Raw genomic sequence first — 135,561 nt, forward strand, 5'->3', positions numbered from 1 at the left:
CTTACACTGTTCGGGATTCTTGGCAAACAGTCCCTAAGGTGGAGGGAGCTTTATCTGTACAAAAAAGAGTGTGTGAGACTGTGGCTATGGAACCAAACAGCACAGCCGACCTCACTAACCGCACCTCTCACTAATCTGTGCAGTAGGAATTAGCAGACAAATGAAAACAGGATGAAGGTGGCGCTTCCGGCAGTCTGTGGTTTAAAAATAAGATGCCCAGTGGGTCATAAAGGTTTTCAGGAATTAGACAATTTGAAACTGTTTATATATTTCAATAGAATTCACAGTTTATTAACACATATTAAAAATTACCATAATAAGAAAATTTATAAAATTAAGCTCATATGTCTAAAAACTAATGAATTGACACCGGTGTCTTATCTCAGTATATTTAAAATTCTAAAAAACAATCAAACTTAAAGCTTCAATAGTTTCAATAATAGAATAGATCCTAACAGAAGAAACAATTATGCGAGTTGTACTTGCCAAACTTATCACTTTAAATGTAACAGTGATGCGCTGAACTTCCAACTTTAAATGTCACAATGTTAATAACATTATGTATCATAGAGTCAATTTTCCGAATATCACAGGCAGTATCCCCAAATAGATTAATAGATAACCAAAGTTTGATTAGTTTATTTGGCTGTCTAATGAGATGCACTCCAAGCAATATATAGGCAAAGTTCTCCCGGGCTCGTAAGCCTAAAGTAGGAGCACAGTGTAATCAAATAGAGACTGTGTCGTTGGTATTAAATATATGAAGGTTCCCAAAGTATTGTCTCCAATTCTTACTCCCAATATGAGAAAGCAGTCTTTGGATAGATGCACACTTACCCTGTCTTTTGGTCAACAGCGGTAGCGATGGTATTGTTTATCCGCTTACCTGCTTGCTCCGACTCCACTGGGTTTGTGTGTGCGTGGACCGGGATTGGTCACGTCTGTGTTCCGGATTGGCTCCTCTTTCTCGTGCGCGCACTCTTCAAAATGTAGTTCCTCTTCAGTGGGTTAAGCTCCTACCGCCTATTCAGCTTCCCTATGTTCAAGGGGATTTTCGGCAACAAAGCTGTTTTAGCGGTCCTGAGAGTAAAGTTGCAGTCACTCTGAGACTGTTTTCGATCAGCTGATCAGGTTTTTTCTACGCGTTTCAGCTCTCCAAACGAGCATTTGTCAAGAATAACTCTACCAGATGTGTCCTCCTATTTCAAGGGTTTCCTGTTAACCCTTAGTGTGTACACCTGCCTTAATTGTTAGTCCAGCCTCCATAGGTAATACTATATTAAAGAAGCAGGGATAGTAATCATGGTCCTATTAGTAATAAGAAGTAGCATTTTGCTGTGATAATCAAATATTTTATTCAGACCTTATTGTTAATAAATAATTTTACACCTTATTATTAATAAATAATTTCTAACCAATATTCAGAACATTGGAACTATATATCCATAAACAATCTCAAAATCATTTGTGACAGCCCCTCTGTCAGTACTGGAAGGGTTAACTTTGTTCAGCTTTGAGAAGCTATTTTCTAAAGACAGGTTTCCTGGCAACAGCTATTGTTTACTGTAATTAAGTTTACGTGATAAGCGTTCACATTGTTTAATCACCTGCAAAGTTCAGACTGCCAGGTGTGAAAAAGTACTCCATTGTTTTCTTGTGTTTAATTGCTTATCTGGTTAAGTAATGTAATTCTATGGTATCCTGTAAAAGGGTGTCTTCCCTCTATCTAATCTCTTTCAAACCCCCATCTGGTCTCCTAAGGGAGTTCTGCATAAATACTGGGCATATAGCTCTCAATAAACACATTCTGTTTTACTCTCAAGATGGAGCTTGGTCTCATGTTTGGGGGGAATTAGCTGGGTTGTGTGTTGCTGATCCCATATTCAGGACATCTTTCATCTGGTATTAACCCTTGATATCCGGGTTATACCATAACAATTGGTGGCAAGCGACGGGATGATCCTCATCGCCCAGAAGAGCAACTACACATCCAGACCTAATGGGAATACCGTATGAAAGGCTGAAAAGAGCTACCCTTAAAGACCTGCTAGAACAACGGGGCCGACAAGCCAGTAACCAAGCCAGAGGGAGATTATTACATTACTGACCGAGATGGACGGAGTACCAGGGCCCGAAGGAACCAATGAGCCCAGCATATCAGACAGAACCCCCGAAGAAGCAAGCTTTGACTGGGCGGTTTAAATAAGACTGGCACATTATGGCCCCAACCCGTCTGCCGAAATTATCGACTGGGTCATAGCCGCTGTGGGGGCAAACCTACTTCGCCAAAGCGGCGCTGCAGCAGCCCAAGTCACAGCAACCCCAGTGGAAATGAGAAAAGTACATTTTGCAGCTTTTAAAAACTTCCTGGAAACAGAAGGAGAGATTGATGGGTACCTTGCGGATTTTGAGAGGCAATGTGCCCTACACAAGGTACCCGCAGAGGACTGGGTCATGATATTATCCGGAAAATTATCCGGCCAGGCCAGCGAGGCTTTTTGGGCCATTCCAGATGAGGAAGTCGGGGATTATAATGCTGTAAAAAAGGCTCTGCTCTCCAGGTATGCGATTACACTGGAGGCATACAGGAGACTGTTCAGAGACACTGTTAAACTAGCTGGAGATTCCTACGTCGAGTGGGCATGTAAGGTGCACCGCACAGCAGCTCACTGGATGGCGGGGTGCCAAGCCGTATCCAGGGAAGAGGTGCTGCAGCTACTCCTGTTGGAACATTGCTTTGACAAGTTATCAGCAGGAGTTAGAGAGTGGGTTCGGGACTGTAAACCCTCCACCCTGCATGAAGCTGCTCGCCTGGCAGATGAGTATACGGATGCCCTGCAAACTGGACACTGCTACCACTAAGATCCCTGCCAGAGTGGAGTACAGACCCCCAGTCATCCCAGCAGCTACCAGTTACCAACCCCCGGCGCACCGCTCTACCACACGGCCTCCAGCCACGAACTATCCTCAGACAGCCCGGTTCAACTCACGGGACTACTCACAGCCTATTCGGTGCTTTGGATGTAAGCAACTAGGGCACAAAAGACCAGAGTGTCCCCTAAACACAGCGAACCAAGCACAGTCCTAGAGAAGACCCGCCGGCGGAAACCCACGTAACCCCCAGCCTGCGGCCCACTGCGTAGAGGAGGAAGAATGCTGGGGCATCCTACATGAAGCAGACCCCATGCAAGCTGCCCACCGGGATAACCGGCAACAGCACCGGCAACTGGTTAAAGTGAATGGGAAGGAGGTCAGTGGTCTACGGGATACTGGTGCTACCATGACCTTCCTTGCTCCAAAAGAACTTGGTGTCTGAGAACCAGCACACTGGAGACATTGTTGCTGTGAGGGTAGCAGGGGGCACTGTGTTCCGCCTACCTGTTGCCCGGGTACATTTGGATTGGGGAGTGGGCGCTAGACATGTGAATGTGGGGGTCATGAAGGACTTACCAGCTGATGTTCTCCTTGGAAATAACTTGGCCCCCCTTGTTTCTGCCTACGCTCCCATGGGTCCTGCCGATGTTAACCCTGTGACTACCCGTGCCCAGACCCGTGCCGCAGAGACCGACCCACTTGCTGCTGAGCCCCAGGACGCTGAGCTCAGTAAATCTCTATCCGCTATTGATACGTGGAAGTCCCGTTTCAATGCACTGATGAAGGAGAAGAGTCAAGTAGAGGATGAAATGGTCACGTTAAACAATCACGTAACAGTGCTAGCGGGAGAGAAGAGGAGCGCAGAGGAAAAAGCGCGTTTAGAATGGGAATCTCTGCTAGACAAGCTGCACCGACAGACCACAGAAAACACCAGCTTGAGAGTGGAACATGAAATATTAAAGACAAACTTAGCGACACTGGAGGAGAAGCTGACGCTGGCTCATAGTGAGGTGCAGCAACTCAAGGGCAACCTACGTCAGTATGAAGGGCTTGTGGATACCTATAAAGAGCAGGTACAAAAAACTCGTAAAGAAGCCGATGAGATTTTGAAGGACTGTTTAGCCCTGGTCTGGGCACTGAAGAAGTTGAACCCTTATTTATACGGACAGGAATTCTCTCTCATAACGGGAATGCAGCTTGATTGTCCCGGTAAACTGACATGCCTACCACCTCCTAGTCCGGTCATCCCCAAGTTGACCCACCAAAGGGTCAAGCCGGGTCTGCCGGAGTGTCCCACCTGGAGGGAGCCGTGTGACAGACCCCTCTGTCAGTACTGGAAGGGTTAACTTTGTTCAGCTTTGAGAAGCTATTTTCTAAAGACAGGTTTCCTGGCAGCAGCTATTGTTTACTGTAATTAAGTTTAAGTGATAAGCGTTCACATTGTTTAATCACCTCCAAAGTTCAGACTGCCAGGTGTGAAAAAGGACTCCATTGTTTTCTTGTGTTTAATTGCTTATCTGGTTAAGTAATGTAATTCTATTGTATCCTGTAAAAGGACGTCTTCCCTCTATCTAATCTCTTTCAAATCCCCATCTGGTCTCCTAAGGGAGTTCTGCATAAATACTGGGCATATAGCTCTCAATAAACACATTCTGTTTTACTCTCAAGATGCAGCTTGGTCTCATGTTTGGGGGGAATTAGCTGGGTTGTGTGTTGCTGATCCCATATTCAGGACATCTTTCATCTGGTATTAACCCTTGATATCCGGGTTATACCATAAACATCATTTATTTATGCTCATCACCCATATTCAGTGTAAAATACAGTATAAAATTCATCACGTTAAAACCTTATAACTCTGGAACATTAAGTTATTATTTTCCTTTACTCATAGGGAACACTCCCAATTTTCTGTTTAGGGATCTATTAGTAGTAGACATTTATTAGTTGCATTTGTATATATCATATGGGTACTGTTTTAAACATTCTAAATTGCTATTTATTATATAAGGAAACTAAGGTCTAACTCGCTGTTTAGGCCATTGGGATATAATGTTCCAAAATTATATATAAATTCAGCCTCCTGTTTTAATATTTTTTTCTCAATGTTACCTCTCCTTCCATCTTTATGAACTTTTTTAATACCCCAGTATCTCATAGCTTGCACCTTACCTTGGTGAACTTCTTTAAAATGTTTGTATAGTGCTGTATCAGCCCTTTGGTGTTCTATTGCTAAAATATGTTCTCTGATGCGGTCTTTTAGTTTTCTTCCTGTTTGACCGAAATATTTCAAATTACAATTGCACTGTATCATATAAATAACATTGTCTGTGCACCTAATAATGTAATTAATTTTACTTATTTTTCCATTTTTTTCTGACTTAATTTGTTTAAGTTTGTTGCTGTATTTACAGGACTTACAATAATGGCATGGAAAAAAACTATTTTTTCTCCTTTGAGATCTCTATATCCTTTGTTGAACATCTTATTCCCACCTTTGTATTCACTAGGGGCCAGCATGGATTTCAAATTTTTTGCTTTTCTGTAAATAAATCTTGGATTCTTCCCCAAAGTGTGACCTATTAATGGGTCTTTTAACAAAAGGTGCCAGTGCTTATTGACTATCTTTTTGAACTTTTTGTGTTGTGCAGAATAAGTGGTTATTATGGGTACATCTAGTCCTATATTTTTATCAGTTGATCTAACTTTTTTTCTCCAAAAGCATTTCTCTATCTATGTGTTTAATTTCTTCTGCAGTTTTTTTTATTTTATCAGTATCATATCATTTCTGTCCAAATTTTTGTATTAGTGTGTTTGCCTGTTCTTCATACTCTGATATATCTGTACAGTTCCTTCTTATTCGTAGTAATTGGCCCTTTGGAATATTTTTCTTCCATTTGTCATGGTGGCAGCTTTTTAAGTCTATGTAGTTGTTGGAATCTACCTTTTTGAAATAGGTTCTAGTTCTGAGCTCATTGTCACTAATCTCTAATTCTATATCAAGGTAGCTTATTTTGTGGTTACTACATTCATGTGTGAACTGAAGTCCAAATGTATTAGTATTAAGATCCTCTATAAATAAATCAAGGAGTTCTCTGTCCCCTCTCCAAATAAAAAACAGATCATCAAAATAGCGTCTATAGAGCACAAGGTTCGCACACCAGGGGGATTGGTCTATAAGCTCACTTTCAAATCTCCCCATGAATAAATTGGCATAACTGGGTGCGAGGGAGCTATATCTACTCTGGCTAAACGTACAACTATTCCTATTGAGGACAGTTGTGCTGTCAAAGATCCTATGGATAAAAAGTTGGAGGGTCTTCTGAAAAAGTGGTTTATTCATCAGGGTTTTCTTTTACAACCTACGGCCTGTATTGTACCAGTTACAACTGCGGCGGCCTTTGGGTTTGACGCTTTAGAAGAGTCTCTTAAAACTGAGACTCTTTTAGAGGATATTCTAGATAGAATTAGGGCTCTTAAGCTGGCTAATTCTTTTATTACGGATGCCGCCTTTCAGATTGCCAAATTGGCGGCTAAGAATCCTGGATTTGCCATTTTAGCGCGTAGGGCGTTATGGTTAAAATCTTGGTCTGCTGATGTGTCCTCTAAGTTAAAGCTTTTGGCTATTCCTTTCAAAGGAAAGACCCTATTCGGGTCTGACTTGAAAGAAATAATTTCTGACATTACGGGAGGTAAGGGTCATCTCCTACCTCAGGATAAAGCAACTAAACTGAGGGGTAAACAGAATAATTTTCGTTCCTTTCGGAACTTTAAGGGAGTCCCCTCCTCTTCTTCTGCTAAACAGGAAGGGAAATTTGCTCAAGCCAAGTCCATCTTGAGACCCAACCAGGCTTGGAACAAGGACAACCCAAGAAGCCCTCTGCTGCTCCCAAATCAGCATGAAGGGGCGGTCCCCGATCCGGGACCGGATCTCGTAGGGGGCAGACTTACTCTCTTTTCCCAGGCTTGGATAAGAGACGTTCAGGACCCCTGGACACTGGAAATCGTGTCCCAAGGGTATAGACTGGAATTCAAAAACACTTTCCCAAGGGGGAGGTTTCTTCTTTCACGATTGTCTGTAGACCAGATAAAAAGAGAGGCGTTCTTACGCTGCGTAAGAGACCTCTCTACTATGGGAGTAATTCGTCCCGTTCCAATACTGGAACAGGGGCAGGGATTTTACTCAAATCTTTTCGTTGTCCCCAAAAAAAGAGGGCATGTTTCGACCCATTTTAGATCTCAAAAGTCTAAACAAGTTTCTTAGAGTCCCATCCTTCAAGATGGAGACTATTCGAACAATTCTGCCATTGATCCAGGAGGGTCAATATATGACTACCGTGGACTTGAAGGATGCATATCTTCATATTCCTATCCACAAGGATCATCACCAGTTCCTAAGGTTTGCCTTCCTGGACAAACATTTTCAGTTTGTGGCTCTTCCCTTCGGGTTGGCCACAGCACCCAGGATCTTCACGAAGGTTCTAGGGTCTCTTTTGGCGGTTCTCAGGCCGCAGGTCATTGCAGTGGCGCCTTATCTGGACGATATTCTGATCCAGGCGTCGTCTTACCAACTGACAAAATCTCATACAGACATGGTTCTGTCCTTTCTGAGGACTCACGGGTGGAAGGTGAATCTAGAAAAGATATCCATGAACATTTTCTTGACGGAAGTCAGAAAGTTAAAGATTCTGAATGCATGCCGAGCTCTTCAGTCCAAATCCTCGACCATCAGTGGCTCAGTACATGGAGGTGATTGGATTGATGGTAGCGGCAATGGACATCATCTCAGACCATTACAACTGTGCATGCTCAGGCAGTGGAATGGAGACTATGCAAATTTATCTCCTCAGATAGATCTGGATCCAGAGACGTCAGACTCGTTTCTTTGGTGGTTGTCGACGGATCATCTGTCCCAAGGGACGTGCTTTCGCAGACCCTCTTGGGTGATAGTGACAACGGACGCCAGTCTACTAGGCTGGGGTGTGGTCTGGAATTCCCTGAAGACTCAGGGGGTGTGGACTCAGTCGGAGTCTCTACTTTCAATCAATATTCTGGAATTGAGAGCAATATTCAATGCACTTCAGGCTTCGGCCAGATTAATCCGTTTTCAGTCGGACAACATCACGACTGTGGCTTACATCAATCATCAGGGAGGAACAAGGAGTTCCTTAGCTATGGCAGAAGTATCCAAGATAATTCGGTGGGCGGAAGCTCACTCTTATCTGTCAGCAATCTACATCCCAGGAGTGGACAACTGGAAAGCGGACTTTTTAAGCATCCGGGGGAGTGGGAACTCCATCCGGAGGTCTTTGCCACTCTGATTCGGCAGACCGGAATTGGATCTGATGGCGTCTCGTCAGAATGCCAAGCTCCCAAGATACAGATCCAGGTCCAGGGATCATCAGGCCGAACTGATAGAAGCCTTGGCAGTGCCTTGGTCGTTCAGCCTAGCTTATGTGTTTCCACCGTTTGCTCTCCTTCCCCGAGTGATTGCACGGATCAAACAGGAGAGGGCTTCGGTAATTCTAATCGCTCCTGCGTGGCCTCGCAGGACTTGGTATTCCGATCTGGTGGACATGTCCTCTCTGCCGCCGTGGAAGCTTCCATTGAGGCAGGACCTGCTCATTCAGGGACCTTTCCATCATCCAAATCTGGTCTCTCTGAAGCTGACTGCTTGGAGATTGAACGCTTGATTTTTTCTAAGCGGGGGTTCTCGGATTCGGTCATTGATACTTTGATTCCGACACGTAAGCCTGTCACTAGAAAGATCTACCATAAAATATGGCGTAAATATCTTATTGGTGTGAATCCAAGGGCTACTCATGGAGTAGAGTTAGGATTCCCAGGATTTTATCTTTTCTCCAGGAAGGATTGGAGAAAGGGTTGTCAGCAAGTTCCTTAAAGGGACAAATCTCTGCTTTGTCGATTTTACTACACAAGCGTTTGGCAGATGTTCCAGACGTTCAGTCTTTTTGTCAGGCTCTGACTAGAATCAAGCCTGTGTTTAGACCAATTGCTCCACCCTAGAGTTTGAATTTAGTTCTTAATGTTCTTCAAGGGGTTCCGTTTGAACCCATGCATTCCATAGATATAAAGTTGTTATCTTGGAAGGTTTTATTTTTGGTTGCGATTTCTTTTGCTCGTAGAGTTTCTGAACTTTCAGCATTACAATGTGACTCGCCTTATCTTATTTTTCATTCTGATAAGGTGGTTTTACGTACCAAACTTAGGTTCCTTCCTAAGGTTGTTTCTAATAAGAATATTAATCAGGAAATTGTTGTTCCTTCTTTGTGTCCTAATCCTTCTTCTAAGAAGGAGTGTCTGTTGCATAAATTGGACGTGGTCCGTGCCCTGAAGTTTTACTTGCAGACGACTAAAGAATTTCGTCAATCATCTTCTTTATTTATTGTTTTTTCTGGAAAACGTAGGGGCCAGAAAGCTACGGCTACATCTCTTTCTTTTTGGCTGAAGAGTATCATCCATCTGGCATATGAGACTGCTGGACAGCAGCCTCCTGAAAGAATTACGGCTCATTCCACTAGGTCTGTGGCTTCTTCATGGGCATTTAAAAATGATGCTTCTGTTGAACAGATTTGCAAGGCTGCAACTTGGTTGTCTCTTCACACTTTTTCCAAATTTTCCACATTTGATACTTTTGCTTCATCTGAGGCTGGTTTTGTGAGAAAGGTCTTCAAGCAGTGGTGCCTTCTGTTTAAGTTCCTGTCTTGTCCCTCCCTTTCATCCGTGTCCTATAGCTTTGGTATTGTATCCCATAAGTAAGGATGAAATCCGTGGACTTGTCATATCTTGTAAAAGAAAAGGAAATTTATGCTTACCTGATAAATTTGTTTCTTTTACGATATGACGAGTCCACGGGCCCACCCTGTCATGTCTAAGACAGGTATTTGCATGTTTTTGTTAAACTTCAGTCACCTCTGCACCTTTTGCTTTTCCTTTCTCTATCTAACTTCGGTCGAATGACTGGAGTGGGAGGGAAGGGAGGAGCTATATATACAGCTCTGCTGTGGTGCTCTTTGCCTCCTCCTGCTGACCAGGAGGCGTAGTCCCATAAGTAAGGATGAAATCCGTGGACTCGTCATATCGTAAAAGAAACAAATTAATCAGGTAAGCATAAATTTCCTTTTCTTTCATGTAATTAGCAAGAGTCCATGAGCTAGTGACGTATGGGATATACATTCCTACCAGGAGGGGCAAAGTTTCCCAAACCTCAAAATGCCTATAAATACACCCCTCACCACACCCTCAAATCAGTTTTACAAACTTTGCCTCCTATGGAGGTGGTGAAGTAAGTTTGTGCTAGATTCTACGTTGATATGCGCTCCGCAGCAGGTTGGAGCCCGGTTTTCCTCTCAGCGTGCAGTGAATGTCAGAGGGATGTGAGGAGAGTATTGCCTATTTGAATTCAATGATTTCCTTCTACGGGGTCTATTTCATAGGTTCTCTGTTATCGGTCGTAGAGATTCATCTCTTACCTCCCTTTTCAGATCGACGATATACTCTTATATATACCATTACCTCTACTGATTTTCGTTTCAGTACTGGTTTGGCTTTCTACAACTTGTAGATGAGTGTCCTGGGGTAAGTAAGTCTTATTTTCTGTGACACTCTAAGCTATGGTTGGGCAAGTTCTAAATAATATGTATTCAAACATTTATTTGCCTTGACTCAGGATGTTTAACGTTCCTTATTTCAGACAGTCAGTTTCATATTTGGGATAATGCATATGAATAAATCAATTTTTTTACCTTCAAATTTGACTTTTTTCCCTGTGGGCTGTTAGGCTCGCGGGGACTGAAAATGCTTCATTTTATTGCGTCATTCTTGGCGCAGACTTTTTTGGCGCAAATTTTTTTTTCTGTTTCCGGCGTCATACGTGTCGCCGGAAGTTGCGTCATTTTTTGATTTTTTTTGCGCCAAAAGTGTCGGCGTTCCGGATGTGGCGTAATTTTTGGCGCCAAAAGCATTTAGGCGCCAAATAATGTGGGCGTCTTTTTTGGCGCTAAAAAAATATGGGCGTCACTATTGTCTCCACATTATTTAAGTCTTATTATTTTGTTGCTTCTGGTTGCTAGAAGCTTGTTCACTGGCATTTGTTCCCATTCCTGAAACTGTCATTTAAGGAATTTGATCAATTTTGCTTTATATGTTGTTTTTTCTATTACATATTGCAAGATGTCCCTCGTTAACACTGAGTCAGAAGATACTTCTGGAAAATCGCTGCCTGGTGCTGGATCTACCAAAGCTAAGTGTATCTGCTGTAAACTTATGGTATCTGTTCCTCCAGCTGTTGTTTGTACTGATTGTCATGACAAACTTGTTAATGCAGATAATATTTCCTTTAGTACTGTTACATTACCTGTTGCTGTTCCGTCAACATCTAATGCTTAGAGTGTTCCTGATAACATAAGAGATGTTGTTTCTAAATCCATTAAGAAGGCTATGTCTGTTATTCCTCCTTCTAGTAAACGTAAAAAGTCTTTTAAAACTTCTCATTTTTCAGATGAATTTTTAAATGAACATCATCATTCTGATTCTGATAATGGTTCTTCTGGTTCAGAGGATTCTGTCTCAGAGGTTGATACTGATAAATCTTCATATTTATTTAAAATGGAAGAAGTCCTAATTGCATTAGAAATAGAGGATTCTAGTCCTCTTGATACTAAATCTAAACGTTTAGATAAGGTTTTTAAATCTCCTGTAGTTATTCCAGAAGTTTTTCCTGTCCCTGATGCTATTTCTGAAGTAATTTCCAGGGAATGGAATAATTTGGGTAATTCATTTACTCCTTCTAAACGTTTTAAGCAATTATATCCTGTGCCATCTGACAGATTAGAGTTTTGGGACAAAATCCCTAAGGTTGATGGGGCTGTCTCTACTCTTGCTAAGCGTACTACTATTCCTACGGCAGATGGTACTTCCTTTAAGGATCCTTTAGATAGGAAAATTGAATCCTTTCTAAGAAAAGCTTACTTGTGTTCAGGTAATCTTCTTAGACCTGCTATATCTTTAGCGGATGTTGCTGCAGCTTCAACTTTTTGGTTAGAAGCTTTAGCGCAACAAGTAACAGATCATAATTCTCATAGCATTATTAATCTTCTTCAACATGCTAATAATTTTATTTGTGATGCCATCTTTGATATCATTAGAGTTGATGTCAGGTATATGTCTCTAGCTATTTTAGCTCGAAGAGCTTTATGGCTTAAAACTTGGAATGTTGATATGTCTTCTAAGTCAACTTTGCTTTCCCTTTCTTTCCAGGGTAATAAATTATTTGGTTCTCAGTTGGATTCTATTATCTCAACTGTTACTGGAGGGAAAGGAACTTTTTTACCACAGGATAAAAAATCTAAAGGTAAATTTAGGTCTAATAATCGTTTTCGTTCCTTTCGTCACAATAAGGAACAAAAGCCTGATCCTTCACCCACAGGAGCGGTGTCAGTTTGGGAACCATCTCCAGTCTGGAATAAATCCAAGCCTTTTAGAAAACCAAAGTCAGCTCCTAAGTCCACATGAAGGTGCGGCCCTCATTCCAGCTCAGCTGGTAGGGGGCAGATTACGTTTTTTCAAAGAAATTTGGATCAATTCCGTTCACAATCTTTGGATTCAGAACATTGTTTCAGAAGGGTACAGAATTGGCTTCAAGATAAGGCCTCCTGCAAAGAGATTTTTTCTTTCCCGTGTCCCAGTAAACCCAGCGAAGGCTCAAGCATTTCTGAATTGTGTTTCAGATCTAGAGTTGGCTGGAGTAATTATGCCAGTTCCAGTTCTGGAACAGGGGCTGGGGTTTTATTCAAATCTCTTCATTGTACCAAAGAAGGAGAATTCCTTCAGACCAGTTCTGGATCTAAAAATATTGAATCGTTATGTAAGGATACCAACATTTAAAATGGTAACTGTAAGGACTATCCTGCCTTTTGTTCAGCAAGGGCATTATATGTCTACAATAGATTTACAGGATGCATATCTGCATATTCCGATTCATCCAGATCACTATCAGTTTCTGAGATTCTCGTTCCTAGACAAGCATTACCAGTTTGTGGCTCTACCGTTTGGCCTAGCAACAGCTCCAAGAATTTTTACAAAGGTTCTCGGTGCCCTTCTGTCTGTAATCAGAGAACAGGGTATTGTGGTATTTCCTTATTTGGACGATTTCTTGGTACTTGCTCAGTCTTCACATTTAGCAGAATCTCATACGAATCGACTTGTGTTGTTTCTTCAAGATCATGGTTGGAGGATCAATTTACCAAAAAGTTCATTGATTCCTCAGACAAGGGTAACCTTTTTAGGTTTCCAGATAGATTCAGTGTCCATGACTCTGTCTTTGACAGACAAGAGACGTCTAAAATTGATATCAGCTTGTCGAAACCTTCAGTCACAATCATTCCCTTCGGTAGCCTTATGCATGGAAATTCTAGGTCTTATGACTGCTGCATCGGACGCGATCCCCTTTGCTCGTTTTCACATGCGACCTCTTCAGCTCTGTATGCTGAACCAGTGGTGCAGGGATTACACAAAGATATCTCAATTAATATCTTTAAAACCGATTGTACGACACTCTCTGACGTGGTGGACAGATCACCATCGTTTAGTTCAGGGGGCTTCTTTTGTTCTTCCGACCTGGACTGTAATTTCAACAGATGCAAGTCTTACAGGTTGGGGAGCTGTGTGGGGGTCTCTGACAGCACAAGGGGTTTGGGAATCTCAGGAGGTGAGATTACCGATTAATATTTTGGAACTCCGTGCAATTTTCAGAGCCCTTCAGTCATGGCCTCTTCTAAAGAGAGAATCGTTCATTTGTTTTCAGACAGACAATGTCACAACTGTGGCATACATCAATCATCAAGGAGGGACTCACAGTCCTCTGGCTATGAAAGAAGTATCTCGAATTCTGGTATGGGCGGAATCCAGCTCCTGTCTAGTTTCTGCGGTTCATATCCCAGGTATAGACAATTGGGAAGCGGATTATCTCAGTCGCCAAACGTTACATCCGGGCGAATGGTCTCTTCACCCAGAGGTATTTCTTCAGATTGTTCAAATGTGGGGACTTCCAGAAATAGATCTGATGGCCTCTCATCTAAACAAGAAACTTCCCAGGTATCTGTCCAGATCCAGGGATCCTCAAGCGGAAGCAGTGGATGCATTGTCACTTCCTTGGAAGTATCATCCTGCCTATATCTTTCCGCCTCTAGTTCTTCTTCCAAAAGTAATCTCCAAGATTCTGAAGGAATGCTCGTTTGTTCTGCTGGTAGCTCCAGCATGGCCTCACAGGTTTTGGTATGCGGATCTTGTCCGGATGGCCTCTTGTCAGCCGTGGACTCTTCCGTTAAGACCAGACCTTCTGTCGCAAGGTCCTTTTTTCCATCAGGATCTCAAATCCTTAAATTTAAAGGTGTGGAGATTGAACGCTTGATTCTTAGTCAAAGAGGTTTCTCTGACTCTGTGATTAATACTATGTTACAGGCTCGTAAATCCGTATCTAGGGAGATATATTATAGAGTCTGGAAGACTTATATTTCTTGGTGTCTTTCTCATCTTTTTTCCTGGCATTCTTTTAGAATTCCGAAAATTTTACAGTTTCTTCAGGATGGTTTGGATAAAGGTTTGTCTGCAAGTTCCTTGAAAGGACAAATCTCTGCTCTTTCTGTTCTTTTTCACAGAAAGATTGCTAATCTTTCTGACATTCATTAAGTCAATTTCTCCTCCTTGGAGTTTGAATTTGGTTCTGGGGGCTCTTCAAGCTCCTCCGTTTGAACCTATGCATTCATTGGACATTAAATTACTTTCTTGGAAAGTTTTGTTCCTTTTGGCCCTCTCTTCTGCCAGAAGAGTTTCTGAATTATCTGCTCTTTCTTGTGAGTCTCCTTTTCTGATTTTTCACCAGGATAAGGCGGTGTTGCGAACTTCTTTTAAATTTTTACCTAAGGTTGTGAATTCTAACAACATTAGTAGAGAAATTGTGGTTCCTTCATTATGTCCTAATCCTAAGAATTCTAAGGAGAAATCATTGCATTCTTTGGATGTAGTTAGAGCTTTGAAATATTATGTTGAAGCTACTAAGAATTTCAGAAAGACTTCTAGTCTATTTGTTATCTTTTCCGGTTCTAGGAAAGGTCAGAAGGCCTCTGCCATTTCTTTGGCATCTTGGTTGAAATCTTTAATTCATCATGCTTATGTCGAGTCGGGTAAAACTCCGCCTCAAAGGATTACAGCTCATTCTACTAGGTCAGTTTCTACTTCCTGGGCGTTTAGGAATGAAGCTTCGGTTGATCAGATTTGCAAAGCAGCAACTTGGTCTTCTTTGCATACTTTTACTAAATTCTACCATTTTGATGTGTTTTCTTCTTCTGAAGCTGTTTTTGGTAGAAAAGTACTTCAGGCAGCTGTTTCAGTTTGAATCTTCTGCTTATATTTTCTGTTTTTTTCTTTATAAGATTTAAACTTTATTTTTTGGTGTGGATTTTTTTCAGCGGAATTGGCTGTCTTTATTTTATCCCTCCCTCTCTAGTGACTCTTGCGTGGAAGATCCACATCTTGGGTAGTCATTATCCCATACGTCACTAGCTCATGGACTCTTGCTAATTACATGAAAGAAAACATAATTTATGTAAGAACTTACCTGATAAATTCATTTCTTTCATATTAGCAAGAGTCCATGAGGCCCACCCTTTTTTGTGGTGGTTATGATTTTTTTGTATAAAGCACAATTATTCCAATTCCTTTTATTTATGCTTCACACTTTTTTCTTATCACCCCACTTCTTGGCTATTCGTTAAACTGATTTGTGGGTGTGGTGAGGGGTGTATTTATAGGCATTTTGAGGTTTGGGAAACTTTGCCCCTCCTGGTAGGAATGTATATCCCATACGTCACTAGCTCATGGACTCTTGCTAATATGAAAGAAATTAATTTATCAGGTAAGTTCTTACATAAATTATGTTGTTTTTTTTTAAAAAACGCTGAAATGTAAAGTTTAATGAACGAAAGTGCCCCTATTTTTAAAAACCGGGCACTTGTTCATTCAACTTTATATTCATTTTAAATACATAATTGTCTCTGTCATGTTTTCTGTAATTACATTTTGCAATTTCCCAAATTTATGTTTTTGTGTAGCTCTGAGTTTATGAAGTATAGGCAATTAATCTAGAGTGTAACCATTTTATTTATTTTAGTGGAGAATAGCAGGGGAAAAAAATGCAAATTCGTATTCGGCCCTGAATCATCTGGGTAATAGTCACTCTGGTAGCTAATCCTGTACTTGTTAGTATATGTGGGTGTGTATATAAAAACATAATTTATGTAAGAACTTACCTGATAAATTCATTTCTTTCATATTAACAAGAGTCCATGAGCTAGTGACGTATGGGATATACATTCCTACCAGGAGGGGCAAAGTTTCCCAAACCTTAAAATGCCTATAAATACACCCCTCACCACACCCACAAATCAGTTTAACGAATAGCCAAGAAGTGGGGTGATAAGAAAAAAAGTGCGAAGCATATAAAATAAGGAATTGGAATAATTGTGCTTTATACAAAAAAATCATAACCACCACAAAAAAGGGTGGGCCTCATGGACTCTTGTTAATATGAAAGAAATGAATTTATCAGGTAAGTTCTTACATAAATTATGTTTTCTTTCATGTAATTAACAAGAGTCCATGAGCTAGTGACGTATGGGATAATGACTACCCAAGATGTGGATCTTTCCACACAAGAGTCACTAGAGAGGGAGGGATAAAATAAAGACAGCCAATTCCTGCTGAAAATAATCCACACCCAAAATAAAGTTTAACAAAAAACATAAGCAGAAGATTCAAACTGAAACCGCTGCCTGAAGAACTTTTCTACCAAAAACTGCTTCAGAAGAAGAAAATACATCAAAATGGTAGAATTTAGTAAAAGTATGCAAAGAGGACCAAGTTGCTGCTTTGCAGATCTGGTCAACCGAAGCTTCATTCCTAAACGCCCAGGAAGTAGAAACTGACCTAGTAGAATGAGCTGTAATTCTTTGAGGCGGAATTTTACCCGACTCAACATAGGCAAGATGAATTAAAGATTTCAAACAAGATGCCAAAGAAATGGCAGAAGCTTTCTGGCCTTTCCTAGAACCGGAAAAGATAACAAATAGACTAGAAGTCTTACGGAAAGATTTCGTAGCTTCAACATAATATTTCAAAGCTCTAACAACATCCAAAGAATGCAATGATTTCTCCTTAGAATTCTTAGGATTAGGACATAATGAAGGAACCACAATTTCTCTACTAATGTTGTTGGAATTCACAACTTTAGGTAAAAATTCAAAAGAAGTTCGCAACACCGCCTTATCCTGATGAAAAATCAGAAAAGGAGACTCACATGAAAGAGCAGATAATTCAGAAACTCTTCTAGCAGAAGAGATGGCCAAAAGGAACAAAACTTTCCAAGAAAGTAATTTAATGTCCAATGAATGCATAGGTTCAAACGGAGGAGCTTGAAGAGCTCCCAAAACCAAATTCAAACTCCATGGAGGAGAAATTGACTTAATGACAGGTTTTATACGAACCAAAGCTTGTACAAAACAATGAATATCAGGAAGAATAGCAATCTTTCTGTGAAAAAGAACAGAAAGAGCGGAGATTTGTCCTTTCAAAGAACTCGCGGACAAACCCTTATCTAAACCATCCTGAAGAAACTGTAAAATTCTCGGTATTCTAAAAGAATGCCAAGAAAAATGATGAGAAAGACACCAAGAAATATAAGTCTTCCAGACTCTATAATATATCTCTCGAGATACAGATTTACGAGCCTGTAACATAGTATTAATCACGGAGTCAGAGAAACCTCTATGACCAAGAATCAAGCGTTCAATCTCCATACCTTTAAATTTAAGGATTTCAGATCCGGATGGAAAAAAGGACCTTGAGACAGAAGGTCTGGTCTTAACGGAAGAGTCCATGGTTGGCAAGATGCCATCCGGACAAGATCCGCATACCAAAACCTGTGACGCCATGCCGGAGCTATTAGCAGAACAAACGAGCATTCCCTCAGAATCTTGGAGATTACTCTTGGAAGAAGAACTAGAGGCGGAAAGATATAGGCAGGATGATACTTCCAAGGAAGTGATAATGCATCCACTGCCTCCGCCTGAGGATCCCGGGATCTGGACAGATACCTGGGAAGTTTCTTGTTTAGATGAGAGGCCATCAGATCTATCTCTGGGAGCCCCCACATTTGAACAATCTGAAGAAATACCTCTGGGTGAAGAGACCATTCGCCCGGATGCAACGTTTGGCGACTGAGATAATCCGCTTCCCAATTGTCTACACCTGGGATATGAACCGCAGAGATTAGACAGGAGCTGGATTCCGCCCAAACCAAAATTCGAGATACTTCTTTCATAGCCAGAGGACTGTGAGTCCCTCCTTGATGATTGATGTATGCCACAGTTGTGACATTGTCTGTCTGAAAACAAATGAACGATTCTCTCTTCAGAAGAGGCCAAAACTGAAGAGCTCTGAAAACTGCACGGAGTTCCAAGATATTGATCGGTAATCTCACCTCCTGAGATTCCCAAACTCCTTGTGCCGTCAGAGATCCCCACACAGCTCCCCAACCTGTGAGACTTGCATCTGTAGAAATTACAGTCCAGGTCGGAAGAACAAAAGAAGCCCCCTGAATTAAACGATGGTGATCTGTCCACCACGTTAGAGAGTGCCGAACAATCGGTTTTAAAGATATTAATTGATATATCTTCGTGTAATCCCTGCACCATTGGTTCAGCATACAGAGCTGAAGAGGTCGCATGTGAAAACGAGCAAAGGGGATCGCGTCCGATGCAGCAGTCATAAGACCTAGAATTTCCATGCATAAGGCTACCGAAGGGAATGATTGAGACTGAAGGTTTCGACAGGCTGTAATCAATTTTAGACGTCTCTTGTCTGTTAAAGACAAAGTCATGGACACTGAATCTATCTGGAAACCCAGAAAGGTTACCCTTGTATGAGGAATCAAAGAACTTTTTGGTAAATTGATCCTCCAACCATGATCTTGAAGAAACAACACAAGTCGATTCGTATGAGACTCTGCTAAATGTAAAGACGGAGCAAGTACCAAGATATCGTCCAAATAAGGAAATACCACAATACCCTGTTCTCTGATTACAGACAGAAGGGCACCGAGAATCTTTGTGAAAATTCTTGGAGCTGTAGCAAGGCCAAACGGTAGAGCCACAAATTGGTAATGCTTGTCTAGAAAAGAGAATCTCAGGAACTGATAATGATCTGGATGAATCGGAATATGCAGATATGCATCCTGTAAATCTATTGTGGACATATAATTCCCTTGCTGAACAAAAGGCAATATAGTCCTTACAGTTACCATCTTGAACGTTGGTATCCTTACATAACGATTCAATAATTTTAGATCCAGAACTGGTCTGAAGGAATTCTCCTTCTTTGGTACAATGAAGAGATTTGAATAAAACCCCATCCCCTGTTCCGGAACTGGAACTGGCATAATTACTCCAGCCAACTCTAGATCTGAAACACAATTCAGAAATGCTTGAGCTTTCACTGGATTTACTGGGACATGGGAAAGAAAAAATCTCTTTGCAGGAGGTCTCATCTTGAAACCAATTCTGTACCCTTCTGAAACAATGTTCTGAATCCAAAGATTGTGAACAGAACTGATCCAAATTTCTTTGAAAAAACGTAACCTGCCCCCTACCAGCTGAACTGGAATGAGGGCCGTACCTTCATGTGAACTTAGAAGCAGGCTTTGCCTTTCTAGCAGGCTTGGATTTATTCCAGACTGGAGATGGTTTCCAAACTGAAACTGCTCCTGAGGACGAAGGATCAGGCTTTTGTTCTTTGTTGAAACGAAAGGAACGAAAACGATTGTTAGCCCTGTTTTTACCTTTAGACTTTTTATCCTGTGGTAAAAAAGTTCCTTTCCCACCAGTAACAGTTGAAATAATAGAATCCAACTGAGAACCAAATAATTTGTTTCCCTGGAAAGAAATGGAAAGTAGAGTTGATTTAGAAGCCATATCAGCATTCCAAGTCTTAAGCCATAAAGCTCTTCTGGCTAAGATAGCCAGAGACATAAATCTAACATCAACTCTAATAATATCAAAAATGGCATCACAGATGAAATTATTAGCATGCTGGAGAAGAATAATAATATCATGAGAATCACGATTTGTTACTTGTTGCGCTAGAGTTTCCAACCAAAAAGTTGAAGCTGCAGCAACATCAGCCAATGATATAGCAGGTCTAAGAAGATTACCTGAACATAGATAAGCTTTTCTTAGAAAAGATTCAATTTTTCTATCTAAAGGATCCTTAAACGAGGTACCATCTGATGTAGGAATGGTAGTACGTTTAGCAAGGGTAGAAATAGCCCCATCAACTTTAGGGATTTTGTCCCAAAATTCTAATCTGTCAGGCGGAACAGGATATAATTGCTTAAAACGTTTAGAAGGAGTAAATGAATTACCCAATCTATCCCATTCCTTAGCAATTACTGCAGAAATAGCATTAGGAACAGGAAAGACTTCTGGAATAACCGCAGGAGCTTTAAAAACCTTATCCAAACGTATAGAATTAGTATCAAGAGGACTAGAATCCTCTATTTCTAAAGCAATTAGTACTTCTTTAAGTAAAGAGCGAATAAATTCCATCTTAAATAAATATGAAGATTTATCAGCATCAATCTCTGAGACAGAATCCTCTGAACCAGAAGAGTCCAAAGAATCAGAATGATGGTGTTCATTTAAAAATTCATCTGTAGAGAGAGAAGATTTAAAAGACTTTTTACGTTTACTAGAAGGAGAAATAACAGACAAAGCCTTCTTTATGGATTCAGAAACAAAATCTCTTATGTTATCAGGAACATTCTGCACCTTAGATGTTGAGGGAACTGCAACAGGCAATGGTACATCACTAAAGGAAATATTATCTGCATTAACAAGTTTGTCATGACATTTAATACAAACAACAGCTGGAGGAATAGCTACCAAAAGTTTACAGCAGATACACTTAGCTTTGGTAGATCCAGCAGGCAGAGGTTTTCCTGTAGTATCTTCTGGCTCAGATGCAACGTGAGACATCTTGCAATATGTAAGAGAAAAAACAACATATAAAGCAAAATAGATCAAATTCCTTATAAGACAGTTTCAGGAATGGGAAAAAAATGCCAAACATCAAGCTTCTAGCAACCAGAAGCAAATGAAAAATGATACTGAAATAATGTGGAGACAAAAGCGACGCCCATATTTTTTGGCGCCAAAAAAGACGCCCACATTATTTGGCGCCTAAATGCTTTTGGCGCCAAAAATGACGCCACATCCGGAACGCCGACATTTTTGGCGCAAAATAACGTAAAAAAAAATGACGCAACTTCCGGCGACACGTATGACGCCGGAAACGGAAATGAATTTTTGCGCCAAAAAAGTCCGCGCCAAGAATGACGCAATAAAATGAAGCATTTTCAGCCCCCGCGAGCCTAACAGCCCACAGGGAAAAAAGTCAAATTTTTGAGGTAAGAAAAATATGATAATAAAAGCATAATCCCAAATATGAAACTGACTGTCTGGAAATAAGGAAAGTTGAACATTCTGAGTCAAGGCAAATAAATGTTTGAATACATATATTTAGAACTTCATAAATAAAGTGCCCAACCATAGCTTAGAGTGTCACAGAAAATAAGACTTACTTACCCCAGGACACTCATCTACATGTTTGTAGAAAGCCAAACCAGTACTGAAACGAGAATCAGTAGAGGAAATGGTAAATATAAGAGTATATCGTCGATCTGAAAAGGGAGGTAAGAGATGAATCTCTACGACCGATAACAGAGAACCTTATGAAATAGACCCCGTAGAAGGAGATCACTGCATTCAATAGGCAATACTCTCCTCACATCCCTCTGACATTCACTGCACGCTGAGAGGAAAACCGGGCTCCAACTTGCTGCGGAGCGCATATCAACGTAGAATCTAGCACAAACTTACTTCACCACCTCCCTTGGAGGCAAAGTTTGTAAAACTGATTTGTGGGTGTGGTGAGGGGTGTATTTATAGGCATTTTAAGGTTTGGGAAACTTTGCCCCTCCTGGTAGGAATGTATATCCCATACGTCACTAGCTCATGGACTCTTGTTAATTACATGAAAGAAAGGGGCTTTGGGACATGTATGAGTTACCTTGAGAAAGACCCATGTTGGGGCCGAAACGTTGGAACTCTGAATTTTTAAATAAATGAATTGTGTGATTCCACCATATGATTCCTGAGTATACAAGCATAAAACCAAATGCTGTTTTGGGGCCCCTGGGGAAGCATCCAATAATATATAATTCAAATAAGGACTTTCGGATTTCAGGTGATGCACTGTCCACAAGTAATCGGAGTACTGGAGCATTTCATTATCTCTCTTACCCACTTATTTACGAAAATCCATTGACACATAGAATATAGTAACTATCACCTAATACACAGCCCTATAAAGTACTTTAATAGAGGTGCAAGACAACTAAATATGCTCCATTAAGATTATGTTGATGCAAACCGCAGAGTTAATGGAGGTATGTTTAGATATCTATCATTATTATTACCCAATATTTAGGACCTGCTTTTAATCTCAATTGTGCTTATGCTTATATACAACTAAGGAGTTCCCAGTTAAGGTTTATGCATCTTTTATTTTATAATTTAAAGACAAGAACGTCTTTACAGCATTATTATTTCAGAGATGCATTATTTTTATTGTTTTTGTTGCTTATCCCTAAACCCCTACAAAGTATGGTTGTCATATCTAGGATCCAACAGTGATCTAAAAAGCTAAGATGAGGGGAGAAAATGAGGAGAAAGGTTGTTCTATATTAAGGGCATTTTACTTCCTTGTACATGCAATGTATATAAGTATTGGTGATTGTAATTTGCAACCTATGTCTGTTAAAAAACATAATTTATGTAAGAACTTACCTGATAAATTCATTTCTTTCATATTAGCAAGAGTCCATGAGCTAGTGACGTATGGGATATACATTCCTACCAGGAGGGGCAAAGTTTCCCAAACCTCAAAATGCCTATAAATACACCCCTCACCACACCCACAAATCAGTTTAACGAATAGCCAAGAAGTGGGGTGATAAGAAAAAAGTGTGAAGCATAAATATAAGGAATTGGAATAATTGTGCTTTATACAAAAAAATCATAACCACCACAAAAAAGGGTGGGCCTCATGGACTCTTGCTAATATGAAAGAAATTAATTTATCAGGTAAGTTCTTACATAAATTATGTTTTCTTTCATGTAATTAGCAAGAGTCCATGAGCTAGTGACGTATGGGATAATGACTACCCAAGATGTGGAGCTTCCACGCAAGAGTCACTAGAGAGGGAGGGATAAAATAAAGACAGCCAATTCCGCTGAAAACAATCCACACCCAAAAAATAAAGTTTAAATCTTATAAAGAAAAAAACTGAAAATATAAGCAGAAGATTCAAACTGAAACAGCTGCCTGAAGTACTTTTCTACCAAAAACAGCTTCAGAAGAAGAAAACACATCAAAATGGTAGAATTTAGTAAAAGTATGCAAAGAAGACCAAGTTGCTGCTTTGCAAATCTGATCAACCGAAGCTTCATTCCTAAACGCCCAGGAAGTAGAAACTGACCTAGTAGAATGAGCTGTAATCCTTTGAGGCGGAGTTTTACCAAACTCGACATAAGCATGATGAATTAAAGATTTCAACCAAGATGCCAAAGAAATGGCAGAGGCCTTCTGACCTTTCCTAGAACCGGAAAAGATAACAAATAGACTAGAAGTCTTTCTGAAATTCTTAGTAGCTTCAACATAATATTTCAAAGCTCTAACTACATCCAAAGAATGCAATGATTTCTCCTTAGAATTCTTAGGATTAGGACATAATGAAGGAACCACAATTTCTCTACTAATGTTGTTGGAATTCACAACCTTAGGTAAAAATTTAAAAGAAGTTCGCAACACCGCCTTATCCTGGAAAAAAATCAGAAAAGGAGACTCACAAGAAAGAGCAGATAATTCAGAAACTCTTCTGGCAGAAGAGATGGCCAAAAGGAACAAAACTTTCCAAGAAAGTAATTTAATGTCCAATGAATGCATAGGTTCAAACGGAGGAGCTTGAAGAGCCCCCAGAACCAAATTCAAACTCCAAGGAGGAGAAATTGACTTAATGACAGGTTTTATACGAACCAAAGCTTGTACAAAACAATGAATGTCAGGAAGATTAGCAATCTTTCTGTGAAAAAAAACAGAAAGAGCAGAGATTTGTCCTTTCAAGGAACTTGCAGACAAACCTTTATCCAAACCATCCTGAAGCAACTGTAAAATTCTCGGAATTCTAAAAGAATGCCAGGAAAAAAGATGAGAAAGACACCAAGAAATATAAGTCTTCCAGACTCTATAATATATCTCCCTAGATACGGATTTACGAGCCTGTAACATAGTATTAATCACAGAGTCAGAGAAACCTCTTTGACTAAGAATCAAGCGTTCAATCTCCACACCTTTAAATTTAAGGATTTGAGATCCTGATGGAAAAAAGGACCTTGCGACAGAAGGTCTGGTCTTAACGGAAGAGTCCACGGCTGGCAAGAGGCCATCCGGACAAGATCCGCATACCAAAACCTGTGAGGCCATGCTGGAGCTACCAGCAGAACAAACAAGCATTCCTTCAGAATCTTGGAGATTACTCTTGGAAGAAGAACTAGAGGCGGAAAGATATAGGCAGGATGATACTTCCAAGGAAGTGACAATGCATCCACTGCTTCCGCTTGAGGATCCCTGGATCTGGACAGATACCTGGGAAGTTTCTTGTTTAGATGAGAGGCCATCAGATCTATTTCTGGAAGTCCCCACATTTGAACAATCTGAAGAAATACCTCTGGGTGAAGAGACCATTCGCCCGGATGTAACGTTTGGCGACTGAGATAATCCGCTTCCCAATTGTCTATACCTGGGATATGAACCGCAGAAACTAGACAGAAGCTGGATTCCGCCCATACCAGAATTCGAGATACTTCTTTCATAGCCAGAGGACTGTGAGTCCCTCCTTGATGATTGATGTATGCCACAGTTGTGACATTGTCTGTCTGAAAACAAATGAACGATTCTCTCTTTAGAAGAGGCCATGACTGAAGGGCTCTGAAAATTGCACGGAGTTCCAAAATATTGATCGGTAATCTCACCTCCTGAGATTCCCAAACCCCTTGTGCTGTCAGAGACCCCCACACAGCTCCCCAACCTGTAAGACTTGCATCTGTTGAAATTACAGTCCAGGTCAGAAGAACAAAAGAAGCCCCCTGAACTAAACGATGGTGATCTGTCCACCACGTCAGAGAGTGTCGTACAATCGGTTTTAAAGATATTAATTGAGATATCTTTGTGTAATCCCTGCACCACTGGTTCAGCATACAGAGCTGAAGAGGTCGCATGTGAAAACGAGCAAAGGGGATCGCATCCGATGCAGCAGTCATAAGACCTAGAATTTCCATGCATAAGGCTACCGAAGGGAATGATTGTGACTGAAGGTTTCGACAAGCTGATATCAATTTTAGACGTCTCTTGTCTGTCAAAGACAGAGTCATGGACACTGAATCTATCTGGAAACCTAAAAAGGTTACCCTTGTCTGAGGAATCAATGAACTTTTTGGTAAATTGATCCTCCAACCATGATCTTGAAGAAACAACACAAGTCGATTCGTATGAGATTCTGCTAAATGTGAAGACTGAGCAAGTACCAAGATATCGTCCAAATAAGGAAATACCACAATACCCTGTTCTCTGATTACAGACAGAAGGGCACCGAGAACCTTTGTAAAAATTCTTGGAGCTGTTGCTAGGCCAAACGGTAGAGCCACAAACTGGTAATGCTTGTCTAGGAAAGAGAATCTCAGAAACTGATAGTGATCTGGATGAATCGGAATATGCAGATATGCATCCTGTAAATCTATTGTAGACCCCAGGACACTCATCTACAAGTTGTAGAAAGCCAAACCAGTACTGAAACGAAAATCAGTAGAGGTAATGGTATATATAAGAGTATATCGTCGATCTGAAAAGGGAGGTAAGAGATGAATCTCTACGACCGATAACAGAGAACCTATGAAATAGACCCCGTAGAAGGAGATCATTGAATTCAAATAGGCAATACTCTCTTCACATCCCTCTGACATTCACTGCACGCTGAGAGGAAAACCGGGCTCCAACCTGCTGCGGAGCGCATATCAACGTAGAATCTAGCACAAACTTACTTCACCACCTCCATAGGAAGCAAAGTTTGTAAAAACTGATTTGTGGGTGTGGTGAGGGGTGTATTTATAGGCATTTTGAGGTTTGGGAAACTTTGCCCCTCCTGGTAGGAATGTATATCCCATACGTCACTAGCTCATGGACTCTTGCTAATTACATGAAAGAAATGTATTATTTATCCTCAATAAAAATATATATAAAAAAAACAACAACAAAAAACGCTGTTTTAGTACACACAGGAACATACAACTGTAATACATGATATAAAACACTCTCTTTGGATGCAGCATACGAGATATATGACTTTCATGGTCCCATACATTTTGTAGCCTTGAACATTTTAGTTTACAAAAATATTTATTATTTTTTCACATGTAACAATCTACATAATGATGCACAATGCATATCCCATCAAGTAGTGAAGATAAAATTGGTAGTTTAAAGGACAATGTTAATAGCATATAAGTTACTCTTAAAATAAAATAAAAATATTAAATTACACGTTAAAAAGGTCCATTTCTTTTGTGGAAAACCCCCCAGCTGAATTTGTTATTTTTCTCTGTAGCTGTACTTGTTATATTTTGGTATGATATAATAACCATTAGATTTGTGATTATAAACTGTGCTACTTGATCAACCAGGTAGTTCTGTAAATAAAGCAGACATTCTCCATAAGTTAAAGACACATTCTTTGGCCTGAAAAAGAAAAAAAAAAAATTGAAACTAATACTGCAGTGTCAGTTGTGCACTTCCTACCAATGGTCACTGACAGGTACTTCCTAACAATCATTGGCTGATAGGGACTTCCTACTAATGCTTATTGGCTAAAAGGTAAAATGGGCATTTCCACCTATCAGCCAATGATAAGGAACATTATAGGCGCCGTACTGAAAATCAGCACAACGTTATTTAAAAATAAGCAAAACTATACAGTACATTGTTATAAAAACACTCCCAGATAGGCTATATAAATGGATCATTACAAAACATTTATGCAAAGAAAAATCTAGTGTACAATGTCCCTTTAAACTGCTGGACATAACAGAATGTTTACTACTCACCATGCTATTGATTTTTTCTTCTGTGCCTGCAGAGCCATTTTCTTATTTTAACTCTTTACAGGTGCCGGTTGGTGAAGTTCTTTATTCTCATAATGGGCTGTGCCATCTTGGATCTCACGTATTCTTGCTCCCTGTGACAGAAGTGGCAGACATTCACAGATCATTGATACCGGCTTTTTAACAGCTGTATTGTGCTCTTCAGGTTAGCACACACATAATAGCGGGAGGTTTAAGGCCACATAAATAAAATGGAGGAATGCAGCCAATGCAAAAATGTAAAGCTCCCACTCTGTATACACACTAACCTGAAGTGCATAATACAGCTCTCATAAAGCCTGCAACGTCACTGATCTGTAAATGTGCCCCATGTCTGTCACAGGGTGTGAGACTACAAAAGCACCAAATTGGTGCCGCACAGTATGAAGATCAGCACCAGTAAGGGGTAAAACTAAGAGGATGGCTTTAAAGAAATCTGCAAACACAGGAGGGAAAATGATAGCACAGTGAGTAGTGACCATGGTACTGCAGTTGTACTAAGCTGTCACTTTAAGAGTTGCTATCCACCAATCAGCATTAGAAGAAAGTAAATGACTGATGCTGCTGTATCAGTTTCAATTTAATTTTTACTTCACATTTTTTCAGGCACAATAATAAACATGTATAAAATCTGATCCTTCATATAAACAATAATGCATGAGTACAATGTTCCTTTAAATAAATATACACACTAAATTGATAAAGAATTGACATAATTGGGTCAGAGCCTGCTGAATCGTGTGCGAGTCTCAGTTCCGACACTCAGAGGAAGTTGGACTGCGTACACTAGACATGAGATGGGATTTGTACGTTTTGCTAAGTCCAGTCATCCAGAATTTGAGAAGCTTTATATTGTCCTCCTCTGAGGCTCCCAGGATGGCGAGAAGTTTCTGGGTGTCCTCTTTGGGGCGACTGTCCACCTTGGTAAACTTGAAGAGCACTTTTACTTTGCTGCATATAGAAAAAAAATATGTCATGCATAAATGTAAGCTATGCTGAATTCATATATATACTATCAAACGTGCATTTTTTGCCACAAATAGAAATGTATTTCTTTTTAAAGACTCAATGAGTCCACGGATTTCATCCTTACTTGTGGGATAATGCCTCCTAGTCAGCAGGAGGAGGCAAAGAGCACCACAGCAGAGCTGTATATATAGAGCTCCCTTCCCTCCCACCCCAGTCGTTCTCTTTGCCTGTGTTAGTGATAGGAAGAGGTAAAGTAAGGTGTTAGTTTAGATTCTTCAATCAAGAGTTTGTTATTTTTAAAATGGTACCAGTGAGTGCTATTTTATTATAGGGTGTAGCCGTATTCCTTGTCAGCCTCTAGAGTAGAGCTACAGGTGGCTTTAAAGCAATGGGAACTGGTGGGACAAAACTCTCACTGCGCCTCCCATACTGAGTGCTGCCCTTCTGATGATGGTCTTAGCAGATATTAACTAAGGCCCTATCTGTGTCCACAGGGCTATTGGAGGGAGAAGACCTCTGGATCCTGTGGGAACATTCATGCTGTCGAACAGCAGCAAGGTAAGTTAAGTCTTTATTTCTGGGCCATATTATCTCAGAATCGACTATGCACTTATTTGTTATATGTGGGGACCATGGGATCTCTTGGGAAGGACTCCCCTATTGAACAGATGGTTTCACATGCTTTTGCTAACCGACACTGTTACAGCAGTCATGCTGGGACTAGGGGGACATGGGTTCTTTACAGTAAGAGGGTTCTCCTGTCAGTCGCTGATTATAGGTGCTGTGGGCAAGACGCTGGGGCTATATTTGAACGGAGCTTTTATACAGAGAGGCTCCGGTATAGGGCTATGCTTTTTTATGGGCTACATTTGTGCATGAACGGCGATTAGGTATTTTTACTATAATCTTAGCCGGATGGTTTTGAGCGATGCCCACAAAGGGCGGAGTTAACTTTGGCGCGCTTGAGTAGAGAAGCCGCGCAGTGACTACTGCTCCAGAGTCCCGCAGTTTCAGTGATCCTCATCGCAGCTCAAGTGTTAAGCTAAGACCGCATGGTTAGACAAGCAGGCGGTCTTTAGCGTTCTGTGACACATTCAGGAGTTTTTGCTAGAGTGGTCGGTGTACCGTGGGGGCAGGTAGGCGCCTTAGCAGAGCTGTTGAGGCGAAGAGGTGTTATTTATTTCAATATTAAGACACATTACATAGAATTTGGATATCAGATTATTCAATGCCGAAAAATTATTAGACGTTTTATTTTTTAAAGACACAGTATCCTGTTGTTTTTCAGGAAGTTTTGACAAGTGTTTACATTAATGTTTGTACACGTATAGTTTTTCTTGGGCCATAAATTATAGATCATTTAAAGGAGCCAAGACCAATTTTTTTCATTGCTATTTGTTATCATGGATTCGGAAGATATCCAAGATGTTACATGTGCCATGTGTTTGAATGCTAATGTGGAACCTCCTGTTACTTTTTGTCCCTCATGTATTGAGAGGGCTTTACAATATAGAGAACAAATTTTCTTTGATAAAAAGTTGCCCAAAGCTAATGCTTCTCAGGAGTCTACCGATGAGATGCAGAGTATGCCGCAGCTTTCTCCCCAAGCGTTACAGCCCTTAACGCCCGCTCAAGCGGTGCCAAGTACTTCTTCAGCTTCTACGGCGGTCACATTAAAGGACATAGCTGCAGTTATGTCTTCTACACTTTCTGATGCGTTATCTTCCTTTCCCATATTTCAAGGCAAGCGCAAAAGGGAGGAAAACCACGTGGTCAATGCAGTTTCTGATACCTTGATGGCGATCTCAGACGTACCCTCCCAGGGCTCTGAATTGGAGGTCCTATCCGAAGGTGAACTTTCTGATTCAGGAAGTGCCTTACCACTGACGGATTCAGAAGTGATTTCTTTCAGGTTCAAACTTGAACACCTCCGCTTATTACTGAGGGAGGTTTTGGTGACTCTGGACGACTGTGATTCAATAGTGGTTCCTCCAGAGAAATTAAGTAAGTTGGACAGATACCTAGAAGTTCCTTCTTATTCTGATGTTTTTCCAGTTCCCTAGAGAACTTCAGAGATTATTGCTAAGGAATGGGAGAGACCAGGTATTCCCTTCTATCCTCCCGTTTTTAAGAAGATGTACCCTATAGCTGACGCTATTAGGGGCTCTTGGCAGACGGTCCCTAAGGTGGAGGGAGCTATTTCCACCTTGGCTAAACAAACTACTATTCCTATTGAGGATAGTTGTGCTTTCAAAGACCCTATGGATAAGAAGTTGGAGGGTCTCCTTAAGAAGATCTATGTTCACCAGGGGTTGCTATTGCAACCGGCGGCATGCATTGTTACGGTTACAAGTGCGGCTGCTTATTGGTTTGATGCTCTGGAAGAGTCTCTTAAAATGGAGACTTCTTTGGAAGAAATACAGGATCTGATTAAAGCTCTTAAATTAGCTAATTCGTTTATTACGGATGCTTCTCTACAGATTACTAAATTGGCAGCTAAGAGTTCGGGCTTTGCTTGCTTAGCACGCAGAGCCTTATGGTTGAAGTCTTGGTCTGCGGATGTGTCATCCAAGTCTAAACTTTTGGCTATTCCTTACAAGGGGAAGACCCTGTTCGGACCTGACTTGAAGGAAATTATTTCTGACATCACGATAGGCAAGGGTCAGCTCCTCCCTCAGGATAAAAAATCCAAACAGAGAGGTCGACAGAGTAATTTTCCTTCCTTTCGAAATTTCAAGGGAATCCCCCCTTCCTCTAAACAGGAAGGGAACTACAGGAAGTCTACCTGGAGACCCAACCAGTCTTGGAACAAGGGTAAACAATCCAAGAAGCCTGTTGCTGCTCCTTCTTCATCCAGGCTTGGATACGAGATGTTCAGGATCCTTGGGCAATAGAAATAGTGTCTCAGGGATACAAATTGGAATTCAGAAATTCGTCCCCCAGAAGAAGGTTTCTTCTTTCACGATTATCTGCAGACCAGATAAAAAGAGAGGTGTTCTTACGTTGTGTAGGAGACCTATTCTTCATGGGAGTAATCTGTCCCGTTCCAATACAAGAACAGGGACAGGGGTTTTATTTAAATCTGTTTGTAGTCCCCAAAAAAGAGGGAACTTTCAGACCTATTTTAGACCTCAAGAGTCTAAACAAGTTTCTCAGAGTTCCATCTTTCAAGATGGAAACTATTCGTACCATTCTTCCATTGATCCAGGAGGGTCAATTTATGACGACAGTGGACCTAAAGGATGCATATCTTCATGTCCCTATCCACAGAGATCATCACAAGTTTCTGAGGTTTGCCTTTCTGGACAAACATTTTCAGTTTGTGGCTCTCCCTTTCGGGTCTGGCCACGGTGCCCAGAATTTTCACAAAAAATCTGGGGTCTCTATTGGCGGTTCTAAGGCCGCGAGGCATTGCGGTGGCGCCTTACCTGGACGATATCCTGATCCAGGCGTCATCTTATCAACTAGCAAAGTCCCATACTGACATTGTGCTATCCTTCCTGAGAACTCACGGGTGGAAGGTAAATCTGGAAAAGAGTTTGTTGATTCCTCAGACAAGGGTACCCTTTCTGGGAACTCTAATCGATTCTATCTCAATGAAGATTTTTCTGACAGAGGTCAGGAAGTTAAAGATTCTGTATACATGTTGAGCCCTTCAGTCCAATCCTCGGCCGTCAGTGGCTCAATGCATGGAGGTAATCGGATTGATGGTAGCGGCAATGGACATCGTACCGTTTGCACGTTTTCATCTCAAGCCTCTGCAGCTAAGTATGCTCAGGCAATGGAATGGAGATTATACAGATTTGTCTCCTCGACTAACCCTAGATCACGAGACGAGGGTATCTCTTCTATGGTGGATGTCACTGGATCATCTGTCCCAGGGGACATGCTTTCGCAGACCCTCATGGGTGATTGTGACAATAGATGCCAGCCTGTTAGGATGGGGAGCAGTCTGGAGCTCCTTAAGGGCTCAGGGAGTTTGGACTCAGGCAGAGTCTCTCCTTCCCATCAGCATCCTAGAGTTGAGAGCGATATTCAATGCACTTTGGGCCCTCAATTCATCAGATTCCAGTCGGACAACATAACGACAGTGGCTTACATCAATCATCAGGGAGGAACAGGGAGTTCCTTAGCGATGACCGAAGTAGCCAAAATAATTCAGTGGGCGGAGACTCACTACTGCCACCTGTCAGCGATCTACATCCCAGGGGTAGAAAACTGGGAGGCAGATTTTCTGAGCAGGCAGACCTTTCATCCGGGGGAGTGGGAACTCCATCCGGAAATATTTTCAAACTTGATACTCAGATGGGGTCGGCCGGAGATGGATCATATGGCGTCTCATCAGAATACCAAGCTTCCGAGATACGGGTCCAGGTCCAGGGATCCCCAGGCCGAGCTGATAGATGCCTTGGTAGTTCCTTGGTCTTTCAGCCTAGCATATGTATTCCCCCCGTTTGCTCTCCTTCCCCGGGTGATTGCTCAAATCAAACAGGAGAGGGCATCGGTGATCCTCATTGCTCCTGCGTGGCCTCGCAGGATTTGGTATGCCGATCTGGTGGACATGTCATCTCGGCCACCATGGAAGCTTCCATTGAGGAAGGACCTTCTCATTCAGGGTCCCTTCCATCACCCGAATCTAGTTTCTCTGCAGCTGACTGCTTGGAGATTGAACGCTTAATTTTATCCAGGCGAGGTTTTTCTGATTCGGTCATAGATATTTTAATTCAGGCACGTAAGCCTGTTACTAGGAAAATTTACCATAAGATATGGCGCAAATATCTTTATTGGTGTGAATCCAAGGGCTACTCATGGAGTAGGGTTAGGATTCCCAGGATTCTGTCCTTTCTCCAAGAAGGATTGGAGAAGGGGTTATGAGCAAGTTCCTTAAAGGGCCAGATCTCGGCCTTATCTATTTTGTTACATAAGCGTTTGGCAGATGTTCCAGATGTACAATCTTTTTGTCAGGCTCTGACTAGAATCAGAAGAGTATCTGAACTTTTGGCATTGCAATATAATTCTCCTTACCTTATTTTTCATGCGGATAAGGTGGTGTTACGTACTAAACCTGGTTTTCTTCCTAAAGTTGTTTCAAACAAGAACATTAATCAGGATATTGTTGATCCTTCTTTATGTCCTAATCCTCCTTCTCAGAAGGAACGTCTGCTACACAATTTAGACGTAGTCCGTGCTTTAAAGTTCTACTTACAAGCGACTAAGGACTTTCATCAATCGTCCTCTTTGTTTGTCGTTTTTTTCAGGGAAATGTAGGGGTCAGAAAGCTACGGCTACCTCTCTTTCTTTTTGGCTGAAGAGTATCATCCGTTTTGCATATGAGACTGCTGGAAAGCAGCCTCCTGAAAGAATTACGGCTCATTCCACTAGGGCTGTTGCTTCCTCATGGCCGTTCAAAAATTATGCTTCTGTAGAACAAAGCTGCAACTTGGTCTTCTCTTCACACTTTTTCTAAATTTTACAAATTTGATACTTTTGCCTCGGCGGAGGCTGTTTTTGGGAGAAAGGTTCTTCAAGCAGTGGTGCCTTCCGTTTAGGTTACCTGTCTTGTCCCTCCCTTTTCATCCATGTACTATAGCTTTGGTATTGTATCCCACAAGTAAGGATGAAATACGTGGACTCATCGTGTCTTTAAAAAGAAAAGAACATTTATGCTTACCTGATAAATTTGTTTCTTTTTAGACACGATGAGTCCACGGCCCGCCCTGTTCTATGAGACAGGTTATTAATTTGTTAAACTTCAGACACCTCTGCACCTTAGCTTTTCCTTTCTCTTCCTAACTTCGGTCGAATGACTGGAGTGGGAGGGAAGGGAGGAGCTATATATATATATACAGCTCTGCTGTGGTGCTCTTTGCCTCCTCCTGCTGACCAGGAGGCGTTATCCCACAAGTAAGGATGAAATCCGTGGACTCATAGTGTCTAAAAAGAAACAAAGTTATCAGGCAAGCATAAATTTTCTTTTTTGCTCTTTGCTTAACTAAATAATTAATTTGAACTAATTTTGTGCAAAATGTGTTCATTTACTAAAAATAGAGACTAATGAACTAATACAGAATTCATTCATCAAATTATTCAATTTCCCCTTTTTATTAAATTGAGAAACTAAAAGAATATAAGGAACAACATTTGTATTAGCTCATTAGTTTATTTATTTTATGAGCAAAACTTGGACTAAATACATTTGGATTTGCAATCCCTTTTGCAAACCAAAAACAACAAATTTTTCACTTTTCTAATAAACACGGGCTCGCTGGGCGTCCATGAAACGCTCTGTGATTACCTTGTATCTAAGCCTCTGCAGACTGCCCCCTTATGTGCTATTTACAAACTTTAGCCAATCAGTGCTGCATTTTAGCCAATCAGCGCTGACTCCTGCATTACTCCATGTGAGTGAGAACAATGTTATCTATATGGCACACATTAACTAGCACTGTCTAACAGTGAAAAACTGATAAGGGGTAGCCTTCAAGGGCTCAGAAATCGGCATATGAGCATACCTAGGTTTAGCTTTCAACAGAGAATATTAAAAGAACAAAGCAAATGTTGATGTTAAAGGTAAATTGGAAAATTGTTTAAAATTGTATTTCCTGTCTGAATCATGAAAGTTTAATTTTGACTTTACTGTCCCTTTAAGCAGTGCATTGCAATAGTCTGCATACAAAGCACATTTTTATAACCATATTATCCACATTCACATTGTTTTGTATTCTATAGGCAACTGAACCAGCTATTTGATTTGTAGGTTACAGAGTTTGCGTTATGGCCACTTTACAAGTATTTACTATTTGACTTTAAATTGCCCTTTAATCAAATGTCCTGGAACTCAAAACACTGTTATGCATAATTGTATCTAATAAACTGGTTTACTTACTTCATCCATTCTTCTTTAAGACAGATCAGGCACTGGTCAACCACATCCATAGACAGGTTCTCATTGATTAAAGCTGCTTCTATCTTGTTCAGAATAGAAAGTCCGACTATCAAAGAAAAAAAAAATGAAGCTCTCAAAAAAGGGATGTTTTAAAGGAACATTTAATGCACAAATTACATGCTTTAATTAGTTAAAGGGACATAATACCCAAATGTTGAAGCACTTGAAAGTGATGCAGAATCGCTTTAAAAAGCTGACTAGAAAATATCACCTGAACATCGCTATGTAAAAAAGGAGGTTATTTTACCTAAACATTTCTTCAGTGGTCACATCCCATTGTAAAGGGACTTTAAGCAGCCAATGACGATGCTAGTCCCAGGTCTTGCAAAAGAGCGTGCATTTGGTATGGGCAGGCACAGTCAGGTTATTTCCCTCCTCAGTTTAAGGAAGTTTATCATGAAATCTCACAAGATTTCAGTGAAATCTCACGAGATCACTGTAAAGCAAAGTGTGACATCAGCACTGATGAAGCTGATTGGCTTTTTTTTCAATGTACAGCTGACAGTAGAATACCTCCCAACATTTCAAAATTCAAGAGGGACACACACACACTATATAGCTTACACTTATACATGCAGATACACACTTATACATACAAATACACACACACAGTACATAGCAAACACACATACAGCTACACACACACACACTAGATAGCATACACTTATACATGCAGATGCACACTTATACATACAAATACACACACACAGTACATAGCAAACACACATACAGACACACACACACTACATAGCATACACTTATACATGCAGATACACACACACTACATAGCATACACTTATACATGCAGATACACACACACTACATAGCATACACTTATACATGCAGATACACACTACACAGTGTCAAGGTACATGTAAGGTTAATAAATATATATATACTTTAATCATATATTTTACGGTTAATAAATATATATATTTATTCAGATGTTTGGCTGGTCAGTGGAAAAAGATTCATTTCATTCAGAAAGACATTCCCACTGACACTAAAACATCTGCTCTAATCAACTTACAGTTTGAGACAGGATGAGTCATAAAAGATAATTTAAGAGGATAGATTGTCAGATAGGTGACACCACACAGTGTATGGAGACGAGGTGTCTGGAATACCCTCTTGAAGCTGGTCAAAATCATAGGGAAACAGTTTTTATGCACATAGGTGTTAGTTATCCCTAAACATCAAATACACGTCTGCATTGCTAGCTAAACAGAAAAACAGAATTTATGCTTACCTGATAAATTACTTTCTCCAATGGTGTGTCCGGTCCACGGTGTCATCCATTACTTGTGGGATATTCTCCTCCCCCACAGGGAAAGGCAAGGAGAGCACACAGCAAGAGCTGTCCATATAGTCCCCCCCCAGTCATTCGACCGACGGTTAGGAGAAAAAAAGGAGAAACTATAGTGTGCCGTGGTGACTGTAGTGTATAGAGAAAGAAATTCTTCAAACCTGATTAAAAAACCAGGGCGGGCCGTGGACCGGACACACCGTTGGAGAAAGTAATTTATCAGGTAAGCATAAATTCTGTTTTCTCCAACATTGGTGTGTCCAGTCCACGGTGTCATCCATTACTTGTGGGAACCAATACCAAAGCTTTAGGACACGGATGAAGGGAGGGAGCAAATCAGGTTACCTAAACAGAAGGCACCACGGCTTGCAAAACCTTTCTCCCAAAAATAGCCTCCGAAGAAGCAAAAGTATCAAATTTGTAGAATTTGGACAAAGTGTGCAGAGAAGACCAGGTCGCTGCCTTACATATCTGATCAACAGAAGCCTCGTTCTTGAAGGCCCATGTGGAAGCCACAGCCCTAGTAGAGTGAGCTGTGATTCGTTCAGGAGGCTGCCGTCCGGCAGTCTCGTAAGCCAATCGTATGATGCTTTTCAGCCAAAAGGAAAGAGAGGTAGCAGTAGCTTTTTTGACCTCTCCTCTTGCCAGAATAAACTACAAACAGAGAAGACGTTTGTCTGAAATCCTTTGTTGCTTCTAAATAGAACTTTAAAGCACGGACTACATCTAAATTGTGTAACAAGCGTTCCTTCTTTGAAACTGGATTCGGACACAAAGAAGGCACAACTATTTCCTGGTTAATATTCTTGTTGGAAACAACCTTTGGAAGGAAACCAGGTTTAGTACGCAAAACAACCTTATCTGAATGGAACACCAGATAGGGCGGATTACACTGCAGAGCAGATAATTCAGAAACTCTTCTAGCAGAAGAATAGCAACCAAAAACAGAACTTTCCAAGATAACAACTTGATATCTATGAAATGTAAGGGTTCAAACGGAACCCCTTGAAGAACTGAAAGAACCAAATTTAGACTCCAGGGAGGAGTCAAGGGTCTGTAAACAGGCTTGATCCTGACCAAAGCCTGAACAAAAGCTTGAACATCTGGCACAGCTGCCAGTCGTTTGTGTAACAAGACAGATAAAGCAGAAATCTGTCCTTTTAGAGAACTCGCTGATAATCCCTTATCCAAACCTTCTTGGAGAAAGGAAAGGATCCTAGGAATTTTAATCTTACTCCATGAGAATCCCTTGGATTCACACCAACAGATATATCTTTTCCATATTTTATGGTAATCTTTCTAGTCACAGGTTTTCTGGCTTGTACCAGAGAATCTATCACAGAATCCGAAAACCCACGCTTAGACCAAATCAAGCGTTCAATTTCCAAGCAGTCAGCTGGAGAGAAACTAGATTTGGATGTTCGAATGGACCTTGTACTAGAAGATCCTGTCTCAAAGGTAGCTTCCATGGTGGAGCCGATGACATATTCACCAGGTCTGCATACCAAGTCCTGCGTGGCCACGCAGGAGCTATCAAAATCACTGAGGCCTTCTCCTGTTTGATCCTGGCTACCAGCCTGGGAATGAGAAGGAACGGTGGAAACGCATAAGCTAGGTTGAAAGTCCAAGGCGCCACTAATGCATCCACTAGAGTCGCCTTGGGATCCCTGGATCTGGACCCGTAGCAAGGAACCTTGAAGTTCTGACGAGACGCCATCAGATCCATGTCTGGAATGCCCCATAATTGGGTCAACTGGGCAAACACCTCCGGGTGGAGTTCCCACTCCCCCGGATGAAAGGTCTGACGACTCAGATAATCCGCCTCCCAGTTTTCCACTCCTGGGATGTGGATCGCAGACAGGCGGTAGGAGTGATCCTCCGCCCATTTGATGATCTTGGTCACCTCTCTCATCGCCAGGGAACTCCTTGTTCCCCCCTGATGGTTGAAGTAAGCAACAGTCGTCATGTTGTCTGATTGGAATCTTATGAATCTGGCCTTTGCTAGTTGAGGCCAAGCCCGGAGAGCATTGAATATCGCTCTCAGTTCCAGGATGTTTATCGGGAGAAGAGACTCTTCCCGAGACCATAGACCCTGAGCTTTCAGGGAATCCCAGACCGCGCCCCAGCCTAATAGACTGGCGTCGGTCGTGACAATGACCCACTCTGGTCTGCGGAAGCTCATTCCCTGGGACAGGTGATCCTGAGTCAGCCACCAACGGAGTGAGTCTCTGGTCTTCTGATCTACTTGAATCACTGGAGACAAGTCTGTATAGTCCCCATTCCACTGTTTGAGCATGCACAGTTGTAATGGTCTTAGATGAATTCGCGCAAAAGGAACTATGTCCATTGCTGCAACCATCAACCCTACTACTTCCATGCACTGAGCTATGGAAGGCCGTAGAACAGAGTGAAGAACTTGACAAGCGTTTAGAAGCTTTGACTCTCTGACATCTGTCAGGAAAATCTTCATTTCTAAAGAATCTATTATTGTTCCCAAGAAAGGGACTCTTGTTGACGGAGACGGGGAACTTTTTTCTATGTTCACCTACCACCCGTGAGATCTGAGAAAGGCTAGAACAATGTCTGTGTGAGCCTTTGACACCACAAACTCCTCACCATCCCCGAGGAGATGCTACTTGTTCAGAGCGGCAAGGAGAATGACTGGGGGGGCGGAGCCTGGGAGCGACTATATGGACAGCTCTTGCTGTGTGCTCTCCTTGCCTTTCCCTGTGGGGGAGGAGAATATCCCACAAGTAATGGATGACACCGTGGACCGGACACACCAATGTTGGAGAAATATGTTGTATTGTGACTTTTACAACTACTCGTGGATTGACCCCATGCTATGTGGGTGGGGCAGTGAAGACCTTAGGAAACAAAAGACAAATGCTATGGTGTGAATTTAAAATTACTGAAAGCAGTGTGGGTTGAAGAATTAACATTTACAACCCCTGTATAACACAGATAAAAATAAATACATTTTTGCAAAGGGAACAATACTAGTTTCATATGTGTTTGGAATAATTCAAATAACCCATATATGTATATATATGAGACTGAGACATTTTATATTAAATTAATGATTGCTATGTTGAGTAATGACTACATTAAATACATATGAATGCTTGGATCATTTATAATAATTATTTCTATTTTTATTGCAGACAACCATTGGTCATTTGCATCAATCTATGCACTTAGAAAGAGGTGCACTAAACACCTCAGCCTCTGTGTTTTTAAGAATATGAATAGATATTTGTGAACCTAAAAAGAAATAATAAATGACACTTATTACTTTATTTCAGATGGAGTGCCTGCATGGGATACCTGAATCATGTCATATGATTATATACAAGATGGTTATGAAAGTTTAAACACGGCTCTGAAAACATATTAGATATATGAATGCCGTTAATTTCAGAAACAGGATACATTATTTTAATATAATATACTGTGTTTCATATCAAAATGATCAGAAAATTCATAAGATATAACTTATCCAAAACAAATATTGTGAATAGTTGTTGCAGTAAATTATGATAAAATGAATAACCATTTCATAGAAATACTGAATTAAGTGTAAAATGTTTAGAAATAGTGCTGCATGTATTGCTGTGTTGTGCTGTCTGCTGCCACCTAGTGTTATGATGCGAAATTGCAACCATGAGATGATTGGTTGTTGCAAGGATGCAGTTCCTTGACAACACACTTACCAAATAAACCAATCCATGTTCAGTTGCAAAGAACCAATCCGAGACAAGGTTTCAATTTGGGCGTTTCCAATTTCACAAGTGAGGAGAACCCATATAAAGTTATTGCAAGAGAGAGAGAGGGACAGATTCTGCTAAGCTAAATTGTAACTGGTTGCTGGGCGTGAAAAAGACCATTTTACTTTGGCAAAGCTGATCTACCACTTTCTCATTGATTGCGATATACACTTATTGGTGATCTGAGGTAAAATAATTCCTATTAAGGAATATTGGATATCAACTGCTCTTTATTTGGTAAGGTATACACAAGGTTATTGGTAAGATAAGTTATATGAATAGTCACTACAGTTAAATTATAATAAGCAGATTTAAGGAAATAGTTTATATTTCAAGTTAGCATTTCATAGCCTATGTATTGTTAAACTAATCCCAATCTTAAATTGTTTATCTATGCAAATATATAATAATAATTCAGAAGTCTATATTGTATTATTGTTTAAATTTGTATCTGGTAGATTAAGTAGTCTCATTGTAATATTTTAAATGCAGCTCTGAATGAAAGGTTGGTTTTAAAGATACATTTTTCTGGGTTTTATAAGAAGGATAGCCTATCTTAATAGTTGGTTCTAACGTATATAATATTGTGTCATATTCTGATATTGCAAATATATTTCAAAAATGTTCATGGATATTAACTAAATTAAAGAATTCAGATATTTATATTAATTGTATGGTTTCTAGTAGATGCATGTTGGTTAAGGGTTTCTATTTTTAAGGATAATTATTATTTGTATTGTGTTATAACCCTGCCATAAGCTGATATATTATTTGGAGAGCACTACTAAGATTTTCATAAATATACTGACAACAGCAAACACTTATACATGCAGATACACACATACACACTTATAGATACAGATAGACACACACACACACTACATCATATATGGGTATATGTAACTCATTGTATGGGGTCCTGGGGTTGGCAAGCACATTAGCTGGCAGTCTGAGGCTGCCACTGTTCGTTACCCTCGAGTTAGTACTGCTCATCGTATAAAACTGAAGGCATGCTAGTATCACTAGGGGTTAGAGGTCATCATTACCTGAGGTCAGAGGGTATACAGCCTTCCTACTCCTGCTTAACCCACACACCATTACTTTTGCACAAGGAATCTAACAGGTATCTAACCCTGGGAGAGAAAAGCCAGCTGCTTCTGAGAATGTGCATTTTTTTTTTAATGCATGGGGCAATGCGGGACAGATGGCTAGCAACCGGGACAGCCCCCTAAAATCGGGACTGTCGCGTGAAAAATCGGGACAGTTGGGGGGTATGCAGTAGCTGAAGGAAAACTGTTCACAGAGCACTTACTATTGTGAAATTGTGAGGTAAAATATCTTCCTTTTTTACAGAGAGATGTTCATGTGATTTTTTTTTGTCAGCTTTTTACAGTTATGCTGCATTACTTTCAAGTTATTAAGCATAAGGGTATTATGTCCCTTTAAAGAATATAATTTTTGCAATACTGATCAGAGTTAGCTATGTGTTTATTTAAACAGTCCTGCTCGGGCGCTGCAAGCATTGCAATTCCTCAGCAGGACACAATCAATGAGTCAACCAACAGTTTTCTGCTTGGGAGTTGCAATTCGTGCAGAAGACGTCTCTTTAATTTCCAGTTTACTTTCCTTACCAAGGATGGGACATGGCAGAGTAGTAAGTTCAAACAGACAGACACAGAGCTGGGAACACTTGCAGCTGTCTGACAAAGCCATCCTTGTAATTGCTACTATATATCCAAAGGACAGAGTGCTGCTGAAAGATCCCCAGTGACTGGTTACTGTGCCTTGTATTTTATGGATTTAAGTGTGTTTCCCATAAAGGGACAGTAGTCATAATTAGACATTCATAATTTAGACAGAGCATACAATGTTAAACAACTTTTCAATGGACTTCTATTATTTAATTTGCTTCCTTCTCTTGTTATACTTTGCTGAAAGGTTTAGCTAGGAAAGCTCAGGAGCAGCAAAGAACCTAGGTGGCTGCATATATATATATATATATATATATATATATATATACACACCGATTGTCATTGGCTCACCCAGGTGTTCAGTTAGAAAACATAATTTATGTAAGAATTTACCTGATAAATTCATTTCTTTCATATTGGCAAGAGTCCATGAGCTAGTGACGTATGGGATATACAATCCTACCAGGAGGGGCAAAGTTTCCCAAACCTCAAAATGCCTATAAATACACCCCTCACCACACCTACAGTTCAGTTTAATGAATAGCCAAGTAGTGGGGTGATAAAGAAAGGAGTAAAAACCATCAACAAAGTAATTTGCAAATAATTGTGCTTTATACAAAAAATAATAACCACCATAAAAGGGTGGGCCTCATGGACTCTTGCCAATATGAAAGAAATAGTGACGTATGGGATATCAATACCCAAGATGTGGAACTCCACGCAAGAGTCACTAGAGAGGGAGGGATAAAAAATAAAATACAGCCATTTTCCGCTGAAAAAATAATCCACAACCCAAATTATAAGTTTATTCTTTAATGACAAGAAAAACTTAAAACATCAGCAGAAGAATCAAACTGAAACAGCTGCCTGAAGAACTTTTCTACCAAAAACTGCTTCTGAAGAAGCAAATACATCAAAACAGTAGAATTTAGTAAATGTATGTAAAGAAGACCAAGTTGCTGCTTTGCAAATCTCATCAACTGAAGCTTCATTCTTAAAAGCCCCCGAAGTGGAGACTGATCTAGTAGAATGAGCTGAAATTCTCTGAGGCGGGGTCTTACCCGACTACAAATAAGCTTGATGAATCAAAAGCTTTAACCAAGAAGCCAAGGAAATAGCAGAAACCTTCTGACCTTTCCTAGGACCAGAAAATATAACAAATAGACTAGAAGTCTTCCTGAAATCTTTAGTAGCTTCAACATAATATTTCAAAGCTCTTACCACATCCAAATGTAAGGATCTTTCCAAAGAATTCTTAGGATTGGGACACAAGGAAGGGACAACAATTTCTCTACTAATGTTGTTAGAATTCACAACCTTAGGTAAAAAAATTGAAATGAAGTCCACAAAACCGCCTTATCCTGATGAAAAATCAGAAAAGGAGATTCACAAGAAAGAGCAGAAAGCTCAGAAACTCATCTAGCAGAAGAGATAGCCAAAAGGAACAACACTTTCCAAGAAAGTAGTTTAAATGTCCAAAGAATGCATAGGCTCAAATGGAGGAGCCTGTAACGCCTTCAAAACCAAATTAAGACTCCAAGGAGGAGAAATTGATTTAATGACAGGCTTAATAAGAACTAAAGCCTGTACAAAACAGTGAATATCAGGAAGTTTAGCAATCTTTCTGTGAAAATAAAACTGAAAGAGCAGAGATTTGTCCCTTCAAGGAACTTGCACACAAACCTTTATCCAAACCATCCTGAAGAAACTGTAACATTCTAGGAATTCTAAAAGAATGCCAAGAGAATTTATGAGAAGAACACCATGAAATGTAAGTCTTCCAAACTCAATAGCAAATCTTCCTAGAAACAGATTTACGAGCTTGTAACATAGTATTAATCACTGAGTCAGAGAAACCTCTATGACTTAGCACTAAGCGTTCAATTTCCATACCTTCAAATTTAATGATTTGAGGTCCTGATGGAAAAATGGACCTTGAGACAGTAGGTCCGGCCTTAACGGAAGTGGTCAAGGTTGGCAACTGGACATCCGAACAAGATCCGCATACCAAAACCTGTGTGGCCATGCTGGAGCCACCAGCAACACAAACGATTGTTCCATAATGATTTTGGAGATCACTCTTGGAAGAAGAACTAGAGGCGGGAAAATGTAAGCAGGATGATAACACCATGGAAGTGTCAGCGCATCCACTGCTTCCGCCTGAACATCCCTGGACCTGGACAGGTATCTGGGAAGTTTCTTGTTTAGATGAGAGGCCATCAGATCTATCTCTGGAAGACCCCACACATCTGAACAATCTGAGAAAACACATCTGGATGGAGAGACCACTCCCCTGGATGTAAAGTCTGACGGCTGAGATAATCCGCCTCTCAATTGTCTACACCTGGGATATGCACTACAGAGATTAGACAGGAGCTGGATTCCGCCCAAGCAAGTATCCGAGATACTTCTTTCATAGCTTGGGGACTGTGAGTTCCACCCTGATGATTGACATATGCTACAGTTGTGATATTGTCTGTCTGAAAGCAAATGAACGGTTCTCTCTTCAACAGAGGACAAAAGTGAAGAGCTCTGAGAATTGCACGGAGTTCTAAAATATTGATTGGTAATCTCGCCTCTTGAGATTTCCAAACCCCTTGTGCTGTCAGAGATCCCCAAACAGCTCCCCAACCTGAAAGACTTGCATCTGTAGTTATTACAGTCCAAGTTAGCCGAACAAAAGAAGCCCCTTGAACTAAAAGCTGGTGATTTAACCACCACGTCAGAAAGTGTCGAACATTGGGATTTAAGGATATTAATTGTGATATCTTTGTATAATCCCTGCACCATTGATTCAGCATACAAAGCTGGAGAGGTCTCATGTGAAAACGAGCAAAAGGAATCGCGTCCGATGCTGCAGTCATGAGGCCTAAAACTTCCATGCACATAGCCACTGAAGGGAATGACTGAGACTGAAGGTGCCGACAGGCTGCAACCAATTTCAAACGTCTCTTGTCTGTTAGAGACAGAGTCATGGACACTGAATCTATCTGGAAACCTAAAAAGGTGACCCTTGTCTGAGGAATCAAGAAACTTTTTGGTAAATTGATCCTCCAACCATGTTTTTGAAGAAACAACACTAGTTGATTCGTGTAAGATTCTGCAGAACGTAAAGACTGAGCTAGTGCCAAGATATCGTCCAAATAAGGAAACACCGCAATACCCTGTTCTCTAATTACAGAGAGTATGGCACCTAGAACATTTGAAAATATTATTGGAGCTGTTGCTAGGCCAAATGGAAGAGCAACAAATTGGTAATGCTTGTCTAGAAAAGAAAATCTCAGGAACTGATAATGTTCTGGATGAATCGGAATATGAAGGTATGCATCCTGCAAGTCTATTGTAGACATATAATGTTCTTGCTGAACAAAAGGCAGAATAGTCCTTATAGTCACCATCTTGAAAGTTGGTACTTTTACTGGATTTGCTGGGATGTGTGAGAGAAAAAATCTTCTCACAGGAGGTCTTACTCTGAATCCTATTCGATACCCTTGAGATACAATGCTCTGAATCCATTGATTTTGGACAGAATTTATCCAAATATCCTTGAAAAACCTTAATCTGCCCCCTACCAGCTGAGCTGGAATGAGGACCGCACCTTCATGCGGATTTAGGGGCTGACTTTGGTTTCTTAAATGACTTGGATTTATTCCAATTTGAGGAAGGCTTCCAATTGGAAACAGATTCCTTGGGGGAAGGATTAGATTTTTGTTCCTTATTCTGACGAAAGGAACGAAAACGATTAGAAGCCTTAGATTTACCCTTAGGTTTTTTATCCTGATGCAAAAAAACTCCCTTTATTTTTCAAGATACGATGAGTCCACGGATTTCATCCTTACTTGTGGGATATTCACCTCCTGGTCAGCAGGAGGAGGCAAAGAGCACCACAGCAGAGCTGTATAAATAGCTCCTCCCTTCCCTCCCAACCCAGTCATTCTCTTTGCCTGTGTTAGTTAGATAGGATATGGCAAAGTGAGGTGTTAGTAAAGATTCTTCAATCAAGTGTTTATTATTTTTAAAGTAGTGCCAGTGAGTGCTACTTTGTTCTAGGGTGTAGCCTAGACCTTTTTAGCCTCTACAGTAGAGCAATTGGTGGCTTTAAAGCAATAGGAACTGGTGGGACATAATTCTCACTGCGCCTCCTATACATATTTGCTGCCCTAATATAGATAGCCTAAGCACTTTTAACTCAGGCTGATCTTAGTCCACAGGGCTATGGGAGGGAGAGGACCTCTGAAAACCTGCTGGACTGCCATGCTGTCGCACAGCTTTCAAGGTAAGTGCTGCCTTTTTATTTCTGGGGACATCTTTCTCTCAGAAGGACGTGAGCACTATATTATATACTATCACATACAAGGGCTAAGATAAAGTTGGGCTCCTTATTGTGGTTATACAGATGGCTGAAATCAGTGTCATTTTACTCCTGGCGGTTTTAACATTAAATATGCCGACCGGGAGATGGTTAACCTTGCATACTTTCACATGTCCAGGGTTACTATAAAAATTGGGCTCTTTTATGTGAGGGGATCTCTTTTTGAGAGAGCACTATGTTGTGCAGACACTGGGGGCTGGAAGTCTGTGTTATTTTCCTACCGGAGGTTTTAACATAAGTTATGCCGACCGGGAGACGGCTAACTTTTATTTTCTGGGCTGTCTGTCATGCGGTAGCATACTCAGCTATTCTTTTAGGCCCTTAGTTATATCCCCCGGTACCAGATCTATAAGATCTTAATGGCGATCGGGAGATTGATGCGGGAACGCCCACGATGGGCGGAGTTTTCTTCCCGCCGTTTTTCTGCGCCCTCTCCTCCATCTTTGGCCGCAGTTCAGTCAGCGTGCCGGGAGTTGGAGTGCTGTCACGCCCACGAGGGGCAGAGCTCTAGGAGCATTTGTCAGCTGCGCTCGCTACCTCCATTAAGATATCGGAAGGTAGAGCGTGTAAACAGCTATATAGTACTCAGGGCAGGACTTATAAACATCAGGGGGGCAGACGTGTTTAAAGGTTTTGATGGCTATTCTGTTAACTTAGTCACTGGGACACCTTCAGCACAATAGCTGAAGTTCAGTAGGTCCAGAACTGTTTTAATTATGTGTCAGTTTGTAAAGCACACAATGACCTCAATGTGGTGTTTACACTTTATAAGAGTAAGAGGCTGGTTATTTGTTAATTCATCCTTTGTGACGTAGGATGGTACAAAGACATACAAAACGGAGTTACTTTAAGATTTAAAGAGACAGTAACGGTTTTGTTCTGTGTACATTTTTATAAATGCATTTCAGCTGTTTATTTGTTTCTTCCTCCCTTGTGTCTGAGGATGAAGCAAACGCATGCGAGAATAGAGTTCCTTTGCCGCTTTTAGGGTACAGTATTGTTTTCCTAAGTGAAGATTTTATTAATTCAAATTTATTTTTTCTGTTTGAGTTTACTCCCTCTATGGTGATTGCTGTTTGGGAGTCTGTTAGCAATGGCCACATATTTCTCCTATAGTTTTCAGTCGAAATTATATGGCCCACATGCAGTGCCCTGCGTTTCTTCACACTCTATTCTTTACTTTTCCGCGAGGGACAAGCAATTGCTAGAGGAATTGCTATTCTAAGGGGTTCTCCATGTTGCTGTGAATTTCAGTTTTAGAAGGAATGGTACCTTAGGCATTCCCTATGTTTTCAAGACTGTTTCCCATAGCCGACTCAGCTAAGGAGGCTGGACGTCATTCCTTGGGGGGAAGGAGTAGTTGTAAATATCACTACGAGAAGTTCTATACCCTTAGAGGATAGTCCTATGGAATGGGTCATACACCAGGAAACCATCTGTGTACTTTGTACTTTGCTATAGTCAGTAGCTTTCCTGGATAAAATCCAGGATTGGATAAAGGTTTTCATATTGGTTAATTCCTTTATTCAATTTATCCCTGCCAGTTATCAAGCTGGGAGCTTAGGTGGTTCTGTTCCGGCTCTTGGGACCTTATGGTTAGAGCCTTGTTTTACGGATATATGTTCTAAACCTAAGATTTTGGCGATTCCTGGCCAGGAGCCATCTTTGATGGGACTTGGCTGGACGACAATTTAAAAAAAATAAAAAAAAAATACAGAAACGACATAGACTGCTGTTGACTCACAGACAGTATGATGTCCATGTCCCGATCCAGAATTAAAGGATCTTATAGGGGGCTGACTCTCCGTTTTTTTGCTCAAATGTTTTTCTCTCAGAGGCAGTTTCTGTTTTCAGACTTTTCTGAAGATCAGACGATAGGAGGGACGTCTTTACACTGCGTAGGAGACTTCTCAGACCTGGGAGTGATTGTTCCAGTTCTAATACTGGTACAGTTTCTGATCGGGTTGTGGTTTTCGTAAACCAGAAATCCTCAGACCATTTTTTTAAGAAGGGTATTGTTCTTCAGGATGGAAACTTTTATTTTGTTCCCTTCCTCCTTTACTCCTAGAGGGTCAATTTATGACAACAGTGTATTCTAGCACAAGTGCCTTCATGTGCTGTTCTCGAGAATAGTCTCAAGTTTTAGGGTTTGCCTTTCCTGGACAAACACTTCCTGTTCGTGGTCCTTCGGTCTTACCATAGTTCCAAGTTCTTACGGAGACTCAGGGATTGCTATTGGCGGTGCTTCAGTTACGGGACTTTAAAATGGCGCCCTAGCTGACTGATATCCTGGTTCCAGCGTTCTTCTTGCAGCAAGCAGGGTTTACACGGATATGGTGTTATACTTCCCATGATCTCACGGGTGGAAGGTGTCTTTGGGAAAGTGTTCCTTAGTCCCAAGCACTTGGGTAGTTTTCTTAGGATTCATGACTAATTCCATATCAATGAAGATTTTTCTGACTGTGGTCAGGAAATTAAGTCCTCTCAATTTGAGCCTAGTCCTTCAGTCCACTTCTCGGCATTCAGTGGCTTAGTACATAGGAGTATTCGGACTGATGGTGACGACAACGGACAATAGCCGGACAGATAACTCGGCATGCGCTGTGGCTGCACTCTGTAACAACCCAAGGGTTGCAGGTTCAATTTCCGGTGAGGTCTACTCTACCTTTCATTTTTCTGAGGTTGATCAACTGAGTAGTGTCTTGTGTTCCTTTAACTTCCGTTTGTTAGTTTAACTTCAGGCCTATGTAGTTAAGCATACTCAGGCACTGGAACGGAGACTATGCAGATTTGTCTCCTCTATTTGTCTCTGGATCACCTATTCAGGGGAACATGATTTAGCAGAGTATGGACTCAGGCGGAGTCTGTTCTTTTTCTAAGACTTCCTGGATCTGAGAGCATGCTCAAGGCTCTGCTTATCTGGCCTCAGTTGGTTTCGGCCCAGTTTCATCCTTTTTCAGACGAACGATATGTCAGCGACAGGGAGGAACAAGGTGTTCCTTAACCATGGCTGAGGTGGAAAATATTATATAGTGGATGGAGGCTCATTCTTGCTATCTGTCAGCGCTCCATATCCCAAGGGTGGACACTTGGGAAACGGATTTTCTGAAGTAGACAGTCTTTCTTCTGGGAGAGTGGAGAACTCCATCCGGGAGTATTCTCCAACCTGATTTTCAAATGGGGTCGGATGGATTTGGATCTCATGGCCTCTTGTTAGAATGCCAGGTTTCTGGGGTACGGGTCCAGGTCCTGGGCCCAGTCTGAGCTGATACATTGGCAGTTCCTTGGTCCTTCAGCCTAGTATATCTATTTTCCCCGTTTGCGCTTCTTTTCCGGGTAATTGCTTGAATCAAATCAGAAAGGTCATCAGTGATCCTCATCGCTCCTGCGTGGCCTTGCAGGATTTGGTATGCCGATCTGGTGGACATGTCATCCCTGCCACCTTGGAAGCTTCCTTTAAGGACGGACCTTTTCATTCAGAGACCCTTCCTTCTCCCGAAGCTGGTTTCTCTGCAACTGACTGCTTGGGGATTGAACACTTAATCTTATCCAAGCGGGGTTTCTTTGATTCGGTCATAGATACCTTAATTCAGGCACATAAACCTGTAACTAGAACGATTTGCCATAAGTTATGGCGAATATATCTTTATTGGTGTGAATCCATTGAATACTCATGGAGTGGAGTTAGGATTCCCAGGATTTTGTCTTTTCTCCAAGTAGGATTGGAAAGGGGTTTCTCAGCGAGTTCCCTAAAGGGGCAGATTTCTGCTTTATCTTTTTGTTGCAACTTGCACATGTGTCTGGCAGATGTACCAGATGTTCAATCTTTTTGTCAGGCTTTGACTAGAATCAGGCCTGTGTTTAATCCGATTGCTCCTCCTTGGAGTTTGAGTTTCGTTCTTATAGTTCTTCGAGGGGTTCCGTTTGAACCTATGCATTCCATACAAATTCAGTTTTTATCTTGGAAAGTTTTGTTTCTTGTTGCCATTTCTTCTGCTAGAATAGTGTCTGAGCTTTCAGCATTACAATATAATTCTCTTTACCTTATTTTTCATCGGATAAGGTGGTTTTCCGTTCTAAACTGGTTTTCTTCCTAAAGTTGTTTCAGACAAGAACATTAATCAGGAGATTGTTGTTCCTTCTTTGTGTCCTATTCCTTCTTCTCAGAAGGAACGCCTGCTACACAATTTAGACGTAGTCCGTGCTTTAAAGTCTACTTACAAGCGACTAAGGATTTTTGTCAATCATCTTCTTTGTTTCTCATTTTTTCAGGGAAATATAGGGGTCAGAAAGCTACAGCTACCTCTCTTTCTTTTTGGCTGAAGAGTATCATCCGGTTTGCATATGAGACTGCTGGACAGCAGCCTCCTGAAAGAATTACGGCTCATTCCACTAGGGCTGTTGCTTCCTCATGGGCATTAAAAAATGTTGCTTCTGTTGCACAGATTTGCAAGGCTGCAACTTGGTTTTCTCTTCACACTTTTCCTAAATTTTTCAAATTTGTTACCTTTTCGCTTCGACTGAGGCTGTTTTGGGAAAAAGGTTATTCAAGCAGTGGTGCCTTCCGTTTAGGTTCCCTGTCTTGTCCCTCCGGTTTCATCCGTGTACTATAGCTTTGGTATTGTATCCCACAAGTAATGATGAAATCTGTGGACTCATCGTATCTTGAAAAAGAAAAGGAAATTTATGCTTACCTGATTAATGTATTTCTTTTTCAATACGATGAGTCCACGGCCAGCCCTGTTCTAATAAGACAGGTTATTAAATTTTTGTTAAAACTTCAGACACCTTTGCACCTTGGCTTTTCCTTTCTCTTCCTAACTTCAGTTGAATGACTGGGTTGGGAGGGAAGGGAGGAGCTATTTATACAGCTCTGCTGTGGTGCTCTTTGCCTCCTCCTGCTGACCAGGAGGTGAATATCCCACAAGTAAGGATGAAATCCGTGGACTCATCGTATCGAAAAAGAAATACATTTATCAGGTAAGCATAAATTTCCTTTTCCCCCAGTAACAGTTGAAATAATAGAATCCAACTGAGAACCAAATAAATTATTACCTTGGAAAGAAAGAGATAGTACTCTAGATTTAGATGTCATATCAGCATTCAAAGATTTAAGCCACAAAGCTCTTCTAGCTAAAATAGCTAATGACATGGATCTAACATCAATTTTGATTATATCAAAAATGGCATCACAAATAAAATGATTAGCATATTGCAGTAAGCGAACAATGCTAGATGTGTCAGAATCCAATTCTTGTTGCGCTAAATTTTCCAACCAAAAAGTTGATGCAGCCGCAACATCAGCAAAAGAAATTGCAGGCCTGAGAAGATGACCTGAATATAAATAGGCTTTCCTTAGATAAGATTAAAGCTTCCTATCTAAAGGATCCTTAAAGGAAGTACTATCTTCCATAGGAATAGTGGTACGTTTAGCAAGAGTAGAAATAGCCCCATCAACTTTAGGGACCTTTTCCCAAAATTCTATAGAAATTGCTGGTAAAGGATATAATTTTTTAAACCTTGAAGAAAGAATAAAAGAAGTACCTGGCTTATTCCATTCCTTAGAAATCATGTAAGAAATAGCATCAGGAATAGGAAAAACCTCTGGAGTAACCACAGGAGGTTTAAAAACAGCATTTAAACGTTTACTAGACTTAACGTCAAGAGGACTGGTTTCCTCAATATCCAAAGTAATTAACACTTATTTTAATAAAGAACGAATATACTCTATTTTAAATAAATAAGTAGATTTGTCAGTGTAAATATGAGGAAGGATCTTCTGTATCAGATAGATCCTCATCAGAGGAGGATAAATCATTATGTTGTCGGTCATTTGAAATTTCATCAACTGAGTGAGAAGATTTAAAAGACCTTTTACGTTTATTAGAAGGCGGAAATACAGACAAAGCCTTCTGAATAGCATCAGTAACAAACTCTTTAAAATGCATAGGTATATCATGTACATTAGAAGTTGAAGGAACTGCAACTGGCAATGTACTATTACTGATGGACACGTTTTCTGCATGTAAAAGTTTATCATGACAACTATTACAAATGACATTCGGAGATATAATTTCCACAAGTTTACAACAAATGCACTTAGCTTTGGTAAAACTTATATCAGGCAGCAGAGTTCCAACAGATACTTCTGAGACAGGATCAGATTGAGACATCTTGCAAAATGTAAAAGAAAAAACAACATATAAAGCAAAATTATCAATTTCCTTATATGACAGTTTCAGGAATGGGAAAAAAAATGCAAAAAGCATAGCCCTCTGACATAGAGAAAGGCAAGAGGCAAATAGCAATGGGGTATTAAATTAATGAAAAATTTGGCGCCAAGTATGACGCACAACGTAACTGAAATTTTTTTGGCGCCAACAATATCCGGAAATGACACACTTGTGTCACTAACGACGCAACCGTGTGTAAGGACCCGGTGTCAACTACGACGCCGGAAATGATGAACTTGCGTCAACGGACGTACTTTTCGCGCCAATAAATTCTCGCACCAAAAATTACGCAATAAAGTCTAGCATTTGGCGCACCCGCGGGCCTAGAACTACCCACAATTTGCAAGAAAAAATATAGTCAATTTGAAAAAAAGACTAAAAACCCCAAGTAAGAAAAATATTTCTCAATATGTTTATTTTCCCTAAAAATGAAACTGACAGTCTGCACAAGGAAATGCATGAACCTGACTCATGGCAAATATAAGTACAATACATATATTTAGAACTTTATATAAGTGTATAAAGTGCCAAACCATAGTTGGGGTGTCTTAAGTAATAAAAAATATACTTACCGAAAGACACCCATCCACATATAGCAGATAGCCAAACCAGTACTGAAACAGTTATCAGTAGAGGTAATGGTATATGAGAGTATATCGTCAATCTGAAAAGGGAGGTAGGAGATGAATCTCTACGACCGATAACAGAGAACCTATGAAATAGATCTCCGTGAGGAAAACCATTGCATTCAATAGGTGATACTCCCTTAACATCCCTCTGACATTCGCTGTACTCTGAGAGGAATCGGGCTTCAAAATGCTGAGAAGCGCATGTCAACGTAGAAATCTTAGCACAAACTTACTTCACCACCTCCATAGGAGGCAAAGTTTGTAAAACTGAATTGTGGGTGTGGGCATTTTAAGGTTTGGGAAACTTTGCCCCTCCTGGTAGGATTGTATATCCCATACGTCACTAGCTCATGGACTCTTGCCAATTACATGAGAGAAACCAGTAGTGCATTGCTGCTCCTTCAACAAATGATACCAAGAGAATGAAGCAAATTTGAGAATAGAAGTAAACTGGAAAGTCGTATGTTCCACCTAAATCATGAAAAAAAAATGTTTTTTTGGTTTTCATACCCCTATAAAGTGATGGTAAATCCTAGTGTTTGTGAAATGCTAGGATTTACCAGTGGAACAAATAAAGGGGACTTTCAGTCACAAACTATAAAATACTTCATGCTGAAAGCTCCTTTATTTGTTTGCCGCACTGAGCTCCTCAGGCAGCCCACGGCAGAGTGCTATTTTGCTGAGAGGTGACGTTTCCACCTCTTAGCAAATAGCCGTGCAGGCCAGATGGTGCCAAGTATTTTATACTTCATGAAAGAAAGACCCCTTTATTTTTTCCAATAGTAAATCCTAGCGTTTCACAAACACAAGGATTTACCATCACTTTGTTAAATGTTTAAATAAAAGATACTAGGTTCCTGTACATTCCTTGATTATCATATTTTCCTGGTGCCTGGCAGGGCCATTTGAACTTGCCTTTTTAAATAGAGCAATATTCAGCAATACACACGTAAGGGACATTTTGTCAAGTGAAGGTAATACAATGTTGCACTATATAATCTTTTTCTGAGGAATCATTTAAATTGCTGCATTTATTGTAACATTTGTATAGGCTTTATTGTTGTTCTATTAGCACATTTAGTATATAATATATATACCTCACAGCATGTACAGACGTTTTCTGAAGTCACGTTCTGGTAACATAAACTATATAAAGATAATTTATCAGTAAGACATTATTATTGAGGTCTGTTGGAGGGTCATGTTATTCATGTTTAACCGGCTTCTGATACTTGTCTGTTCTGTAAAAAAGATAACTTACCCCGGTCAGTTACGACAGGACCTCCACTGGCCACCTCAAATTCATACTTGCTGAGTGGCTCATCATCCACAAACAAGACTGGATACAGGTTGGAACGAGGTGCCGTTCGGAAATCTACCATAACTGCAAATTCTATGGAAAAATCAGAGAATTACTATGTTATCACGGTAGTCCCAAGTCTTGCCACATGATCTGTAAGCTCAGGAGTGGTAAAACCTTGGCAGACTTGCCCAAGATGGCACACACATAATCCGGCATGCACAGTTGTCCTGCATTAGCCTGATACTGCCAGCAGCTAGCAGAATACTGCCTGGAAGATCATTGTTTAGCTTTTTAGTAGCTAGGACATAAGTTCTCAAAAAGGTTCACCACCCATAGTCTTGACTGGAGCAGACATTTTGCATAAGTATATAGAAAGTACCGTGTGGCTAACAACAAGCAGAAAGGAAGGGAAAAGACTCTGAAAAATACAGCCAAGGACATAAAATCTTCTAGATTTAAATTATCTTTATTAAATTTAGTGTCAATATCTAATCAAAAACATATAGAAAAGACAACGAAAAGAAAACAAAGACTAAGAAAGCCGCAAAATAGTAGTAAAAGATAGAGGAATAACATAGAAAATCACAACTCCTGAGGGCCAATATACAATCTTATGTGTATACAATAAGTATTGTGCACAATATTGTGAGAACTTTCATATTAAATGATAATCTTACAATGTAACAATTATATAATTAAATTAATAGATAATTAAACAAAATTCAGTCAATTACAGTCTCGTGTTAAATGGTATTTTAGGTGCTGAACTATAGAATAAGCTCTAAAGTGAACTTTCAAAAAGAAACAACTGTAGAAAGCAAAACGTGACTCAAACTGTAATAGAACAAATCTGATAAATGATCATAGGTGCCCTTATGTGTTGGCCAGTAGTGACATAACTCATCTAGTGTGTGGGAGTTGGCTGTTGCAGGAAATTGAGTATGACTTTTCTAAATATGAAAAGCACAATAAACTAAGTAGGGGCACCCTACTGAATCTTCCATACAATATGTCTTATGTAAACTAACGTTAGCCTATAAAATTGCTTTTATGAGCTGTAATGATAAAAATATTTTAGAACCCCGCCCCCTACTAATTTACTAAAGGAGTTACACGTCTCCATTAATTTATAACTCAAAAGTTTATGAGGATTTTGATATCTCAAAGAGAATTAGACAAGATTCAAGTAAATGATATGACCTTTAAGGAATTGCAAACAAATGTGAAATGATGTAAACAACCTTAAGACCCTAACAGGAACATGGGTTGTTATGAAAAGCTTCGGACCGGCTTCTGTTTCTTCTTTGTTGTATGACTTTATTTTGGTAGTGGCTAGTGGAGTGCCATTAATCAGATGCCTAAGTTTATTTTGTGACTGCGCCATTGGCACATACTTAGGAAGCGTATGAGTGGGGGAGACACATTCGGGATCGATGCTGTTACACACTCCAACATAACGGGGGAAAAGCCACACCTGGAAATGTTTAGGATCCTCTCTAAGAGGACCAAAGTTTCAGAGACGAACAGTAGTTGTACCCTACCTAAGATTGTTGTCCGACGCAGGAGTGAAAAACAGTGAGTTAGAGAAGAAGAGGGAGTTGATGCCGCAGCTCTTGCTTAACACTAACATACCCGGTGGAATCGGAGGTAAAACTGAGGTGTCTCAATGACAGAAGGACTTTTTCAGTCCACTGTCACAAGTCTGGTTAAGGCAGTATCAGTGTGAGCAGAACCTGAATCAGGTCCTCCTGTTGATAGACCACCCACAAAATTATATAATTGTACCCATATAAAGCATTTTATGCTTCAGGGCTAGTCAAAAAACTCACCTAGAAACTGGTTGAGAACAATATATTATACTATTATTATATTGTAATATTATAAACACCATAAGGGTAAACTAGTTTGAATATTATTAGGAAACATCTAAATAACTAAATGCTTTAAGTTCTTATAATGTGAGACTCACCTGATGTCTGTACGTGAGGAGGGATCTCTGCCTGAGAACTCAGCCCAAGAAAATTGCACCTATAGGCATCTTCATACTGCTCACTGTATAGAATCACCCGAACACAGCCTACTGGCAACATGGCCTAGTGGGGACACAGGATAGCAAATGACTATGACTATAAATGAAAAGACATAAATACCTCTGTATAAAACATGACATATTAGCTGAGTACATACCTGGAGCACATCAAATGCAGACTCGATTAGCTCCTTATCCTGCCCTTTCCAGATAACTTGGTTTCCCATCAGAACATGCCAGGCCAGCATGCGAAATGCAGAGGCACCCAATACCTACAAATAACCAATTTTCAAAGATTTACAATAAAAAAAAATATATGCAAAACGTATCATCATGGTCAGTCAGTAGGACTACAGAGGAAGTACACAATACTTGTCCCGTAGACATTTAAGGTCCTATCACAAGAGCTTACAAGTTAGAGGAGAGGATTTTATGTGCGAAACAAAAGAGACAGTAAAGAGAATGACTGGGTGTTTGTGCTTTAATGGAGTTTAAGACAGATGGATACAGTTTAAGGGTTTGCGTTATTAAAGGGACATAAAAATACAAAAAGAAAATGCTCAAATATGTAATCGCATGATATTACTGCTCTAATGCTTGTTTTAACTATGTGTTTGACCCATGCAAAGAGGTTAAAGTAAACTACAGAACAATGCACTGCTAGGAGATAGTTGGTGATTGGTGACTACATACATATTCCACTTGTCATTGGCTTGCCAGATGTGCTCAGCTAGGTTCCAATAGTACATTGCTGCTTGGCGGAAGCTGACTTTAAAGGAACATAAAACCAAAACATTTTCTCTTTCATAACTTTCTAGATTACTTCTATTATCAAAATTACTTCATGTTCTTGTTATCCTTTGTTGAAAAGCAGGCAGGTAGGTTCAGTAGTGTACAAGAAAAACACACTAACAGCGGCAATCTCCCAATCGATCACTTATTTATTTAGTTGGAGTACATTTATTATCTCCTATTATAATTGTATCCTGTATTTGGGAGTGGTGCTTGCATCCATCAGTTACTAGAAGGATTGATTTGGAAAGAATCCCCAAAAAAGAGATGCAAATTGTAGCACTCTGTGCCCAGACTTATTAGAGGCTGAGTAAAGGTTAAAACATAACTTTTATTAAAATAAATTGCTACAAATGGGAATGTGAGTTAAAGTTATGTTTTAACCTTTACCTAGCCTCTAATAAGTGCTAAAATTTGCATCTCTTTTTTGGGATTCTTTCCAAATCAATCCTTCTAAGTTCAGGAGTGTGCACGTGTCTGCACTTTTGCAACAATGTTATACATTAGCAAGAGCACTAGATCGCAGCACTATTTCCTGTCATGTAGGGATTCAGACATGTGTGAGCTGCCTATTGAGATATCTCTTCAACAAACAATAACATGAGAACAAAACAAATTTGATAATAGAAGTAAATTGGAAACATTTTTAAAAATTGTATTCTCTGTCTGAATCATGAAAGAATAATTTGTGGGTTTCATGTCGCTTTAACGATACATAAATTCAAATTTTAATTCCCCCTGAATTCATTAAAGATTAATGGAAATTAAATAGCAATGGAATATACACTGATTATTTTGTTTGCTTTTTGTGTAAAATACCTATGAAAATTGTGTGTGTTCCAAGCTTACCAAAGAGTTCGAAAATCAGGTTCTGCCACAATTAGCCTGACCAGGCTCAACAGTGATTGCTTAGAGCAGCACACAAACTAATTTACAGCCATAATCAAGGAAGGTGAACATACTCAGCTGGCGTTTCAACCGCTTTAGCTCTGAATTTCAAAACTGCGTATTTTGTATGTAAATCTTTTCTAGTTCATTTCTTAATATAAAAAAAAAAAAACTCAAGCAAAACAAAAAATAAATAAATAAAGCCTGCTCTGTCCAAAAAAGCCTCAGTTTGTAATCACGTTTAGCATAATAAATAGAATAATAAATATTGGACTGGCCCTGAATGCCCATTTGACTGGGCCTCTCAGCTAGTGTCTGCTGCTTTGGTTCCCCTGATTATGATGTGCTGTCTCTGAAGCAAACACTGCGCACAGTCCATATGCACAAAGAGTGAAGAGGAGGCTAACTAGGCCTGGCTACCACACTGGGAGCCGGGCAGTAAACTGGCAAGTGCAGCCGCTGTGTTCCCCCATTTGTACAGTGCTCCGAGTTCCATTAAAAACACTGGCATGTGTGTCGTAGATTGTATAAAGAACCTTTCTTTTGTTTATATATACAACTCTAATGTTCCTGTAAATTTCTATAAAGTTCTCAAATGATTTCATGTGTGATTTGGAGCAGGTAAAATCCTAAGTTAAACAAAAAAATAAGCAAAAGAATAAATAGCAGTTTATCCATAGTTGAGTGGGCAGAAATGCTACATTCCCTTCAATGCAGAGCTCGACAAACCCAGGGGCCAGGGAGCCACTAACTCCTAGAATTTTACCCCTGGCTCATACATTTTTGGGTTATTATTCATAGATCTGTATCTAAATATTCTTACTGGCTCCTAAATGTTAAACAGATTTGTCAATCACTGCTTTAATGCATTACTTCCATGTCCTTTTAATCAAAACGTAAGTACCTTAGTGCTCCACACACACTTTCTGATCTCACCTGTCTCATGTGCCTAAGAGATCTGAATACAGCTGTCCTTCTGGTTGTCATGTTCCATTCAGACAGCACAGATGACTCTGTGGGACATTTGGAGAGTTCGCGCCTTTCCAACACATTTGGCTGTGGCCTTGGTCTTCCCTCCTCCACTTCAGAACACTCCCAGGCTGCACACTCCTCTTCCAAATCTGCAAGCAAGTCACAGGAATAAGGCAGAGACAAGATCCCCGCTTTTATATGTCAAAGGCGCATTACAAACAACTGCTGTAGAATGAGTTAAAGGTGCTGATTGGTGGCTGCACATAAACGCCTCTTGTCATTGGCTCGTCAGATGTGTTCAACTTGCCAGCAGTGCATTGCTGCTCGTTTAACAGAAACTTTATCTGGAAATATGTTGCCATCACTATATAGTGTTCTTTATGTGAAGGAGCGTCTCCTACTTAACAATATAAAATCTAAAAAAAATCACAAAGATTTTGTGTGATTTCTCCCCAGGGTAGCGAGTTTTTGATTATCAAGGCCATAGTCAGAAGCTGGGAAATCCCAGGACCTCAATAAGGAAAGTTGACAAAGAACTTTAAATTGAATTCTACCAGGGGCGTCCAACGTTTCTACCTGATCAGAGACCAACATCATAGAGTTTGCACAGTAAAATACTCCATACATTTTATTTACTCTTTATTTTTTAAATTAATGATCCTTGTTTGTCTAGTAAGGGTGCGTGAACCCTCCGTGTGTCCCTGGGCATCAATTTTGATAAATATCCGTGGCAAAATTGTTAAGGAGTCAGTGTTGGGGGGCCGCAGGTCTCACAGTGCCTAGAGCAGCACAAAAACTACATACACCACTGCCTGTACCCTTCATATTTAACTTTGTCTCCCCTACTGTATGATCTTGAACCTTCCCTACTTACTAAACTGAATACTGTTTGCTAATCATTGCTAATATTGAGTAGCAGAATCTGCCCTTACCTGCCTGCTTCTCCATCTGCACCAGGGTGTCTTCGGTAGGAGCACCTTCTAAAAGTTTCTCCGTTAGACGACAGCCGCAAGCCTTTAGCAGCCTACAACAAATACAAGCATTTGTTACAAGACAAAATACAACGAACTCACACATTGCTATCAGACCCGCGCCAATAAAACAGGCTAAATATACTTTTGTGCATAAAAAAAAGGTTAAAAGCATGTTCTACGCTCAACTAATACTGCTGCATCAGTGATCACTAGTTCATTTGGACAACTGCTGTAGCATCTAGAAATCTGATATAATAACAACTATCCAGGATCCAACTTTGTCTTCTATGGAGTCCTAGGTAAGTCTCTAATATCACCTGGAACATATAGCATTGTGTGCATCCTTATGTGCGTGAGCATATCCTTGTACCTTCGTACTTAGTACTGTAGGTCTAACACTGTGTCAGGTAAGCACACATGAAGAATTAGTTATCTTAGGGCGCATTATATAAATATTATATAATATTTTTAAGTATATCTATAACACTGGTTTTCAAACCTGTCCTTAGGCCTGACTAACAGGCCAGATTTTCAGGATTACCTTGGGTTAGAGCAAGTAAAATAACCATGTTTACTAATCATCTGATTATTTCCCTGTGCTCCAGTTCAGATATCCTCAAAATCTGGCCTGTTAGGTAAGCCTGAAGACAGGTTTGAAAACCAGTGTTATAGATATACTTAAAAAGTCTAAAAATAATCACCTGAATATATAGGTATTTTTTACAGTATCTATAATAAAAAAATATATATTTTATATGTAATATTTACATAATGCACTTTAAGATAACTAATTCTTCATGTGAGCTAACCTGATACAGTGTTAGACCTGTAGTGCTAAATACGAAGGTAGTGTAAATATTTTACATTCCAATCATCTGCAAATAGAAGATAATTTTATTTTTAAAATATATATTTTAATATATATCTGATAATATTAATGTAAAATATTTATATATATATATATATATATATATATATATACACTGTATATATATATATATATATATATATATATATATATATATATACACACTGTATATATATATATATATATATATATATATATATATATATATATATATATATATATGAATAAATATATATATATATACACACACACAGGTATAAGTATATATAGATATATAGAGAAATAACTATTTAAAATACAAAGAACATTGTCCTGTATGTGAAGAACATTGGAATGTGAAATATTAAAAACTTCTCTCGGGTTTAATATAGTGTCGGGTTAGCAAGCGATCAATAAGCGTTTTCTTTAAACGCACATTCCATTGAAGTCCTTGGGGAGAAGTTAATCTGATATCCAGTCAGCGCACATCGGGTTTCGCTTGCACGCAAACTATTTACTTTCAACTTGAAATATGTACGATAACTCACGCACATTAAACGTTTATTTGATCGGTGTTAGACATTGAGCGAAAGCGATAAATAGTGCTCCACTTGTAATCTGGTACTAAATACAGTAAACACTAGATATAATGATGTATTGAAGCAATTATTAGCCTGATAATAATATGCAGATGTGTTTTTAAATTATATTAGTTGTTTAAATATTGAAGAAAACAGAGTAATGTTTTAGTTTCCGTAAAATAAAAAAGTGCTATTATGTTGTAACCTGGGTTTACCTAGGTTTAAAAGCCTATTGTCTCATCTTATATTTTCTGTTGGGGCCAGTTATATAGGAGTTACTATATACAAATCTCAAAGCATTCCTTTAACTGCATGTGGATATGTTCCTTTTAATTTATGAGTGATACTAGACTAGGTTGTCTGCTATCAATGTTCCTTTTTTGCATTATGATTTAAACTTTTAGTGGTAATGATATAATGTCACCCTGACCTTTATGGTACTCTAAAAAGGTGACAATTCCTATCAAATTAGTTTATTTGCAGTTAAAGGGACAGTCTACTTGAAAATTGTTATTTTTTAAAAAAGATACATAACCCTTTTAATACCTATTCCACAGTTTTGTATAAGCAACACAGTTCTATTAATATATTTTTACCTCTATAATTACCTGCATCCATGGCCCTGCAGACTAGACTGTCCCTTATCTCAGTGCTTTCTTATCTTTTTACAATCTTGCATTTAAGCCAGTTAGCGCTGGTTATTGTAGCTCTGTCATTCTCCACAGTAGAGAACACAATGCTAGCTATATGACACACATGACCTTGTACTGTCTGGCTGTAGTGCAAGATTGCTAAAAGCATTAAAAAAAAAAGCACTGAGATAAGGGTGGCCTGCAGAGGCTTAGAAACCGTCAGTTGTAGTGGTTATAAAGTATATTAATAGAACAATGTTGGTTATGCAAAGCTGGGGAATGGATAGTAAAGGCATTATCTATCTTTTTATATTATACAAAAATATCAAGTAGACCTTTAACTTTTTATCAAATAAATTGCAACTTTACAATTCTGAACCTAACCTTATAAAGGTATGACATCACTTATTATATCAGGTTATCAACATTAACTAAAACAAAGTTGAAGTTCTTAATATATTCCTTATTAGTCAGCAGAAATGTATACTAGAAAAACATTTACTCTTCAAATGGAGACAATGTCAACTATAATATCTAAGAGCAAAGCTAACATTACATTAGTTAAATATGTTATTTTCTTGTTAAAAGGAAGACCTTGAGATTTGTAAATAAAATGTTTAAATATTACCTTTAATTTCCCCATTAAATTCGGAAAGTTTTTAATTCCTCATTTACAGCTATCTCTTGTTTATTTGTTAGGCCAGCTCCTAAGCTTACATTTCTGCTTTTTCACAAAAAAAGATACCATGAGAACAAAGAAAAATTGATAATAGGAGTAAATTAGAAAGCTGCTTAAAATTCCCTGCTCTATCTGAAACATGAAAGAAAAAAAAATTGGGTTTCATAACCCTTTAACTATTAAAGGGACAGTCTACACCAGAATTTTTATTGTTTTAAAAGATAGATAATCCCTTTATTACCCATTTCCCAGTTTTGCATAACTAACACAGTTATAATAATATACTTTTAACCTCTGTGATTATCTTGTATCTAAGCCTCTGCAAACTGCCCCTTTTTTCAGTTCTTTTGACAGACTTGCAGTCTAGCCAATCAGTGCCTGCTCCCAGATAACTTCTCGTGCACGAGCACAGTGTTATCTATATGAAATACGTGAACTAACACCCTCTAGTGGTGAAAAACTGTTAAAATGCAATCTGAAAGAGATGGGCTTTAAGGTCTAAGAAATTAGCATATGAACCTCCTAGGTTAAGCTTTCAACTAAGAATACCAAAGAACAAAGCAAAATTGGTGATAAAAGTAAATTGGAAAATTGTTTAAAATTACATGCTCTATCTGAATCATGAAAGTTTATTTTGGCCTAGACTGTCCCTTTAATGTATCATATTATTCTGTTCTGAGTTTTATACTCTGTTCTTTAAATTTTAAAAAATTTCAATAAATAAAAATAAAAAAAAGGGATCCATTTGTACAGTAGTAATTTGGTATCTTTTACAACCAACATCAATGTTAGTGAGATGTCAAAAACCTTGCATAGTTACCAAGCAAAGGATGTATGCAGACATGCCCATAGGTTGTCATCACTTGTAAGCGAGGTCAAGGAGCGGGCAGCATTTCCATTACGCTGGTGCAAAAATGGCGTAAATGCTGTGTTAATCCTTAGTGGGCGCTGGGGGCAGCCGAACTGCTCCGCATCAAATACCTGCAAGAGACACTGACTTTGTATTGGTACATTAGTGTTTAATCCTTAACATCCAATAGTAATGGATGGATACTCACATCAGCTCCTAATGAATACATTTTTAGAAAGAAAAAAAAAGTAATGTAAGTAAAATGTAATTTACTTAAATTATGTTTTACTCACTCATTAACAGTAAGTATTTAAATGTGTAGCTTTTGGGCTTCTTAAAGGGACATAAAGGACAGTAAAACAAAATGCCCTAATGTGCGTAAAAAAATTATTTTTGCACTATTGCTTGAACTGAATTATGTGTTTAACACCCACAAAGAAGTTAAATGCATAGTTAAATTCAGCTCTGGACTGGCATATGTGCATAGCTACCAAATACAGTCCACATTAAGATAGACATTGACACTATGGGCTCCATTTAAAAACGGTCGGACGGACGGACATGGTTCGCTACCTTGAACATGTCCACTGGACCTCCTTGTGCAATGCTGTACCCTGCTTGCTGGGGCCAATCGCCCACGAGCAGGGGCTGTCAATCATTCCGAGCAGATCGGATGATTTCACTCTGCACACTTTGCGGAGAGCTTAAGCAGCAGTGGTCTTAAGACCGTTCTACTTAACTAGCGTTTTACGCAAGCCTGAAACCCTGGGCCCCAAAGCTGCTTTCACAGCTTGATAAATGGGGTCCTATGTGTTTAATCCTTTTGTGGGATTCTCTAGCACTTTAAAACATTTTATTACTGCTCCTTTATAACGCTTCAATGTGAGACCTAAACATCTATACTTAATAGATTACAGAGTCAAGACAGCCAATAGGTGAGAGGTGTGTACAGCGCCTACGGCTGAGGAAATTAGAGTCAAGACAGCCCTCTGTCTGTTAGAGTACCTCAAGGCTATGACCTGGGTCCTCTAGTCTTCTCCATTAATACTTCTTCATTGGGTTAATTTATCAACAGCTATGGCTTCAAATATCACCTCTATGCTGATGACACCCAGATCTACCTCTCCACCCCCCCCCCCCCCCCTCTCTCTCCCAGTCCTTTCTCACATCAGCAACTGCTTATCAGGCATTTCTTCCTGGATGGACTCTCATCACTTAAAGATTAACATGTCCAAGACTGAGATCTTTCTAATCCCCCCCCCCCCCCCCCCCCCAAGCTCTACTCTGATTTCTAACTTTTCTATCACAGTTGACGGCACCACTATCACCCTACCCCATCACCCTAAGTCCACAGCCTCTGAAGTTACACTTGACTCCAACCTGTACTTCATCCTCCACATCTAATCGCAATTTTCATCCTTCCACAACCAACTATGCGATCTTTCCAAAATTCACCCGTTCAAGCACTGACACCACAAAGCAAATAATACACTCCCTTGTAATTTCCCGATGTGACTACTGCAATAACCCACTTAGCAGCTTTCCTCTCTCATGCTTGTCCCCCTTTCAATATATCCTAATTGCCTCTCCCAGGCTAATCCACCTTTCCCGTCGCTCTGTATCTGCTGCACCTCCCTGTGAGTCCCTTCACTGGCTTCCCATTCACAGCAGAATTAAATTCAAAATTCTCACCCTGACCTACAAAGCCCTTAACAACGCTGCCCCCCACTACCTATCCTCACTAATCAACAAATATACCCCGGGCCACCCACTAAAATCCAACAATGACCTGCTCCTTGCATCTTCTACCATCACTTCCTCACTAATCTGTCCTCTTTTAAACGCTCACTAAAGACATTTTTGTTTAGGGAAACCTACCACCCAACTCAGTAACAATTGAATTCCACTTACCTAATAATTGCCCTAATCTAACTCTGTATTAACATCATTCTCACCCTTGCAGTCCTCACCTCCTGTTTCTCACCCTTGTAAGGGCCCTCAATTTCTATTGTATTTGTCAAATTTTGTCTTATCTCTTACAAGAATTGTATTAATGTTTTATTTAAACAAATTGTACCCATGGAAAGGGCTGCAGAATATTTTGGCGCTTTATAAATAAAGTATAATAATTTATTTTTTATTTATTTAAAAAAATGTGTGATTAACTGTTGATAGTATGGTATAGTAGGACAGGAGATGTTAGTTATAGAGACATCCCTTACTATGTGTATGCATGTACAAATCTGTCTGTGTGCGTGTGTGTATGTGTACGTATACATCTGTGTGTGTGTATGTATGTATGTACACATCTGTCTCTGTCTGTGTGTGTTCGTACGTACACATCTGTCTCTGTGTGTGTGTGTGTGTACGTACACATCTGTCTCTGTGTGTGTTCGTACGTACACATCTGTCTCTGTGTGTGTTCGTACGTACACATCTGTCTGTGTGTGTGTTCGTACGTACACATCTGTCTGTGTGTGTGTTCGTACGTACACATCTGTCTGTGTGTGTGTTCGTACGTACACATCTGTCTGTGTGTGTGTTCGTACGTACACATCTGTCTGTGTGTGTGTTCGTACGTACACATCTGTCTGTGTGTGTGTTCGTACGTACACATCTGTCTGTGTGTGTGTTCGTACGTACACATCTGTCTGTGTGTGTGTTCGTACGTACACATCTGTCTGTGTGTGTGCTCGTACGTTCACATCTGTCTGTGTGTGTGCTCGTACGTAAACACATCTGTCTGTGTGTGTGCTCGTACGTAAACACATCTGTGTGTGTGCTCGTACGTACACACATCTGTGTGTGTGTGTGTGCTCGTACGTACACACATCTGTGTGTGTGCTCGTACGTACACACATCTGTGTGTGTGCTCGTACGTACACACATCTGTGTGTGTGTGTGCTCGTACGTACACACATCTGTGTGTGTGTGCTCGTACGTACACACATCTGTCTGTGTGTGTGCGTACATACACATCTGTCTGTGTGTGTGCGTACATACACATCTGTCTGTGTGTGTGCGTACATACACATCTGTCTGTGTGTGTGCGTACATACACATCGGTCTGTGTGTGTGCGTACATACACATCTGTCTGTGTGTGTGCACATACGTACACATCGGTCTGTGTGTGTGTGTACGTACACATCTGTCTGTGCGTACGTACGCATCTGTGTGTGTACGTACACATCTGTCTGTGTGTGCGTGCGTGCGTACACATCTGTCTGTGTGTGTGTGCGTGCGTGCGTACACATCTGTCTGTGCGTGCCTGCGTACACATCTGTCTGTGCGTGCCTGCGTACACATCTGTCTGTGCGTGCGCACACATCTGTCTGTGCGTGCGCACACATCTGTCTGTGCGTGCGTGCGTACACATCTGTCTGTGCGTGCGTGCGTACACATCTGTCTGTGCGTGCGTACACATCTGTCTGTGTGTGCGTGCGTACGTACACATCTGTCTGTGTGTGCGTGCGTACGTACACATCTGTCTGTGTGTGCGTGCGTACGTACACATCTGTCTGTGTGTGCGTGCGTACGTACACATCTGTCTGTGTGTGCGTGCGTACGTACACATCTGTCTGTGTGTGCGTGCGTACGTACACATCTGTGTGTGTGTGCGTGCGTACGTACACATCTGTGTGTGTGTGCGTGCGTACGTACACATCTGTGTGTGCGTGCGTACGTACACATCTGTGTGTGCGTGCGTACACATCTGTGTGTGCGTGCGTACACATCTGTCTGTGCGTGCGTACACATCTGTCTGTGCGTGCGTGCGTACACATCTGTCTGTGCGTGCGTGCGTACACATCTGTCTGTGCGTGCGTGCGTACACATCTGTCTGTGCGTGCGTGCGTACACATCTGTCTGTGCGTGCGTGCGTACACATCTGTCTGTGCGTGCGTGCGTACACATCTGTCTGTGCGTGCGTGCGTACACATCTGTCTGTGCGTGCGTGCGTACACATCTGTCTGTGCGTGCGTGCGTACACATCTGTCTGTGCGTGCGTGCGTACACATCTGTCTGTGCGTGCGTGCGTACACATCTGTCTGTGCGTGCGTGCGTACACATCTGTGCGTGCGTGCGTACACATCTGTCTGTGCGTGCGTACACATCTGTCTGTGCGTGCACATCTGTCTGTGCGTGCGTGCGTGCACATCTGTCTGTGCGTGCGTGCGTGCACATCTGTCTGTGCGTGCGTGCGTGCACATCTGTCTGTGCGTGCGTGCACATCTGTCTGTGCGTGCGTGCACATCTGTCTGTGCGTGCGTGCACATCTGTCTGTGCGTGCGTGCGTGCACATCTGTCTGTGCGTGCGTACACATCTGTCTGTGCGTGCGTGCGTACACATCTGTCTGTGCGTGCGTGCGTACACATCTGTCTGTGCGTGCGTGCGTACACATCTGTCTGTGCGTGCGTGCGTACACATCTGTCTGTGCGTGCGTGCGTACACATCTGTCTGTGCGTGCGTGCGTACACATCTGTCTGTGCGTGCGTGCGTACACATCTGTCTGTGCGTGCGTGCGTACACATCTGTCTGTGCGTGCGTGCGTACACATCTGTCTGTGCGTGCGTGCGTACACATCTGTCTGTGCGTGCGTGCGTACACATCTGTCTGTGCGTGCGTGCGTACACATCTGTCTGTGCGTGCGTGCGTACACATCTGTCTGTGCGTGCGTGCGTACACATCTGTCTGTGCGTGCGTACACATCTGTCTGTGCGTGCGTACACATCTGTCTGTGCGTGCGTGCGTGCGTACACATCTGTCTGTGCGTGCGTGCGTACACATCTGTCTGTGCGTGCGTGCGTACACATCTGTCTGTGCGTGCGTACGTACACATCTGTCTGTGCGTGCGTACGTACACATCTGTCTGTGCGTGCGTACGTACACATCTGTCTGTGCGTGCGTACGTACGTACACATCTGTCTGTGCGTGCGTACGTACACATCTGTCTGTGTGTGTGTGCGTGCGTACACATCTGTCTGTGCGTGCGTGCGTACACATCTGTCTGTGCGTGCGTACACATCTGTCTGTGCGTGCGTGCGTACACATCTGTCTGTGCGTGCGTACGTACACATCTGTCTGTGCGTGCGTACGTACACATCTGTCTGTGCGTGCGTACGTACACATCTGTCTGTGCGTGCGTACGTACACATCTGTCTGTGCGTGCGTACGTACACATCTGTCTGTGCGTGCGTACGTACACATCTGTCTGTGCGTGCGTACGTACGTACACATCTGTCTGTGCGTGCGTACGTACACATCTGTCTGTGTGTGTGTGCGTACGTACACATCTGTCTGTGTGTGTGTGCGTACGTACACATCTGTCTGTGTGTGTGTGCGTACGTACACATCTGTCTGTGTGTGTGTGGGTACACATCTGTCTGTGTGTATGTATGAACACATCTGTCTGTGTGTGTGTGGGTACGTACACATCTGTCTGTGTGTGTGTGGGTACGTACACATCTATCTGTGTGTATGTATGAACACATCTGTCTGTGTGTGTGTGCGTACGTACACATCTGTCTGTGTGTGTGTGGGTACACATCTGTCTGTGTGTATGTATGAACACATCTGTCTGTGTGTGTCTGTATGTACACATCTGTCTGTGTGTGTGTGGGTACACATCTATCTGTGTGTATGTATGAACACATCTGTCTGTGTGTGCGTGCGTACGTACACATCTGTCTGTGTGTGCGTACATCTGTCTGTGTGTGCGTACATCTGTCTGTGTGTGCGTACATCTGTCTGTGTGTGCGTACATCTGTCTGTGTGTCTGTATGTACACATCTGTCTGTGTGTGTGTGTCTCTGAACGTGCACATATATCTCGGTAACCACCATCACATTGTTTATCACTCACTTTTAGAGCCTTCCCCTGCAGCTCATCAATGATTCCTCTGATCTTCGCTAGCAGGAAGGGCCATGAGTTGATAAGGTAAATCCGGTCCATCATGATGACTATGATGCTGTACCAGCGCTGGAAGCCACGTGCCAGACTATCCTTGATAAAGAAAGTGTGACTAAACACAAAGCCATGCTGCTCATCCCCAAAGAAAATAGGACCTTCCCTACCCGGACACACCTGAAAAAGGAAAGGAATATTAGGAGCTTTATTATCAGTTACCTTGAATTTGGCATCAAAGTCCCAAAATAAATCAATTTTGCATTTAAAAAACATTTTTTACAAGAAATATAAAACGTACAGGGATGTTACTTGCAAAAAACTAAATTTATGCTTACCTCGCAAATTTCCTTCTTTCTTGGCATGGAGAGTCCACGAATTCCATTCCAATTACTAGTGGGATATTCAACTCCTAGCCAACAGGAAGAGGCAAAGAGCACCCAGCAGAGCTGTTAAGTGTCACTTCCCTTACCCATAATCCCCAGTCATTCGGCCGAAGGAAAATGGAAAAAGAAGATAACACAAGGGTATAGAGGTGCCTGAGGTTTATACTAAAAAATATGCCGTCTTAAAAATAAATAAGGGCAGGTCGTAGACTCTCCATGCCCGGAAAAAAATAAATTTATCAGGTGAGCATAAATTTTGTTTTCTTTCCTATGGCATGGAGAGTCCACAAATTCCAATTACTAGTGGGAACCAATACCCAGCTAGAGGGCACGTAATGAAAAGGGAGGGAGAACAAGACAGGCGGACGTAAACAGAAGGCACCACCACTTGAAGAACTTTTCTCCCAAAAGAAGCCTCCGCCGAGGCAAAAACATAATTTATGTAAGAATTTACCTGATAAATTCATTTCTTTCATAATGGCAAGAGTCCATGAGCTAGTGACGTATGGGATATACAATCCTACCAGGAGGGGCAAAGTTTCCCAAACCTCAAAAGCAAATAAATACACCCCTCACCACACCCACAATTCAGTTTAACGAATAGCCTAGTAGTGGGGTGATAAAGAAAGGAGTAAAAAAGCATCAACAAAGGAATTGGAATAATTGTGCTTTATACAAAAAAATCATACCCACCATAAAAAGGGTGGGCCTCATGGACTCTTGCCAATATGAAAGAAATTACTTTATCAGGTAAATTCTTACATAAATTATGTTTTCTTTCATGTAATTGGCAAGAGTCCATGAGCTAGTGACGTATGGGATAGCAAATACCCAAGCTGTGGAACTCCACTCAAGAGTCACTAGAGAGGGAGGGATAAAAATAAAGACAGTCAATTCCGCTGAAAAAAATTAATCGACAACCCAAATCAGTTTATTCTTTAATGACAAGAAAAACTTAACACATCAGCAGAAGAATCAAACTAAAACAGCTGCCTGAAGAACTTTTCTACCAAAAACTGCTTCTGAAGAAGAAAAAACATCAAAATGGTAAAATTTAGTAAATGTATGCAAAAGAAGACCAAGTTGCTGCTTTGCAAATCTGATCAACTGAAGCTTCATTCTTAAAAGCCCAGGAAGCGGAAACAGACCTAGTAGAATGAGCCGTAATCCTCTGAGGCGGGGATTTACCCGACTCCAAATAAGCTTGATGAATCAAAAGCTTTAACCACGAAGCCAAGGAAACAGCAGAAGCCTTCTGACTTTCCTAGAACCAGAAAATATAACAAATAGACTAGAAGTCTTCCTGAAATCTTTAGTAGCTTCAATATAATATTTCAAAGCTCTCACCACATCCAAAGAATGTAAGGATCTTCCAAAGAATTCTTAAGATTAGGACACAAGGAAGGGACAACAATTTCTCTACTAATATTGTTGGAATTCACAACTTTAGGTAGGAATTTAAATGAAGTCCACAAAACCGCCTTATCCTGATGAAAAATCAGAAAAGGAGACTCACAAAAAAGAGCAGATAATTCAGAAACTCTTCTAGCAGAAGAGATGGCCAAAAGAAACAACACTTTCCAAGAAAGCAATTTAATGTCCAAAGAATGCATAGGCTCAAACAGAGGAGCCTGTAAAGCCTTTAAAACTAAATTAAGACTCCAGGGAGGAGAGATTGATTTAATGACAGGCTTGATACGGACCAACGCCTGTACAAAACAATGAATATCAGGAAGTTTAGCAATTTTTCTGTGGAATAAGACAGAAAGAGCAGAAATTTGTCCTTTCAAAGAACTTGCAGACAAACCCTTATCCAAACCATCCTGAAGAAACTGTAAAATTCTAGGAATTCTAAAAGAATGCCAAGTGAATTTATGAGAACAACACCATGAAATGTAGGTCTTCCAAACTCGATAATAAATCTTTCTAGAAACAGATTTACTAGCCTGCAACATATGACTAAGCGTTCAATTTCCATACCTTCAAATTTAATGATTTGAGATCCAGATGGAAAAACGGACCTTGAGATAGAAGGTCTGGTCTTAACGGAAGTGGCCAAGGTTGGCAACTGGACATCCGAACAAGATCTGCATACCAAAACCTGTGTGGCCATGCTGGAACCACCAGCAACACAAACGATTGCTCCATGATGATTTTGGAAATCACTCTTGGGAGAATAACTAGAGGCGGAAAAATATAGGCAGGTTGATAACTCCAAGGAAGTGTCAATGCATCCACTGCCTCCGCCTGAGGATCCCTGGACCTGGACCTGAGGATAAAATAAATGCCTTCCAGAATGAAATCAATCTGATTTGAAGGCATATCACCATCTTTAGTCAAACATTTTCCCTACAAATCAGAATGATTTCATTCTGGAAGGCATTCATTTTATCCTCACCCACAACTATTTTTTGTATGAAGGAACATTCTATGAACAGGTTTGCGGCACTGCAATGGGTACCAAATTTGCCCCCAGTTACGCAAACCTGTTCATGGTATTATGGGAGAGTAACTTTCTGGCCCTAACTAATTTTAAAGACAATTTTTTAATATATAAAAGGTATATAGATGATCTATTTTTTATCTGGACAGGCAACGAAAGAGATCTCATCCGTTGCCTTAAAAATATGAACGCCAATGATAAGAATCTAGTGTTCACTTACACCTATGATAAGGATAAGATACACTATCTAGAGCTAGAAGTATCAAATGAAAGTGAGAAAATTAATACAAAAACTTATTTTAAGGACGTGGACACTAATAATTATATACATTGGGATAGCTGTCATCTTAACAAATGGAAACAAAATATCCCAAAAGGACAATTCCTCAGATTAAAAAGAGATTGTAGGGAGATCGCGACATTTGAACATCAAACTACAATATTAAAACAAAAAATTTTAGATAGAGGATATGACAAACCTAAAATTGAACAAGATATAGATCAGGTACGAAAAATAGAAAGAAGAGATCTTTTGAATTATAACACGAAAAAAACAATAAGGAGTGATAACAGGACAAATGAGAAACTAAATATTCCATTTATTACACAATACGGGGAAGATAAATCAACTTTAGAAAAAATTATCAAAAAGCATTGGAATATTTTAAGTTATGACCCAGATATAGGCCCAAATCTACCGAGTAAACCTAGATTCGTACATAGAAAGGCTAGAACACTCAAAAGTAGATTAGCTCCAGCTATTTGCAAAGCATGCAGACATTCTAAAAAAAACACATACCTTTATGTCTAATATCACTAAACAAGAATATAAAATACACAACACTATTAGATGTATGGATAAGCATGTTGTCTACCTGATAGAATGCAAACAAATGTAAAATTCAGTACACAGGTGAGACAGTAAGAACTATAAGAGAACGTTTAAGAGAACATATTCTCTCAATTGAAAATTCGGAAGAAAAAATAAACTTAGAGCTCCCAGTTCCAAAACATTTTAGAATGTGCAATAATAGTGATCTGAAGTATTTCCATTTCTCTGCGATAGAAAAAGTGAGGAAGGATTGCAGAGGGGGGAATCGTTCAAAAAATCTCTTACAATCAGAAGCCAAATGGATATTTAAGCTACAGACACTACATCCCAAATGTTTAAATGTTGACTTTAATTTGAACAGTTTTTTAAAAGAGGATTAAATAATCTGACATTTCTTACATGCATTATATTCATATAGGCTCTGAAATTGCCTTTATAATACCTCTATATAACTATCTCTCAAAAACTTTTTTCTAATAACTTTTTTCAAATAACCTGTTTTCATTTATTGTATCAATGTGTTTCACTTCGTATAATACGAAATTTCTAAATTGTATATGTTTTAACGATCACCTGGTTCTGGGACTCAATTAATTAGCCAACAGCTGCAGGTAAAAACAAACCTGCTCAGCTGCGAGTAATCAGAAGAAAAGGTATAAAAGCCTGCAAAATACACCTGTCTAGCAGTACAGCTTGAAAAACGCCGGTGGACACGGCTGAAACGCGTAGTTCCTACTGCTAAAGACATCTGATGATAGAAAGCCTCTGTGCTGAGATCGCTGATGTGAAATATCAATTACTGTTCTTTTGAGGACTGAATAACTGATACTACCCTGTGATGACCACTGTACTGACCTAGAAACTTTATTCAAGACTTTATGCAAGACCGCAGAGCCACAAAACAATATACAAGATAATCCTCTAGGATCCGGACCGGTCAACCTGGTTTTACAGATACCGAGGCATTTCACGACAGGCTCCAGGACTGGCTTGCTTGATCTACATAGGCAGACAGTAAGTAATAACTTCTTTTCAAATTGAGACCGCTGATAAACTCTCACCGCCATATTACACTGTGCTGACCTAACATCCTTAAACAAGACCGTAGAGCCCGAAAGCAATCCTACCGAAAATTGGTTGAGACCGAGACCGGTATCTCTGCAATACTGACACCTAGGAACACTTGCAATAGGCTCCAGGACCGGCTTGCATCATTATTATTACGGGCAGACAGTAAGTAAAAACTTTTTTCTCTCTCTCTGGATATGGATATAAATTAAAGGAGAACACTTTCAAATTATTATATAACAAAGGACTGGGCTATAAGGCACTAAAAAACATTGCAACAAATTCGGGGATCACTGGGATCACCCTAGAACATCTGTATTACCAAAGACTTGATATTTTTTGGCCAGTATAATAACTGACCTATGAGTTATGTACGTTGTTATTTGATTTTAAGAATGCACTGATTAATTTCGATATATACACTTTCTTAATGAGTCGTCCGACTGTTTTATATTGCTTTATATATATATTGCAAAATTGAAAGCAACAGGAACTGTGTCTGCAAAGATAAAGTTTGTTTTAGTTCCAAGGCTTATTCACTGGAAACCAACACATCTTCTTACACAGAGCTTTTTTGGGAATATATTTTTTTGGAACCGGTGCTGCCCTGCCTTTGGGAGTATACAGTCCACTGGGCGGCTGAGAGGTCCCAGTACTGCTGATATTGCACCTGGAGGTGCTTGGCATCTTGTAAGTGCAACTTAACAGCCATATATCTCCTTTGTCCAAACGTTACTGGGCTATGTCTGTGTGTTCCTCTTATCCCTCCAGGCATTAACTTACAGGCCCTTTTAAGGACTTCATGGATCTGGAGTTGTGTTGGTGGTGATCAGTGATCTGGACCACTGCTTAAGTTCCAGTCTGCTTCAATAGCACCATTTGGGTGCGCCTCACTTGTGAGTATATTTCATCTGTGGTATTGTTTTTACATATCTTGGCGTTACTAGGAAAATTAATACAGAAGGCTGGTGTCTGTTGTCACAATCACCCAAGATGGTCTGCGAAAGCAGGTTCCCTGGGAGAGATGATCCAGAGACAACCACCATTGAAGAGAGTCCCTTGTCTCCTGCTCAAGAGTTATTCGAGGAGACAAGTCTGCATAATCTCTGTTCCTTTGCCTGAGCATGCTTAACTGCAGAGGTCTGAGATGGCGCCTCTGTTCCTTTCTTCCCTTAGACTACTACACATCAGGATGACCATCCTATGACAGAGAGCTGCCATCTTGGATTTGGACTAACTTCTATGATTGTTTGTATGGACTTTTAATTGCATTTGTTTTTATATACAATCATTTGATGAATTTATGAGTTTTTGGTATTATAGTATTCTAGCTTCCAGGAAGCGCCCCCTATGAGTGTGGTATACGCTGTGTACACCACACTCCATATTTATATTTATACTTAAAGCACTTTGATGAATTTTCCAACATTACATGTCTGACACTATTATACACTACTGATTAATTCTTTTCTAATTATTTATTAATTGTTTCGCTAATAGGTTAATACACCTGTTTACCTACTGATTAGTCTGACACAGACACAATCTCTTAAGAAACTCAATCAAATGTACGGATTCAAATTAGATTCTAATATTGTGTCCCTTAAAGGTTTAAGCATCAGGTTTGTGAATCTGTTTGCGCTTTAAACTCCTAAACAATTTTCTCTTTTCAAAACCACACCAGATATTCACAGGGGGAATATCATAGGAGTCAAAGCTTACCCAAATTTGCAGCGCAAGAAAGATTTTACACGTTCGCTTCCATTCTGTCGGGATGCCATGAGATCCAATTCCGGCTGACCCCACTTGAGAATCAGGTTGGAGAACACTTCCGGATGGAGTTCCCACTCCCCTGGATGAAAGGTCTGCCTGCTCAGGAAATCCGCCTCCCAGTTGTCCACCCCTGGGATGTGGATTGCCGATAGGCAACAAGAGTGGGCTTCTGCCCACTGGATTATTTTGGTAACCTCTGTCATCGCTAAGGAACTCCTCGCTCCTCCCTGATGATTGATGTAAGCCACTGAAGTTATGTTGTCCGACTGGAACCTGATATACTGGAGTGAGGCTAACTGGGGCCAAGCCGGAAGGGCATTGAAAATTGCTCTCAGTTCTAGAATGTTTATAGGAAGAACAGACTCTGACTGAGTCCAAATTCCCTGAGCCTTTAGGGAGCCCCAGACTGCTCCCCACCCCAGAAGGCTGGTGTCTGTTGTCACAATCACCCAAGATGGTCTGCGAAAGCAGGTTCCCTGGGAGAGATGATCCAGAGACAACCACCATTGAAGAGAGTCCCTTGTCTCCTGCTCCAGAGTTATTCGAGGAGACAAGTCTGCATAATCTCCGTTCCATTGCCTGAGCATGCTTAACTGCAGAGGTCTGAGATGATAGCGAGCAAACGGGATGATGTCCATTGCCCCCACCATCAGCCCGATTAGCTCCATGCACTGAGCCACTGACGACCGAGGAGTGTACTGAAGGACTAGACAAGTATCGATAATCTTTGATTTCCTGACTTCTGTCAGAAAAATCTTCATAGACAGGAAGTCTATTATTGTTCCCAAGAAGGTGACTCTTGTGTCTGGAACTAGGGAACTCTTTTCCAAATTTACCTTCCACCCGTGAGTTCTCAGGAAAGATAACACTATGTCAGTGTGGGATCTTGCTTGTTGAAAAGATGGCGCCTGGAGTAGAATGTCGTCCAGATAAGGCGCCACCCCAATGCCCCGTGACCGAAGTACCGCCAACAGAGACCCCAGAACCTTTGTGAAAATTCTGGGAGCAGTGGCCAGGCCGAAAGGAAGAGCCACGAACTGGAAGTGTTTGTCCTGGAAGGCAAACCTTAGGAACTTGTAATGATCCCTGTGAATAGGGACATGTAGGTACGCGTCCTTTAAATCCACTGTTGTCATAAATTGACCCTCCTGGATTAAGGGAAGAATGGAATGAATAGTTTCCATCTTGAAGGCTGGAACCTTGAGAAATTTGTTTAGACTCTTGAGGTCTAAAATTGGTCTGAAGGTTCCCTCCTTTTTGGGAGCCACGAACAGATTGGAATAAAAACCCTGACCCTGTTCCTGTACTGAAACGGGAACAATCACTCCCAGGGCGGAGAGGTCTCCTACACAATGTAAGAACGCCTCTCTCTTTGTCTGGTCTGCAGATAATCTTGAAAGTAGAAACCTGCCTCTGGGAGGAAAACTTTTGAACTCCAATTTGTATCCCTGAGACACTATTTCTATTGCCCAGGGATCCTGAACGTCCCGAACCCAAGCCTGAACGAAGAAGGAAAGTCTGCCCCCTACCAGATCCGGTCCCAGATCGGGGGCATGCTGTCTTGGATTCAATAGCAGGCTTCTTGGATTGGTTACCCTTATTCCAAGACTGGTTGGGTCTCCATGTAGGCTTAGATTGTTCCTGCTTAGAGGAGGAAGAGGAAGAATTTCCCTTGAAATTTCGAAAGGAATGAAAATTACTCTGTCGTCCTTTTTGTTTGCTTCTCTTATCCTGAGGGAGGAGATGACCCTTACCTCCCCGTGATATCAGAGATAATTTCCGTCAGGCCAGGTCCAAACAAGGTCTTCCCCTTGTAGAGAATCGCTAGAAGCTTAGACTTAGATGAAAATCCGCAGACCAAGGCTTTAACCATAAGGCTCTGCGGGCTAGAATAGAGAAACCCAAAATCTTAGCTCCCAGTTTAATAATTTGAAGGGAAGCGTCTGTAATAAAAGCATTAGCTAGCTTCAGAGCTTTTATTCTGTCTTGGATCTCCTCCAAGGAAGTCTCAGTCCTGAGAGACTCAGATAGTGCATCTAACTAATATGCTGCCGCACTAGTGACGGTAGCAATGCACGCAGCTGGCTGCCATTGCAGACCCTGGTGAACATAAATCTTTTTAAGTAAACCCTCTAACTTCTTGTCCATATGATCTTTGAAAGCACAGCTATCCTCTATGGGAATAGTAGTTATCTTGGCTAAGGTGGAAACAGCCCCTTCCACCTTAGGAACTGTTTGCCAAGTCTCCTTTAAAGAGTCAGCTATGGGAAACATCTTCTTAAAAATAGGAGAGGGAGAAAAGGGTATGCCTGGTCTCTCCCTCTCCTTAGTAATGATCTCCAAAGCTCGCTTTGGAACAGGAAATACGTCTGAGTAAGAAGGAACTTCGAAATATCTGTCCAATTTACTAGACTTCATAGGGGCAACCACTACCGTGGAGTCACAGTCGTCCAAAGTAACCAAAACCTCCCTGAGCAACAGGCGGAGGTGTTCTAGCTTAAACCTAATAGTTACAACCTCCGAGTCCGTCAGAGGCAATGAACTTTCTGAATCTGAAATTTCACCTTCAGATGGAACCACATTACCCTCCTCTTCAGGTCCTTGGGAGGGTACCTCCGAAATTGCCACAATTGCATCAGAAACCTCACTGAATGTCTGGTTTTCCTCTTACGTTTGCCCTGCAACATTGGGAAAGCAGACAATGCATCATAAATTGTAGAAGACATGAGGGAAGCTATGTCTTTTAAGGTAACTCCAGCGGGAGCTAGAGCAGAAGTACAGGGCACTGCTTGAGCAGGCAGTAAAATTTGGGACGCTTGGGGAGAAAGCTGCGGCATACCTTGAATCTCGTCATTAGACTCTTGGACAGCATCCGCTTTTGAAAAGTTTTTCTCAGGAAAAATCTTTTCCCTATAACTTAAAGTCCTCTCAATACATGAGGGAAAGAAAGGGATTGGTGGTTCCACATTTGCATCCAAACACAAGGAGCAAGTGACACTTTGCAAGTCTACTTGGTCCATACTGAATCACAATAATATAATTATGCAATAAAAACTTTAAATTTTTACACAAAAAAGTTTGAATGTAAAAAACTTTACTGTCTCTTTAAATTTAAAAGTGTAACTTTTTTACTGCGTGTGGGAAAAACATTTTCAAACACCCATACACAAATAAAAATGACACCCCTACACCTCAGCAGCTCTGCTGATGTGCCTACCTGACTGCAAGACCGGAGCCTCTCTCTCCCTCCTAGCAAGCAATCCGACTTGATAGGGGAACGATTCAGCTACCCTCCGGACCTAGAAACGCCTGATCTAGTTCAGAAAACATGCATTTCTAAGCAGAGAAATTATCCGGTCTGTATCCGGTCTTTACTGTGTCTTCAGATAGAGGCGCAGTAAAAAAGCGTGCAATACAGAAGATCTGCCCATCGTGGACGTCGCTAACCGCAACAACACTCTCCAGACGTTATTTCATATTAAAACTAACGCCATGATAAAAGAACCACCATTCAAGTGCTTATCTCCCAGCCCCAGTGCCTGTTAAACGCTGTCTGGTTCTCTCAGACTCTAAAAGTGCTCCTTTTCCTCTAAGTGTCCCAGGAAACTAACAAAGCACTTACCTCATATGTCTGCCTGACAGCAAATGCAGTTCACCAGGTTTGAGGGGTTCTTTCCCCCACATGGACCTGTGAAGAAAAATAAATTCCTGAATAAATATTCCTCAGATTTTCAGGATTAGGGCAGCAATAATATATGGGAGGCGCAGTGAGAATTATGTCCCACAAGTTCCCATTGCTCTAAAGCCACCAATGCTCTACTAAAGAGACTGATATGTACTACGGCTACACCCCAGGACAAAGCAGCACAATCCTGCACTACTTTAAAAATAATAAACTCTTGATTGAAGAATCTAAGCTAACACCTCACTTTACCTCTTCCTATCACTAACGTAGGTAAAGAGAATGACTGGAGTGGGAGGAGCTATTTAACAGCTCTGCTGTGGTGCTCTTTGCCTCCTCCTGCTGACCAGGAGGTGAATATCCCATTAGTAATTAAGATGATCCGTGGACTCATCGTGTCATAAAAAAAAATTGTGTTTCCACTCCCCCTGAGGCTGAAGTGTATTCTGTGGAATGCAGAAAACTGACCCTCCTACGTGCTGCACAGTGATTGGTTGATATGTGCAGGAGCTCATTTATACTTATCTAACTGACCACAGCAAAGAAAGTAGGATAAACAACATTTAAAAGGCTTTAAAACGGGTGTGTCCTGGGCCAGCAAACAAATCCAAGCTATTGTTATTCCACGTTGCGTCTTGTCAATGCAGTACATATATATATATCCCAGACCCTCTGTACTTTAATATGTTAACTGGACCAGGTTAAGTATTTAAAGCCTATGTTATCCAGGTATGGAGACTGAGAAGACCAGGATCAGTGAGATCCATAGGAGGTCTGTACAGCTCATGTAGAGGGTTTAGGCAATCTGGTAGAGTATATACAAATACACTTACACTGATGCACACACACACTAATATATACAAATACACTTACACTGATGCACACACACACACTAATATATACAAATACACTTACACTGATGCACACACACATTAAAATATACAAATACACTTACACTGATGCACACATACACTTATATATACAAATACACTTACACTGATGCACACACACACACTAATATATACAAATACACTTACACAAATGCACACGCACACTAATATATACAAATACACTTACACTGATGCACACACACACATTAATATATACAAATACACTTACACTGATGCACACACACACACACTAATATATACAAATACACTTACACTGATGCACACGCACACTAAAATATACAAATACACTTACACTGATGCACACTAATATATACAAATACACTTACACTGATGCACACACGCACTAATACATACAAATAAACTTACACTGATGCACACGCACACTAATAATTACAAATACACTTACACTGATGCACACGCACATATATATATACAAATACACTTGCATTGATATACACATATAAACACACAAATATAGATACATGCATATATACCCACACAAGTATGGACACTCACACGTGCATATATACCCACACATACGTTATTTTTTGCTGTGTCCAGTATAAGGGTTAAATGTACAGGATTCCCATGCTAAGGATTCAAAAGTCTGCACTTGAAGGGACATTAAACACTAAATAAATGCTAGGTAGAATGATGCATTCAAAGAAAAAGATTAATCTGAGAATAACATGTAGATGTATTTTTTTAGTTTAATTAGCTGTTTAAATATTGACAACATAAGTGTATAGTTTTAGTGTCTATAAAACAATTGGAGCTGCCATGTTGTAACTTAGGTTACCTTCTCTGCTGTGGCCAATTAGGGACAGTTATAAATAGGTCGCTAGAGTGTGCAGCCAATAACCATGTGGAATATAGAAGTGTACTGCACTCCCATTTCTAACAGGAACTAAAAAGCTCACAATTTCACAATTGAAATACAGGAAAAGTGGACAAAATAAATAATGAAAGTATATTGCAGAGTTTTTTTTATATATACAGTTTACCATTTTATATTACCATCTCAAAGTGTTAAATGTCCCTTTAAGAGTGAGGGGCTGCAAATGTGGCTTTTTAATAATGGTCTTAAAATCTAACTAGTGCAACAAAGCACAAGCACAAACAAGGCCACCTTCAATGCAAATCAAACACTAAATGCTGTTGCAGGAAATTGGAGATGTTACCTCGCAGCTCAGACTGCGCACACAGGCTTGACGCACAATGCTAAACAACTGTGGGTGGTTTGGGTGCTGGTGGCTGACGTATTTAATAGACGTTTCCTTGTCTTGGCTGATGTATCCTGGGTGCCCTGTAGCTAACGATCGGCAACCCTGAGCAAGGAGAGAGAAGGAAGATTATCAATACCAGGTCACAAATTAAATTTAAAAAATCCAGCTATACCCACATTAGTAACTGTTTTACTTAAAATCATATATAGACTACAGCTTTAAAGGAACAGTCTATTCTAGAATTTGTATTGTTTAAAATGCATAACCAACTCTGTTATATTAAAGGGATATTAAACCTAATTTTTTCTTTCATGATTCAGATAGAGCATGCAATTTTAAGCAACTTTCTAATTTACTCCTATTATCAATTTTTCTTTGTTCTCTTGGTATCTTTATTTGAAAAAGCAGGAACGTAAGTTTAGGAGCCGGACAGTTTTTGGTTCAGCACCCTGGGTAGCGCTTGCTGATTGGTAGCTATGTTTAGCCACCAATCAGCAAGCGTTACCCAGATGTTGAACCAAAAATGGGCAGTTCCTAAACTTATATTCCTGCTTTTCAAATAAAGATACCAAAAGAACGAAGAACAATTGACAATAGGAGTAAATTAGATAGGCGATTACCTTTCCAACAGTGGGTCTTGGGGGTCTGTAGCTGCTTAGATGCCTGAGATACAGGCTTCTAAGCAGCATGCCCCCTTCTCCTATTCTAAACATTGTTATTTTTAAATAAAGTTGCGCGATGATGTCATCACGTCATTGCAAGTGATGTCGTCATGTCATTGCGTCTGACATCACCACGCATAACGTGAAGCCCTGGCGATGCCTGTCACTATACAGGCCCGATCGCTGGGTAGGAGCGGGTGGGAGCCCCCAGATCTCCCTCAAGGTGGGAGAGTGCTAGCTACGGCTCTGAGCCGTCGTTAGCACCTGAGTGGGAAATTCTTCGAAGGCTCAGAACCGTTGTTAGCACTGAAAGGGTTAATACACTTTTTACCTCTGTGATTACCTTGTATCTAAGCCTATGCGGACAGTTTTTTTTATGTTTTGTTTTCCATTATTTTAAAATAATCTGCAGTTTATAAACTAAAAATATATACATATATGTATTGGAATATATAGCAAAAGTATCTATAATGTGTATCATAGATGCTATTGACCAATATGTTTATGCATTTGAAAAATTATTTTAGTGTCCACAGCTGCAAAAAAAATGTTGATGTTAATAATTAAACATTAATACAATGAAATTTAAAGAGACAGTTAACGCCTTGTAATTACAAGACATTTCTGTTGTGTTGATTTAGAATAATAATCAATTCTTTTTTTTTTTTTTTTTTTTAAACAAATGAACATCCATTTTACTGCAATTATTTTTCAATAGCCAAACTGCACACACCATTTGCCTTATTTGGAAGATCCAATCTGGGCTTTAGTCTGCAGACAACAAGGCTAGTCATGGTCATGAAGTTAGTATACAATGTTTTGTTTTGCCGTTGTTATCTAATAAAGCCAATTCAAGACAGATATGTACCCGGGTTAACCTTGAGAAGTCAGCAGGGCGCATTTCAAGTTCTGAGAATTAGAAATTGCTCAATTTTCAGACCTAAATTACATAAAAAGGGGACAAAATAGGAGGCGTGGCGTAGCTGTGCAATGAGATGGCTGTGCTGCTGTGAAGCTCCGTAGCCTTTCTCACTTAATTAGCCCACAGACTGCCAACTTTGGGAAAATATCTCCAACAAAGTAACGGAGGTTCATTGGGAGCAAGCTGACTAGGCAGCGGACATGCCAGGTGAACAAACAACTTGAAAAACGGAGGCAACAGCTGTAAATAAAAAGTCCGGTCGCCATCTTGGATTTCGGCCTACACTACAAACCGGATCATAAGCGATCTCTCTGGCTGATTAATTGAAATCTACTCAGCCCAGGCACTTCTATCGCTGCCACAATCAGAATAACAGCCTCCAGGGTAAGATCCGCACCACGAGCCATATAAGCACACCAACCCACATGGCCTCACAAAACGTCTCCACCATACTCAAATAAAAATGCAAAATGGCCACGCTATATACCTAAATATAAAAGTTTCTCAGGCATGCAAAGTCTTATCAACTACGTCTGCCAACATACCCTAGCCTAACATGGTATTCAAAATGAATAAAGGAGACGTTGGCTACTATTAAGGTACAAATACATATCAATAACCGCATGTGTTTTAAATAAATATCCTTGGATCAGGGGAATGCCAATATGCTAATATAAGCCCATTATGCAGGAGAATAAATAACCTACATTATATATGAAAGTCGTGATAAAGTGCTTTCCTTGTGGTGTTCAATACCTTTATTTTCACCTCATGAAAACACCACGCTCCTATACCCTATAAAATATTTCACGCTCCTCTCTGCTTATGGCAGCTAGGAAATCTGCCAGAAAGACTAAGAAAGCTTCAGCCTCAAAGATACCGTCGGTGAGCTCCTTTTTTGCTAAACAAGACCAAGCTCCCCACATAGCTCCAACAGGAGACATACAATCTGACAACATGGCAACACAGGCGCCCACATCACTACCTTCATCCTCTATGGAACAACTGACACAAATTCAGAGCACTATAGCTGCTCTCCCGTCAAAATCTGACATTGATTTTAAATCTTTCATTAAATCGGAAATATCCTCTATAAAAAAGATATCATTGAATTGGGATCTAGGATGGAGTGTTTGGAAGAAGGACAAGAAAACTTGGAATCAATAGTCAGCAATAACACTCAACACCTCAATTGCCAAGACTCAGTGATTCAGGACTTACAACTGAAAGAGCTTGATAACCGCAACCTCCGCAGCAATCTACGGATAAGGGGAGTCCCCAAGGACATTTTAAATGAGCATATAACCACATATCTTCTATAACAATTCAAACAACTAGTTCCTTCATTGGAACTGACAGAAGCCTCTCTGGAGAGAGCTCACAGAGCTTTATGCCCAAGACCTAAACCAGAAAGCCTATCTCGGGACATAATCTTGAAATTTGTCTTTTTCCAACACAAGGAAGCTGTTTGGAAACAAGCAAGATCACAAGGTTCTGTAACATTCCAAGAACATACCCTCCAAATCTTCCAGGACTTATGCCCCACAACAATTGATAAGAGACGCTCTCTAAAATTCATAACCACTATCCTACAAGAAAACAAAATAAGATACAGATGGTGATTTCCGTTTAGTCTCCTAGTCAACAGAGATGGAAAAATCTTGATATATAAAAATCCGGAAGATCTTGAGGCCCTATCTAAGGGTCTCAGTCTGAACTTTCCGCACCCTCAACAACAGGAACAAGACACCCACAACAGATCATCAAGGCTCATCAAAAGCAACCAGATCCACAATGGACTCCTGTGTCCAGGAGGAGACCGAAAAACTCTCAGATAACATGAAGAGATGCTTAAATTAATTTGTGTTACCTGTTTGCTTGTAAAAGCAGTTGCCTAGATGAAAACAGGTCATATACACACTGTTTATATACTAAGTTATATATGTTACTGTATGATACGGCTCTAGGATGATGATAGACACTATTCCTACACTTTCAAGATCTGAGAATAGTTAAAAACTTACAATAAGGTCCGAGAGACATAGCCCTACATGCTTCTAATATTCTAGTTACATTCAGTGTCGGTCAACCGATAGCTTAAAATATTACACTGAATCAACGTCTCTCAGAGGATATATAGCACCTACTTAAATGTAAGGGACCAAAGTACAGTTTAGTATATCAAACAAATACTCACTGGTGCCTAAATATTACAAATTCTACCAGACTAAGCTCACTACGTAAACAGTGGCAAATATGGCATAAATATAAAATATATTCTTAAAGTCTGATATGCTCTGAGTAACACCAGGGAACAGAGGTTACATAAAGTTACCATTTTTATATGTTTTTTTTACATGTTTTGTATGTTTTTACTTGTTTCTTACTTTCTCCCTAATTGTTAATTGTTTCTGGTTTATTGCATGTTTGATCGCTCTCAAAGACACAGGCCAAGCCATATTTGTCCATCCTCATTAATACAGGTTATGCTTAGCGATGATGTTACTCATACTAGATGGGGGGGGGGTCCTGGTCCCCCTGGCGGGGAGCTGCGGCCACTGGTGAGTATTTCACTTACATTAACCAAGAGAGCGGAGAGTTAATCAGATAAAAATGTTGAACTTCTACTTATATAACAGAATAAATCATTGGTGAATTTAACCAATTTATACAGGTATTGCCGGGCATAAATACCCAAACTTCTTTTGCCCAACCTTTTCATGGATCATATGGACTATAGAGTGAGAAACGTGTCCTCACGAAAGTCACTCTTGACTAATTTAATGTTTTTATTATTTACTAAATGTTTTACTCTTGTTACCCTCTCCCCCTCCTTGCTGCTCTACCTGCTCACTCCCGCTACACCACAAAAAACATAATTTATGTAAGAACTTACCTGATAAATTCATTTCTTTCATATTAACAAGAGTCCATGAGCTAGTGACGTATGGGATATACATTCCTACCAGGAGGGGCAAAGTTTCCCAAACCTTAAAATGCCTATAAATACACCCCTCACCACACCCACAAATTAGTTTAACGAATAGCCAAGAAGTGGGGTGATAAGAAAAAAAGTGCGAAGCATATAAAATAAGGAATTGGAATAATTGTGCTTTATACAAAAAAATCATAACCACCACAAAAAAGGGTGGGCCTCATGGACTCTTGTTAATATGAAAGAAATGAATTTATCAGGTAAGTTCTTACATAAATTATGTTTTCTTTCATGTAATTAACAAGAGTCCATGAGCTAGTGACGTATGGGATAATGACTACCCAAGATGTGGATCTTTCCACACAAGAGTCACTAGAGAGGGAGGGATAAAATAAAGACAGCCAATTCCTGCTGAAAATAATCCACACCCAAAATAAAGTTTAACAAAAAACATAAGCAGAAGATTCAAACTGAAACCGCTGCCTGAAGAACTTTTCTACCAAAAACTGCTTCAGAAGAAGAAAATACATCAAAATGGTAGAATTTAGTAAAAGTATGCAAAGAGGACCAAGTTGCTGCTTTGCAGATCTGGTCAACCGAAGCTTCATTCCTAAACGCCCAGGAAGTAGAAACTGACCTAGTAGAATGAGCTGTAATTCTTTGAGGCGGAATTTTACCCGACTCAACATAGGCAAGATGAATTAAAGATTTCAACCAAGATGCCAAAGAAATGGCAGAAGCTTTCTGGCCTTTCCTAGAACCGGAAAAGATAACAAATAGACTAGAAGTCTTACGGAAAGATTTCGTAGCTTCAACATAATATTTCAAAGCTCTAACAACATCCAAAGAATGCAATGATTTCTCCTTAGAATTCTTAGGATTAGGACATAATGAAGGAACCACAATTTCTCTACTAATGTTGTTGGAATTCACAACTTTAGGTAAAAATTCAAAAGAAGTTCGCAACACCGCCTTATCCTGATGAAAAATCAGAAAAGGAGACTCACACGAAAGAGCAGATAATTCAGAAACTCTTCTAGCAGAAGAGATGGCCAAAAGGAACAAAACTTTCCAAGAAAGTAATTTAATGTCCAATGAATGCATAGGTTCAAACGGAGGAGCTTGAAGAGCTCCCAAAACCAAATTCAAACTCCATGGAGGAGAAATTGACTTAATGACAGGTTTTATACGAACCAAAGCTTGTACAAAACAATGAATATCAGGAAGAATAGCAATCTTTCTGTGAAAAAGAACAGAAAGAGCGGAGATTTGTCCTTTCAAAGAACTCGCGGACAAACCCTTATCTAAACCATCCTGAAGAAACTGTAAAATTCTCGGTATTCTAAAAGAATGCCAAGAAAAATGATGAGAAAGACACCAAGAAATATAAGTCTTCCAGACTCTATAATATATCTCTCGAGATACAGATTTACGAGCCTGTAACATAGTATTAATCACGGAGTCAGAGAAACCTCTATGACCAAGAATCAAGCGTTCAATCTCCATACCTTTAAATTTAAGGATTTCAGATCCGGATGGGAAAAAGGACCTTGAGACAGAAGGTCTGGTCTTAACGGAAGAGTCCATGGTTGGCAAGATGCCATCCGGACAAGATCCGCATACCAAAACCTGTGAGGCCATGCCGGAGCTATTAGCAGAACAAACGAGCATTCCCTCAGAATCTTGGAGATTACTCTTGGAAGAAGAACTAGAGGCGGAAAGATATAGGCAGGATGATACTTCCAAGGAAGTGATAATGCATCCACTGCCTCCGCCTGAGGATCCCGGGATCTGGACAGATACCTGGGAAGTTTCTTGTTTAGATGAGAGGCCATCAGATCTATCTCTGGGAGCCCCCACATTTGAACAATCTGAAGAAAAACCTCTGGGTGAAGAGACCATTCGCCCGGATGCAACGTTTGGCGACTGAGATAATCCGCTTCCCAATTGTCTACACCTGGGATATGAACCGCAGAGATTAGACAGGAGCTGGATTCCGCCCAAACCAAAATTCGAGATACTTCTTTCATAGCCAGAGGACTGTGAGTCCCTCCTTGATGATTGATGTATGCCACAGTTGTGACATTGTCTGTCTGAAAACAAATGAACGATTCTCTCTTCAGAAGAGGCCAAAACTGAAGAGCTCTGAAAACTGCACGGAGTTCCAAGATATTGATCGGTAATCTCACCTCCTGAGATTCCCAAACTCCTTGTGCCGTCAGAGAACCCCACACAGCTCCCCAACCTGTGAGACTTGCATCTGTTGAAATTACAGTCCAGGTCGGAAGAACAAAAGAAGCCCCCTGAATTAAACGATGGTGATCTGTCCACCACGTTAGAGAGTGCCGAACAATCGGTTTTAAAGATATTAATTGATATATCTTCGTGTAATCCCTGCACCATTGGTTCAGCATACAGAGCTGAAGAGGTCGCATGTGAAAACGAGCAAAGGGGATCGCGTCCGATGCAGCAGTCATAAGACCTAGAATTTCCATGCATAAGGCTACCGAAGGGAATGATTGAGACTGAAGGTTTCGACAGGCTGTAATCAATTTTAGACATCTCTTGTCTGTTAAAGACAAAGTCATGGACACTGAATCTATCTGGAAACCCAGAAAGGTTACCCTTGTTTGAGGAATCAAAGAACTTTTTGGTAAATTGATCCTCCAACCATGATCTTGAAGAAACAACACAAGTCGATTCGTATGAGACTCTGCTAAATGTAAAGACGGAGCAAGTACCAAGATATCGTCCAAATAAGGAAATACCACAATACCCTGTTCTCTGATTACAGACAGAAGGGCACCGAGAATCTTTGTGAAAATTCTTGGAGCTGTAGCAAGGCCAAACGGTAGAGCCACAAATTGGTAATGCTTGTCTAGAAAAGAGAATCTCAGGAACTGATAATGATCTGGATGAATCGGAATATGCAGATATGCATCCTGTAAATCTATTGTGGACATATAATTCCCTTGCTGAACAAAAGGCAATATAGTCCTTACAGTTACCATCTTGAACGTTGGTATCCTTACATAATGATTCAATAATTTTAGATCCAGAACTGGTCTGAAGGAATTCTCCTTCTTTGGTACAATGAAGAGATTTGAATAAAACCCCATCCCCTGTTCCGGAACTGGAACTGGCATAATTACTCCAGCCAACTCTAGATCTGAAACACAATTCAGAAATGCTTGAGCTTTCACTGGATTTACTGGGACATGGGAAAGAAAAAATCTCTTTGCAGGAGGTCTCATCTTGAAACCAATCCTGTACCCTTCTGAAACAATGTTCTGAATCCAAAGATTGTGAACAGAACTGATCCAAATTTCTTTGAAAAAACGTAACCTGCCCCCTACCAGCTGAACTGGAATGAGGGCCGTACCTTCATGTGAACTTAGAAGCAGGCTTTGCCTTTCTAGCAGGCTTGGATTTATTCCAGACTGGAGATGGTTTCCAAACTGAAACTGCTCCTGAGGACGAAGGATCAGGCTTTTGTTCTTTGTTGAAACGAAAGGAACGAAAACGATTGTTAGCCCTGTTTTTACCTTTAGACTTTTTATCCTGTGGTAAAAAAGTTCCTTTCCCACCAGTAACAGTTGAAATAATAGAATCCAACTGAGAACCAAATAATTTGTTTCCCTGGAAAGAAATGGAAAGTAGAGTTGATTTAGAAGCCATATCAGCATTCCAAGTCTTAAGCCATAAAGCTCTTCTGGCTAAGATAGCCAGAGACATAAATCTAACATCAACTCTAATAATATCAAAAATGGCATCACAGATGAAATTATTAGCATGCTGGAGAAGAATAATAATATCATGAGAATCACGATTTGTTACTTGTTGCGCTAGAGTTTCCAACCAAAAAGTTGAAGCTGCAGCAACATCAGCCAATGATATAGCAGGTCTAAGAAGATTACCTGAACATAGATAAGCTTTTCTTAGAAAAGATTCAATTTTTCTATCTAAAGGATCCTTAAACGAGGTACCATCTGATGTAGGAATGGTAGTACGTTTAGCAAGGGTAGAAATAGCCCCATCAACTTTAGGGATTTTGTCCCAAAATTCTAATCTGTCAGGCGGAACAGGATATAATTGCTTAAAACGTTTAGAAGGAGTAAATGAATTACCCAATCTATCCCATTCCTTAGCAATTACTGCAGAAATAGCATTAGGAACAGGAAAGACTTCTGGAATAACCGCAGGAGCTTTAAAAACCTTATCCAAACGTATAGAATTAGTATCAAGAGGACTAGAATCCTCTATTTCTAAAGCAATTAGTACTTCTTTAAGTAAAGAGCGAATAAATTCCATCTTAAATAAATATGAAGATTTATTAGCATCAATCTCTGAGACAGAATCCTCTGAACCAGAAGAGTCCAAAGAATCAGAATGATGGTGTTCATTTAAAAATTCATCTGTAGAGAGAGAAGATTTAAAAGACTTTTTACGTTTACTAGAAGGAGAAATAACAGACAAAGCCTTCTTTATGGATTCAGAAACAAAATCTCTTATGTTATCAGGAACATTCTGCACCTTAGATGTTGAGGGAACTGCAACAGGCAATGGTACATCACTAAAGGAAATATTATCTGCATTAACAAGTTTGTCATGACATTTAATACAAACAACAGCTGGAGGAATAGCTACCAAAAGTTTACAGCAGATACACTTAGCTTTGGTAGATCCAGCAGGCAGAGGTTTTCCTGTAGTATCTTCTGGCTCAGATGCAACGTGAGACATCTTGCAATATGTAAGAGAAAAAACAACATATAAAGCAAAATAGATCAAATTCCTTATAAGACAGTTTCAGGAATGGGAAAAAAATGCCAAACATCAAGCTTCTAGCAACCAGAAGCAAATGAAAAATGAGACTGAAATAATGTGGAGACAAAAACGACGCCCATATTTTTTGGCGCCAAATAAGACGCCCACATTATTTGGCGCCTAAATGCTTTTGGCGCCAAAAATGACGCCACATCCGGAACGCCGACATTTTTGGCGCAAAATAACGTCAAAAAAATGACGCAACTTCCGGCGACACGTATGACGCCGGAAACGAAATGAATTTTTGCGCCAAAAAAGTCCGCGCCAAGAATGACGCAATAAAATGAAGCATTTTCAGCCCCCGCGAGCCTAACAGCCCACAGGGAAAAAGTCAAATTTTTGAGGTAAGAAAAATATGATAATTAAAGCATAATCCCAAATATGAAACTGACTGTCTGGAAATAAGGAAAGTTGAACATTCTGAGTCAAGGCAAATAAATGTTTGAATACATATATTTAGAACTTTATAAATAAAGTGCCCAACCATAGCTTAGAGTGTCACAGAAAATAAGACTTACTTACCCCAGGACACTCATCTACATGTTTGTAGAAAGCCAAACCAGTACTGAAACGAGAATCAGTAGAGGAAATGGTAAATATAAGAGTATATCGTCGATCTGAAAAGGGAGGTAAGAGATGAATCTCTACGACCGATAACAGAGAACCTTATGAAATAGACCCCGTAGAAGGAGATCACTGCATTCAATAGGCAATACTCTCCTCACATCCCTCTGACATTCACTGCACGCTGAGAGGAAAACCGGGCTCCAACTTGCTGCGGAGCGCATATCAACGTAGAATCTAGCACAAACTTACTTCACCACCTCCCTTGGAGGCAAAGTTTGTAAAACTAATTTGTGGGTGTGGTGAGGGGTGTATTTATAGGCATTTTAAGGTTTGGGAAACTTTGCCCCTCCTGGTAGGAATGTATATCCCATACGTCACTAGCTCATGGACTCTTGTTAATTACATGAAAGAAATATACTTCAACGCATCTAATCAGGGCAAATTACAAGTTGCTAAAGTTAATAGTATTCACTTATTTACCCACCCATGGCTAACTCTCAACAATCACATAAACCACTAGACTCCATAAGGATTCAGACAATAAACACCAAAGGGCTTAATATCCCAGCTAAAAGGTCTCAAGCTTTAAGATACTTCATTAGACATAAAACAGACATAGTATTTGTCCAAGAGACCCATTTTATTAAACATAGAGATCCTTTAACATTTACTATTAATTTTGGAACATGCTATTATGCCTCCCATCCCAAATCTAAGAAACAAGGAGTCAGGATCTTGATTCGGAAAAACGTCCCATTCACAACCCTCAAAACTATTAAGGATAGAGAGGGTAGATATATAATTTTAATAGGCCTGCTTTACGGCCGCCCAGTTACATTAGTTTCTATGTACTCTCCAAATTACAAACAATCCAACTTTATTAAAACTGTTACTAATTTAATTCTAGAACATCAAAATGGTATTCTGGTGCTCTGTGGAGATCTGAATATACCCTTAAACCCTCACCTAGACTGTTCGTCTATGCACTCCTCAATCCCAACTTCGCATATCAACTAGATCAATACTTACCTTAACATACTGGTTGTCCATGACCTCTGGAGGGTCTTCCATCCAGAGAAAAGAGATTATATCTTCTATTCATACCCCCATAAAATATATACCAGAATTGATTACATTTTTACTGACGTCACTGGCCTATCATTATTTCACTCTGCACAAATAACCCCTCTCACCTGGTCTGACCATGCCTCGGTCTTAGGTACATTAACTTGGCCAACTAAACCGCTTCAAGATTTCATATGGCGGTTAGATGATCATTTACTATCAGACACCTCTGTGTCACATCAAATCTCGAAATCCTTTCCCAATTAAATATATGGGAAGCACATAAGTGCGTATTAAGGGGGGAATTAATTGGCATAATAAAAAAAAACCTGCACATATTTAGCGTCTTTACTTGCTAATATTGAATCCCTGGAACAATGTCATAAACAATCTCCCTCTGACCACTCAATACTAGCTATCCTGCAATCAGAGCGACAACACTTAGCATCCTATTACAACAAGGAACACAAAAGACAAACCTTGCGACTGCAACAATCACATTATGGGACGTAACAAATCAGGCAGATCTCTAGCACAATACTTAAAACAAAAAACATTCAAATCATATATCTTACGCATTAAAGATGACCATAATAAAGAACATTTCTCTTCAAAAGCCATAGCAAGAACCTTCAGAGACTATTATCAAAAATGATATAACTTAAATGACCCAGTCAGCTTAACACACTCAGAACAAGACAATAAAACAACAGCAATAACCACATACCTATCCTCTCCCCACCTTCTCCAGATTCCCTCGCACCAAAAAGAGTATCTAGAGAAACCCATAACACCAAAAGAAATTAAATTGGTCAAAAAGGACCTCCCGACTGGCAAGGCCCCGGGTCCTGATGGATTTAGTAACAGATATTACAAACATTTCAAGACGAATTAATACCCCACCTTACACACTTTTTTAACTATATTGATAAATCTAAATCATTCTCCCCCAGTTTACTAGAAGCCCATATCAGTTTGCTGCCAAAACCTAACAAACCTTTAGACCACCCATCGCACTATAGACCAATCTCCCTTCTAAACTCAGACATTAAAATTTTCACAAAAGTATTAGCAAACCGTATGAACTGTACTTTGCCATATATAATCCATCAGGACCAAGTGGGATTCATTCCAAAGAGGGAAGCTAATGACAACACGGTCAGGGCCTTAAATCTCATACATTTGGCACAAGACAAAGAAATCCCGTGTATTTTACTGTCTATTGACGCAGAGAAGGCATTTGACCGTGCCTATATATATATATAATGCCTATAAATACACCCCTCACCACACCCACAATTCAGTTTAACGAATAGCCAAGAAGTGGGGTGATAAGAAAAAAGTGCGAAAGCATATAAAATAAGGAATTGGAAAAATTGTGCTTTATACAAAAAAATCATAACCACCACAAAAAAGGGCGGGCCTCATGGACTCTTGCTAATATGAAAGAAATGAATTTATCAGGTAAGTTCTTACATAAATTATGTTTTCTTTCATGTAATTAGCAAGAGTCCATGAGCTAGTGACGTATGGGATAATGACTACCCAAGATGTGGATCTTTACACACAAGAGTCACTAGAGAGGGAGGGATAAAATAAAGACAGCCAATTCCTGCTGAAAATAATCCACACCCAAAATAAAGTTTAATGAATAACATATGCAGAAGATTCAAACTGAAACCACTGCCTGCAGTACTTTTCTACCAAATACTGCTTCAGAAGAAGAAAACACATCAAAATGGTAGAATTTAGAAAAAGTATGCAAAGAGGACCAAGTTGCTGCTTTGCAAATCTGATCAATCGAAGCTTCATTCCTAAACGCCCAGGAAGTAGAAACTTACCTAGTAAAACGAACTGTAATCCTTCGAGGCGGAATTTTACCCGACTCGACATAGGCATGATGAAATAAAGATTTCAACCAAGATGCCAAAGAAATGGCAGAAGCTTTCTGGCCTTTTCTAGAACCGGAAAAGATGACAAATAGACTAGAAGTCTTTCGGAAAGACTTAGTAGCTTAAACATAATAATACAAAGCTCTAACAGCATCCAAAGAATGCAATGATTTCTCCTTAGAATTCATAGGATTAGGACATAATGAAGGAACCACAATTTCTCTACTAAGGTTGTTAGAATTCACAACCTTAGGTAAAAATTTCAAAAGAAGTTCGCAGCACCGCCTTATCCTGATGAAAAATCAGAAAAGGAGACTCACAAGAAAGAGCAGATAATTCAGAGACTCTTCTGGCAGAAGAGATGGCCAAAAGAAACAAAACTTTCCAAGAAAGTAATATAACGACCAAAGAATGCATGGGTTCAAAAGGAGGAGCTTGAAAAGCCCCCAGAACGAAATTCAAACTCCAAGGAGGAGAAATTGACTTAATGACAGGTTTTATACGAACCAAAGCTTGTACAAAACAATGAAATATCAGGAAGATTAGCAATCCTTCTGTGAAAAAAGAACAGAAAGAGCAGAGATTTGTCCTTTCAAGGAACTTGCGGACAAACCTTTATCTAAACCATCCTGAAGAAACTGAAAAATTCTCGGTATTCAAAAAGAATGCCAAGAAAAAATGATGAGAAAGACACTAAGAAATATAAGTCTTCCAGACTCTATAATATATCTCTCTAGATACAGATTTACGAGCCTGTCACATAGTATTAATCACAGAGTCAGAGAAATCTTCTTTGACCAAGAATCAAGCGTTCAAACTCCATACCTTAAAATTTAAGGATTTGAGATCCTGATGGAAAAAAGGACCTTGCGACAGAAAGTCTGGTCTTAACGGAAGAGTCCACAGCTGGCAAGAGGCCATCCGGACAAGATCCGCATACCAAAACCTGTGAGGCCATGCTGGAGCTACCAGCAGGACAAACGAGCATTCCTTTAGAATCTTGGAGAATACTCTTGGAAGAAGAACTAGAGGCGGAAAGATATAGGCAGGATGATACTTCCAAGGAAGTGATAATGTATCCACTGCTTCCGCCCGAGGATCCCGGGATCTGGACAGATACCAGGGAAGTTTCTTGTTTAGATGAGAAGCCATCAGATCTATTTCTGGGAGTTCCCACATTTGAACAATCTGAAGAAATACCTCTGGGTGAAGAGACCATTCGCCCGGATGCAACGTTTGGCGACTGAGATAATCCGCTTCCCAATTGTCTATACCTGGGATATGAACCGCAGAGATTAGACAGGAGCTGGATTCCGCCCAAACCAAAATTCGAGATACTTCTTTCATAGCCAGAGGACTGTGAGTCCCTCCTTGATGATTGATGTATGCCACAGCTGTGACATTGTCTATCTGAAAACAAATGAACAACTCTCTCTTCAGAAGAGGCCAAGACTGAAGAGCTCTGAAAATTGCACGGAGTTCAAAATATTGATCGGTAATCTCACCTCCTGAGATTCCCAAACCCCTTGTGCCGTCAGAGACCCCCACACAGCTCCCCAACCTGTAAGACTTGCATCTGTTGAGATTATAGTCCAGGTCGGAAGAACAAAGAAGCCCCCTGAACTAAACGATGGTGAACTGTCCACCATGTCAGAGAGTGTCGTATAATCGGTTTAAAGATATTAATTGAGATATCTTTGTGTAATCCCTGCACCACTGGTTCAGCATACAGAGCTGAAGAGGTCGCATGTGAAAACGAGCAAAGGAGATCGCATCCGATGCGGCAGTCATAAGACCTAAAATTTCCATGCATAAGGCTACCAAAGGGAATGATTGTGACTGAAGGTTTTGACAAGCTGATATCAATGTTAAACTTCTATTATCTGACAAGGACAGAGTCATAGACACTGAATCTATCTGGAAACCTAAAAAGGTTACCCTTGTCTGAGGAAACAATGAACTGAATGGTAAATTGATCCTCCAACCATGATCTTGAAGAAACAACACAAGTCGATTCGTATGAGATTCTGCGAAAATGTGAAGACTGAGCAAGTACCAAGATATCGTCCAAATAAGGAAATACCAAAACCCTGTTCTCTGATTACAGACAGAAGGGCACCGAGAACCTTTGAAAAAAAAAATTCTTGGAGCTGACGCTAGGCCAAACAGTAGAGCCACAAAACTGGTAATGCTTGTCTAAAAAGAGAATCTCAGAAACTAAAAGTGATCTGGATGAATCGGAATATGCAGATATACATCCTGTAAATCTATTGTAGACATATAATGCCCTTGCTAAACAAAAGGCAGGATAGTCCTACAGTTACCATCTTGAATGTTGGTATCCTTACATAACGATTCAATATAGATAGATCCGGAACTGGTCTGAAGGAATTGACCTTCTTTGGTACAATGAAGAGATAGAATAAAACCCCAGCCCCTGTTCCAGAACTGGAACTGGCATAATTACTCCAGCCAACTCTAGATCTGAAACACATTTCAGAAATGCTGAGCCTTTGCTGTGTTTACTGGGACACGGGAAAGAAAAAAATCTCTTTGCAGGAGGCCTTAACTTGAAGCCAATTCTGTACCTTTCTGAAACAATGTTCTGAAACCAGAGATTGTGAACGGAATTGATCCAAATTTCCTTGAAGAAAACGTAAACTGCCCCATACCAGCTGAGCTGGAATGAGGGCCGCACCGTCATGGGTATTTAGGAGCTGGCTATAGGTTTCTATAAGGCTTGGATATATTCCAAACTGGAAATGGTTTCCAAACTGATACCGCTCCTGAGGATGAAGGATCAGGCTTTTGTTCCTTGTTGTGAGGAAAGGAACGAAAATGATTATTAGACCTAAATTTACCTTAGATTTTTTATCCTTTGGTAAAAAAGTTCCCTTCCCTCCAGTAACAGTTGAGATAATAGAATCCAACTGAAAATCGAATAATTTATTACCCTGGAAAGAAAGGGAAAGCAAAGTTGACTTAGAAGACATATCAGCATTCCAAGTTTTAAGCCATAAAGCTTTTCTAGCTAAAATAGCTAGAGACATATACCTGACATCAACTCTAATGATATCAAAAGATGGTATCACAAATAAAATTATTAGCATGTTATAGAATAATAATAATGCTATAAAATTATGATATGTTACTTGTTGCGCTAAAGCTTCTAACCAAAAAGTTGAAGCTGCAGCAACATCCGCTAAAAATATAGCAGGTCTAAGAAGATTACCTGAACATAAGTAAGCATTTCTTAGAAAGGATTCAATTTTCCTATCTAAAGGCTCCTTAAATGAAGTACTATCTGCCATAGGAATAGTAGTACGTTTAGCAGGAGTAGAGACAGCCCCATTAACCTTAGAGATTTTGTCCCAAAACTCTAATCTGTCAGATGGCACAGGATATAATTGCTTAAACGTTTAGAAGGAGTAAATGAATTACCCAAATTATTCCATTCCCTGGAAATTACTTCAGAAATAGCATCAGGGAGAGAAAACACTTCTGGAATAACTACAGGAGATTTAAAAACCTTATTTAAACGTTTAGATTTAGTATCAAGAGGACCAGAATCCTCTATTTCTAATGCAATTAATACTTCTTTAAGTAAAGAACGAATAAATTCCATCTTGAACAAATACAAAGATTTATCAGCATCAGAATGATGATGTTCATTTAAAAATTCATCTGAAAAAAGAGAAGTTTTAAAAGACTTTTATGTATACTAGAAGGAGAAATAACAGACATAGCCTTCTTAATGGATTTAAAAAATAAAATCTCTTATGTTATCAGGAACACTCTGAAAATTAGATGTTGACGGAACAGCAACAGGTAATGTAACAGTACTAAAGGAAATTTTATCTGCATTAATAAGTTTGTCATGACATGCAATACAAACAACAGCTGGAGAAACAGATACCAAAAGTTTATAGCAGATACACTTAGCTTGGTAGCTCCAGCACTGGGCAGCGATTTTCCTGAAGTATCTTCTGACTCAGTTGCAACGTGGAACATCTTGCAATATGTAAAAGAAAAAACAACATATAAAGCAAAATTGATCAAATTCCTTAAATGATAGTTTCAGGAATGGGAAAAAAATGCCAGTGAACAAGCTTCTAGCAACCAGAAGCAATAAATAATGAGACTTAAATAATGTGGAGACAAAAATGACGCCCATATTTTTTAGCGCCAAAAAAGACGCCCACATTATTTGGCGCCTAAATGCTGTTGGCGCCAAAAATGACGCCACATCCGGAACGCCGACACTTTTGACGCAAAAAAACGTAAAAAAAATGACGCAACTTCCGGCGACACGTATGACGCCGGAAACAGAAAAAAAATTTTGCGCCAAAAAAGTCCGCGCCAAGAATGACGCAATAAAATGAAGCATTTTCAGCCCCCGCGAGCCTAACAGCCCACAGGGAAAAAGTCAAATTGAAACAAATGCATTTATCCCAAGTATGAAACTGACTGTCTGAAAATAAGGAATGTTGAACATCCTGAGTCAAGGCAAATACATGTTTGAATACATATATTTAGAACTTTATAAAAAAGTGCCTAACCATAGCTTAGAGTGTCACAGAAAATAAGCTTACTTACTTACCCCAGGACACTCATCTACATGTTGTAGAAAGCCAAACCAGTACTGAAACGAAAATCAGCAGAGGTAATGGTATATATATATAAGAGTATATCGTAGATCTGAAAAGGGAGGTAAGAGATGAATCTCTACGACCGATAACAGAGAACCTATGAAATAGACCCCGTAGAAGGAGATCATTGCATTCAAATAGGCAATACTCTCCTCACATCCCTCTGACATTCACTGCACGCTGAGAGGAAAACCGGGTTCCAACCTGCTGCGGAGCGCATATCAACGTAGAATCTAGAGCTGCGCATCTTCACCTGTCTCACGATTCGATTCGATTACGATTATCATCGTAACGATTCGATACGATTCGATTCTACGATGCATCGCGATGCATCACGATTACTGCACTATTTCTGCCCAATTTTTAAATTTTTCAGAAAAAAAAATTCAAGAAGTCAAAGTATTGAAATAAACTCTTTTTTTATTTTATTAGCTCAAAAAAGGACACTCTTCCTGTGGCAAAGTCTGAACACAGCAGACAACAACAGTTTATAGAACAGTAAATACTAAATGGCAATTGTTGTATTGGTTTGGAAACAATATTATGGCATCAAACTGTAGTTACAGAGTACGTAGTGTAAAAAGTGCAGTGCTCACAGTGTACTTCTTCAGTAAAAGAAAATATTTAAATGTATATATTATATATTAGTAAGTAGTACACTATACACTTGTAAAGAAACATGAACAACAAATAAATGTCTAACCTATCTATGTTGGTTTTAATTTAATTTCTTTACTTACTTAGTAATAATAATATAATAGACATTAAATTAAAACCCAAATAGATAGGTTAAGCTTAAGTTACCACCATAATACCTTATTTGTGTGAAAATTGTCCTCAGAAAACAAAACATAAATCCCTTATAGGTACAAAATTACAGGTGCAGTCCACTGTGCCTTCATGACTGTCAATTTGTGGCAAACAAACATCACGTGAAGAATCTGGAACACAACACACAGCACAGAGTGTGCACACAACACACATGTGATTGTGACATATACAATTAGTTTACACAGTTACAGACTTACAATAGTACTAGAGACTGAGAGAGAGACATTTAAAACAAGTAGCATTGAACTGAACTACTATAACTACAGTTTCTTCTTGATGATTATATTATCTTTATGGGATCACAAATATAATTAGTTAGTTATTAGTTACTGTTAAAGCAGTACTACACACAACTGAATAGTGACTGAGTCTGTCACTGAACAGTACACAGCAGTCACACACAAACAAACAATACATAAAAAAGGACACAGACATCAAGGAGTAAATCATGGTGAAGAAAGGGTGGCACGCCACTCACCTGAGGTGTGTGTGCTTTATTTTTGTATTGTGCTGTTGTGTGTGGCACTGTGTGTGTGCTGTACTGTCTGTAGTGCACAGTATATTTGTGATCCAATAAAGATTTACTCAAGGTTTACTCAAGGCTTTTCCTTCCCCTATAGTGGGGTTTGGCTTCAGTCTCACTCTCTGCATAGTGCACTCATAGACAGTTAGACAGTCACACTCACTAGACACTCAGACACTAGAGACACAGTGGGACACACACACAAACAAAAACATTCAATGGCACCACAGTCAGCCACAGTCACACTCACACTCATAGACACTTAGACAGTGACACTGGGACAGACACACAATCACATACAAACAAAAAAATTCAAAGGCAGTTAATACACTCATCTCACACACACTCATAGAGAATGAGATACATACAAACTTTTCAAACTGGCACTCACTCACAGACACACTCACACACTCATAAAGAGACAGTTAGACACTGCAGTACACACATTGTTATTGTTAACTGGTTGGTTATATTCGGTTAACCCCTACAGATCTGCCTGGGAGTGGGTGGGATGGCATTTGGGATTGGGATCATAAACAAAAACATATGATATCTTTCTTAAAGGGTCTATTTAAAATAGACAATTTTTTAGTGTGAATGAATAATATTAATAATCCCTTATGCAGTGTGCACTATGCACTCACTGCATTGCAAACAATACAGGGGTGTGCTGTAACAATAGCACAACATCTACAAAACAGAGCACTTCCTGATTGGCAAACATCACAGTAACACTAGAAGTAGTAATAGACATTATACAAGAAGTAGCATTGAACTACTAGATTTACTAACTTTGATTATCAATATCTTTATGGGATCACAAATATATTGTTACACAACACACACACAGTCACAGTCACACACAGTCAAACAATACCAAAAAAAACACACATCATAAAAAGAGTGAATCATGGTGAAGGGTGACACTGACACGCACACATGAGGTGTGTGCAGTTGTGTGTTGTTTCTTTTGTATTGTGTGTGTGTGTGTGTGACTGTGACAGAGTGACGTGGTCGGTCGTGTCGTGTAGTGTACTAGTATATTTTGTGATCCAACAAAGATTTACTCAAGGTTTTAAGCTTCATTTTTCAAAAAGCTATAAGCTATATAACAGTAACAAATATAAAATAACTTAACAGTAGTCTGCACTGGGCAGTGGGGCACACAGCACTTTCTTCTGGATGTGCCAAAAAACATTAAATATTAATATTATAAACCTGAATCACTACTCAGAATTATGGAATATGTAGGTTTTTCTGTAAGAACACTAGTTGATCCACATGCTCTGGTTTGAGGGTGCTTCTTTTAGCCGTTACCACATCTCCTGCAGTGGAGAAAACCCGCTCTGCAGACACGCTTGTACCTGGGATACACAAGTATCGCTTTGACAAATGAGAGAGGAGGGGAAATATGACCTCATGTACATGCCACCATTTCAAAGGGTCTTCAGTGAGAGGCAGAGATGGGGCTTTACAATATTTCTCTATTTCCTCTTCAGCCTTGGCATAGGGGGTCTTGGGTTCTATTGTACCTTCAGTGTCAGTGAAAGACTGTCCCAGCAAAGTCATGAGAAGCGATGTGGACTTTCTTTTGGGAGGAGAAGGGTTATCCTCCTCGATGGCTGATTCTTCTTCCAGAGTTTCTTTTCCCTCAGGCAGTGGCACTTCATCCACGTTTGTCCTCCTAGATGTAACTGTACTAGTACACTCAATCTGTGTTTGAACAAAAGAATAGAAAAAATAGCATTCATTATTACCTCGAGCAGCCAGCCAGCTAATGCTATGTGTGTGCTCAGAGAGACAGTAATGCATAAATAAATGCATACAACAGCTCACATCTATTCAAGAAACATGATGCAATTAAAATTACCTCCAAGGATGCAGCCTCCTCAGTCACTCCTCTGTATATCTCCAATCTCTCCTCCTCTGTGAGAATAAAAGGCAGTCCCTTAAAACGAGGATCCAGGGCAGAGGCTGTATAAAGTATCTTCTTCTCTGCCTCACTGCTGTACCTCTTCAGGAGATCTGTTTTGATGGCATTCTTGATCTCATGGATCATGGGTGTGTCTCCCATGGTGTCTGTCATGTTCTGGAGCAGTTGTGCATTTAGAGGGGCAATGAGAGAAACAGTTGGATTGCGCTCTTCTGACATCAGTGTGGTTGCATCTTTCATTGGCTTTAATGCACTCACAGCATCCTCTGCATTTGACACATCTGTTTCGTTGAGAGTGCAGAGATCTGACTCACTTTTTCTGACTTCTGGAGACAACAATGTGGCACAGATTGCAGGTTGCTGTTCTAGGAACCTCTCGACCATGTCATATGAGCTGTTCCACCTTGTTGTCACATCAGTTATTAGCTTATGATTCTTCAGGCCAAGACATTTCTGTTTTTCTTTCAGACAGTGGTTTGCTGTAGTGCTGCGGTGAAAAAATGTTGATATTCGTCGCACTCTGCCTAAAAGCCTGGAGAGCGTGGCCACTTTCAGCGCCCGCTGGGATGCGAGATTCAGTGTATGGGCGAAGCATTTTACATGAGGGAATTTTCCAACTTGAGCAGCAACAATCATGTTCGAAGCATTGTCGGTCACAAGCACTACAGATTTATCGGACAGCTGCCATTCTTCCACGACACGAGACAGTAGCTCCGCCAGATGAGAACCCGTGTGAGACTCATAAACTGCTCTCGTTTGCAGCACATGCGACAAGATCTTCCAGTCCTTGCTAATGTAATGTGCAGTTACTGTTACATAAGACTCCGTCGTGACTGAAGTCCATGAATCACACGTTAGTGCGACTCGACTGGCTTGGCTCATTGATGCAATTACCTGAGCTTTTGTTTCTTGGTAGAGTGCAGGTATAACGTTTTCTGTTAAGTGATTGCGTGACGGGATCTTATAACGTGGCTCTAGTGTCTTCAACAGGTTGCGAAACCCAAGGTTTTCCACAACAGAGTAAGGCCGTAGGTCCTTCGCTATGAAAGTTGCCACAGCTTTGGTTATTCTCTTCCCTTTTTCAGAGTTGGGTGGCAAAGTTGACAGCATTGCATCAATTCTTGGCTGATGAGCTTCAGCTAGTCTTGTTATTTCCTTGGCAGTGGCACTGGCGACAGCGGTTAGCATCTCAGAGTGAAAACGTCTAACGTGATTTCTCAAGTTAGTAGTATTCCTTAGGTATTTAATTTTTGTGTGACAGGCTTTACAAACCGCGTGTGTCTTGTCCAATTCGTGCTTTCCAGTATGTTCATAAAATCCAAAATGTGCCCAGATGCTTGCTTTTAAAATGCTAGGTGCATTTTTTATCTCTCTATCTTTTTTGTCTCCCTCTGTCATTTTAGCATGACATGTACATATGTGACGGATGATGTTGTTGTCAACGTCAAACTCTGTCAGTGTTAAAAAAAAAAGAAAATACACTAAGTTCCAGTTGTCAAAATGTCAAGCCGCAAATGTAAAATCAACAAGTACTAGTAACTTCAACTACTTTGCCAATGCCATACATTTTGCGAACATAAATTTTAAAACAAATTGCATTGTGATAATTGCAGGGGACATCACTCACTCACTGACACAGTTACTGTAATATATTACACACTTAAAGGTGTAAAAACCCAAACATTTACTTTCATGATTCAGATAGAGAATACAATTTTAAATAAACATCATAACTAACTCTTCTATTATTTAATTTGCTTCATACTTCTCAGATATCGTTTGTTGATGACATATTAGCAATGCATTGCACAGCACACACATTACTTACTAAGTATATAATACTTTGTGCACAAGGAGGAGGCTATGCATTTCAACAAAGGATAAGCAAATTATATAATAGGGAAAGTTGTTTAAAATTGCATGCACTTTCTTGAATTAATATATTATTAAAATATTAGAACTTCAGACCAGGCCATCCATCCATGTGAAAAACATGTAGATATAGATACAGATTAGACTAATAGAGACATTATTAGACAATAATAGTATACTATATTTATTTATAATACATTTTTTATATATGCAATATTATTCAATAATGCAGCAATTAATTATGCAGCAGCCTGAGCCTCAGTCAGCTCAGCATACTACGTTAAGTAAATAAGGCAAGTATTTAATTGTTACCCCTTATTGTGTAATAAATGTGATTGTGTACCCCTTATTGATTTGCTCTTACCTATTGGCAAGTAGTAGGCAGTTGAGGCAATAGGCAGGCATGGCAATGGCAATTATGGCATGGCATTGGCAAAATGTACAACGTTTTGGTAACTATTAACTAAACAAACAGTTAGTTAGTCTAATTCTCACCATAGGTCTCCTCCTCTGTCTCCCACAAAATAAAAATGAGCCCGCCGTGTAGCTGTAGTATACCGCCGTGTACCATCATCAATCTCAGGCAACAAACTCCTGCTTTGCTGCTTTGCTCCTACTGCGTAACTTCGGCACTTCAAGAGACCGCCCATGAGCGCCCATGTTGCTTTATTGGGTGACGTGACGTCAGTGACGTCAAAACGATGTACCGCGCACTTTCGCGCACTTTCTTTTACGTTTCCTGGAGGCTGGTCACGTGGGTAACGTTAATCGATTATCGCGTCTCAGCGCATCGATGCAGAATCGTTTCATGCCGCATCGCGATGCATCGTCAAAACGATTATTTTTGACAGGCCTAGTAGAATCTAGCACAAACTTACTTCACCACCTCCATAGGAGGCAAAGTTTGTAAAACTGAATTGTGGGTGTGGTGAGGGGTGTATTTATAGGCATTTTAAGGTTTGGGAAACTTTGCCCCTCCTGGTAGGAATGTATATCCCATACGTCACTAGTTCATGGACTCTTGCTCATTACATGAAAGAAAACACAATGATCTCATCAAAACCATCCCCTCTCACTTCGCTCATCGAAAATGGGCAATTTACAATAGGACACCACACCATAATAAGCGCAACAGACACAACTGTACGTGATCTCTGTATTCATATGATAACATCAAAAGAACGGATCCTCCCTCAGACAGACCTATTGGATAAGGGCTATACCTATTTCCACAGTTGGTTTAATTATTATAGAGTGCATCGGTTTGTCTCGCAACATGAACAAAGCAGAAACATGGTCAGGCCTCTAACTTCGAATCTCTATGTATTCGCACACCGCCAATCACTCATACCCTTTCATTGATATATAAACTATTAACCACAAACCCACCTGGTTATATAGCACAATATCTCGAGAACTTGGAAGATGACCTGGGAATGATCAACCTACCTCAAACGAGCGCAATGATTCCAAAACATAACAAAAACATCAATATCACTTTCTGTGGTGGAAATTAATTTAAAAATCTTACACCGGTGGTATCTTACCCCCTAAGAAACTTCACCGCTTATTCCGACACAGATCAGACCAGTGTTGGAGATGTGGCCACAGAGGCAGTAACATGGCTCATATGTGGTGGTGGTGCAACTCAATCCAAACCTTGTGGAGACTAATTATAACAGAAATAGAATCAATCTCGGACACCCAATTTCCCTTAGACCCATTGATTTGGTTGTTATGCAAACCCCCAAAAATCAAGTACAAACCCTATAAAAAACTATTCTGTGTTATGACAAATAGCATAAAAGTTTTGATAGCCAGGAACTGCAAAACCACCCCAACTCTAGAAATGTGGTCTCATAGAGTCTCAGAATTATTAGAACTAGAGGAATACTATTATATGAAAAATGACAAGATGGATGTGTACGCAGAAATGTTAAATACATGGGAAAATCACCTCAAATATAAACACCCATAGATAGGAAGCCGCAACATCCTAATGCCCTCAAATACTTAGTATGTAACCAGATATAGCCTAGATAACATGAGTAAACCCCTATAGACCAAAACCATTACTGAGCAGCACGCATATAGATGCCACAAATCTCACTAATTTTAGTGATAATAAAACACGACCAAGGAAGGTCGTCAACTCTTGAGCATATGAGCAGCCCTCTCTTTTCTTTCTCCCCCTTTTTTTTCTCTTAAATATTTCTTCTCCCCCCTTTTTTCCTTCCTCCCTGCATAGAAAATCTTACGTTTAATTTATGAAAAAAGGGAAGGCATTTTGGTTCTTCTTACGTTTAATCTTATATTAATAAGTAAAACAATACTGACGTTGTTATTGTGCTCTGATGGAGCTGCGTCTCCCACACTGTATTATGCAAATTATGTCAATAAAGTCAGTTTAAAAAAGAAAAAAAAAGAAAAAAAAGGGAGAAAATAAATAATGAAACATTTTATATAAAAATATCTATATATTTACTGCCTTTAAACTTCTGTCATTCAGAGAGAGCATGCCATTTTATATAACTTTCTAGTTTATGTTACTTAAATTTAATTTGTTCTTTTGCTATCCTTCCTTGAAGAGCATATCTAAGAAGACTCAGGAGTGTGCATGTATCATTATCACTATATGGCAGCAGTGTCTGCAACAATTTTAATACATTTCTTTATAGGTTGAACTCGATGGACTTCTGTCTTTTTTTCAACCTTATCTTCTATGCTACTATATGTGTATATATGTATATTCAGACATATATATATATATATATATATATATATATATATATACACACACATAAATACATATGTAGACATATTTATTTATACATTGTTCCTATCACTGCTGCCATATAGCACTCAATACAAGAGCCTATCTAGCTATGCCCTTCAACAAAGGATACAAATAGAACAAAGAACACTTCACAAAATATCAAATACTTAAAGGGGCACCGTTGGTTCTGAGACTATATGCCCCCTGCATAATAAATACAATAACAACCCCCTCCCCCCAAAACATTTGAAAATGTACCTTTTGTAGAATTGCAGTGTTTGATTGAATAATACCAGTGGCAATCTATGCAGAACAAGAAGCCGATATCCTCGTATGCACAGTATGTACAACCCTACCAGCACGATTCTTTTTAACTTCTTCCTGTTTCATGCCGTCCTAACTGTGCTGGGCTTTAGCACCATTAGGACGGCATGGAACATCCCAGCCGTTTGGCTGTATTGAAGCCATAACGGCTTCCTAACTGGGATCGCGGGCTGGAGGGCGTGCCTAGCGTCAAAGCCACACACCCCTGACACAATCCCATCATTGAAATCACAAGATCGCATGAACGATCGTGTGATTTACATTTTTACTTGTTTGTAGACAAATAAGTACAGTCAAGAAAGGGTTCGGTTACACATAAGGTGAATTTAGTGTATACATTATAGTGGGGCTGTGTAGCCATCAAAAGAAAATAAGACTAAAATGTCCTATTTAAAAGGGACACTGTACTGTCATTTTCCCCAATGGTTTGTTAGATCACTGCACTGCAAATGATTTGCTTACAAAATAAATATTTTAAAAGCATTTAATCTATCATTTTGTTAACAATATTTGCATTGTTTAACAGTCCAGGGACATATCCCTTGAAAAGCCATTTAAGATATAGATAGATAGATAGATAGATAGATAGATAGATTCTACTTGCCTCACACATATCAGACTTCTTGGGCCTGGGGCTGTTGGAGTCTGAACTGGCTCCTTCTGCAGGGCTATGTGACCTGATCCTGCTGCTCATTTGTATCCCCATCTCCTCTTCTTCCGCAGGGTCTCCCTGTCCCATGCTGTCCCCACTGCTTGCTCCTTGGGGGAGTGGAGAGTGCAAAGCCTCTGTACAGAACAGGGTGCGGGGCCCATGCAGTTCACAGAAGTGGCAGAGGGCCACTATGGCATTCATAATGAGAGCTGAAGGGCAGAGCTTAATGCCAATGAATGTGCACAAGGAACTTCATCCCCTTATCAGCACTGCAAGAAGAAATGTAAGTAGTTAATAACATCACTTCCACATATACGCACAGACATCCTAGAAATAACTCCCACTGACAATCTTCTCTGGTTTCCTTTGTTGAAAACACACACCTAGGTAAGCTCAGGAGTAGTAATGTACTATTAAGAGCTAACTGGTGATTGGAGGCTTCAAACAATATGCCTCTCGATATTGACTCACCAAATGTGTTCAGCTAGCTCCCAGTAGTGCATTATTGCTCTGAAGCTAAGTTTAACTATGTATTAATGCAATAACATTATATAACAGAACATTTTCTTTTTCCACTTGTATTTCCCTTTAAAGGAAAAAAATAAAGTCAAAATTAAATATAATGCTGCTACAAACACTGCTGTGATAGAGTGCTAAAGATACGTGCACGCTCCTGAGGTCCTATAAGCCCACCCAGGTTTCCTCTCCAACAAAGGATACAAAGAAAACAAAGCACATTAGATAACTGAAGCATGCTCAATCAAGACTAAGAAAATGTAAGCAAAATAAATGTTTTAAAGGGATATTAAACAATTTTCAGAGTTTAATTACAGGAAAGGGGAACAAAATAAATAATGAAAGTTTTTTTTTTTTTAATAACATATCATTAAACATTTTATATTACAATTTAATACTGCGTAATATCCCTTTAAACTAAGTTAGCGCAAATTAAAAGGTTTTAGTAGGAGTATAGGAATACATCCTTCAAAACACTGGTGGAATACATGTTCCTGATTGGCTGTTAGAATCTTAATTATGGTTCCTAACATTTTATATATTAATATTAAAAAAACATAGACATTAATTAATGCTATATTCCCACACACACGCCTGTTTGTGGGAGATCACCTAAATGTGCATTTTCCCCATATTGTAACACACTAGTTAAAAAATGCTTGCTTAGAATTGTATATTAAAGGGCCATTATAGAGGTAAAATGACATTCTCTAATGAGTATGTCATTTTATCAATAGCGACACTGGGAGCCTGCAGGGTACTGCTGGTCCTGAGCAGAAACTGCCAATGGCAGCGCAAGTCACATGACCCAGCTGTGCAACTAGTGCTGCTGATTGGATCACTGTCAGTTTCTACTTTGGACCAGCAATGCTCTGCAGCATCGCTAGTGATAAAAATACATACTTTAAGAAATTAGAGCATGTAATGTTATCACTATAAAGGCCTTAGAAATGTTATATTACAAACTGGGGACTGGTTCCTAAATCCATTCTCTAATGAACTTTAAAGGGAACAATGCACTTGACAACCTAAGATAGAACCTAAGATACAGATATTACTTATTGGCGTCTCCAGGGAGAGAGGGATAAACGCTTTATATTTTCTACACAAAAGACAGAATTTATTTACATTCCTAAAGTGATAGCTAATCCTAGCGTTTGTGAAACGTTACCAGTGCAGCAAACAAAGGGGACTTTCAGTCATTAAGTATAAAATACTTAATGCTGAAATTTCCTTTATTTGTCTGCAGAGTTCACTGTGCTGGGCGCTTCAGGACGCCCACAGCAGAACGCTATTTTATCACTGAGGTGATTTTAGCCAATAGCGTGCTAGCTATCCGGCATAATGCCAGCTGGCCCGCACTGCTATTGGCTATGAGGTGGAAACCTCACCTCACTGAAAAATAGCGTTCTGCTGTGGGCTGCCTGAGGAGCTCAGCCCGGGAATGCTACAGACAAATAAAGGAACTTTCAGAATGAAGAATGTTTATACTTCATGACTGAAAGTCCCCTTTATTTGTTCCACTGGTAAATCCTAGCGTTTCACAAACACTAGGATTTACTATCACTTTAAATAAAATGTACATTCTAATTATACAAACCATTCTATTGAATTTGGATGCATATATTCAGATCACTCAGAAGAAGAAAAAACACTACTAACTTTATACAATGCTGTTAAAAGTGACGTACGACCAACTCCTGTAACAAAACAAAAACAAACAGAATTAGGTTTCAACAAAGCTGTAGATTGATGACAAATTCTCTTAGAAATGTTTATAGAAATGCTAAAAAAGAAAAGCTATGAAAGTCTGACCATTTTATAATATGATCATTATTATTATTATTGTTCATTTGTAAATTCCATAGTGCTGGAAGTTTTTATTAATCAATTTTTAAATCACTAATCTGGAAATCTCCATTTAAAGGGCCACTAAACCCAAAATCTTTCTTTCATGATAAAGATAGAACATACAAATTTAAACAACATTACAATTTACTTCTATTATTTATTTTGCTTCATTTTTTAGATATCCTTAGTTGAAGAAAAAGCAATGCACATGGGAGAGCCAATCACACGAGGCTTCTATGTGCAGCAACCAATCAGCAGCTACTGAGTATATCTAGATATGCTTTTCAGCAAAGAATATCAAGAGAATAAAACAAATTAGATAATAGAAGTAAATTAGAAAGATGTTTAAAATTGCATTCTCTTCCTAAATCATGAAAGAAAAAATGTGGGTTCCATGTCCCTTTAAAGCTTAGCAAAATTTACAGAAAGATTTAAAACAAATCCCCCCAGGTGCTTTTATAGGGACACTGAACCCAATTTTTTTCTTTCATGATTCAGATAGAGCAGCAATTTTAAGCAACCAATTTACTCCTATTATCAATTTTTCGTCGTTCTCTTGGTATCTTTATTTGAAAAAGCAGGAATGTAAGCTTAGGAGCCGGCCCGTTTTTGGTTCAGCATCTGGATAGCGTTCAGAGATTTAGCCACCAATCAGCAAGCGCTGCCCAAGTGCTGAACCAAAGATGGGCCGGCTTGTAAGCTTTATGTTCCTGCTTTTTCAAATAAAGATAACAAGAAAACAAAGAAAAATTGATAATAGGAGTAAATTAGAAAGTTGCTTAAAATTGCATGCTCTATCTGAGTCATGAAAGAAAAATCAGCTAATATTAAAATGTTTCAATGTTTACAGCTCAAATTATAATTAAAGGGACGGTAAAGTCAAAATTAAACTCATGATTCAGATAGAGCATGCGATTTTAAACAACCTTCACATTTACTTATGTTATCAAATGTGCTTTGTTCTCTTGGTATCTTTTATTGAAGAGTAAAACTAGGTAGGATCATAAGAGCTCAGGAGTGTGCACGTCTTTAGTACTCTATGGCAGCAGTGTCTTGCAACATTGTTTGTAGCTTTGTTATACAGAGTTGCAAAACAGCCATAGAGAACTAAAGACACGTGCACACTCCTGAGCTCTTAGGATCCTGCCTAGTTTTACTCTTCAATAAAAGATACCAAGAGAACAAAGCAAATTTGATAACAGAAGTAAATTGGAAGGTTGTTTAAAGAAACGGTCTACACCAGAATTTTTATTGTTTAAAAAGATAGATAATCCCTTTATTACCCATTCCCCAGTTTTGCATAACCAAAACAGTTATATTTATACACTTTTTACCTCTGTGATTATCTTGTATCTAATCCTCTGCAGACTGCCCCCTTATTTATGTTCTTTTGGCAGACTTGCATTTTAGCCAATCAGTGCTGGCTCATAGGAACTCCACGTGCGTGAGCACAATGTTATCTATATGGCGCACATAAACTAACGCCCTCTAGTTGTGAAAAACTGTCAAAATGCATTTAGATAAGAGGCGGCCTTCAAGGGCTAAGACATTAGCATATGAGCCTACCTAGGTTTAGCTTTCAACTAAGAATACCAAGAGAACAAAGCAAAATTGATGATAAAAGTAAATTGGAAAGGTGTTTAAAATTACATGTCCTATCTGAATCATGAAAGTTTATGTTCAACTATACTGTCCCTTTAAAATGGAATGCTCTATCTAAATCATGAATGTTTAATTCTGACTTTACTGTCCTTTTAATGTCCATAAAGCAGTTTGCGCTGCTATATTATAACTTAGGTTACCTTTTCTGCTGAGTCCAATTAGGAATGGTTATAAATGGCTTACTAGAGTGTGCAACCAATGACTGTGTAGAATATAGCTGTGTCTGCACTTCCATGTTTAACATGAATTGGAAAGCACACAATATTCAGAATTAAATTATAGAAAAGAGAACAAAATAAATAATTAAAGTATTAATATCTTGAGGTGTTTAATGTCGCTTTAAATGTTACTCAATACAGGCTACAGAAAAATCATGGTCATTTTTTTATTGTAAATAATTACAAAATTGATCAGACAAAATATATTCATTGTTCACAGAAAATGTCAGCCGGGTGGCATTATAAAGTAGCCATGTGGGTGCAGGGTAATACTTTCTAATATTATAACATTTTCTGCTATCCAAAGCACAAATTAATTGCATAATTTAACATAAATGGCTTAATTTTAGCTGGGTGGTGCACACATTACAAAGGTCCTGGGGAGAACGCTGCTCTTCAACAAAGAATACCAGATCTTGTAAATGTTGGGTAGTTTTAAATAGAAATGGATATCTGCAAATTATTTATATTTCAGGTAGAACCTTATGTTAGAATTCTAGACTATTACTCCATCCTGCACTTTCTAAGGAAAATTGGTAAAGGTGTAGTTTAGCATCCCAAATTCGGAAGGTACTGCATCCCACCATTGGGGGGGCATGGATAGGTTTCCAGCGGCAGTTGCGGCGCCAGGGAACAATATTGGAAAAAGAGCAATCAACTCCACATTTACCTAAAAATATTATATTTTTACTGTGGGAATTACTTCAGAAACGTTCACTTTCCTGTGGGAATTACTTCAGAAAGTGGAACCATGGAATAGATCACTCTTTTCCAATATCGTTCCCGTGCGCCCCAACCACCACTGGGAACCTATCCATGGTCCCCCCCCCCCCCCCACGGTGGGATGTGGTACCTTTCCAATTTGGGACTCTAAACTACACCTTTACCGAGAATAGGACTAAAGAGTGAACTCAATAATCAGAATATCTCAGTGATTATATTTTTCTCAATGAACAATAGGAGAGCAAGATTTGGGGGTTGAAACCTCCTATTTTGCAATACTCCTGCTGACATATTCCACAAACATGTTACTATCACTGATATAATCTATTACTAAACAGGAGCTCTTGTTTCTGCATTAACTTGCAATGCCTAACATTGTCCAACTGCAATATATTGTATCATTCATTAGAATACAGCAGAGCTTAAAAAACAAACATAATAATGTAAATAATAACATTTATTCTTAATAATAATGTTGTTATTATTAATTATTATTATTATTATAAACAACAATGTAAGTTGCATAGTAGCACCAGTATTACCAACAGTGTTCTGTGGCTCCTGTAACAAACTCTAAAATAGAACAACTATATAGTCACTGTGCTTTAAAGGGATACTAAACCCAAATTTTTTATTTCATGATTCAGATAGAGCATGAGATTTTAAGCACCTTTCTAATTTACTCCTATTATCATTTTTTCTTTGTTCTCATGCTATCTTGATTTGAAAAAGCAGTACTTTAAGCTTTAGAGCCAGACCATTTTTTGTTCAGCACATGGGTAGCACTTGCTGATTTGTGGCTAAATGTAGCAAACCAATCAGCAAGCTCTACCAAGGTGCTGAACTAAAAATGGGACGCTCCTAACCTTTTATTACTGCTTTTTCAAATCAAGATAACATGAGAACAAAGAAAAATTGATAATAGGAGTAAATTAGAAAGTTGCTTAAAATTGCATGCTCTATCTGAATCATGAAAGAAAAAATAAGGGGTTAGTATCCCTTTAAATAATCTTAATAGTCAAAATCTATTGTATTATAGCACAAATAAAAATGTAACAAACATAAATCCAGATGATTTAGGTCTAATTACTGGGATATTAGTGCATCATATAATATTCTAGCAGAATATATCTGTCTAACGCTGAACCAGATCACACTGTTAAAAATAAAAGTACGGAACAAATTAGTTTAACTTCGCTGTCACTTTGCTTATGATCAATAGATCTAAAAAGATATTAATTTGCTGTATTAATTCGCTACTAAACAAACTCACAACACAACCCACCTGACAAGTCGCCATGTTTACATCACATGACAATCACAAGCTTCGTGCTCACAGGGAGATACCATCTAACCGTAACAGCTTGGGGGGGGCAGACGATTGTGTACATTAAGCTCAGCGCATATTATTTTTTATAAATTAGAGATATAGATATTTGGGGTACAGCACTTTAAACTCGGTGTATTGAGTCAACGTGATAGAAAAAGGCTGTCACATATCATACCCCTAAATAGAGCGGGATGGTTTGATCCCCAAAGCCTAAGACCGAGAGAATGAGGTCAGCAGAGAGCACGTGATTGCTCACAGACACAGACATGCATCATGCAATGTGTCAGTCCTGGAATGTTAGTCCAAGGTCTCCTTTTGCTTTATTTTCATAATGGTTTAACCTTTTAGCTACATTATGTGAGTAAATGGGTTTGCTAAGTAATGACTGCCAGCACTCTCTAAGCAGCGAAAGGGTTAAAAAGGAAGTTGCCAGGGTTAATCTAATGTATAATGATGATATCCCTCATTTGAAAAGAACAGAAGTGCAATTTTGTTAAACGAATGGGTCTGGTTATTAGATGATTTGAAAAGTTATACAGAGCTACAAACTCCTAATCTTTAGCAAGACAAATGGCCTCAAACTAGTAACCGCAGAAAACAAAATACACAATGATATCATCTGGAAATGGCCATGTGCTGGTTAAAGGGACATGAAACCCAAAATGTTTATTTTATTCAGGTACAGAATACAATTTTAAAACAGTTTCTAGTTTACTTCTATTATCAACTTTGCTTTGTTCTCATGTTATTCTTTGTTGAAGAGATCTCTAGATGGGTAGCATGCATATGTCTGGAACATTATTTGCCAGGAAATAGTGCTGCCATCTAGCGCTCTTCCTAATCTATAAAATTTTTGCAAAACTACTGTCACATTGTGCTGCAGGCACGTGCACACGCCTGAGCTTTCACCCCTTTTTTTTCAACAAAGGATAACAAAAGAACAAAGCAAATTTCATAATGGAAGCAAATTGGAAAGTTGTTTCAAATTGTATGATCAATCTGAATCATGAAAGAAAAATCTTGGGTTTCATTATCACATTCATATATATATAATCACTTTCAATAATGGTGAGTAAAAAGAATAGGGGGAACCTCCTATTGTGAATATAGTGATACACCGATAGATCAGAAAGCAGTATTACCACAGTAACAGGGAAATAGGTAATATGTTGCTGAGTTTCACAACATGTCATCTTTTTGTTCCCCGTATTCATTTGAAATGCCCTCATGCCATTGGCAGTTTTAACCCCTTTAGTACCATTCATTCTAGAGAAAAACTTGCTCAAAATACCATAGCATTGTTAGCATTTTTGCTATCACTCAATTTAAACAGAGCCTTTTTTATTTACCTATCAAAACAATATATTTATTTAAAGTAGACAACCTAAGTCAATGATTTAGGCCCATTTTGGTATATATATATATATATATATATATTTCATGCCACTATTTCAACCGCCAAATGTGATCATATGAAAAAAAATCGCTAACCTTTTCACAAACTGTTTCTCACTGAAATTATTGACATACCACGTGTGCAGTCATAATGCAAATGGTTGTAAAAGCTTCTCTGGGAACCCCTTTTTGTTCAGAAATAGCAGAAGACCTGAATAGCTTTGCCATTGCTTTTTGGTAATTAGAAGGCCGCTAATTGCAACTGCGCACCACATTAATGAAATTCCCATCAGTGAAGGGGTTAATTAGGTGGTACTAGTATCGTAACTTTGGGATTACCCTCCCACCTGCCTCCCTCTCAAACAGCTCTCTTGCCCGCACATTCCTCACCACCATCTTAGTTACTTGCAGACAGTTTTTTTTTTGTGTTTTTTTTTTTTATTATTATTTAATTTTTTTCAGACGTGTAGAGATCCCTCCTCAGCCCTCCCAGCCCCTTGATCCCTCCCAAACAGCTCTCTTACCCTCCTACTAGTGGCCATCTTAGGAACTGGCAGCTGTCTGCCAGTAACCATTTTTATTTTAATGTTTTATTTTATTTGTTTTGTTTTTTCTGTAGTGTAGGGTACTCCCCTCTCCCCAAAATCAATATGTAGAGCCTCCATTCTAATTCCCCCCTTTTCTGTAGTGTAACATCCCATCCCTTCAAAAAATGTTTTCTGTAGTGTAGGATCCCTCCTCCTCTTCCGCCGCTAGTATGCCTTCCCTTCCACCGGCACCAACGTATGGTCATTACAGGCAGTGTAACGACGGGCAATCTGCTTTCATATTGTAATGAAGCACCAATCACTGTTACCATATGCAGACAGATGCCTACAGCCCAGGAATAGCCAGTCTCGGTTGTCACTTGACAACTGAGACTGCATGGGCTGCCTGAAGTTCAGACGTTGATCTATGTTATGCGGTACGATGGGCTATGTACTACATGATGCAGATCTACATCCGATTGGCACAAGGGATTAAAGCATAGCAGGAAAAGGATAGGCATAACAAGATAAATCTGAGCATATCTCCCAAAATTGCAATATGCTGGTGTGTTATGGTTTGAGTTTGGCAAAGTCCGGTCATGCTAAGGACATAGCTGGAGCATTCCATAGAAACCAGGACAGCTGGAAGCGTGGAAAGGACAGCGGAAAGCCGAAAGCGTGGAAAGGACAGCAGACAGACCTCCCAGCCAATGGCAATCTCACAAGATCAGGGATGGTTGAGAAGTTTGAGCCCAAATAAATGTTATGTTTTTTAAAACCGGGCATTTCAGACTAAAACTTCCCCAAAAGACCAGAACATGTTTGCCATCACTCCATTTAAACAGAAATAGAGCCCTGTTTTTTATTTTTATTTACCTATCAGCAGAACTATATTATTATTTTTTTAGTAGACAACCCAAAGAATTGATCTAGGCCCATTTTGGTATATTTCATCCCATCATTTCACCGGCAAATGCGATCAAATACAAAAAATAGTTAACTTTTTCACAAACTTGTGGAATCATGGCACAAAAGGTTGTAACAGCTTCTCTGGTATCCCCTTTGTTCAGAAATAGCAGACATTGCTTTTTAGTAATTAAAACAGAATTTATGTTTACCTGATAAATTACTTTCTCCAACGGTGTGTCCGGTCCACGGCGTCATCCTTACTTGTGGGATATTCTCTTCCCCAACAGGAAATGGCAAAGAGCCCAGCAAAGCTGGTCACATGATCCCTCCTAGGCTCCGCCTACCCCAGTCATTCGACCGACGTTAAGGAGGAATATTTGCATAGGAGAAACCATATGGTACCGTGGTGACTGTAGTTAAAGAAAATAAATTATCAGACCTGATTAAAAAAACCAGGGCGGGCCGTGGACCGGACACACCGTTGGAGAAAGTAATTTATCAGGTAAACATAAATTCTGTTTTCTCCAACATAGGTGTGTCCGGTCCACGGCGTCATCCTTACTTGTGGGAACCAATACCAAAGCTTTAGGACACGGATGAAGGGAGGGAGCAAATCAGGTCACCTAAATGGAAGGCACCACGGCTTGCAAAACCTTTCTCCCAAAAATAGCCTCAGAAGAAGCAAAAGTATCAAACTTGTAAAATTTGGTAAAAGTGTGCAGTGAAGACCAAGTCGCTGCCCTACATATCTGATCAACAGAAGCCTCGTTCTTGAAGGCCCATGTGGAAGCCACAGCCCTAGTGGAATGAGCTGTGATTCTTTCGGGAGGCTGCCGTCCGGCAGTCTCGTAAGCCAATCTGATGATGCTTTTAATCCAAAAAGAGAGAGAGGTAGAAGTTGCTTTTTGACCTCTCCTTTTACCGGAATAAACAACAAACAAGGAAGATGTTTGTCTAAAATCCTTTGTAGCATCTAAATAGAATTTTAGAGCGCGAACAACATCCAAATTGTGCAACAAACGTTCCTTCTTTGAAACTGGTTTCGGACACAGAGAAGGTACGATAATCTCCTGGTTAATGTTTTTGTTAGAAACAACTTTTGGAAGAAAACCAGGTTTAGTACGTAAAACCACCTTATCTGCATGGAACACCAGATAAGGAGGAGAACACTGCAGAGCAGATAATTCTGAAACTCTTCTAGCCGAAGAAATTGCAACTAAAAACAAAACTTTCCAAGATAATAACTTAATATCAACGGAATGCAAGGGTTCAAACGGAACCCCCTGAAGAACTGAAAGAACTAAATTGAGACTCCAAGGAGGAGTCAAAGGTTTGTAAACAGGCTTAATTCTAACCAGAGCCTGAACAAAGGCTTGAACATCTGGCACAGCGGCCAGCTTTTTGTGAAGTAACACAGACAAGGCAGAAATCTGTCCCTTCAGGGAACTTGCAGATAATCCTTTTTCCAATCCTTCTTGAAGGAAGGATAGAATCCTAGGAATCTTAACCTTGTCCCAAGGGAATCCTTTAGATTCACACCAACAGATATATTTTTTCCAAATTTTGTGGTAAATCTTTCTAGTTACAGGCTTTCTGGCCTGAACAAGAGTATCGATAACAGAATCTGAGAATCCTCGCTTCGATAAGATCAAGCGTTCAATCTCCAAGCAGTCAGCTGGAGTGAAACCAGATTCGGATGTTCGAACGGACCCTGAACAAGAAGGTCTCGTCTCAAAGGTAGCTTCCAAGGAGGAGCCGATGACATATTCACCAGATCTGCGTACCAAGTCCTGCGTGGCCACGCAGGAGCTATCAAGATCACCGACGCCCTCTCCTGATTGATCCTGGCTACCAGCCTGGGGATGAGAGGAAACGGCGGGAACACATAAGCTAGTTTGAAGGTCCAAGGTGCTACTAGTGCATCCACTAGAGCCGCCTTGGGATCCCTGGATCTGGACCCGTAGCAAGGAACTTTGAAGTTCTGACGAGAGGCCATCAGATCCATGTCTGGAATGCCCCACAGCTGAGTGACTTGGGCAAAGATTTCCGGATGGAGTTCCCACTCCCCCGGATGCAATGTCTGACGACTCAGAAAATCCGCTTCCCAATTTTCCACTCCTGGGATGTGGATAGCAGACAGGTGGCAGGAGTGAGACTCCGCCCATAGAATGATTTTGGTCACTTCTTCCATCGCCAGGGAACTCCTTGTTCCCCCCTGATGGTTGATGTACGCAACAGTTGTCATGTTGTCTGATTGAAACCGTATGAACTTGGCCCTCGCTAGCTGAGGCCAAGCCTTGAGAGCATTGAATATCGCTCTCAGTTCCAGAATATTTATCGGTAGAAGAGATTCTTCCCGAGACCAAAGACCCTGAGCTTTCATGGATCCCCAGACCGCGCCCCAGCCCATCAGACTGGCGTCGGTCGTGACAATGACCCACTCTGGTCTGCGGAATGTCATCCCTCGTGACAGGTTGTCCAGGGACAGCCACCAACGGAGTGAGTCTCTGGTCCTCTGATTTACTTGTATCTTCGGAGACAAGTCTGTATAGTCCCCATTCCACTGACTGAGCATGCACAGTTGTAATGGTCTTAGATGAATGCGTGCAAAAGGAACTATGTCCATTGCCGCTACCATCAACCCGATCACTTCCATGCACTGAGCTATGGAAGGAAGAGGAACGGAATGAAGTATCCGACAAGAGTCTAGAATTTTTGTTGTTCTGGCCTCTGTCAGAAAAATCCTCATTTCTAAGGAGTCTATTATTGTTCCCAAGAAGGGAACCCTTGTTGACGGAGATAGAGAACTCTTTTCCACGTTCACTTTCCATCCGTGAGATCTGAGAAAGGCCAGGACAATGTCCGTGTGAGCCTTTGCTTGAGGAAGGGACGACGCTTGAATCAGAATGTCGTCCAAGTAAGGTACTACAGCAATGCCCCTTGGTCTTAGCACAGCTAGAAGGGACCCTAGTACCTTTGTGAAAATCCTTGGAGCAGTGGCTAATCCGAAAGGAAGCGCCACGAACTGGTAATGTTTGTCCAGGAATGCGAACCTCAGGAACCGATGATGTTCCTTGTGGATAGGAATATGTAGATACGCATCCTTTAAATCCACCGTGGTCATGAATTGACCTTCCTGGATGGAAGGAAGAATAGTTCGAATGGTTTCCATCTTGAACGATGGAACCTTGAGAAACTTGTTTAAGATCTTGAGATCTAAGATTGGTCTGAACGTTCCCTCTTTTTTTGGGAACTATAAACAGATTGGAGTAGAACCCCATCCCTTGTTCTCTTAATGGAACGGGATGAATCACTCCCATTTTTAACAGGTCTTCTACACAATGTAAGAATGCCTGTCTTTTTATGTGGTCTGAAGACAACTGAGACCTGTGGAACCTCCCCCTTGGGGGAAGTCCCTTGAATTCCAGAAGATAACCTTGGGAGACTATTTCTAGCGCCCAAGGATCCAGAACATCTCTTGCCCAAGCCTGAGCGAAGAGAGAGAGTCTGCCCCCCACCAGATCCGGTCCCGGATCGGGGGCCAACATTTCATGCTGTCTTGGTAGCAGTGGCAGGTTTCTTGGCCTGCTTTCCCTTGTTCCAGCCTTGCATTGGTCTCCAAGCTGGCTTGGCTTGAGAAGTATTACCCTCTTGCTTAGAGGACGTAGCACTTTGGGCTGGTCCGTTTCTACGAAAGGGACGAAAATTAGGTTTATTTTTTGCCTTGAAAGGCCGATCCTGAGGAAGGGCGTGGCCCTTACCCCCAGTGATATCCGAGATAATCTCTTTCAAGTCAGGGCCAAACAGCGTTTTCCCCTTGAAAGGAATGTTAAGTAGCTTGTTCTTGGAAGACGCATCAGCCGACCAAGATTTCAACCAAAGCGCTCTGCGCGCCACAATAGCAAACCCAGAATTCTTAGCCGCTAACCTAGCCAATTGCAAAGTGGCGTCTAGGGTGAAAGAATTAGCCAATTTGAGAGCATTGATTCTGTCCATAATCTCCTCATAAGGAGGAGAATCACTGTCGACCGCCTTTATCAGCTCATCGAACCAGAAACATGCGGCTGTAGCGACAGGGACAATGCATGAAATTGGTTGTAGAAGGTAACCCTGCTGAACAAACATCTTTTTAAGCAAACCTTCTAATTTTTTATCCATAGGATCTTTGAAAGCACAACTATCCTCTATGGGTATAGTGGTGCGTTTGTTTAAAGTGGAAACCGCTCCCTCGACCTTGGGGACTGTCTGCCATAAGTCCTTTCTGGGGTCGACCATAGGAAACAATTTTTTAAATATGGGGGGAGGGACGAAAGGAATACCGGGCCTTTCCCATTCTTTATTAACAATGTCCGCCACCCGCCTGGGTATAGGAAAAGCTTCTGGGAGCCCCGGCACCTCTAGGAACTTGTCCATTTTACATAGTTTCTCTGGGATGACCAACTTGTCACAATCATCCAGAGTGGATAATACCTCCTTAAGCAGAATGCGGAGATGTTCCAACTTAAATTTAAATGCAATCACATCAGGTTCAGCTTGTTGAGAAATGTTCCCTGAATCAGTAATTTCTCCCTCAGACAAAACCTCCCTGGCCCCATCAGACTGAGTTAGGGGCCCTTCAGAAATATTAATATCAGCGTCGTCATGCTCTTCAGTATCTAAAACAGAGCAGTCGCGCTTACGCTGATAAGTGTTCATTTTGGCTAAAATGTTTTTGACAGAATTATCCATTACAGCCGTTAATTGTTGCATAGTAAGGAGTATTGGCGCGCTAGATGTACTAGGGGCCTCCTGAGTGGGCAAGACTCGTGTAGACGAAGGAGGGAATGATGCAGTACCATGCTTACTCCCCTCACTTGAGGAATCATCTTGGGCATCATTGTCATTGTCACATAAATCACATTTATTTAAATGAATAGGAATTCTGGCTTCCCCACATTCAGAACACAGTCTATCCGGTAGTTCAGACATGTTAAACAGGCATAAACTTGATAACAAGTACAAAAAACGTTTTAAAATAAAACCGTTACTGTCACTTTAAATTTTAAACTGAACACACTTTATTACTGCAAATGCGAAAAAACATGAAGGAATTGTTCAAAATTCACCAAATTTTCACCACAGTGTCTTAAAGCCTTAAAAGTATTGCACACCAAATTTGGAAGCTTTAACCCTTAAAATAACGGAACCGGAGCCGTTTTGAACTTTAACCCCTTTACAGTCCCTGGTATCTGCTTTGCTGAGACCCAACCAAGCCCCAAGGGGAATACGATACCAAATGACGCCTTCAGAAAGTCTTTTCTAAGTATCAGAGCTCCTCTCACATGCGACTGCATGCCATGCCTCTCAAAAACAAGTGCGCAACACCGGCGCGAAAATGAGGCTCTGCCTATGCTTTGGGAAAGCCCCTAAAGAATAAGGTGTCTAAAACAGTGCCTGCCGATATTATTATATCAAAATACCCAGATAAAATGATTCCTCAAGGCTAAATATGTGTTATAAAATCAATCGATTTAGCCCAAAAAAAGTCTACAGTCTTAATAAGCCCTTTTTGAAGCCCTTATTTACAATCGTAATAAACATGGCTTACCGGATCCCAGAGGGAAAATGACAGCTTCCAGCATTACATCGTCTTGTTAGAATGTGTCATACCTCAAGCAGCAAGAGACTGCTCACTGTTCCCCCAACTGAAGTTAATTGCTCTCAACAGTCCTGTGTGGAACAGCCATGGATTTTAGTGACGGTTGCTAAAATCATTTTCCTCATACAAACAGAAATCTTCATCTCTTTTCTGTTTCTGAGTAAATAGTACATACCAGCACTATTTCAAAATAACAAACTCTTGATTGAATAATAAAAACTACAGTTAAACACTAAAAAACTCTAAGCCATCTCCGTGGAGATGTTGCCTGTACAACGGCAAAGAGAATGACTGGGGTAGGCGGAGCCTAGGAGGGATCATGTGACCAGCTTTGCTGGGCTCTTTGCCATTTCCTGTTGGGGAAGAGAATATCCCACAAGTAAGGATGACGCCGTGGACCGGACACACCTATGTTGGAGAAAAGCAGCTACACATCACACATATTATTCCCAGCCGTGAAGGGGTTAATCAGGTAGCTTGTAAGGTTAATTTTAGCTTTAGTGTAGATATTACCTTCCCAGCTGACACTTCCAACCACCTGATCCCTCCCAAACAGCTCTCTTCCTTCCTTCACCCTCCCACTGGTTACCCCATCTTAGGTACTGGCAGACAGTCTGTCAGTATGCAGTTTTGACATTTTTTTAATTATTATTTTCTTCAGTGTATGATTATCCCTTAACCTTCCCATCTCCCTCTCACAAAGCTCTCTAACCCTGCCCCTCTAATTTCCGCTGTCTGCCAAAAATTCCTTTTCATTTAATAAATACAAACTTTTTTTCTGTAGTGTAGCTGTCCCTACCCTATATTCCCCCCCTCCACTGTAGGACCCACCTCTCCCTCCCTGCATTGATTCATTTCTGTAGTGTAGCGGTCCCACCCCCCTCCAACAATGAGCCGCCTCCCTGCTAACCCTCCCACACCACCAACAATCGTCACCACCGCTACCCAATGCAGAGAGGGACACATAGTGCATCAATCTCGCTACTGTTCGTAAGATCACGGCAGATCCTTAAGGGCTTAACGACCATCGTCTTACAGGGTATGGCATTGGTAATTAAATGGACATTAAACACTAAAGAAATGCAAGATAGATTGATGCATTCAAAGAAAAGATTATCAGAAAATAGCATGTGGATGTATTTTTTAAAGTTTCATTAGCGGTTTAATTATTGACAAAATAAGTGTAAAGTTTTAGTGTCTATAAAACAATGGGAGCCGCCATGTTGTAAATAGAGTGTGCAGTCAATAGCTGTGTGGAATATAAGTGTTCTGCACCTCCATTTTTAACAGGAACTGAAGAGCTCACAATTTCAGAATGGAATAACAGGAAAAAGAGACAAAATAAATAATGAAAGTATACTGCAGACATCTTTTTATACATACAATTTATAATTTTATATTGCCATCTCAAAGTGTTTAATGTCCCTTTAATCTCATCTCTAAAAAGATAAAATATTAAATTATTATAGCTTTATATTGAGGAACATAATGTTATATGAAAATATTTTGTAAGTTGGAAATGACTAAATGACTCCAAATTACATTTTTTTATGCTATATTTTGTTTTTGTATAGACACCTATATTGTTCCATAAAAAAGGGACATTAAAAGGACGGTCTACACCAAAATGTTTATTGTTCAAAAAACATAATTTATGTAAGAACTTACCTGATAAATTCATTTCTTTCATATTAGCAAGAGTCCATGAGCTAGTGACGTATGGGATATACATTCCTACCAGGAGGGGCAAAGTTTCCCAAACCTCAAAATGCCTATAAATACACCCCTCACCACACCCACAATTCAGTTTAACGAATAGCCAAGAAGTGGGGTGATAAAAAAGTGCAAAAGCATATAAAATAAGGAATTGGAATAATTGTGCTTTATACAAAAATCATAACCACCACAAAAAAAGGGCGGGCCTCATGGACTCTTGCTAATATGAAAGAAATGAATTTATCAGGTAAGTTCTTACATAAATTATGTTTTCTTTCATGTAATTAGCAAGAGTCCATGAGCTAGTGACGTATGGGATAATGATTACCCAAGATGTGGATCTTTCCACACAAGAGTCACTAGAGAGGGAGGGATAAAATAAAGACAGCCAATTCCTGCTGAAAATAATCCACACCCAAAATAAAGTTTAATGAAAAACATAAGCAGAAGATTCAAACTGAAACCGCTGCCTGAAGTACTTTTCTACCAAAAACTGCTTCAGAAGAAGAAAATACATCAAAATGGTAGAATTTAGTAAAAGTATGCAAAGAGGACCAAGTTGCTGCTTTGCAAATCTGATCAATCGAAGCTTCATTCCTAAACGCCCAGGAAGTAGAAACTGACCTAGTAGAATGAGCTGTAATCCTCTGAGGCGGAGTTTTACCCGACTCAACATAGGCAAGATGAATTAAAGATTTCAACCAAGATGCCAAAGAAATGGCAGAAGCTTTCTGGCCTTTTCTAGAACCGGAAAAGATAACAAATAGACTAGAAGTCTTACGGAAAGACTTAGTAGCTTCAACATAATATTTCAAAGCTCTAACAACATCCAAAGAATGCAACGATTTCTCCTTAGAATTCTTAGGATTAGGACATAATGAAGGAACCACAATTTCTCTACTAATGTTGTTGGAATTCACAACTTTAGGTAAAAAATCAAAAGAAGTTCGCAACACCGCCTTATCCTGATGAAAAATCAGAAAAGGAGACTCACAAGAAAGAGCAGATAATTCAGAAACTCTTCTGGCAGAAGAGATTGCCAAAAGGAACAAAACTTTCCAAGAAAGTAATTTAATGTCCAATGAATGCATAGGTTCAAACGGAGGAGCTTGAAGAGCCCCCAGAACCAAATTCAAACTCCAAGGAGGAGAAATTGACTTAATGACAGGTTTTATACGAACCAAAGCTTGTACAAAACAATGAATATCAGGAAGAATAGCAATCTTTCTGTGAAAAAGAACAGAAAGAGCAGAGATTTGACCTTTCAAGGAACTTGCGGACAAACCCTTATCTAAACCATCCTGAAGAAACTGTAAAATTCTCGGTATTCTAAAAGAATGCCAAGAAAAATGATGAGAAAGACACCAAGAAATATAAGTCTTCCAGACTCTATAATATATCTCTCTAGATACAGATTTACGTGCCTGTAACATAGTATTAATCACAGAGTCAGAGAAACCTCTTTGACCAAGAATCAAGCGTTCAATCTCCATACCTTTAAATTTAAGGATTTCAGATCCTGATGGAAAAAAGGACCTTGCGACAGAAGGTCTGGTCTTAACGGAAGAGTCCACGGTTGGCAAGAGGCCATCCGGACCAGATCCGCATACCAAAACCTGTGAGGCCATGCCGGAGCTACCAGCAGAACAAACGAGCATTCCTTCAGAATCTTGGAGATTACTCTTGGAAGAAGAACTAGAGGCGGAAAGATATAGGCAGGATGATACTTCCAAGGAAGTGATAATATATCCACTGCCTCCGCCTGAGGATCCCGGGATCTGGACAGATACCTGGGAAGTTTCTTGTTTAGATGAGACGCCATCAGATCTATTTCTGGAAGTTCCCACATTTGAACAATCTGAAGAAATACCTCTGGGTGAAGAGACCATTCGCCCGGATGCAACGTTTGGCGACTGAGATAATCCGCTTCCCAATTGTCTATACCTGGGATATGAACCGCAGAGATTAGACAGGAGCTGGATTCCGCCCAAACCAGAATTCGAAATACTTCTTTCATAGCCAGAGGACTGTGAGTCCCTCCTTGATGATTGATGTATGCCACAGTTGTGACATTGTCTGTCTGAAAACAAATGAACGATTCTCTCTTCAGAAGAGGCCAAAACTGAAGAGCTCTGAAAATTGCACGGAGTTCCAAAATATTGATCGGTAATCTCACCTCCTGAGATTCCCAAACTCCTTGTGCCGTCAGAGATCCCCACACAGCTCCCCAACCCGTGAGACTTGCATCTGTTGAAATTACAGTCCAGGTCGGAAGCACAAAAGAAGCCCCCTGAATTAAACGATGGTGATCTGTCCACCACGTTAGAGAGTGTCGTACAATCGGTTTTAAAGATATTATTTGAGATATCTTTGTGTAATCCTTGCACCATTGATTCAGCATACAGAGCTGAAGAGGTCGCATGTGAAAACGAGCAAAGGGGATCGCGTCCGATGCAGCAGTCATAAGACCTAGAATTTCCATGCATAAGGCTACCGAAGGGAATGATTGTGACTGAAGGTTTCGACAAGCTGAAATCAATTTTAGACGTCTCTTGTCTGTTAAAGACAGAGTCATGGACACTGAATCTATCTGGAAACCCAGAAAGGTCACCCTTGTCTGAGGAATCAATGAACTTTTTGGTAAATTGATCCTCCAACCATGATCTTGAAGAAACAACACAAGTCGATTCGTATGAGATTCTGCTAAATGTAAAGACTGAGCAAGTACCAAGATATCGTCCAAATAAGGAAATACCACAATACCCTGTTCTCTGATTACAGACAGAAGGGCACCGAGAACCTTTGTAAAAATTCTTGGAGCTGTAGCTAGGCCAAACGGCAGAACCACAAACTGGTAATGCTTGTCCAGAAAAGAGAATCTCAGGAACTGATAATGATCTGGATGAATCGGAATATGCAGATATGCATCCTGTAAATCTATTGTGGACATATAATGCCCTTGCTGAACAAAAGGCAAGATAGTCCTTACAGTTACCATTTTGAATGTTGGTATCCTTACATAACGATTCAATATTTTTAGATCCAGAACTGGTCTGAAGGAATTCTCCTTTTTTGGTACAATGAAGAGATTTGAATAAAACCCCATCCCCTGTTCCGGAACTGGAACTGGCATAATTACTCCAGCCAACTCTAGATCTGAAACACAATTCAGAAATGCTTGAGCTTTCACTGGATTTACTGGGACACGGGAAAGAAAAAATCTCTTTGCAGGAGGTCTCATCTTGAAACCAATTCTGTACCCTTCTGAAACAATGTTCTGAATCCAAAGATTGTGAACAGAATTGAACCAAATTTCTTTGAAAAAACGTAACCTGCCCCCTACCAGCTGAGCTGGAATGAGGGCCGCACCTTCATGTGGACTTAGAAGCAGGCTTTGCCTTTCTAGCAGGCTTGGATTTATTCCAGACTGGAGATGGTTTCCAAACTGAAACTGCTCCTGAGGATGAAGGATCAGGCTTTTGTTCTTTGTTGAAACGAAAGGAACGAAAACGATTATAAGCCCTGTTTTTACCCTTAGATTTTTTATCCTGTGGTAAAAAAGTTCCTTTCCCACCAGTAACAGTTGAGATAATAGAATCCAACTGAGAACCAAATAATTTGTTACCCTGGAAAGAAATGGAAAGTAGAGTTGATTTAGAAGCCATATCAGCATTCCAAGTCTTAAGCCATAAAGCTCTTCTAGCTAAAATAGCTAGAGACATAAACCTGACATCAACTCGAATAATATCAAAAATGGCATCACAGATAAAATTATTAGCATGCTGAAGAAGAATAATAATATTATGAGAATCATGATCTGTTACTTGTTGCGCTAAAGTTTCCAACCAAAAAGTTGAAGCTGCAGCAACATCGGCCAATGATATAGCAGGTCTAAGAAGATTACCTGAACACAGATAAGCTTTTCTTAGAAAGGATTCAATTTTCCTATCTAAAGGATCCTTAAACGAAGTACCATCTGACGTAGGAATAGTAGTACGTTTAGCAAGGGTAGAAATAGCCCCATCAACTCTAGGGATTTTGTCCCAAAATTCTAATCTGTCAGACGGCACAGGATATAATTGCTTAAAACGTTTAGAAGGAGTAAATGAATTACCCAATTTATCCCATTCTTTGGAAATTACTTCAGAAATAGCATTAGGAACAGGAAAAACTTCTGGAATAACCACAGGAGATTTAAATACCTTATCTAAACGTTTAGAATTAGTATCAAGAGGACCAGAATCCTCTATTTCTAAAGCAATTAGTACTTCTTTAAGTAAAGAACGAATAAATTCCATTTTAAATAAATATGAAGATTTATCAGCATCAATCTCTGAGACAGAATCCTCTGAACCAGAAGAATCATCAGAACGATGATGTTCATTTAAAAATTCATCTGTAGGGAGAGAAGTTTTAAAAGATTTTTTATGTTTACTAGAAGGAGAAATAACAGACATAGCCTTCTTGATGGATTCAGAAACAAAATCTCTTATATTATCAGGAACATTCTGCACCTTAGATGTTGAAGGAACTGCAACAGGCAATGGTACTTTACTAAAGGAAATATCTGCTTTAACAAGTTTGTCATGACAATTAATACAAACAACAGCCGGAGGAATAGCTACCAAAAGTTTACAGCAGATACACTTAGCTTTGGTAGGTCCAGCACTAGACAGCGATTTTCCTGAAGTATCTTCTGACTCAGATGCAACGTGAGACATCTTTCAATATGTAAGAGAAAAAACAACATATAAAGCAAAATTGATCAAATTCCTTAAATGACAGTTTCAGGAATGGGAAAAAAAAAATGCCAAAGAACAAGCTTCTAGCAACCAGAAGCAATGAAAAATGAGACTTAAATAATGTGGAGACAAAAGCGACGCCCATATTTTTTTAGCGCCAAATAAGACGCCCACATTATTTGGCGCCTAAATGCTTTTGGCGCCAAAAATGACGCCACTTCCGGAACGCCGACATTTTTGGCACAAAAAAAACGTCAAAAAAATGACGCAACTTCCGGCGACACGTATGACGCCGGAAACGGAAAAGATTTTTTGCGCCAAAAAAGTCCGCGCCAAGAATGACTCAATAAAATGAAGCATTTTCAACCCCCGCGAGCCTAACAGCCCACAGGGAAAAAAAGAGTCAAATTTTTGAAGGTAAGAAAAACTGATTAATTCAAATGCATTATCCCAAATATGAAACTGACTGTCTGAAAAATAAGGAAAGTTGAACATTCTGAGTCAAGGCAAATAAATGTTTGAATACATATATTTAGAACTTTATAAACAAAGTGCCCAACCATAGCTTAGAGTGTCACAGAAAATAAGAATTACTTACCCCAGGACACTCATCTACATGTTTGTAGAAAGCCAAACCAGTACTGAAACGAGAATCAGCAGAGGTAATGGTATATAAATAAGAGTATATCGTCGATCTGAAAAGGGAGGTAAGAGATGAATCTCTACGACCGATAACAGAGAACCTATGAAATAGACCCTGTAGAAGGAGATCACTGCATTCAAATAGGCAATACTCTCCTCACATCCCTCTGACATTCACTGCACGCTGAGAGGAAAACCGGGCTCCAACTTGCTGCGGAGCGCATATCAACGTAGAATCTAGCACAAACTTACTTCACCACCTCCATAGGAGGCAAAGTTTGTAAAAACTGAATTGTGGGTGTGGTGAGGGGTGTATTTATAGGCATTTTGAGGTTTGGGAAACTTTGCCCCTCCTGGTAGGAATGTATATCCCATACGTCACTAGCTCATGGACTCTTGCTAATTACATGAAAGAAAGATAGATAATCCCTTTATTACCCATTCACCAGTTTTGCATAACCAACACAGTTATATTAAAGGGACAGTAAAGTCAAAATTAAACTTTCATGATTCAGATATAGCATGTAATTTTAAACAACTTTTCAATTTACTTCTGTTATCAAATTTGCTTTGTTTTCTTGGTATCTTTTATTGAAGAGTAAAACTAGGTAGGCTCATAAGAGCTCAGGAGTGTGCACGTAACTAGGTCTCTATGGCAGCAGTGTTTTGCAAAATTATTTGTAGCTTTGAAATACAATGTAGCAATACACGTGCACACTCCTGAGCTCTTATGAGCATACCTCGTTTTACTCTTCAATAAAAGATACCAAGAGAACAAAGCAAATTGGAAGGTTGTTTAAAATTACATGCTCAATACTAATTATTAAAGTTTACTTTTTACTTTACTGTCCCTTTAAAAACACTTTGTACCTCTAATTATCTTTTTTCTAAGCCTCTGCAGACTGCCCCCTTATCTCAGTTCTTCTGACAGACATGCATTTTAGCCAATCAGCGCTGTCTTAAACAACTCCACGGGAGTGTGCAGTTATCTATATGACACACATGAACTAGCAGTGTCTAACTTTAAAAAATGCACTAAGATAAGGGGCGGCGTTCAAGGGCTTAGTCATTAGCATATGTGCCTACCTGGGTTTAGCTTTTAACAAAGAAAACCAAAAGAACAAAGCAAATTTGATGATAAAAGTAAATTGGAAAGTTGTTTAAAATTGCATGCCCTATCTGAATCGTGCAAGCTTCATTTTGACTAGACTGTCCCTTTAAAGAGATGGTAAAATTTAGTGTTTTTTTTTTAAACCCTAGGCTGAATCTATGGACTAAATTAAATAGACCTTAAAGGGACATAAAGCCCAATTTTTTGATTTCATAATTCAGATAGAGAACACCAATTTTAAACAACATTCACATTTACTTCTATTATCTAAATTTGCTTAATTCTTTAGGTATCATTTGTTAAACCAATGGCAATGCTAATAGGTGAGCCAATCAGCGGCTACTAAGCCTATTTATATATGCTTTTCAACAAAGGATATTATGAGACTGAAGCAAATTAGATAGTAGAAGTCAATTGGAAAGGAGTTTAAAACTGCACACTTTCTAAATCATGAAAGAAAAAAAAAAATCATGAATTAAAGGGACATGAAACCCAAAAACAAATTATGCTTACCTGATAATTTCATTTTCATCATGGGGAGGAGAGTCCACGACTTCATTATGTTGGGAATTAAGAACCTGGCCACCAGGAGGAGGCAAAGACACCCCAGCCAAAGGCTTAAATACCCCCCACTTCCCTCATCCTCCAGTCATTCTGCCGAGGGAACAAGGAACAGTAGGAGAAATAGCAGGGTAAAAAAGGTGCCAGAAGATTAATTAAATTTAGGGCCGCCCATCGGAGATACGGGCAGGAGTCATGGACTCTCCTCCCCTCGATGGAAATGAAATTATTAGGTAAATATAGCAAATGTGACCTAGTCACAAAAGAAGGGGGGGCGCTAAATGAGCAAAATACACAAAAATACAATAAGTACTAAAATATATATAAATATATATAAAAATGAATAGTAGGAATTAAGATGGCAATAAGTCCTAGAAAAGTTTATGTAAGAAATGTCCTTAAGGTGATATAGGTTATTGTCCAGTATTGGCTGCCTCCTCACTGGCTGGTCCAAGCGAAACTAAAAGAGATGAAAAACAGAGGGGCGCCTCATGTGTAGTATGGTAAATGGACACACAATAAAAACAGATTGAGCCAAATGGGTACTCACACACTTATGTGCTGGTAGGGGCCGGGTGGGGGTGTGGCAGCTCACCCGTACAATGGCGTTTTCAGTTCTGTAGTGCTGGGAATGTAATAGAAATAAAACACTACTACATGTGCAGACTGTTAAGGGTACAACCAGCTATATTTGCTCAGTTATGTAGGTGGGTACTCACATATTCTCAGAGCACACAAAATATCTGGAGCAATTCTTATGTGCAATTTAGGCAGTAGGTAGGTAGAAGAATCCACTCAATAAGTAAAAATAAAAATGTTTAATAAAAACAGGTTAAAAAACAACAACACACAGGTTTGTTGTGCTAAGTGGGGTTAACAATTGTTGCCCCAATAGTTGCAACGCGTTTCTCGGTTAACCAACCGTTTCATCAGGCATCAGGTAAGCATAATTTATGTTTTCCATCTAAAGGGGAGGAGAGTCCACAGCTTCATTCATTACTGTTGGGAACATATACCCAAGCTCTAGAGGACACTGAATGAAACCGGGAGGGTAAAAGGCGGACCCTAATCTGAGGGCACCACAGCCTGCAAACCCTTTCTCCCAAAAACAGCTTCCACAGAAGCAAAAACGTCAAACTTGTAAAACTTTGTAAAAGTGTGTAAGGAGAACCAGGTAGCTACCTTACAAATTTGCTCTATAGAGGCCTCATTCCTGAAGGCCCAAGAAGAAGCCACAGCTCTAGTTGAATGAGCCGTGAACCTCTGAGGAGTCTTATGTCCCGCTGTCTCATAGGCCAGGCGAATCAAGCTCCTCAACTAAAAAGAACAAAGTAGAAGAGGCCCTCTACCCCATGCACTTCCCTGAATACACCACAAAAAGAGATGTAGACTGTCTGAAATCCTTTGTAAGCCTGAAGATAAAACTTCAAGGCACGAACCACATCCAGGTTATGAAGTAATCTCTCCTTTGAAGAAGAAGGGTTAGGACACAAAGAAGGAACCACTATTTCCTGATTGATGTTACGGTTAGACACCACCTTGGGAAGAAACCCCAAACCAGTGCGTAGTACAGCCTTATCCGCATGAAAAACCAGATAAGGGGCTCACATTGCAAGGCAACCAGTTCAGATACTCTGAGGCCAAATAAGGACCGTTCTAAATGGGTCACTAGAATGTGCAACCAATGACTGTGTGGTATATAGTAGTGTCAAGTCTGAAATCTGCACCTCCACTTCTAACAGAAATTGTCCACAATATTCAGTTAAATTACAGGAAAGGGGATAAAAATAATGAAAGTAAACGCAAAGTTATTTACTATATGTAATTAACCCTTTTATATTACAATACCAAAGTGTTTCATGCTATAAAATACAGACAGCTGTGAGCTGAACCACAACAAGCAAATAGTGTCATCTCCTGCAATCCAGAGTGTGAGAACCAGAAACCTGTCCAATCCTTATCCCAGGTCCCAAAGATAAGAGCATATGGAAAAACTAAATAGGATAGCATTCTACTTCTTGTACAGAGAGCTCATGTATAGTATATAGAGAATTTTAATAAAGGGACAGTGTACTGTAAAATATTCTCCCCTTTAACGTGTTCCTAATGATCCATTTTACTGACTAGTGAGTACTAAAATGTGTTCATATAAAGTGATATGTTCTCCATGCAAGCTCTGACAATTGTAATGGGTTGTGGTTTAATTTTTTATTTTTTGTTAGCAAAAACAGCTATTTCATATATATAAATAAAACCAAATGAACACATCTATACTTTTCATACTCTGCAACTGGTGTAACAAGTCAATGGAAACCAATTTTAAAGTATGCTGTTTTTTTAAAGTTTTGCGGCATAGACAAATTTTAGAGTTCATATCAATGAAACAAAAAGATCCAAAATGAGCTAATATGTATGGCTCCATCTGGTACAAATCAGAAAAGGAGCAGAGTTACAAAGAAAACTGTCTTCTCCAAGCAAGACAAACTGGAGGATAAGGAAAGGTAAAGTTTCCGGTTGAATAGTTTGTCACCTAGTGGATGGCGTACTGCTGACTCAGTTACCCAGAATCACCTACAGCTCTATATGCGGTCATTAAAGGGACATTATACACATTTTTTTTTCTTTGCATAAATGTTTTGTAGATCTATTTATATAACCCATAAAGTTTTTGCTTTTTTAAAATGTATAGTTTTGATTATTTTTAAATAACATTGCTCTTATTTTAAGACTCCTAACCAAGCCCCAAAGTTTTATGAGAATACCGTCAGATACCTACTCCATCTTGCTTCAGTTTGTGTAAAGGATCTTTTCATATGCAAAGGAAGGGGAGGGGGAGTGGCTTATTTCCCACTTGCAGTGGGCTTTCCAGCTACCTTTTCTACAGAGCTAAACTGAGAGCTTCTAAGTAAGTTTTTAAACAGTTTTGTACTGGATTTTTATATCGGTATCTGTGCATCTTATTCTTTATAGTAGTGTCTATTACATGCAGTTATATGAAAATTAGTGTATACTGTCCCTTTAAGTACACAGTCATTTCTGTACTGACAAATTGCTGTAGGGGTTATCTGAAAATTGGCTAACTTTATACTGCAAATATATGTGGTTTTTAAACAGCATGAAACAATATTTAATACCTAGGTTCTCTCTCAGACATATAAAATGGAAGAACAATTTTGGATTACATTCCTAATTCAAATTTGAAAAAAATGCTGTGCCCCCTGAGCAAAATATATAATCTGTTGTGGTTACATGGATGGATCCTGGGTAGGATAATGCAATGTTTTTGCAGTTGTACTTATAACAAAGCATCTGGGCATAGTTTTTATTAGACATGGGCAAAAATGTCATGTTCGTTTATTAAACAAATACTGAATATGGCCACAGGCAGTGGCATTGAAGTATTTTTGGTGCCAGATTTATCAGTGTCAAAGTGAACACAAACATCTGTGCGGGTAAATCCCAGCCGAATATAATCAAGTGCCGCAGCCTTATACAGTTTAGAAAACAAATGCTGAATACATTTTTGTTCACGTCTAATTTAAATGTAGCATTTCTAATACATGAGCGCTTGAACCAGGAATTTTCCTGTTTTTGTATGCTTGAGCAAGAATGTAAACTCTGGAGAGAAAAAAAAAAATAAAATATATATATA

The 135,561-nt window shown here is 39.9% G+C and overlaps 1 protein-coding gene across 2 annotated transcripts; it reads right to left on the bottom strand.

Moving 5' to 3' along the window:
* Window positions 1-26,498: 26,498 nt before the first annotated feature.
* On the bottom strand, window positions 26,499-110,584 carry LOC128642290 (folliculin). 2 transcript variants are annotated; one of them, XM_053695007.1, is made up of 12 exons: window positions 110,547-110,584; window positions 108,321-108,637; window positions 81,897-82,043; window positions 69,579-69,800; window positions 63,688-63,848; window positions 60,087-60,178; window positions 59,119-59,303; window positions 56,661-56,774; window positions 56,443-56,566; window positions 54,432-54,563; window positions 35,113-35,218; window positions 26,499-28,208 (listed from the first exon to the last, which is right to left on the bottom strand). In XM_053695007.1, the coding sequence occupies exons 2-12, from the start codon at window positions 108,567-108,569 to the stop codon at window positions 28,007-28,009; spliced, it is 1,734 nt and encodes a 577-aa protein (XP_053550982.1). In that variant the 5' UTR covers window positions 108,570-108,637; window positions 110,547-110,584; the 3' UTR covers window positions 26,499-28,006. The 2 variants fall into 2 exon arrangements, with proteins under 2 accessions (XP_053550982.1, XP_053550981.1); XM_053695006.1 differs by having other exon boundaries at window positions 63,688-63,860.
* Between the last annotated feature and the right edge of the window lie 24,977 nt (window positions 110,585-135,561).

The sequence above is a fragment of the Bombina bombina genome, chromosome 11 (assembly GCF_027579735.1).
Source record: "Bombina bombina isolate aBomBom1 chromosome 11, aBomBom1.pri, whole genome shotgun sequence".
Classification (NCBI taxonomy): domain Eukaryota; kingdom Metazoa; phylum Chordata; class Amphibia; order Anura; family Bombinatoridae; genus Bombina; species Bombina bombina.

What these genes read in the sequence shown, in the direction of transcription:
- LOC128642290 (XM_053695006.1), bottom strand. Translation starts at nt 108,569, where the DNA reads ATGAATGCCATAGTGGCCCTCTGCCACTTCTGTGAACTGCATGGGCCC. An exon ending in AGAAGTCTGATATGTGTGAG is followed by an intron (nt 82,044 to 108,320) that starts GCAAGTAGAATC and finishes CTCCTTGCTCAG; the next exon opens with GGTTGCCGATCGTTAGCTAC. An exon ending in CTCTTAGGCACATGAGACAG is followed by an intron (nt 56,775 to 59,118) that starts GTGAGATCAGAA and finishes GGTTATTTGTAG; the next exon opens with GTATTGGGTGCCTCTGCATT.